At 40.4% G+C, this 132,334-nt stretch overlaps 3 protein-coding genes across 9 annotated transcripts; 2 read left to right on the forward strand and 1 right to left on the reverse strand.

Moving 5' to 3' along the window:
* Positions 1 to 15,346: 15,346 nt before the first annotated feature.
* Positions 15,347 to 76,051, reverse strand: FAM114A1 (family with sequence similarity 114 member A1). Of its 3 annotated transcripts, XM_027103162.1 has the most exons (15): positions 75,951 to 75,966; positions 75,237 to 75,388; positions 67,133 to 67,488; positions 56,844 to 56,931; positions 43,937 to 44,050; positions 43,711 to 43,817; positions 40,615 to 40,749; positions 35,697 to 35,849; positions 32,213 to 32,336; positions 28,588 to 28,679; positions 26,183 to 26,344; positions 25,199 to 25,338; positions 22,569 to 22,641; positions 18,110 to 18,163; positions 15,347 to 16,894 (listed from the first exon to the last, which is right to left on the reverse strand). In XM_027103162.1, the coding sequence occupies exons 3-15, from the start codon at positions 67,478 to 67,480 to the stop codon at positions 16,793 to 16,795; spliced, it is 1,692 nt and encodes a 563-aa protein (XP_026958963.1). In that variant the 5' UTR covers positions 67,481 to 67,488; positions 75,237 to 75,388; positions 75,951 to 75,966; the 3' UTR covers positions 15,347 to 16,792. The 3 variants fall into 3 exon arrangements, with proteins under 3 accessions (XP_026958963.1, XP_026958962.1, XP_026958961.1); XM_027103161.1 differs by lacking the exon at positions 75,237 to 75,388 and having other exon boundaries at positions 75,951 to 76,051; XM_027103160.1 differs by lacking the exon at positions 75,951 to 75,966 and having other exon boundaries at positions 43,711 to 43,814.
* Positions 76,052 to 76,166: 115 nt separating this feature from the next.
* On the forward strand, positions 76,167 to 119,597 carry TLR1 (toll like receptor 1). Of its 4 annotated transcripts, XM_027103165.1 has the most exons (3): positions 76,167 to 76,348; positions 108,483 to 108,581; positions 116,930 to 119,597. In XM_027103165.1, the coding sequence occupies exon 3, from the start codon at positions 116,997 to 116,999 to the stop codon at positions 119,385 to 119,387; it is 2,391 nt and encodes a 796-aa protein (XP_026958966.1). In that variant the 5' UTR covers positions 76,167 to 76,348; positions 108,483 to 108,581; positions 116,930 to 116,996; the 3' UTR covers positions 119,388 to 119,597. The 4 variants fall into 4 exon arrangements, with proteins under 4 accessions (XP_026958966.1, XP_026958968.1, XP_026958967.1 ...); XM_027103167.1 differs by lacking the exon at positions 108,483 to 108,581; XM_027103166.1 differs by lacking the exons at positions 76,167 to 76,348; positions 108,483 to 108,581 and adding an exon at positions 85,949 to 86,033.
* Positions 85,963 to 102,956, forward strand: TLR6 (toll like receptor 6). 2 transcript variants are annotated; one of them, XR_003432161.1, is made up of 3 exons: positions 98,101 to 98,284; positions 100,032 to 102,683; positions 102,769 to 102,956. XR_003432161.1 is itself a non-coding variant. In XM_027103163.1 (2 exons), exon 2 carries the CDS (start codon positions 100,101 to 100,103, stop codon positions 102,492 to 102,494), a length of 2,394 nt encoding a protein of 797 aa, XP_026958964.1. In that variant the 5' UTR covers positions 85,963 to 86,033; positions 100,032 to 100,100; the 3' UTR covers positions 102,495 to 102,956. The 2 variants fall into 2 exon arrangements, 1 of the variants encoding a protein (XP_026958964.1); XM_027103163.1 differs by lacking the exon at positions 98,101 to 98,284 and adding an exon at positions 85,963 to 86,033 and having other exon boundaries at positions 100,032 to 102,956.
* Positions 119,598 to 132,334: the final 12,737 nt, after the last annotated feature.

The raw sequence follows: 132,334 nt of genomic DNA on the forward strand, positions 1-132,334 counted from the left end.
CAATGATAACACAATACATGAAATTAAAAATTTTCTAGAAGGAATCAATAGCAGAATAACTGAGGCAGAAGAACGGATAAGTGACCCGGAAGATAAAATAGTGGAAGTAACTACTGCAGAGCAGAATAAAGAAAAAAGAATGTAAAGAATTGAGGACAGTCTCAGAGACCTCTGGGACAAGATTAAATGCACCAACATTCGAATTATAGGGGTCCCAGAAGAGGAAGAGAAAAAGAAAGGGACTGAGAAAATATTTTAAGAGATTATGGTTGAAAACTTCCCAAATATGGGAGAGGAAATAGGTAATCAAGTCCAGGAACACAAAGAGTCCCATACAGGATAAATCCAAGGAGAAACATGCCAAGACACATATTAATCAAACTATCAAAAATTAAATACAAAGAAAAAATATTAAAAGCAGCAAGGGAAAAACAACAAATAACATACAAGGGAATCCCCATAAGGTTAACAGCTGATCTTTCAGCAGAAACTCTGCAAGCCAGAAGGGAGTGGCAGGACATATTTAAAGTGACAAAAGGGAAAAACCTACAGCCAAGATTACCCAGCAAAGATCTCATTCAGATTCAATGGAGAAATTAAAACTTTACAGACAAGCAAAAGCTAAGATAATTCAGCACCACCAAACCAGCTTTACAACAAATGCTAAAGGAACTTCTCTAGGCAGGAAACACAAGAGAAGGAAAAGACCTACAATAACAAACCCAAAACAATTAAGAAAATGGGAATAGGAATATACATATCAAGAATTACCTTAAACGTAAATGGATTAAATGCTCCAGCCAAAAGACATAGACTCGCTGAATGGATACAAAAACAAGATCCGTATATATGCTGTCTACAAGAGACCCACTTCAGACTTAGGGACACATACAGACTGAAAGTGAGGGAATGGAAAAAGATATTCCATACAAATGGAAATCAAAGAAAGCTAGGGTAGTAATTCTCATATAGGACAAAAAAGACTTTAAAATAAAGAGTATTACAAGAGACAAAGAAGGACACTACATAATGATCAAGGGATCAATCCAAGAAGAAGATATAACAATTGTAAGTATTTATGAAACCAACATAGGAGCATCTCAATACACAAGGCAAATGCTAACAGCCATAAAAGGGGAAATCGACAGTAACACAATCATAGTAGGGGACTTTAACACCCCACTCTCACTGATGGACAGGTCATCCAAAATGAAAATAAACAAGGAAACACAAGTTTTAAATTAAACATTAAACAAGATGGACTTAATTGATATTTACAGGACATACCATCCAAAAACAACTGAACACAATTTCTTCTCAAGTGCTGATGGAACACTCTCCAGGACAGATCATATCTTGGGTCACAAATCAAGTGTTGGTAAATTTAAGAAAACTGAAATCATATCAAGTATCTTTTCCGACCACAATGCTATGGGACTAGATATCAATTACAGGAAAAAAATCTGTAAAAAATACAAACACATGGAGGCTAAACAAGACACTATTTAATAACCAAGAGATCACTGAGGAAATCAAAAAATACCTAGAAACAAGTGACAATGAAAACACGATGACCCAAAACCTATGGGATGCAGCAAAAGCAGTTCTAAGAAGGAAGTTTATAGCGATACAATCTTACCTCAATAAACAAGAAACATCTCAAATAAACAACCTAACATTACACCTAAAGCAATTAGAGAAAGAAGAACAAAAATAACCCCAAAATTAGCAGAAGGAAAGAAATTATAAAGATCAGATCAGAAATAAATGAAAAAGAAATGAAGGAAACAGTAGCAAAGACCAATAAAACTAAAAGCTGGTTCTTTGAGAAGATAAACCAAATTGATAAACCGTTAGGCAGACTCATCAAGAAAAAAAGGGAGAAGACTCAAATCAATAGAATTAGAAATGAAAAAGGAGAAGTAACAACTGACACTGCAGAAACACAAAGGAACATGAGAGATTACTACAAGCAACTATATGCCAATAAAATGGACAACATGGAAGAAATGGACAAATTCTTAGAAAAGCACAACCTTTTGAGACTGAACCAGGAAGAAATAGAAAATATAAACAGACCTATCACAAGCACTGAAATTGAGACTGTGATTAAAAATCTTCCAACAAACAAAAGCCCAGGACCAGATGGCTTCACAGGCAAATTCTATCAAACATTTAGAGAAGAGCTAACACCTATCCTTCTCAAACCTTCCAAAACATAGCAGAGGGACGAATACTCTGCAACTCATTCTACAAGACCACCATCACCCTGATACCAAAACCAGACAAAGACGTCACAAGGAAAGAAAACTACAGGCCAATATCACTGATGAAAATAGATGCAAAAATCCTCCACAAAATACTAGCAAACAGAATCCAACAGCACATTAAAAGGATCATACACCATGATCAAGTGGGGTTTATCCCAGGAATGCAAGGATTCTTCAGTATACGCAAATCAATCAATGTGATACACCATATTAACAAATTGAAGGAGAAAAATCGCATGATCATCTCAATAGATGCAGAAAAAGCTTTTGACAAAATTCAACACCCATATATAACAACCCTCCAGAAAGTAGGTATAGAGGGAACTTACCTCAACATAATAAAGGCCATGTATGACAAATCCACAACCAACATCATTCTCAACGGTGAAAACCTGAAACCATCTCCACTAAGATCAGGAACAAGACAAGGTTGCCCACTGTCACCGCTATTATTCAACATAGTTCTGGAAGTTTTAGCCACAGCAATCAGAAAACAAAAATAAAAGGAATCCAAATCGGAAAAGAAGAAATAAAGGTGTCACTGTTTGCAGATGACATGATACTATACATAGAGAATCCTAAAGACGCTATCAGAAAACTACTAGAGCTAATCAATGAGTTTGGTAAAGCAGCAGGATACCAAATTAATGCACAGAAATCTCTTTCATTCCTATGCACTAATTATGAAAAATATGAAAGAGAAATTAAGGAAACACTCCCATTTACCATTGCAACAAAAATAATAAAATACCTAGGAATAAACCAACCTAAGGAGATAAAAGACCTGTATGCAGAAAACTATAAGACACTGATGAAAGAAATTAAAAATGATACAAACAGATGGAGAGATATACCATGTTCTTGGAGTGGAAATCAACATTGTGACAATGACTCCACTACCCAAAGCAAACTACAGATTCAGTGCAATCCCTATCAAACTACCACTGGCATTTTTCACAGAACTAGAACAAAAAATTTCACAATTTGTATGGAAACACAAAAGACCCCGAATAGCCAAAGCAATCTTGAGAAAGAAAAACGGAGCTGGAGGAATCAGGCTCCTGGACTTCAGACAATACTACAAAGCTACAGTAATCAAGACATATGGTACTGGCATGAAAACAGAAACATAGATCAATGGAACAGGATAGAAAGCCCAGAGATAAACCCACGCACATATCATCACCTTATTTTTGATAAAGGAAGCCAGAATATACTATGGAGAAAAGACAGCCTCTTCAGTAAGTGGTGCTGGGAAAACTGGACAGCTACATGTAAAAGAATGAAATTCTTTTTCATGTAATGTAAATGTAAATGTAAATGTAAATGTAAAATGTAAATGTAAATGTAATGTAAAATACATTTACATTCCCTAACACCATACACAAAAATAAACTCAAAATGGATTTGAGACCTAAATATAAGGCCAGACACTATAAAACTCTTAGAGGAAAACATAGGCAGAACACTCTATGATATAAATCACAGCAAGATCCTTTTTGACCCACCTCCTAGAGAAATGGAAATAAAAACAAAAATAAACAAATGGGATCTCATCAAATTTAAAAGCTTTTGCACAGCAAAGGAAACCATAAACAAGACGAAAAGACAACCCTCAGAATGGGAGAAAATATTTGCAAATGAAGCAACTGACAAAGGATTAATCTCCACAATTTACAAGCAGCTCATGCAGCTCAATATCAAAAAAACAAAAAACCCAATCCAAAAATGGGCAGAAGACCTAAATAGACATTTCCCCAAGGAAGATATACAGATTGCCAAAAAACACACAAAAGAATGCTCAACATCACTAATCATTAGAGAAATGAAAATCAAAACTACAATGAGGTATCACACCAGTCAGAATGGACATCATCAAAAAATCTACAAACAATAAATGCTGGAGAGGGTGTGGAGGAAAGGGAACCCTCTTGAACTCTTGGTGGGAATGTAAGTTGATACAGCCACTATGGACAACGGTATGGAGGTTTCTTAAAAAACTAAAAGTAGAACTACCATAGACCCAGCAATCTGACTACTGGGCACATACCCAGAGAAAACCATAATTCAAAAAGAGTCATGTTCCACAGTGTTCATTGCAGCTTATTTACAATAGCTAGGACATGGAAGCAACCTAACTGTCTATCGACAGATGAGTGGATAAAGAAGATGTGGCACATAGATACAATGGAATATTACTCAGCCATAAAAAGAAACAAAATTGAGTTATTTGTAGTGAGGTGGATGGACCTAGAGTGTGTCCTACAGAGTGAAGTAAGTCAGAAAGAGAAAAACAAATACCGTATGCTAACACATATATATGGAATCTAAAAAAAAAAAAAAAAAGCTTATGAAGAACCTAGGGGCAGGACAGGAATAAAGATGCAGACGTAGAGAATGGACTTTAGGACACGGGGAGGGGGAAGGGTAAGCTGGGATGAAGTGAGAGTGGCATGGACTTATATCTACTACGAAATGTAAAATAGATAGCTACTGGGAAGCACCCACATAGCACAGGGAGATCAGCTCGGTGCCTTGTGACCACCTAGAGGGGTGGGATAGGGAGGGTGGGAGGGAGACGTAAGAGGGCGGAGATATGTGTATATGTATAGCTGATTCACTTTGTTATAAAGCAGAAACTAACAAAACATTGTAAGGCAATTATACTCCAATAAAGATGTTAAAAAAAAAACAGTGCTTAATGATTACATCATAGTGAGATTTCTTTTTCTTACATTATTCTTTATTCAGAGTGAAAAATTCAATAGAAAAAAAGGTACTTTAAAAATTGTCTATTTTATTCCAGCTATCTAAATAACAGACTAATACTAGACAAAATGTTTATTATTCAGTAGTAGTTGTTGCTTTTTTATCAGAATAATTAGATCAATGTGAGCAAAAATGATCTCTTTCAATGGCATGTTTTACTGACAGAAATGTCATCAGAGACAGAATTCACACAGGCTGTATTCCTAAGAAACTGCTGGTTTGCATGGGATGGGTAGGGGTGGAGGAGCAGTAGGGAGGAGAGAGGAAGAGGAGGTAGGAGGCTTCCTGCCTCCCTTGGGAACTGGTTGTATGAGCCCTGGGCGTGTAGGCCTTCCCTCCCTGGGGACCCAGGTTGGCCTACCTGTGCCCCCAACAAGCTAGTGTCTGAGCACCAGTAACGAATACTGGTATCTGATATAGAAATTACCCATTAAGTGTTTGTGGACTTAATGAATGGAGTGTTATGGGAGCCCAGACAAGGGGAACCTAAATCAACTAGGAAGAAGTGAAGGAAAACTTCCTGGAGGAGGGGACACAATCTGAGATTGAAAGGAGAAGTTGGCCAGGGTGTAAAGAACACATATGAAGGCACTTGGACAGTTGTGTACAGAAAAGTGGGGGCCTAAATTAAGATCTATGTGTCTAACACACACACACACACACACACACGTGTGAGCTCCTGTCATGCAGGAGACAGAAGCATGCTCTCTTTGAAATAGTAATAACCATGCTATTCTCTTTCAAGGACATTGTCGTAATTAATGTGGGAGAGGATGGGCTTTGTTAAACTTGATAATGTCAGGGTTCTGCAGGGGAAAGCTGACAATACTGTGATCTATTGTGATATTCTTCACACTCTATAATTTGAGCTTGTAACTGCTTAACCAATTAAAGATTAAGCAGGCAGGCCTTAAATGCTACTGCACAACTGAAAGAATGATTTATTACTCACAAGGTTATTGGAAGGGAGGGAAGCCAGACTGCATTCAGAGGAACACCACTGGAGGTGGCTGTTAATTGGGGCTCCAGATCTAGGCTTCCCTGTTCAACCTGAAGAGAAGCTGCACCTTCAGTCCGCCTTTTGGAGAGTTTCAATACACAATAATAAACTGAAAGGTTTGGGAATTCACTATAGTTTAAAAAAAAAAAGGTTTATTAATGGTTAACACTCTTCTCAGGAAAATTCTTTTTTTTCCTTCCCAATTATCCCTGACTACCAGTTTTTGAATCATTGCAGTAAGAGAAGATTGAGACACTGGAAGAAATTTCATCCCTCTTTTGGGGTTATATTATAGCCAGATTTTTAAAAATCCAGTCTAAGATAAATTCCATGAAAGCACAGTTTGTGCTAATGATGCTATGCTGACTTTAGGAATGCCTATTTGCTGTTTTTCAAGTGCCTACAACTCAAAGTAATCAACATACCAAAGCAGCATATTTGGGGATGGCATGTCCTGAACTCCTACAGTTATATACTGCAGTGGCATATGCTGCAACCCTTCAGTATCTATTACACCAGTTCACAGGAATGATGAGAAGAAAGGGAAACAAGACTGAGGCAATGGGATTGAGGAAGATATACAAAGTAACTGATAGCATTTGGAAACTGATTGGGTGTTGAGGGTGTAGAAAAGAAAGAGCCTAGGGTGACAGCTAGGTTTCTGGTAGAAGTAACACTGTGCATCCAACTAAGACAGAGAATGTAGGAGGAGGGGGAAAGGTGATGAATTCAATTCAGACATGTTCAGATTAAATTTACTAGGACACCCAAATATTGATGTACAGGTGTCTGGTAGGAAGCTGACTCTATGGCTAGAATCCAGGAGTGATATCAGGGCTCCAGGTAGAAATTTGGGTGTCATTAACATATAGGTGGGTGGTTGTAGAAACCATGGATATACCTAGTGGATTTTTTTGCACAAACAGATTTATATAATTTTGGATAAAAGAACTGCAAAGTCAGTTTCAGTTTGAATTTCAAATTGAACCCTATTTTAATTACTAGAGGGTAAAACAGTTGCAATAAATGTTATGCACTGACTGGATGAATATATGGATGAATGGATAATTGAATGAATGAAGGGTAGAGCTTCATGAAAATCAATAGATGTTTTCCTTTTTTACTTTAGCTCATGATTTGTTTCAGTTTTAGCTCTGGAAAGAAGAAAAATATGACTATCTCAAAGATGCAAGAAGGCCACAATGGATGGGTTGTTTAGATGCAATACATGGAAGACTGCATTCCTGCTCTTAAAAGCCAATGAGCCTTTCATTTTTATGCCAACTAAGTTCAGACCATCGATGTATATTATTCCCATTAGGTATTGATGCCCTAGCAGTGACTGATCGACTGCTGCCTTTGCAGCAAATCCAGATGGAGATGACCAGTCAAGTGACAGACTTGTTACTGTTCAGTAAGCAAACATGTTATTTTGCACATGACTTTCTTTGAGTAAATGTGAGTCTTCACTCTATATTCCTTGCCAGAGATCAACTGGCTTTAAAAGAAAGAGATGTGGGATACCAAGCATTGGATTGTGATACCCATATCTTATATAAATGGCCATACTATGGTCCCAGGGGGCTGAAGAATAGTCCAAGACTCCTTAATAATCAACCACACTGCCGTCAAGGCGATAGACAGGGCAGGTTGGAAACAAGTCTTCCATTACCACTGATGGATGACTTTTACCTTTCCATGGAAAGGTAGTTCTGACTCTTCATGAATCATCGAGGAAATACTTAAAATGCATGGTCCTGGCCCCGAATGGTCAAAATGTTTTCACACCTCACTACAGGCACCAAATGGTTTGGGCAATGCCAAGAAAATCCATTTTATTGTTCAGGAAGGTCATTAGGACTCAAATTCATTACCTGCTGAGACTTATCTTTGTTTCCCATTCATTACTGTCCTTTGAGTGAAATGGAGCTATAGGAACAGAGCACAGACCTCAGTTCACACATCCCTGACACATTATTCATGTCTACAATTTCGCCATAAATTTGGAGAGGGAGAGACGGAAATTGCAAATGCAGGGATTTAAATCCCCTTGTGCTACATTTGTCAAGATGAGCAGATTGTAAACTGCCTCTTGCAAACATGATATGCATTTGGGCATCAAACTAATAATTGTGAACCACAGACTCATTCATTTGTGTGGTGTTTCCCTCCAGAAGTTTCTGAAATTGCTTTTGTAGTCATTACATAGACGTAGAATTGTTCAGGTTTAGTAGGAAGATTAGAGAGACTATCCAGCTAAAGAAGTTGGCCTTTTCCAATGAGATAGAAATGACAAATTTTTCTGTTTACATCATCACAGTCTTTACAAACTATGCATTTGGAATACTTGGTTTTGGGCTTTTTTGAGGAAAGGAAGGAGAGATTTGTATAGTCCTCAAATTTGTCTTAGAACTTTATAGGAACATTGATGACAAAGAAATCCAAATCATTTAGATGCTCTCACTCACACATCTGGCCCTTCTGTTGAAAAATAACCTGTGTATTTTATACTTTAAGGCTCTGGCAGGGCCCTATCCTCTCGTCTCTCTCATCAGAAGCTATGTTCTTTTGCTTCTTGTTTTGATTTAAAAATTTTCATTATATAAGTCATCCATTAATATATTTTCATTATAAAAATATTTAAATATTACGAACAACACTGGAGTTTCCTTTGATTACTATGTCAAATTCTGATGTTCTCCCCACCCTATTGCAACCTTTTCCACCCCTGATCACAAGCATTGTTAATAGTTTTGTGTGTATCTTTGCAGATTTTCTTCTAGGAATGTGTGCGTGTGTGTGTGTGTGTAGTATATTTTTGTGTGTGCACATGTTATTTGAGAGAAAATATACTAGAAGTACCATACTGTAGCTTTCTTTTTTCACTCAGTGATACATTTTGGAGCTCCATTAGTACAGAGATCTCTTCCACCTTGCTATGGACTGAATGTCTGTATCCTCCCCAAATTCATGTGTTGAAGCCTAATCCCCAATGTGATGGTATTTGGAGGCAGGGCTTTGAGGAAGTAATTAGGTCATAAGTGTGGAGCCCTCATGAATGAGATTAGTGCACTTATAAGAAGAGACATAAGAGAGCTTGCTTCCTCTCTCTCTTCGCTCTCTGCTTTGTAAGAATGCAATGAGAAGACAGCCATCTGCAAACCAAGAAGTGGGCTCTTACCAGACACTGGATCTGCCAGCACCTAGATCTTAGACTTCCCAGCCTCCAGAACTGGAGAAATAAATGTTTATTGTTTAAGCCACCTAGTCTATGGTATATTTATTACAGCAGCTCAAACAGATCAGGACACATTCTTTCCATTCTTTTTAACTGTTGCATAATATTTCACAGTATTGGTATACCATAGTTACTTATTAAGGTGGTTCTAATTTCTCACTATAGTCTACCCTGGCCTGATGAAGAGTCCTGAAAAATCCCTTACAGAGTGAATTCTTCTAAGTAAAAAAATGTAAATTCCATTCACTTTAATGGAAAAAATGTTTATGTACTTCTTTTTTGCAGTACGCGGGCCTCTCACTGCCGTGGCCTCTTCCGCCGCGGAGCACAGGCTCCGGACGCGCAGGCCCAGTGGCCACGGCCCACGAGCCCAGCCGCTCCGTGGCACGCGGGATCCTCCTGGACCGGGGCGCGAACCCATGGCCCCCGCATCCGCAGGCGGACCCCCAACCACTGCGCCACCAGGGAAGCCCGTTTATGTACTTCTAAGCCCTCAAATCATGCCCATTTACGTTACAACACCAAATACCATTAAAATGGACACAAGGACTTCTATAGTTAACATTAACTCGATCAGATATTCTCCATCATTAATTACTCCATAATATGGCTGTTCCCATTCTCTTATTCAGTGTTTACAGATTGCACCCTTAAGACTTTGATGTATTTGTTCATTCAACAAATCATTACTGAGCCCCTACTATGAGCCAAACACTGGTATGCATGCAGGGAATATGTTAACAGACAAAAAAATCCCTGTCTTATGGAAATTACATCCCAGTGCAAGAGATAAATAATAGACAAGTAAGATGTAAAGGATGGTAGATAGTGATATATCCTAAGGAGAAAAAAACAAAGCAGGGAAAGGGAATATTGGGAGGGTTGCAATTTGACCCGGAGGTACCTCACCAAGAAGGTGTGCTTTTGAATAAAGACCTAAAAGAAGTGAGGGAGGGATGTGTGAAGCTGTCTGGAAGAAAATTATCCTATGTATCCCTGACTAAGATGCCCTCTAGGACCAAATAATTCTTTCTGACAGAAATGACCAGTCTTTTTGCTCTGCAGTGCATCATTGGTTTCTCATCCTTTATCACATTTCCTAGCATCGGATTTTTCCCCAAAGAGAGTAGACTAGAGCTTTCTTGCAGAAGCGTTAAGAGGCAATCACAGTTTTCAGTGAGAAATGGACCACTCAGCATGAGATTTATAACATGAGGGAGAATGGTATACACAGGCTACCCACTTTCTCTTGGGATCAGAAGCATGAGCAGGAAAAATGTGGTTAGCCTTCTGACAGGGAGATTTGTGGAGCAATTTGTCTCTGCCTGAGGCCACAGGGTAGAGAGAGGAGAGCCCAGGTATTAGCTGGAAGAAAAGAACTCAACCTAAGGGAAAATGAGCAACTTTTCCTTTTTATGACCAGGTATCTGCTTGTCTGTGGGCTCTGACTAGCATTTTATACACTGCCTGGATATAAGTCCTATCTCTTGCGAGTATCAGTTGGATAACCTCAGGCAGATTATTTAATCTCTCTGTGTTTCGCTTTTCATCTGTAAAATGAGTATGATAATAGTCGCTATCTCATAAGGTTGACATTGGGAATTAAATTGAGATCATGGAGATAGTGTCTGGGACATAGTAAGTACTTGTGAATAAGTTCATCATCACCATCACCATCACCATCATCTCTATCACCACCACCACCATAATTTCTTGGGCTTAACAGGGAACAGCAGCAAGTTCAGGGACAAGCAGGTATTATTGAGTGCATCCTTAAAACACTTATCTGTATCTCACAGCACCTGGTACTGAAGATTCAGCAGAGAGGCTGCCTAAAGTCAGTAATCTTCTAGGCAAGGGAAGCATAAAACAAGCCCAAGCTTCAGGCAAATAGTAGAGGGTTAAGGATTTTCAGGAAGGGTGGTGATATGAAAATGGGCTTCCTTGGCACCAGTGAAGGGGGAGGGGGAGGGGGAAGTAGAGCCATTTTAGGACAAAGGCACCTGTGAGACAGGCTGCTGTGCTGAATTTGACCAGGAAGCTGCTTGATGTAAATGTCTGTGAAGCGGTGAAGAGACCTGCGGTGAGAACCATCCAGGGGCTCCATAACCTCGCCTGGCTTCATTCTGTGTCTCTTTGGTCCCAGTGTGTCCTCAGTTGTGTGGAAACAACCCAAGCTGACGACCAAATCTTTCAGCTACAAATCCACCTCACGGCGTAAAGAGAACTAAACACGTAAGTGTTCAGATGTCTCTAAAATAACGTGTTACTTTTCTCTTTTGTTGGGAAGTTCTACATAATAGTTTATAATGTTAGCTGGTCAGGACGAACTGCTGACATGGATTTGAATCCTGGCTCTGTTTTACTAGTTGTGTAAGATTGGATGAGTTCCATAATTCCTTGGGTCTAAATGTTCTCATTTAGACACTGGAAATTGTAATCATATCTACCCAATAGGGTACTTATGGAGATTAAATGGGATAATGCATATAAAACACTCAGCACAGTGCCCAGCAAACAGTAAATACATATGATGATCATTATAGAAATCTTTTGGCTGGATTGTTTTCTGGTGAGGTAAATGGGGAAAGGAGAGTATAAATGTAGAGAAAGAGAAAGGATAGAAGAGGAGACATGAAAAAGAGAGGCAGGATGTGAAAAGCTGATCCTGGAAGAGAGGCACTTAACGACTGTCAAAAAAGTCCTGAGAGAGAAAAAGGATAAAGATGGCAGGGACTCGAGGCAGAGAATTAGCTTTGCTTTTTTGCCAAGGTTTCATCCATCTGGTCTTGGCTTCTATGCTTGCTTTTTCCTCCAAATGCAGCTCTAGAAACCTAGTGGTGAAACCCAGGGCAAGGAGACAGACCATTTCTGAATTACCCTAAACTTCTGTTCTCAGGGAAGGCATATATGAAATGTACATATTAGTCTTTTGCAGTACGTAATTCCTTTGAGACTAATAGAAGAGACAGGCCTGTCAAGTGAGTCAGCAGTGACCAAAGGCAGACATAAGCCTTTTGCTTTTTGGCTGACAGCTCATGCAGAGAAAAATATTCTCTGGTTCAGACAAAGGTAAATGTAGCTTCAATTCCAACACAAAATTCTTTTTTTTTTTGCGGTACGCGGGCCTCTCACTGCCGTGGCCTCTCCTGTTGCGGAGCACAGGCTCCGGACACACAGGCTCAGCGGCCATGGCTCACGGGCCCAGCCGCTCCGCGGCATGTGGGATCTTCCCGGACCGGGGCACGAACCCGTGTCCCCTGCATCGGCAGGCAGACTCTCAACCACTGCGCCACCAGGGAAGCCCCCAACACAAAATTCTTACCCTCCATAATCAGCTTCTATTCCCAGTCTACGATGACAGGAGACACTAGAAATATCAGAAACACCACTGATTTCTTACTATTGGGTTGTAATAAGTTAATCATTGCTAAAGGTAAAATGCCCAAACGATAGAATAACTCAGATTATTTTCAGGATCTAAGCGTGCACACACACACAAAGAATTTAGATTTGTTTAATAGCAGATATTGTACTGGAGCATCTATTTATAGGTAAATATACAGAAAATGAACACAAACCTGAATAAGTTATGAGATACCTAGAAAAATACAACAAATGGTTAACTTTCTTTAATGTGAAGAATGGCTGGTCTGAATCCACTCCTAGATTAGATTTTTGAATTCTAATCAACTACAAAATCAAGGCAGAATTGCAGTTCTGAACTGAATTTTCATTATGATCTCTTCTGATGTGCCTTTACAAACACAATAATTTAAGAAGCCAAGTTGAAGCCTGGATCTGAATATCAGAACGTAGGGCACACTTAAGAGGAAGACCAAAGGGTAATTTTTACATTACAAAATTTACCTTGACCTTGAAGAATAACTGCTTTTATAAAATTAAATACGGATTGAAGTCATGTGTTATGATCCACCCCATCTGTTCAGCATACATACATACATTTTTTTTTTTTTAGGAAAAAAGAGAAATATGCTTATTTCACATTTTTGCTGAATTACTTCATAAGATGTTATATCCTGGACCTCTGAGATGGCTGTGACTGGAATCTGCCTGCTTTTGTTTCTAGCTTAAGTGCAGCCTGGCTGGCCTGTGCAGAAGGTAATTTCCCAGACATGCAAGCCCCTAGGGGCAGCTGACTTCTACAAAGCACTGGAGACACTCTCATTTCTCGGTTGGGACTTCTACCATGTAATTCGCACTTTCCTTTGCCTTCCCAAGGCTGGTGCTTCTTCGCCTTTGAGTTCTGCAGCTGAGGTCCATGGTTCCTTTGTGGGTGCAGCTGAAGCAGCTCATTCCTGGCACTGCCCCAGTGAGCCACACTGCTCATTTAACCACAGGCTTGATGTACAGCCCAGTGTGAGACCCAGAGGAAAGAGAGGCTTCTGTCCTCGGTGGGATAGAATATTTACGCTTAGGCCTTTGCTTTAGGATTTGGGATTTTGCCCTTCAGAGCTGTATGTATCAATACCCCAAAGCAATTTTTCTTGGATGCATTTTGCTTTGAATTTGAAATATGCTTTTTATTTAATAAGGCACAGGCACAGGACTACATTCATTATTTAGACTAGAACATCTTTTGCACCTGATGTAAGGAAAAAATAAAAAACTGGCATGCATGTTCAGGGTAATTGCATAGAGTAAAATGAACCCAATTTATGTAAAGGATTATTGAAGGAATACAAAACCTACAAAGTAAGCCTGCTAAATCATTCATTCAGTAACGGATTGACATGTGCCCAGATCTGGATCCTGTGCTTTGCTAGCTTTTAAAGCAAAGCAAAGAAGCAGTTATTTAAAAGTGATGGTGGGGGCTTCCCTGGTGGCGCAGTGGTTAAGACTCCGCCTGCCAATGCAGGGGACACGGGTTCGAGCCCTGGCCCTGGAGGATCCCACATGCCGCAGAGCCACTAAGCCTGTGCACCACAACTACTGAGCCTGTGCTCTAGAGCTCATGGGCCACAGCTGCTGAGCCAGTGTGCCACAACTACTGAAGCCCGCACGCCTGGAGCCTGTGCTCCACAGCAAAAGAGGCCGTTGCAATGAGAAGCCCACGCACCGCAACGAAGAGTGGTCCCCGCTCACCGCAACCAGAGAAAGCCCGCGCACAGCAACGAAGACTCAACGCAGCCAAAAATAAAAAAATAAAAAAATAAAAGTGATGGTGAAAAACAGTATTGAAAGAGAGCAATCCTGGAGAGTGGATACATTTTAAGTGATGATTCTCTCTTAAATAATATAATTCACAGACCATGGAGCTAGGCCCCAGGAATCATCTCTCGGCCTACGTTTCCATTTGGCAACCCTTGACATTCTATCATTAAAAGATATATAAATGCAATGTAAATAATGTCAACCACTTTTAAACAAATAATTATCTCTCTTGTTCTTTCGCAGATTTCTATTTCATTTTATGATTAAAATTTTTGCTATGCACTAAATGGGTGCAGTTAGGCTTAAAGTCTAATTTTGGGAATCTAGCCCCTTTGAAACTATTGGTTTCTTTTACATTTCCAGTTATCGTCTATAAATCCATCTGATGCTAAAACATCTGATGTGAAGAAATTGTAAATCTAAACCCTTTCTTCTGCTCTATACACAAAACGTCTAAAATTTATGATGAGGCAAATGGAACACTTTCATGAGTTAACTGTTCTCTAGACTGAATAGCAGAAACATTTCAGGCAATCAAAAAGCAAGTAGGGGGACTTCCCTGGTGGCTCAGTGGTTAAGAATCTGCCTGGCAATGCAGGGGACACGGATTTGATCCCTGGTCTGGGAAGATCCCACATGCCGCAGAGCGACTAAGTCCGTGTGCCACAATGACCGAAGCCCGCATACTCTAGGGCCCGCGAGCCACAACTACCAAGCCCACGTGCCACAACTACTGAAGCCTGCGTGCCTAGAGCCCATGCTCCGCAACAAGAGAAGCCACTGCAATGAGAAGCCTGTGAACCACAATGAAGAGTAGCCCCCGCTCGCCACAACTAGAGGAAGCCCACGCACAGCAACAAAGACCCAAAGCAGCCAAAAAAAAAAAAAAGCAAGTAGGAAAACCCAGCTTTAATTGATTCCTCAGAGAATTTTTTTTCCAGATTATAAATTCTTATATTTTCCATTTTGTTGTTTCAGGAGATACACAAATGAAATGCAGGATATTGGAAAATAAAATGCTGAGAAGTAGGATGATACAAAAATATACCTACTTTGCCTGTATGGAACTCTATCAGGGGAATAAAACCAAAAGTGAACGAGGGATTTTTTCACCCTGGCAAAAGTGTAGGCTTCATCTGGCCTCAGAGAGCCACTGTGCAAGACACCTTGTGACAGTACCTGGAGGGATGTCAGTGGGGCTCCCAGATAGGAACATTGTACAGACCCCTACCCAGAGTGACTATATGGGGCTCGGGGGGAGAAATGCCCATTGACAAGGCCTCTCCTGGCCGCAGGGTCTTCTGTGCAGCTTCCTGGATTGTGACCAATTAGTCATCCACACATCAGCATTTTCTGTCTTTAGAAGCAATCATTATATTTGCCATTGGCGAGTGTGATCTGTGTATTCGTGGAACAGCTTGACTCAACTGTAGTAGATTTAGAAATGCAGTCCTGGGGGTCTACTCTGTTGTAATTCCCTTAATTTTCTATCTGAATACTTACAAGCTTTATGATTGTGCTATTATGTACTTATAGTCATAAGAATTCAATTTTAAACAAAATATTCTTTAGTATCCTTTTTCATATGTATTTTCATTCCATATGTAAAGCTTGGGATAAAAAAGTACAATCAGTTGAAGGGTAGAACATTTTAAAAAACACTAATTTACCTTGTTCTTCAAATTTTTTAAGGTTTAAAAAAGCTATTAGTATTTTAAAGCATTTTAAGAATTATTATAAATCCCCTCTCAGAATATCTGTCTCTACTGGGGTGAGATCATGTTCCTCTATTGTGAGCACACAGTAGGAACTCAATAAATGCTTGTTCTGAGAGTACATGACTATAAACAGATACTTACGTTTCTCTTTCACCATAATAGGTAATATCTATGAGTAGTGTTATCTCTGACAGTGGCATTAATATAACAAAACTAAGTTTAGGATAAGAATTGATTTTAAGTCATACTAGAAGAACGGGAAATTTAAAAGTGGAAATATAAAGTCTAGGGTCTGTCCATGAATTTCCAAATATAACATGCTTGACCAGGAAAATAGAAATGAATATTTTGAGTGAACTCCAGATAAAGGAAATTATCAATACAAAGCCATGTAAATTTAAATTAACATAAAGGAAACATAATTACTTGTAAAAACAACCGTATACATTAAGAGAAATGATACTGTCTTTGAACTTGCATTCTCAATCTGTCTGTGCAAAATTGCTTGTAGTGTCTCCAAACAGGCATCTGTGGTCAGATGCGTCGAAAGCATTCCATGAAATGGTATATGTCAGAGCAACAGAGCCTGCTGTTTCCTTTAACTAGATGGAGTCTGGCCAGGTCATGGCTGTGCTTTGGAACGACTCGTCTGGATGTGTGAAACCTGCAGGACAGGCAGCAGCAGCTGGAAGGCATCCTGTATGTATGTGGTGCTATTGCAGCCCTATGAAGGGAGAAAATTGTGGTTGGAGGGTTGTTGTCAGAGTTCCAGCTTGACAATTCCTCCCATTTGATAATGTTCCTTCTCCTCATACCCCACACTATTTTAGAATATTTTTCTTTTAATGTTGGTGCTTAAAAAAGATGTAAACACATTTCTTTGGATGTTTCTATTCTGTCTCTGACTGCCTGGGTTTCCTCTTAGCTGCGTCCTCCAGAACCTGCCTCTATGGTTCCTTGTCTCTTCTTGTCAACTCCATCCCCCTCTGTGGCTTTGTCTTAAACGATAACATTTGTTGTCACCACATTGTTATTCTTGTACCTTGGTAGTTTCCCTTAACGATAACACCCAATTCCTAAACGCATTGCTATAAATACATAGGTAGCCCTCCCTGACTTTTGTAATTTCCAAATTTTGCATTTGACAGGTACTTCAGACAGCAAGAAACTACTGTGTATGCATTGCCCATGTTCAAACTCAACTTGTCAACACCTTGTGGCTTCAGTGGGGTGCCCTGGGGCTACAGATGTGCCAGTTCCTTAGAGATGGTCCCTAATAGAAGGTTTTCCCCACTAATTACAGGTGGAACACAGTGCCTCTAAGTCAAGAATGAGGCCTCCTGGGCTTCTCTTCTTCGATCTTACATCGTTACTTCTGGCAAAGCCACAGCTGTACGGGGCAGCTGCATGTCCATGTTACAATGTCCTGGTGGGTAGGCAGGCCACGGAGTGAGCGGTCACAGAGGATCTTGCCTCTGGTCACTGAACGGGCAGATGATAAACATTCTACTTGTCATTTTTGCCAGTCTGGAGCTTAGACCTAGCTAAACTCAAGGTTATGTAAATGGAGGGAAGTGCCCATTTTTATGAAAATCACCACTGAGCAAGAATCCCTCATTGCAGCCAGTTATCACAGTGTTAAATCTGGTGTCAAACTTGGCAGCAGAAATGTGCTTCTGTCGGGGGAAACAGCAACAGAAATAACATGCGAGCTTAGCGTTTCTCTTTATAATCAGAATTCTTGAAAATGAGGTATTGCTGCTTCACCCGAGGGTTTACAGCTGGTTTAACTACACAAATGTACTCAGAAAAGACTGTAGACGATAAAATTTAGAATTGCAATAACACTTGCTGCCTGGGAGAAATACACACACACAAAAAATGTAGCTCTAACATTTGCTTTGATTCAGAAGCACTTTCTCTCCAGGAGGCCACTTACCTCTAACAGTACACTATTGATCATGGGGTTAAGGACCTCAGCCTTCTTGTTGCTCTGTGGAATCAAAAGGATGAAATTGACAGATTAGGTGCTCATACTCCAAGGCTTGTCCCAGAAAATGCAGATGCTGGCTTTGTTGAGGAATCTCTTAGAGAAGAAGGGGAGAAGTGGAATGCTTACTACAGACAAGGCTTCATATTTGGTGCTTCCCCTACACGATCATTTAATTTCGACAGAAATCTTAGGAGGTAGGTAGGTACCATGATAACCCCGATTTAAAGATGAGAAAATAGGGGACGTCCCTGGCGGTCCAGTGGTTAAGACTTCGTCTGCCAGTGCAGGGGGTGCGTGTTCAATCCCTAGTTGGGGAGTTGGGGAGCTAAGATCCCACATGCCTTGCTGCCAAGGAACCAAAACATAAAACAGAAGCAATATTGTAACAAATTCAATAAAGACTTTAAAAATGGTCCACATCAAAAAAAATCTTAATAAAAAAAATTAAAAAAAATAAAGATGAGAAAATAGGAATCAGGAAGGTTGAGTAACTTGCTTAAGGTCATGTAGCTAGAAATTTACACTCAGACCTTTTAAACTACTTAAAGCTCGTAGCAGGTCTGGGATTAGGGGGAGGTGAGTGAGGCTGAGTTGTACAGGGTCGGATTCAGTCTTTATTTAAAATTTTGATATTTTGTTCATCATGATTTTTTGGTGTTAATTTTGATTTTTAAAATACTGCATTAAAATATTTATCTAGGGGCTTCCCTGGTGGCGCAGTGGTTGAGAGTCCGCCTGCCGATGCAGGGCACATGGGTTCGTGCCCCGGTCCGGGAAGATCCCACATGCCGCGGAGCGGCTGGGCCCGTGAGCCATGGCCGCTGAGCCTGCGCGTCCGGAGCCTGTGCTCCGCAATGGGAGAGACCACGACAGTGAGAGGCCCGCGTACCGCAAAAAAAAAAAAAAAAAAAAAAAAATTTATCTAGATGACTGAGGTTGTTTCTTTGTCTCTTTTTGCGGGGGTGGGGGGAGTCCCCTTAAATTTGGTAGACATGTTATGTACTTTCACTTGCCTACCCTAGTTCCAGACCTGGTCTGTAGTCTTTTTTCTTTTAAATGCAAACACGGGTACTTGATTATAGGGTGTGTCTTCAAGGTTGGCAGTAAAGTTAAAACACTCTTAAATATAACTTGCAAACAGGTCAGCATATCCCAGTTTGCAAAACATGGAAAACGCAGAATACAGAACCTGATATTAAGTAGGTGTTCAAAAAGTGGGAGTCAGTGTTCATGTCGCCGTTATTATTATGTCCAGTCTTCTCTATCTAAAATGTTCAATCCACTCTTAGACAATAAATAATTACAGGGACTAGAAAGAAGAGGGCAGTCTTAATAGGCTGCTTTCCCTCACTGTACTTGAAAGACTTTATGACAAACAAAAGTATATAAATGAACTATTTCTTCCCAGAGCAGCCCACTTTCACTGACATTACTCTACCGAGGGTTAAGTAATGTCCTACTGGGGAAACCAGAATGGAGTCTTGGGAAAAACTCTTTAAAAACCCAGTCATTTTAGTAAGTAACCAGAAAATCCATTATGGTTTGCTTTCATGTTTATTTGATTATCAATAAACCTCTAAAATATAATCAAAATGAGGGCAATAAAATGGCATCGGTTTTCAGAATCAATGAGATGTGCAAGCAATTTAAATAGAGTCTGGAGAGCAATATATACTCATTAACTTCAAGTTATGAATAATGGCTCTTTTAGAGAATACAAACAATGACGATGTGAATGATTCATCACAGCACAAGATGAGAGGCACTGTTGTCGTGAGATGGTATTTCAGTAAACTCCATTTAGATTTGGCTTTTTCTTTCTCCAAACAATAATCTGTGTGTTCCTGATTGTGTTCATACAAACATTTGGACACAAGTGTGTGTGTGTGTATTTTTTTTCTTTTTTCTTCTTTTTGCGGTATGCGGGCCTCTCACTGTTGCGGCCTCTCCCGTTGCGGAGCACAGGTTCCGGACGCGCAGGCCCAGCGGCCATGGCTCACGGGCCCAGCCGCTCCGCGGCATGTGGGATCTTCCGGGACCGGGGCACGAACCCGTGTCCCCTGCATCGGCAGGTGGACTCTCAACCACTGTGCCACCAGGAAAGCCCTGTGTGTGTGTATTTTATGTGTGTGTATTTATTCAAGTACACATTTATCTGCTAGAGCTTTGCTACTCAAAATGCAGGATATGAATTAGGAGCACTGTTACCACTTGGGAGTTTGTTAGAAATGCAGAATCTCAGTCCTCATCCTAGACCCACTGAATCAAAATCTGCATTTAATAAGCTCTCTAGGTTATTTGCTTGCACATTAAGGTTTGAGAAGCACTGTGCTGGAATACAATACATTAAAGGGAATAGAAAGTGATACCATGAATATCACCAACTAACAAATTAATTAATGTTTAACATGAATCATATAAAACATATAACACACATAGACACAGACATATACATCCTCATCACTAGGCAACTGTAGAGAACCAAACAGTTAGCTATCTGTCTGCTGTGTCTGATGGGCAGCCAACTGGGAGTTGAGTCAACTGGGTGAATCGTTCACCCTTCTGAGACTCAGTTTCTCAGGTAGTAAACTGGAAAGAGCGAGAAGAGGGTACAGTAGAGCCTTGGGAAGCTGAGTCGCCAAAGTCATTCCATCCTGATTAAGAGCTCACACCTCTCTGTAAATCTAGCAGTTACACCAAAGTCCATGGGCATCAGTTAACTTAGATGATGCCAATCACATAAATGTATTTTATCAAGCCTATCCTATCAATGAGCTTCTTCCCTCCCCCTTCACTCTGCCTGTTTACAGTGAAGCTCTATTGCTGAAGCCTGAAATTAGACAAATATAAAAGCTGGTCTTTTACAAAATAGGAGAAGCAAACCATATTCTTTGACAGCAGAATGAATAGTTGGTATGTAACTCATCCTTTATCAACTAAGCCACTTACATAAGTCTGAGAGGCACACAACTTGGACAGCCCAGTCCACAATCATTTTTGCTTTTTTTGAGACCTGCTCTTTGCCTGGGGTGGGGGTGGGAAGAGGTGTACCCCAGCAGCAAAGTAGGTCTACATGATATGACCCTGTCCTCATCACTACTGGAGACACCAAGATGCATATCTGAGCCTTTCAAACCTTCTCACCCAGGATCCTGGAATTTGAATGAAGAGAACCAGGAACTGCTGTAGTTGAGTCACATTAATAACAACACTTTAGAGAGAAGGTACATGAGCTCTGGTGATGGGTCCCCCACGGCTGCTCATATACCTCCACTACCTTTAATAAGCTCCCCTTTCTGTCTAAATTATTTAGTGCTTGTTTCTGTTACTTTGTGCTAGGAAGAGATATGTTGAAGTCCTAACCTCCAGTATATCAGACTGTGACCTTATTTGGAGATAGGGTGTTGCAGATTCAATTAGATAAGATGAGGTTGTACTGGTCATACCTTAATCCAGTATGACCACTGTCCTTATAAGAAGAGGGAAATGTGGGCACAGACACACACAGAGGGAGGATGATGTGAAGATAGAGAAAGAAATTGGGGTTACACTGCTGCAAGCTAAAGAATGCCTGGGAAGCTGGAAGAGGCAGAGAAGGGTCCTTCCCTAGTGGCTTCAGAAGAAGCATGGCCCTGCCAATACCCTACTTTCAGACTTCTAGCCTCCAGAATGGTGAGACAATACATTTCTGTTGTTGAAGTCACCCAGTGTGTGGTACTTGTCAAGGCAGCCCTAGGAAACTAATTCATTTGTAACCCAAACACCCTAGCTAAAACAGGAAGTGAAACTTGCTGTTTCTCTTGTAAAGAATCATCTGCCTTTGCATCCAGGGCCTTAAAAGGAAAAGTAGAAAGGTTGAAAAGGAATAATTGCCACTGTCTTCTCCAATCCCATTAGGTGGAGTTACAAAACATGACTTGATTTCTAAAGAAAAGAACCAGAAGCCACAGCTCCAAATGAATGCCGAACCTTTCAAAATTGTTGCCTCGAGAACAGAAACACTTCTACAGATTGGTAAAATTTTTTTCTTTTGGTCAAAGTTGAGGTGTAACAATAAAGCAGAATTATTTTACTAGAGATTGTGGAATTATATATCGCAGATGTTAAATAACAGAAGGAACCTTAGTGAACAAATAAAGGAAATGAGGCCCAGAGAGGTTTGAAAATCCACCCAATACCTTGTATGTCTGATATGGTCGTATCAGGGCTAGAACTCAGTCAGATGAGAGCCTTAAGCTGCCTATAACTAAAGAAGATGCTCAGGTCTCATTTTAGCAAATGTCCCGGCAGAGCTTCTGCTTTGTGGAGCTATCAAAGAAGGTACTATGTCCTCCACTCCATATCACAGCCCCTTGTAGGCCTTCCCCTCAAAAAGGTGAAAAGAGAATCAGTATCATAATCTTACCCCAACAGTGGTTAAAGAATTTGTAAACTTCTTTGATAAGGAGGCCACTTCCTTGCACATTGCAGTAGTTAATCTGAAAGAAGAAAAAAAGAGATTTGGGTATTTTTAATAAAGAAAAATAATTGGATTGTTAATACAATTATTGATATTAATACAGTATTCCCTTTAAAAGAAGGGCACTCAAGTTTGAAGATGCTCTGTAGAAATATTTTCCTCAGTATTCTTCCATGATTCACAATCACAGTTTAATCTAATTCTCACCCTACCTCTTTATCGAAGCAAAAGCATATGCAGGAAAATACCAGGCTTGAGCTCCACAAGGGGTATAAAACTCTTGCCAAGGGACTTTTCTCCAGCATTGTTCATTTGAAAATAATAATGAACATTCACTGAGATACTATGTTAAATACTTTTATCTGCATAATCACATTTAATCTGCATAATGACCTGATTAGGGTCCATTATTATTCCCATTTTATAGATGAAGAAATTCAAACTCAGATGTCTCTTCATATCTTGATTATGGGTTTTTTTTTTTTTTTTCGGTACGCGGGCCTCTCACTGTTGTGGCCTCTCCCGTTGCGGAGCACAGGCTCCAGACGCGCAGGCTCAGCGGCCATGGCTCACAGGCCCAGCTGCTCCGCGGCATGTGGGATCTTCCCGGACTGGGGCATGAACCCGTGTCCCCTGCACCGGCAGGCAGACTCTCAACCACTGCGCCAACAGGGAAGCCCTTGATTATGTTTTTATGAGATGCCTCAAAATAAAGATCCTGTAGAATATGTTTTTTAAGACTTACATCAAATACATCAAAACTTTACCCCAATGTTTATTCCAGCCATCACACCTAGGACTTTACCCCAAGAAAATAATGCAAGATAGATACAAATATTTAACAAAGCAATGTTTGTCATAACATTATAGATGATGACAAAAGCTGAAAACAATCTACCTAACAATGGTGCATTTTGCCTGATTTTTTTAAACAATAAGTATGTAAGACTTTTATGAAGTGATTAAAATGCTATTAGCAAAACAATAACTCCAAGTTAAGAATCTTACATGTTAAAAGATCTAGTGATGTCAGTAGAGGCAAGTTTTGTTCTGATAAATAGGGGTTCTGTCTAAGCTATGTATTCAGGTTTGTTGAGCTATATCCATCTATCCCTCCTTCCACTCATCTATCCATCCAACTACTCATCCATCCACCCAACCATCCAAAACTTATCTGCAGGAAGGGTCAGGAGTAAGGCCAAGAGATAGCAAAGAGCAGTTCTGCCTATGTTCTTGGGCAGGTGGGTGGAAAGGCACTTACTGTACAGACATATATGAGGCCTTATTACATTTTGCTTGGAGTAGCTTGGTAAGGTTGGGACAATCAGGGGCTGAGAATCAGACAGGAGCTAAGGGTAAGGTTCTGCTTTCCATACTCAGAAACTTCTGACTTCAGCCCTCCTCTTTCCAATCAGCATGCTAATATAAAACAGTACTCAGATGTTTTCCTCAATACTTGAAACTTTTCCTATGTCGCCCTTTCCTCTTCCTTCTTTACGTCGAGACAAGTACATATTCTTTGCAGGCATTTTAAGGGCAGGATTGTGCAGTGCTTATAATATCTTGGATTTTCACATGTTTAGATAGGAAAATCTACACTAGATCACAAATCTGTACAAGTGAGGAAAAATGCCATCAGAGACACTAATAATGACTTTTTGGAAGGTCCTTCCACCAAAAATTTGCTCCCCAACCTACAATGCCAAATGTAGTAGTAAGTGAAGACTAGTTAGCTAGCAAGTGAGTGAATGTGTTGAGATGTATGTGTGTGTGTGTGTGTGTGTGTGTGTCTGTGTGTGTGTACCCATATATTTTTAGGAGGCTCTTATTTGGGTTCCTGTGTCTATATAATAATGAGAGGGCGTTTGGACCTGTGCTGATTTTCTATACCATAGCTTACAGTCATATGTGTAAAAGTTAATGGCTTATTCTTCAGCTCCATAATCAATTATTTTAATGAACGCTCCATACCAGCTATTTTCATGTGTATAACATTATATATATATACACGTTTTTATTTCACTAAACTAATAATAGTAGCTTACTGAAGAATAAACATATGATAGCAAATATGCACGCAAAAGCAATCCACAGTGAACTGGCTTACGTTAGTGACCATCATTGCCAGAATTCAGCACATGCAGAGCTTGTGTAAGTCCCTCGGAACAGTGGGGGTGTGTTTGCATATTTCTGTGAAACTAGTTGAGAAGGTCCATTAAGGTGTCTTTTATCTGTGTGGCATGTTGAAAATGTAATTATATTCAAAGGTCTGTACTTTCAAGATTCTGATCTATTAAAAGAAACACTTAGCTCTGAATGATGTAGGGTGTCTTCCCTTAAATCTCTTCATAAATAATTCCTGGAATGTCTAGCTGATTATTACTGTTCTCGCTAACTTGGCTCATTTCTTAAGAGAGTCCTTAATTCTTAAGATGACCACAGAACAATGGAATTAGTTGACATAAAATCTGAATCTTTAGTAGCTGAGGGTGTACGCGTGTGTGTGCGTGTGTGTGTGCATTTGAATGGCACGTATACATAAAATTGGAAAAATAAGAATTAAAGGTAACATTTACTTTATCAGAACTTTTGCTTGGTCGTGAGCTGGTTTTTCCTCTTCTTGTCCATGAAGAATTAATTCTGCTACTTTATGAAGCTGCTCAATACAGCGAGCTGTTACTTCTGCCAGGCTTTCGATGGACTGCATGTATGCTTCCTGAAAGCAAAAAGTACAAGTTAGAAAATTATTCATTGAGAAGATGCTTTCTAAAAAACTCCTGTGACATTAAAACAATTACATAATTCCTGGAAAAAATCCCCCAAAACAAATATGACCTGAAAAAATTTACCCAAAGATTAATGGGTGTACCTAAGACTTTTCTAAGTGGAAATACTACCATAAAACAGAAGTGTCACCAGGTCCCAGGGACATAACAAGCCTTCTTCACAGCTGGGTCCCCAGTTCTCAGAGCAGTGCTGGGCACACAACAGACATGAAAGCGTGTGGAAGGGTGGCTGAATTGAACAGACCTCAGTGGACATTTTTCTTTAGAGCGATCTAATTTGAAATTTTCTTTCTCTAAAATTAAAATTCAACGTCAAATGAAGTTATTACAAACTCATTTGTGAACATAGGCAGATTATAAATTATGCACATATAAATTTATTAAACTACAGAATAAAAACTGTGGCAATGAAATTCTTTTTTGGAAAAAGCTTCAATTACCTCATTAGTTATGGGGCATAAGGACATGTTATGGTTACAAATTTGATATGATGGAATTTTACCCTAAAGATAAATCAACTATGTTCTTAAATATCTTTTTTCCTTTAAATTATAACTGTAACGCTATGGAGGAAAGCTACAATATCTATGCTAAATCATGAAATGTCCTGGTATAGAGAAATTTTAGTGTTTATTACATTAATACTCATATTTCTATAGTGTGGAATAGGGTATAAATGAAAATGAAATGGCTTTGCCTCACTTAAAATTAGGCTGCTAATAAAATGAACATAATATTACTGCTCTTTAGGCGGATGATCTGTAATGCGTTTACCTCGACTGTCTTAGTTTTCCTTTCTTCCTTCTTGTCTTCTTCGGGGTTGTCAGGTTTCTCTTCCTTTTCTTCCTTCTCTGTTTTGTCCTCTGACTCTTCGGCCACGTCTACTGGCACCACAGTTTGATCCTCTTCCACCCAGTCATGAGCTTTTTTCATGGCCTGCAAAGGCCCCCAACCAAAGCAATACGTTTATTGTACAAATATGGAGACACAAAAGCCAATCCCACGACTTGGATCAAACCCTAAACCGCCAAGGGTGGTTCTTTGTACGTTTAAAGAGTGATGGGGCAATTCCTCAACTTCCTTAAAAACACCTTGTTGTTGCTTTCTGGTAAAAAACACAGTAAGAAAAAGGGACAGAGTAGAAAGAATGTATGGAGAGAAAACTGCAGGGCCTGAGGAATTTTTGGAAAGCATTCTAAAATGATACTCAGGGCTTCCCTGGTGGCGCAGTGGTTAAGAATCCGCCTGCCAATGCAGGGAACACGGGTTCGAGCCCTGGTCCGGGAAGATCCCACATGCCACAGAGCAACTAAGCCCGCGCGCCACAACTACTGAGCCTGAGCTCTAGAGCCCACGAGCCACGATACTGAGCCCGTGTGCCACAACTACTGAAGCCTGCGCGCCTAGAGCCTGTGTTCTGCAACAAGAGAAGCCACCGCAATGAGAAGCCCTCTCACCGCAACAAAGAGTAGCCCCCACTCACTGCAACTAGAGAAACCCTGTGCACAGCAACAGAAGACCCAATGCGGCCAAAAAATAAATAAATAAAATCTTAAAATAAAAATAAGATGATACTCAGATAGGAATAAAAATGACCGTCACTTTGGAAAAGCCATAATATATTTTTCACTTTTTGTGACCAACTGTAAAATTTCATATATATATATATGAAATTTAGCCAGGGTCATTGCTAAAGCAAATTTCCTCATCTGCTATGTCTCATGAAGCCCTTAATATTTCATGAACCTAATAATGTATCGCACCGGAAGATGAAGGATGGCTCTGCTCCTCTCCAGCCATGCCAGAACCTCGCAGGGCGGGGTCGGCGGGTGGGAACAAGAGAAGAACTGTGATGAATTTCACTTCACATGAGTGCTGTTTGAGCAACTTGTGGCCTTAAAAGTTTTTGAACAAGCAGACACCACCTTCCCTATCTGTTACTCCCTGAATTTTGAAAGGGCAGACTTACCAGCTTTTATATTATAGTTTAAGCTGTTTGCTTAAGTTGCATCTGAGCTTATGCAAAACTTACTTCTCATTTGAAAGCTTGCATGTCAAAGTTTAATGTGTCATGGTGTTGATGGCAAGTTAATGGGGAGAAGATTAGGGGAGACAAAACCTAACAAACCATGCTTGGTGTGTCCTCTTTTAGGGACAAAGGTTTACCTATGTAAATAAGCCAGTGAGACCTCGGAGGCACCACACACACTCTCTGAGCTGCGGCAGGTGCTGTGTGGAGATGAACGAGGCAATTTCCCTGCTGTGTTCAAGTCACTGACCTGCCAGAATCAGTGACCTCTATCAGAGATAAAGAAATTGCTCATCTCTCCACCTCACTGCCTCAGTCTGCCCTTTCCTCACCCACCTTGATGAGTGAGGACCTGTGTCAACCACCGATCGCTAAAGAGAAGAAAGAGAGCGGGTGGTGGTGGGATGAACTGGGAGACTGGGATTGACATGTATACACTGATGTGTATAAAATGGAGGACTAATAAGAACCTGCTGTATAAAAAAATAAATAAAATAAATTCAAAAAAAAAAGAGAAGAAAGAGAGAATGGGAAAAATGACAGTTTTAAGTAATTAATGATCAGTGACCTCATTAAGAAATGCCATCGCAAGACCTTGTAGGAACTTGCAAAACATCCAGTGTTACTCTCAGAGGAAGCCAGACAGTGAAAGCTCAGATGGTCTTAGACACGACGAAGCACCGGCTTTCCCGTGGGAGGGGTTGTGTGAGTGGCCTGGCTCTGGCAGATGTGCTTTCTCTGCCTAATGCTGGCATGTCACTTTCGAGGGGAGGGGAGATGGAATTTGAAAAAGCCCTTTGGTGATTCTGCACCTTCTTTCCTCCTCTAGGCTGAGGGTAACCACTGATCTGATCTAAGACCCTATTTTAAGGAGAAATGACTTGTTCAAGGTCATTACAAGGTAATTACCAGTGAAACTGCAACTAAAATGCAGGTCTCGCGACACAGCCTAGCAGGTTCTCCGCAGCCACATTTCATGATGTTGCCTCCTCGAATCTTAATTACTGACCTGGGACTCCCCTCCCGCTATGTGCCATTGGGACTTGGGGTTTTTCTATTTCAGGTGGATTTCTGGATTTTACAACCGAGACCTTTAAAAAAAAACAAAAAAAAACCAACGAGCAAAAACTGAGATTCATATGGTGCTGACCTTATTGAGTTTGTCAGGCGTGGCCGCAACATGCAATTCAAAGAGAAGCTCTGTAAGCATGCTAGCAAATTCTTCTCCCTCTTCTTCTATCCCTGGAAATAGAAAATGACAGAAGTAAGAAGCATGATTTATTTTTCATCCTTCAGAATGTGGCAGCTCCCCCAACCTTACAGCCCACAGTCAGAGTATAAGTGGGGGCAGCAGCAGCCCGCCCTCCAGCCGCTGGGCAAAGACGAGCTGTGCCCATGTATGAGCACAGAGGCGAGGCAGCAGGCTGCAGCTGGGCGAGGGGCTGGTGGAGCCTTGCTGCTCGCAGCTCTAGCTGGGGCACCCGGGCTGGCCCGAAGGGCACATGAGGGCAGGGAGGGACCTACTGGTCTTGTTCACAGCTGTAGGTGGTCAGTAGCTGTTTGCTAAATGACTCAATGAACAAATGAATGACCCTTCTCAGGCTTGAGAGCCCTGGGACAACGCTGTGTTTATGACTTACAGTACTGTTATGCTTAGCATTGCAACCCTTAATGATACTCAGGGTACCCTTTTAGGTCCACAGAGCCACAGTACTGAGTAAGCAGAATTTTGTAACCACTAGAGTTTTATATAAACTATATTGTTAAGTGTTACAAAGATATAAACATAGGGAGATTAAAAATATTTGAGAGTAATCAACACTAAATTAGGATACACGTACTCTCTGTAGCTCCAGCTTTTAAATGTGCATTCATTCTATAGGACAGAGAAATACACCAATAACTTGTAGCAAATGTTTTAGGAAAATCATCACAGAGAAAAATGGATGTAATAAAAAACAGATGTTAAAGAATGTTGCAACAAAGAATACCTATTACTACAATTCTTGGTCTGTATGTGTGGCCGAGAAGATCTTCACCAAGTCAATAAAAAGAGAAAATATCTTTTACAAATCTTTTCACAACAGTGGTAAACCAAATTAGAGACCCACGGCAGTGTGATAAAATTACACTCTGCTGGTAGGACAAACATGCAAATCATTAGCTAATGTTATTAAATGCAGAGGAGCCCAATATTAAATTTATCTAAAAATGACAGTTCATTACATTTTCTAAGACTACCAAATAAATTATTTAGGTGTTAGGGGGCTTTTAGGAATGCAAGCTTACAAGAAAAAATATGATGAGAATGCTGTGGTTTCTCCCAGAATTTTGCTCCTGGATTGTCTGCTCTCCCTCACTAATGAGGTTGCTCTCGACAGCTTTTAGTTAATCCCTCACCTTTCTGGAGTTGTAACACTCCATCATGTTGGATTGATTTAATGACAACCCTGCTATTCTTCTCTCCTATTCTTCTTTAGGTGTCTAAATGACATTTATTTATTAAATTAAGTTAATTAAAAGTAATTGTGTTTTGATAATCTGGAGCTGCCCTTTAGGAAAATGGACATATTATGGGAGGTAACAGGGTTCCATCGCTTAAAGAGAGATTAATCTACCATTTCTTTTTTTTTTTTTTTTTTGTGGTACGCGGGCCTCTCACTGTTGTGTCCTCTCCCGTTGCGGAGCACAGGCTCCGGACGCGCAGGCTCAGCGGCCATGGCTCACGGGCCCAGCCGCTCCGCGGCATGTGGGATCTTCCCGGACCGGGGCACGAACCCGTGTCCCCTGCATCGGCAGGCGGACTCTCAACCACTGTGCCACCAGGGAAGCCCAATCTACCATTTCTTAAGCATGCTGTTCAGGACTTCAATTTTTTTTTTTTTGGTCATATTAAAAAATCTCCATTTACTGAAGCTCTATATTAACACTGGAACATAACACATGTAGTAACATTTTCTATTTAACAGTATTGAATCAAGTTTTATCTCCAAGAAATTGCACTAGTTGGGGATGCCATACTGCATTCACTTACACTGGAAACAATATTTCTTTGATGTTAGGGAGAATTTGGGATCCTGTTTTTATCCGTTCTGAATGACACCCCCAGTAAGGCAAAGGTCTACCTCAGGCATCATAAACTGAAGAAAAATAGCCTGCATCTTTTTGGTGATTGTTACTCTGGAAAAGAGGCATCTACATTAGCTCATCTTGGGTTCAGAATACTAGCTGCATGACCTTTGACAGCTAGTATCTTAGTTTCTTCATTATTAAAGCAAAGACAAGATTGTCATCCTTTGTGACTTTGTAGAAACACACAAATGCTCAAAACCATTGTTCTCCATCCGTCTCTTTGATATTGACCTTTTCCTATGCTTCAGTGTAATTGATTCTTCTATTTTGATGCAGTGAGCATATCTCATTAAACTGAAGGCACACGAGGTCAGCATGCGGGGCTAAAGCGGGAGATAGTATTTAAAAGACAGTTTGCAAATGCTTAGAATAATTTTGCCCCGAGCATCTAGGCTGAAGCATTTGAGCTCTTGTGTTTGAGCTTTGATTAAAGATATGTAACACGTCTGGGCACAAAATGCTTCCAGAGAGTGATGTACATGCTATGCATGTACACTATCACAAGTACAATCGTAAATAAAAGTTGTAACTTATTGCATCTTTACTATTTTCCTGGAATTGTGTTAGCACTTTTAATAATAATAACAGCTAACACTTCGAGCAGCTCTGTGTGCCAGGCTCTGTAATATGTTTTTGCATATATTATCTAATTTGATCCTTACAATAGCCCTTAGGAATAGGTATCACTGTCTCCATTTTACAGGTAAGATACTGAATTTCAGAAAGGTTATATAACTTGTTCAAGGACAAATAGCAAGTAAGTAGTGAAAATGTTGCAAATAAGACCCTTCAGATGATCCCAGGAGAAGCCAGCCTTGTGTGTCCAAGGTTGCTTAAGTTTTCAGTGTAACCTACGTGAAACAACTGTCTAGTGCTTGGTGATGACATCAATCACTCTCCATGTACACAACAAATGCTTTACTATATTCTGCTCCTAAATGGACAACTTAATCATTAAGCACGTCCAACTTTGGGAACCTCTTTTCCTCTCTCAAGGAAGCCTTGCTTCTCACAAAATAGGTTCTAGTCTCCTTGGGGTCATGTCATCGTCTGGCTGGAAGAGCGTGTACCTGGCTCACTTTAGTGATTGACTAAATCAATCAAACCTGACAAATCACGCCTTGATGCACCCTGTGCCTTTGTATTTTTGGGGTGATGTGTAGGCCACTTACAAATACACCCTAACTCCTACCCACAGAAATTAAAAGGAAGAAGAAAAATATGAAAAGAAATCCATTGAAAGACCTGCCCACCATCAAGATCAACCACATTCAACAACTTCCACGTGCAGGTAAAAAATCAGACACTGGAGCATAAACTCTAGTCATCAGGGCCCTGTTGAGTGCACTGTGCTCTTTGTTCACTTGACCAGATGCATTTGCTGTGTGCCTGTGACATGACAGGGACACCAGAGAAATAAAGGTGCCTCACTCAGCAGTTCCCACCCAAAGGACAGGAGGACTATAGGTCAATGTGACCAGCTCCTGTAAAAAGAGCAGATGCACAGAGAATTTGGAAGTGAGCAGGAGAAGCACCTGAATTAAGTAATTCTCTCCTGTTCAAAGGGCTATGCTTATTAACAGCAGTTTCTAAGGACGGCACCAATCGTTTGTCTTGCTATTTAACTGGTTACTTTCCTTTACCTTGCACTTCTTGATTCTCTTCATTCTCTAATTCTTTGGCTGCAAAGATGTCTTTAATGGAAATTAGGTCATTTTTTAAGACTTCCAGCTTCTCTCCATCAAGTGATGCTAAAAATGACTGAACCTGAAAAAAAGAAATAGGTCAGCATAACTGTCATCTTTTCTTCTCATTAATGATGTTTACGTACAGCTGTGCCCAGTTCTCCCAGGTGATTCATGGTGTGGGAGGTAACACTGGGTTGAATGTTGGATTTAACTGCCTAGTAACTGTGCAACTTTGGGTAAGTTACATAAGCTCCTTGGGCTTCAGTTTTCCCATGTTTTTAAGTGAATATATTTGACAGATAACATTGTGTAAATTTAAGGTGTATAACATGTTAATTTGATACATGTGTATATTGTAATATGATTGCCACTGTAGCGATATTTAGCACCTCTATCACATTACATAATTATACTTTCTTTTTAGTGGTTGAGACAATTAAAATTGTAGTCTCTTAGCCAGTTTGATGATTATAGTACAATACTGTTGTCCGTATGCCTCATACTACACATTAGATCTCTATCGCTTATTTACTACTTTTGCAAGTTTGTACAGACAGCTGGAGATAAAGGGAAGAGAGCAGGCAGGAGGGTGATATGAAAATTTGAGGAGTCTGAGAATTCTAAGTGGAAACCTGGCCTTCCAGGCCATTATGAAAGTACATTTGTCAAGGAAGGATGACAGAATATGTTTTCTTTAACAGTTTGTTTCCAAAACTCTTTAACTTTGAAATAGTTGGTATGTGCAGGGTTGCCAGATAAAATATAGGATGTCTGACTGAATTTGAATTCCAGATAAACAATGAGCGTTTTCTTGGTATAAGTGTGTATCTCAAATATTGCACAGGACATATTTATACTAAGAAAGTATTCATTGTTTATCTAAAGTTAAAATTTTATTAGTCATCCAGTATTTTTATTTGCTAAATCTGACAACTGCAGTAGGGTCTCCATTTGTATTCTTGCCAGGAGCCTGTGACTATTAGGATGGGACTAGTAGAGCCATAAGATGGACAGAGCCCGGCTTCTGGATCCCTAAATGCTGGCAAGCTGCCTGCTGACCAGACACTCATATCTTGGGCTGTCACAGGAGTGAGGAGAACTCTTACTGTTTTTGACCCATATATTTTTAGGACTATTTATTATAACACCCAGTAACTATTATTACTAAGCCAAGAAAAAGTTCTGCATTTCTCACTATGAAAACTACGAAAATCTCCAGGCTGAGGAAAGAAAGCAGAGCTTGTGGGAGCAGTATGCCAACAGAGGGAAACGCCCCCCTCCAGGGACCAAACTGCCTTCCTGGCAACATCAGTCCTTTGGGGCTCTTTTCTAGAGGCCTGGGGCTGTTTTACAGCTAGACCTGCATTGGAACCAGCCAGAGTGGAATGTATCTCTACCACCGTGATAGATTCAAGGGGCCATGCTCCCCTGTAATGTTTTCAACAATAATAACATGTATATATAAGAATGCAGATAAAAATAAAATGTCATCAACATTATATACGCATCTACACGTGTATGTAAAAATGGCAGCTAACGTTTATTGACTGCTTATTAGGTATTAGGCATGCTGCAACTAGCTTCACATGGATCATCTCATTTAATTCTTTTAATAATTTTACGAAGTTGGTTATCATTCCCATTTCATCGGTAAGGAGATTGAGGTAAGACAGGTCCAAAACCATACAGCTACTGAGTGGCATTTGATCACATAATGTCTGACCCCAAACCCTGCTTTTGTAGGGAAAGGTTTGTTTTTTAGTGGAAAACTACATTTTCCAGATCACACTTTACCAGATTATTGGATTCTGATTCCATGGGAGTAATTTTATAACTCCGTAAAATGTAGATAGCTGATAGCAGTGCAAAACAATAACGAATTTTGCCCAGTGGAGGGACAACCTCTCCTTCTATGGAAAAACCAGGTTTGTGTCCATTTGTACGTTCATTTCAAAATTGCTTTATTTCATATGAATTTGTGCTTCTTTGGCTTTTCCTTCGAACCGGTTATAACATCTGTCTGGTTCTTTCATTTAATTAATGAGGTAAGTAAATTCTTTGATTTGTGTTCACTTGGTATCTGCATGAGTCATGATTTTGCTTTAAAAAAATGATCCGTTAACAGTTTAACCACAAGACTGTCAGTGATGGCTGATGGATAACGAAAAAGGAAATAAACACAGAGTAACTTGTAATTCTGTAATCTTGTGTGCGTGTGTGTCCATCCTGTTTGGTTCTTGGTTACCTGTTATATGGCAGAGGTCCTCTTTCCCTGACTAGGTGGGCTTCAAGAATGTCTCAACCCCCCAAAGTCCAAATGTAAGAAGACAAGGCCAACAGAGAGTCAAAAATCACTGTTGGCTTCTAAGGCTTACTTCCAAGTTCAGCCTCCTGTCTGAGGACCTGCCTCTCCCCCAAGTAAATGTCACTGGGATGGCCCATGGCCCCTCCCAGGAAGTCCAGAGGGTACTGCCCTGTGGCCTTCACTGCAAAAACACCCCAGACTACAGTAAGCCTGACTCACAAAAAGAGCAGTATATTCAATTAAATGAGTCAATAGTTTTAAAGTGCTTAGATTAGTGATTATATAAATGACATATAAGTGTTTGTTAAATAAAAACACACACATTTGGGGACGGACACACACACACACACACACACACCCTTTTAAAGAAAAAGAAATCACCAACAACCCTGCTGACTTCCACTATTCATGTTTGTTTTCTTGGGATCAGACAGTGTGAATGTGCAGGGCTGTTAGGTAATTTCCCAGAGCTCTGTTCAGGAGCATCACTAAATAGAGCTTTAACGCCCAGTAAGATAATCCTGCCCTTTGTGGCCCAGGCATTCTAACACATGGGTGAATAAATAACTATATCACCCATGAAACTAAATATATTAGAACCCTGCAGTCTGGGAGAAATACCAGCTGCTTTGTCTCCGCTGGGTAGGAATGAAGACATGGCCTGGCAGGGCACCTCTGATCTGGGTACTACATCATCAAATGGAGGCACAGGCCAGGTGCTGACAGCCAGGGTTTGCAAGGCCTTTTGGGCCGTGAGTTGGGGGTGGTGATGACTCCTATCATGCTGGCCCTCCTAGGGCTGGTGAGGGGGAACAGCTAGGCACAGGATAGAGAGAAAATAATATGGAGCCTGAGGGGGGTCATCAGGCTGGACAGTATCTGTGACCTCAGCACAGTAATGAGGCTCTAGAAAGGAGGCTTTCTTTCGTGTTTAAGAAGACGTATTCACTCCAGGTGCTTCTAATGTAGTAGACAGTCCTCAGACCCCAAATGTGGGAGATGAGTACTGGGACCCTGTTTGTGTGTGTGCGTGTGTGTGTGTGTGTTTTTAATAATTTTTTTTTAACATTAAAAAAAAAAAAAAAGAAGACGTATTCATGAGCATGCTACTTCAAATGACCAGGACAGACATACCTTGCTTTCGCTTTCATTGGACAGAATTTCCAGGGCTTCCAGGTGTGACAAACCCTGATACTCATCAAACAGCATCCCGTAGTGTGCGGTCCTCTCGGCCGTGAGCTGCTGTGCCAGCCTCTGCTTCTCCTTCTCCTTGGCTTCCCGCAACATCTGCACAAATACACAGTGTTTGTATGCTAGGTGTATGCTTAAAAGCCGCATTTCCTGCGGAAGATGTTGGGGGAGATGAGCACTGACTTGGTACTTGTGAAGAGTAGGTTTTAGTCACTGTGGAATTTCTAAAAAAATGACTTTTTGCATTGATCTTACTCACAAGTTTTTACATAATATTCCACTTTGAACTTTTCATGTTCATATGTACACAGCAAAACAAAGCAAAAATTCTACACCCAGGAAGAGGATTGAAAAGAAGCAAAACAAAAGCTGAACAGTGGTTTCTACTGAAGTGTTTTCCATGTGTGTGATTAATCTTATTTTTAAAATGTCCAGATTTTCTATAATGAGCAAATTTTATTTACACTGGGAAAGTTGAATCTATTGTGACAGGGTTAATTGCAACTTGCGCACCTAGGCAGACTTCAAAGCAAAAATAAGCTGGTCTGATTTTATTTGAGTTATTTAAAAATTTTGTGTGTGTGGTTATTAAACATCTTTGATGAAAATGATTAATAAAATATAAACTCATAGTGTATTCCTCACCAGATACTTAATATTAATAAGAATGTTAGCTTATCAGTTCTTTGATAAGATTGGTTTCTAGAAATACTGTGAACTGAGTTCCTCTCCAGGTTGATCATTTTTCTCCAGTTATTTTTCTGCTGATTAAATAATAAGACAGTAAAATAAACGCAAGTCCACCAGTTACTCTTAATTTCCTGCCTTTGTTTTCTTCGATTCTAAGCATCTTTTATTTGATTCCTCATCACGGTGACTGTGGCATTTAGTTTATAGGGTTCTTTAATATCTGTGAAGAGCACCATAAATGCACTGGCCACCACAAGGTCACAAGGGGAAGATAATGAAAGAATAGATTTTGGTTTTTATTATGTGTCAATAAACAATCAGCTTCATTCTCCTTTTTGGTTCTTGAGGTTGTTAACCCCAAACCCACCAGGCTGCAGACAGAATTCTCCCTCCTGCCTGTCTTTAAGACTAAATAAGTATAAGATCTGAAAGTTTTCAAAACAGCCCCATCAAATCATCCCTGGGAATTGTTAACATTTACAATAAAACCCAGCTACTCACACGGATCTCACTGGCTTGGTGGTGGTGAAATAAAGTAACAAAGTGACACTGAAATTGCTTTCTTTCCTACACCAACTTCCATCTCTAAATTCTGATTCAGGTTAGAGGGACAAAGGGATGCAATAAAAGGTAAAGGGAAATTGTCACTTTGGAACGATGTGGATTCACCCAAGAAATGGAGAGTGAAATTAAAGTGGCCTAAAGAAGAATTAACTGGCTTTCGGGGTGCTGCTGCTACATTCCTTCTGGAGAAGAAAAGGAGATTGGTTTAAATAGCAGTGAGTGATTCTGGCGTGGAAGACTTTGGGACAGAAGGGCAGCTTTGGAAACTTACACCAGTGGGATCTGAGAATCACCCTGTCCCCACGTTATTCAAAGAGTAAGATAGAATGCATGAGAAACTTAGGGAGGGCATGCATGAACATTTCTGATGTCTAGAGTTATTTAGTGTGGATTAGGAAAAACGTAACAGATGTCCCTCTCTCAGTTGATGGCAGCTTCATCCTTGTAGCTGCTCAGGCAAAAACCCTGGAATCATCCGTGCCTCTTCCTTTTATGTCATACTCCATACTCAGTCCACCAGGAACTCTGGATTGACCTTCAAACTACACCCAGAACCAGCCTTCATCACCACCTTCATGGCTTCACACTGCTCTGAGCCACCATTATCCTTTGTTTAGATACCTGCAAACGCCTCCTGAGGAGGCTGTGAGAGGGGAGCATAAATGACCAAGAGCCCCGAGGGTGCGCTTTGAAACCCACTCTTCATTTTCACTGAGGTCATGCCTCTTACCACCTCCCCCTGCCAATCACTGGTGCAGCAGGGATGTTAGGGCAGACCTTCTCCTGAGAGACGGAAACTCCTCTGTCAGGGGACTTTGGCTGAAGGACTCTCCCATGGCTTTGCCAAACCTTTCTTAGACTGCACAGCAGTCTAGGATGATTGCACCCAGTTTCCTTTCTTGTTCCCCTCCATTGGGATCAGACTTGCATTGTGGTCTTATGGCTCTCCCCCAACTCCCACAATTTTCTCTCACATTGTCATTTCTACCAATAAAATCCTTGCACGTTTAAACTTACCTTGGCATCTGCTTCCAGGAGGATGTAGGCTGATACACACTCTAACTGGTCTCCCTGACCTTCACCCTCCCCCCAACCTAGTCTGTTTTCAACACCATAACTAGAGTGATACTTTTAAAATCAGATCTTGTCACTCCAAAACGTTGCAATGGTCTCCCCTTTTCACTAATAGTGAAGTCAAAGGTTCTTACAAACGCCCTCCACAATCTTCCATCACCTGCTCCCCACGACCACACTGGCCTCATCTTCAGCAACTCTCATCCTGGCTCACTCCTCTCCCACCACACAGCATCCTTACTCTTCCTTGTTCATACCAGACACTCCTGCCTCAGGGCCTTTGCACAAGCTGCTCTTTCTGCTTGAAATGCGCCTCACCCAGATTCTGCATAGTCAAGCCCTTCATCTCCTTCAAGTATTTGCTCAAACGTCATTCATCTATCTTCATGAAGTTCTCCCTCACAATCTGACTTAATACTTAACCTGCCCCTCACTCCCATATTCCTGATTACCCTCTTTCTGCTCTACTTTTTCTACTTTTTTGACAGCACTCATCATCTTCTAAAATATGAGATACTGTTTATTGTTTGTTTGTCCCTCCGCACTAGAGCAAATCTCCATAATGCAGGGATATTTACTCATTTTGACCACTGATGTATCTCAAGTGCTTAGAACGGTGCCTAGCACATAGTGGACATTCAGAATGCATTGTGGAGTGAATGACCGAATGAAAAATTACTGTTCGGAAGAAAGTTGAAGTGGGCAGTGGCCCCCCACATATTTTTCTCCCCTTTCTATGAGGCTGGAAGTAAAGGATTTTAAGATGGTGGAGCCACAAGATGTGGGCTGCCCACGAACGCTAACGCTATAGGAATGAAAGATAAAACTTCTTAATTTTAAGCCCCATTGATACTTGGGTTATTATTATTATTTTTGGTTTTGTTTTGTATTTGTACAACATCTAGTGTTAATGTCCTGATTAATACAAAATCTATTTTCTTCTTTAAGGATCAGGAGGGTGATGGTCTAGCTGATCCTGCCAGGTCCCTACCTGGGCTGTAATATCACAGTGGTTATATGTGGGTTATTCTGGAAGAGCCAAGAAGAAATAACCTAAAAATCAAACTTTTCAGGAGCTGCCACTCACCTGTTGCCAGTGATAGCTCCTTTGTGGCTTCCCAGCACTGAGCCATGGGAAGATGTGTTTGTCCTGCCTGTGAAATTTGTAAGATCCTGCATCTGCTGCTCCTGATTTTGATAAGACATAGAGAGACCTGGTGTATCAGACTCTTAAGGGGGAAGGGGAAAAGGGGCATGATTGACACTATGGGGTCTGAGCTGGTCATGTGTCAACTGAAAGAGCAAGTTCAGTATTAGAGTTTTGTATTTGGAAAATAAGATAAACATTATTTTTAATTTTACTGACTACTGTAAGTAAGCAAAACATAGATTAAATTCTTCATACCATATTTCTCAAGGAGGAACACTTTAGAGCTGGAAGTATGAGGGGAGAAGTCTAACCTTGCACATAGTAAGAGAAATATAAATTAAAATTCCAATGAGATACCATTTCTACCTATCATCTTGATACATAAAAAAGACAATGACAACAACTAACATTCTTGGGTGCTAACTCTGAGTCAGGTTCTATTCTAACTCATTTCATCCTCACAACAAAGCTATCAGTAGGTATTGATGTTCCCAGTGTACAGATGAGTACTCTGAGGCACAGAAGGGTTAAGTCGTCTGCTCAAGGTCATGTAGCTAGAACGTGGTAGAGCTGGAATATAATCGTAATATAGACTGAATGTTTGTGTCTCCCCAAAATTCTTATGTTGACACATAATCCCCAGTGTGATGATATTTGGAGGTGGGGTCTTTGGGAGGTGATTAGGTCATGAGGGTGGAACCCTTACGAACAGGATTCATGTCCTTATAAAAGAGACCCAGAGAGCTCCTTTGCCTTCTTCTACCATGAGAAGAAACTGTGTGAAAACGTCTGTCTATGAATCAGAAAGCAGGCCCTTACCAGACACTGAATCTGCTGCTATTCTGATCTTGAACTTCCCAGACTCCAGAAGTTTGAGAAATAACTGTTTGTTGTTTATAAGCTCCCCAGTCTGCAGTATTCTGTTATAGCAGCCCGAATGGACTAAGACAAATGGCATCAATGGAATCATCCTTAAGAAATTATTAAGTATAATTTGTACTTAATAAAGCAAGGTACAAAGGAGCATGGTTAGTATGCTAACATTTGGTTGAAAAAGTTTGTATGTATATATGTGCACATGTATATATATGTATATGTTTAGCTACATCTATTTATATAGTCATATCTATATCCATATCTATATCTATATCTAAATCTGTCTGTACAATGTCTCTGATAGAATCTGTAAGAAGTCGTTAACAATGGTTGTCTCCCATGATGTGTGGCTGGGGAAAGGGGTGTATTAGAAACTCAATTTTCACTCCTGATATTTTGTGTCATTTGAATTTGACATGTGCTTTAAAACATCTATTAAAAAAGGTAAATAAAAATGTATTCACTTTATTGACTGAAAGAACAAATCACAAAAGTACATAATCCCACCTGAGATAAGGAGACGGTTCTCTCCATGAGTGTCTTGGTCCGCTTAAAACCTGGGTCACTTTCTGCAAGGACATTCATAGTTTTCTTACCAATGAATTCCAGAGCATCAAGACCACCTGTTAAGACGCTTTTACCCTGCCAATGAGATAATTGCACACGATTAGGTTTTCATGTTTTGCTGTTCCTAGGCAGTCAGCACCTCCTAGACTGCACTATCTTCAAATATGAAAAGCAATATAAAGTCACAGTTTTTTCTCATCAGGAGATTTATCATCCATTTAATCCTATTTTCTTTTCCGTGGAAGAGCGTATGTCATATAACTTTGTAGGACATGCAATGTTATTAAATAAGGATGCTTAAGAAAACCAAAGCACATTAGGGATTAATTTTATTGGCTGTGTGTATGAATAGTTATGTCCCTAAGACAAAAAATTAATAGGTGACCCAATTGCTGTTTTTGTTTGAAAAAATTTTAACCCAAGTAACAGAATCATTTGGAGCAGTCTATAAAAATGCCAAATACTCTTGCCAGTTTAGGGAATTCTTTAATATAGGGCCCTAGAGTGTAGGACCCTCAGGCTGTTTCAGTGGCTCGTGCATACTTTCAGAAAGTAGCAATAACCGCCTATAATTAGTATTTTCATGAAATAAGACAGGTTGATTCCATGTGCTTCTGGCTTTAGAAATTGTTCTATTATGTAGTTAACCACTGCAAATTCCTTTGCCAGTCACTGTTTCTCTTTCTAAAAAAAAGAGTAAAACAACCAAGATTTACTCATATAAACTGTACATACAAACAGAACTGCTTACATTTCTTTGCAACATCTTCTTTGCCTATACCCCAACTATACAACTACAATTACAATATGTATATATCTGTGTTTTTTCTCACCTTACATGAGTTTGCATAGGTTATATTTTATTATTACATTATTCTTTTTTTTTTTTTTTTTTTTTTTTTTGTTCGCCGGCCTCTCACTTTTTTTGCCTCTCCCGTTGCAGAGCACAGGCTCCGGACGTGCAGGCTCAGCGGCCATGGCTCACGGGCCCAGCCGCTCCGTGGCATGTGGGATCCTCCCAGACCAGGGCACGAACCCGTGTCCCCTGCATGGGCAGGCGGACTCTCAACCACTGCGCCACCAGAGAAGCCCTACATTATTCTTTATATGCATTATCCATTTTCATAATTATCACTTCAACAGCAATATTTGATTTCACTGATTAATATGCTTTATCAGTCATCTCCATCTTGAACATTTAGACTGTTTTCCGATTTGGGAGCCAATCAATAATCACACTACAAAACAGATTATTATTTTTTTTTTTGGCGGTACGCGGGCCTCTCACTGTTGTGGCCTCTCCTGTTGCGGAGCACAAGCTCCGGACGCGCAGGCTCAGCCGCCATGGCTCACGGGCCCAGCCGCTCCGCAGCATGTGGGATCTTCCGGGACCGGGGCACGAACCCGCGTCCCCCACATCGGCAGGCGGACTCTCAGCCACTGCGCCACCAGGGAAGCCCCAAAATAGATTTTTAAATGCACATATTTTGGGAGGACTAGGGGATATCAGCAATTCACACTTTTGCATAATTTGATTTACTTTCTCCTAACATCCTGTGAGGGATTACTTCAGTAGAGAATAAGATGGGAGAAGGAAGGATGAAGGGACTTTGAGTAAGGGCAGACTTGGTGGGGGGATGTCTGGAGCTTGGGAAAAGGGAGAACCGGAAGGTTGGAGAGCACACAGAAAGGAATGTGAGGATGCTGAGAACAAACTCAGAGGGCCCTGCCTCGTAGCTCAGGGAAACCATGGATTTACTTCCTTTTTTTTTTTTCTTTTCTTTTTTCTTAGTTCCCTGACCAGGGATCAAACTCTCTTCCCTTGCGTTGGGGGCGTGCAGTCTTAGCCACTAGACCACCAGGGAAGTCCCCATGAATTCACTTCTTACGCCAGAGGTAATGAAAGCGCTCTGTCCCATCCCCAGCCCTACAACCCTCCCCGTACACCTGCCGTGGGCATACTGGACTTATACGGCTATCCGACTCCTAAAACATACTTGCTGACCCCCCTTCTCCCTGCTTAGTCTAGAGGACCTCAAGTATCAAGGAAAGGAACAGCCATTTCCTATTTCTGGCATACCCTGACCTGAAGTCTGGCTAAGACACCCCCATACGTGTGTCCACAGCCCCCTCTTCTTCCCATACAGCATTGCATTTGACAACTGTTAAGTTGCCTCCACCTTCCAGGATGTTATGCCCTCTTTCAGCTTATGCCCAGCATCTAGCATAGCTCTTGGGATATAATGAAAGCTAATTACCTTTTTTTTTTTAATGAATGAATGAATAAATTGGATGTGCGCCATATTTCTTAAAAAACTAGTTATTTGGTTTCACATAGCAGAAAGTAAATCTTTTCCTTCTGATCCTGAAGACCAGCTAACTGCCTTATCTCAGTTGGGGTGCATCCCCCTTTTTTCATTATTCATTAGTGTTTTGTTGTCAATAACAAGCTTCTTAAGCTTCTTTAAAAGGAAGGGGCCTGGGAAGGAGGGATGTGTATTAGGGCTATTCAAGGAAAGAGGAGAGTGGGAATTGGGAGGTAGGGATGGAGGAAGAATGTTGGTCTTAGTTATCTGGAAACACTTTAGTAACCTGTTGGGGAATGTTCCTGATTCTTTACTGGTATATATATATATATATATATATATATATACCTGAATCACTTTATAATTTTTCAAATTGAAGGTTAAGAAACATAGAGCATCTCAGAAAAACAGCTCTAAGAAAGAGCCCTCTCTCCCCGCAAGCAGAGGCTGTCCTTGCAGCCATTGGAAAGGACACTGTTATATCAGGCTGAAAAATGTTCCTTCTAAGCAGCTCCCTTCTTTTAAACATAAAATATATCTCAGTTTGTTCTTATCATTTTGGTTCCAAGGTCACGCCTACTCCGTGGGAGAAAGCATAACAAAATCATAATCCAAAGTTATGAGCAAGACCATCTTTTCTCTGATGTATCTAGGTCACTAGTAAATAGAAATATCAAAAAAAGGCACCGGCAGACCTCAGGGAAAACAGAGGAAGCAGCCAACGACTCACTGTGTTCTGAACCGCATTGGTGATGGCTGACAGCATGCCCCGAGACCCCGATGAAGGAGAAGTGGGCGGGCTTTCTGCAGGCCTCTGATCTGCGGCTGCAACTGCTACTAAAGAGAAAAACACCCTTTTAGAGTTCGTTTTGCTGATATGAACTTGGAACTCTATTTGTGCACGTGGTGTAATGCAGCCCAAGTCCAGGAAATCCCCAAATAAATGCGCCACTCACTTTGAGGGATTTCATTTGCAGTATCAGGTTGGGCCCCTTCGGAAGAGGCAGAATTCACACTATGAATCCGGAGGGTGGCCCCTGCTTTTTCCTTGACCGCTGTCAACCCATGACCTGTCAGGAAATAAAATATGGCTCATAGATACAACAGAAGCCCATGGTCTGCAGGTTCCACAGCCCATCTCCCAGAGCTCTTCTTGTAAGCTGTAGGTGTATATCCCGACTGTGAGAGAACATGGTGATTAACAGCACAGACTTTGCGAGCTCTCAGATGTGGGTTCCAGTTCGAGCTCAGTTTCACCATCACCCAGATGGGTGACTTCTGAGAAGCTACCACCTCTCTGTGACTCAATTTCTCCACTGTGTTGTTGTGAGGAGCAAATAAGTGCGTGTACAGGGCTCCCAGATGCTTTATTAGTCCCTCTTACTTCTCACACTATCTAACTAGCAACCTGGGGTTTCCAACCCAAGGTATTATCTGTGAATGGTATCCCCGTCTTACCCTCTTTCCTCTTTTCTAAGCTTCTCAAGGCAGGTACGTGTCATTCATTTTTTGATTCCTTGTAGGCCTATCCTATTGTAGGCACTCAATTACTACTTGTTGAATAGAAATCAGCTGAGCCTTAACAAAGTGTCAGTCATTCCTTTAGTATGGTCTGTATGTGTGAGAGCAGGGTCTGGAGATGACATGTCATGATCCAAAGGCAAGCCAGTGGGAAAACCAGAAAGGGCACTCAACAGCTCTGATAGTTATCTTAAGCAGTAACAGTCCAAACACAAGATGTAAGAATAGTCGGCCAGGATGAGGGGCACTGATTTTACTCTATCTGAGCCGGGACAATCCCTATAATTCCCTGGAGCCCAGCACAGTGTGCATTCAATATCAATAACTGTTTAGTGAATACAGAGCTGACCTTCTCATCCACTACCCCCGCCCTGCCACTGACACATACACACAAACAAACTTTGGCTTGACAGAGAAATAGCTTTGTCTACATTTTATTTTGGAGCCATGTTTTTCTCCTTAGAAAACTAATAGTCTAGTGATGTCCTAAGTGGCTGTTTGAATTCTTGGAGAAGCAGCCTGGGCTGCCATCATCACAGCACTCACCTCCCCCTTAGTGCTCGGGGAGAAAATGAAAGATTCACTCAGGACCCTAGGCAACCTCAGGTTGTTAAAACCCAAGGCAGCAGCAATATTAATATCTGGGGGAAAAAAGCCCAAGTCACAGCAGGATTTGAGAGCCAAAGAGAACCATCTAGTTGTAGAGGGCACCATTCAAATGACTGACCGTCCATCTCCTGAATAAGAGAAAGACATGGATGAACCCCAAACCCAAAGAGTCATATTTCATCAATCGTAAGCTTGCTTATCAGAGGGGTCTTAACTTAATCACGGCACCAAAATTTGCCAAACTGATAGAGGACTAATTATATCCAGTGGGAATCACCTGTTATTATACACTATCTAGAAAACACTGAAACTTAGGAAACAATATTTACAATGTTTACAACATTAATTACATACAGAAACATATGACTATATTCATGTGTAGATCATTAGATACAGTCCAAATTCATTACTGAGTTACTTTTTTTTTGTTTTTTGTTTGTTTGTTTTGTTTTGTTTTTTTGCGGTACGCGGGCCTCTCAGTGTTGTGGCCTCTCCCGTTGCAGAGCACAGGCTCCGGACGTGCAGGCTCAGCAGCCATGGCTCACGGGCCTAGCCGCTCCGTGGCAGGTGGGATCTTCCTGGACCGGGGCACGAACCCGTGTCCCCTGCATCGGCAGGCAGACTCTCAACCACTGCACCACCAGGGAAGCCTTATTGAGTTACTTTTAAAAAAAGATGCACTATAACTGCTAAAAGTAAGACTTGATTCTCTCTAGCTTCCAATTAATTCAAAGCATTTCAACGGAAACTCACTGGAGTTTCAGTAACACATGTAAATTATGGGATATAATTATCTAACTTTATTATATACTGAGCTCATATTCCTCGACATCCTTTAAAAGCACAAATATTTTCAAAAAGGAAATAATGTACATCCAAATCTCCATCCATGATTCTCATTTAGATTTCTGAGAGCTAAAATCAAGGGATAAATGAGTTTCAGAAGGCTGGTGGGCATCTGCTATATCTTCTTTGTGTAAACTGTACAAGAGAGATGATTCCATATCCTTCCCTGAGACCATTCAGGGTTTAATGAACTTCACTGTCATTACCTCCTCTTTCACCTTCTCCATCCCTTCGCAGGTTAGAGCCATGTCTGAATCTTTTCCCGGGGAAGAACAGCTTCTCACCATCTCAGCTTCTCACAAACGACTGTGGATATGTATGCACTACCTGCCTCTAGAAAAATCGCTTTGTTTCTGGAAGGAAATACCATTTTACGTGTATAATAAGTAGAATGTGTCTTTTTAACAGACATGACAATAGGCTGCTACTCCACCTACACACACACACACACACACACACACACACACACACACACATACACACACAAACATATACACACTATTGAGGTATCATGGATGTACAAGGATTTGCACATATTTAAGATTCCTCCAATTATATTTTCTAATTAACAGTTCTTTTTTTCTGAGTTCTTTTGTTAGTGAAAGTACATCTTTAACTACATTCTACTAGAAATATAAACCTATGGTTTTTCATAGCTAAGGTTTAGACTCTATGCCACACCCTACTTTGAAGAATAACTTCTAAAATTTTACTTAGTGTGACATCTAGTGCCCAGACAAGGAAGTAATAATACGGAGCCACTGTTGCCTTTTGACTGAGAGCGATTCATTCTCAGAGATACTGGTTTTGTTCTACCAATAACAGAGAAAAACAACCAATATGAATAGTACTACAGGGTGTAGTTCATGGATTCATTTCTTCACATGTCATCATGAACCCTAAGTATCCCCAAGAAATGAACCCATCCAAATTCTATCGTTCTAAAGACGGAATATCCTCTACTCTTTGACTTACTGCAGTAAAAAGGTGAGTACTGCAAAGAAAGTAAGATAATACATGCCGTGATACTGTATCATTTAAAAACAAATGTTAAATGATTGGCTGGTGTTTAATTTATCATCCATACTCTAGTGGAAAACACCCTAAACTTAGGAGTCAGGAGTCTTGTGGAGGAATTTTGGTTCCATCAGTTATTAGCCATGTGGTCTTGGTGACCTTTCTGAGTCTCTGCTGCTGTGTCTTCTCTGAAAGGAGGTTTATAACATCTACCTCCCAGGGTTTTATAAGGTCACTGAGAAGAAATATGTGAAACCTTTGGTACTGGTCAACATTATTGAGCACTTACTATGTCCCAGGCACTGGACTAAATATTTTCAGTGTAGTAAATTATCTTATTTAATCTTTTCATTATGAAGTAAGAGATACTATTATGCCCATTTCACGATTGAGAAAACTGAGACCTGGTGATGTGAAATTACTTGCTGAAGGTCCCCAAACCAATAAGTGGCAGAAGCAGGGTTTGAACCCCATATTTCTGACTCTAAAACTCACTTGCTCAATCACTATGTTATGTTAAGAAAGTCTTACATGCCGTTTGTAGTTGATTAAATGTCATTTTAGTCCCATTTCTATAACTCCTTGGAGATCAGATACTTAATCAGGAGCTTCTTCATCTTTAAAATATTGGTTTATGTTAAAATTAGCTTGAGTTACCTTACCTTGACCAAACAGCCAGGTGAAGGTCACCCCTGCAGTGAAACCTTCCTCTAACCCTGGCCCTCCCAGCTGTGCCTTGGGTTGGTACAGCTTAATGTTTTTAGGATCATCCCTGTGCTGTGCAGGCACGGATCCCAAGACACTGTGTGGTGCTGTCTTCTACCTCCAGTTTAATTTTTTCTCAAAAATTTTTTACCAACCTCTCTTCTTGTTGAGAAGATCAAACCCCATTGAAGGGAGGTCTCCCCTCTCTCTGGAGGATGAAAATAATCTGTTATTGGTGGGAGGGTCTCTCTGACCAAGTGGTAACTTAGGGGAGCAAGAGTAGTTCTACACAGCACCCTGGATGACTGGGTAGCCTTATGGGTACTTTCTGCTGGTCCCTTATGATAAAGGACCCCCCAGGAGGGCAGCAGCTAACTTGTTCAGAGGGTTCTCCCCTTTTAGATTGCTTTAATCTTTAATATAACGTTTCCTTCTTTTTCATTTCATTTCTTTCTTTTTCTTTTTAAAAGGTGGATACATAGAAAAGAAACTTAAAAAAAATCTCATTTCTCTATATGGTTGATTTCTAAAAATAAACATTTATTAGGTTAATCTATATCAAGGTACTGTGAGAGTTCATTATAACATTTTTGCAATTCTTCTGTAGGTCTGAATATTTTTCAAAATAAAACTTTTAATTAAAGTGATAAAAAATGTAAAATTAAATAAATAAGTAAAAATAAACATTTATAATGTTAGCAAAATCAGAGTATAGAAACATAGACAACAGAAGGTGGGCCAGCCTCTTTCTCCCTAAACAGCGCCTATTGACCTAACAGTCAATACAGTCTATGAGCTTACAGGGGCCTATGGAATGATTTAAGACCTGAAAAGAAGTATTGGTTCTAAAAGACAAAAAAGAAAATTTGTAAATTAGAAATTAAATAATATTTACTTAAATGTGTTCAAAAATGTAATACTTGGTCAACTGGTCAACTATAGTTCAAGTAAATTCAACTCTTCCACAGTTATATACAAATTACATATTTAATGAGGGATGTGGGTGCATTTTATTATATTTGTTGTGATATGAGAGGGACTTCCAAAAGGAGAGGGCTCTTAAAAGACTTAAAGGGGCCCTGCCTTCCTTCCAGTCCCACCCCCTACACCCCATTTCCTTCTAAGGATAACAAGTCTGATTTGTTTCTTGTTGATTCCTTTCAGGGAAAAGTTCTGAAAAGCACATCCCTACATATAAGTGTCTTGGACCCGGCTTCACCATATACAGTGGAGGTCTCAGCATGTGTAGGTGGTGGTGGAGGCTGTGTGTGCTGCCTGGGAGCCCAGTGCTCCTTCACCCCTGCTGACAGCTAGCTCTCAGCTAAACGCCTCCCTTTGAAATGCCCTTCACCAAAGGGAATTGGCTCCTTCAAGACTGTACTGTAATGACTGGTCAGTGGGGAAGTTGGTGATACAAAAGCCTGGTCCTGTGCCTTATGCCCTGGGACAGCTCTGAAGAGTCATCCCAACCCCCAAGCTCCCTGTGGGATGGGCTGTGGCCTCTGACGCAACTGCATTGCAGCCCAGTTCTTGCAAGGCTTGCTCCTGAGGGTCCTTCCTAATAAAACTCCAGGACACTCATCCCTGCCTCAGTTTCTCCCCGGGCATCCGACCTAGGACACTGATCTACCTCATTCTTTTTAATGGTTGCATAGAATCAGAATTCCACTGAATGGTTCTGTCATGTTTAACATTCTCTGTGGATGGATACTTGGGTTGTTTCCAGTTTCTCATATATGCCTGGTGAACTCCCTCAGCTCTTTCAGGTCTCTGCTCAAATACCATTTCATTAAGATCTACCCCACACCACCTTTTTTAAAAGCTTAACCTGTACTCCTGACACTACCTTATATTTTTCATAGACTTAACACTTTATAACCCTCTCTATAATCTTCCTACTCATTATGTGTATTGTTTATTTTTTAATTTTTAAAAATTTTAATTTTTTTGGAGTATAGTTGATTTACAATGTTGTGTTAGTTTCAGGTGTACAGCAAAGTGATTCAGTTATAAATATGCATATAATCATTCTTTTTTAGATTCTCTTCTCATATAGGTTATCCCAGAATATTGAATAGAGTTCCCTGTGCTATACAGTAGGTCCTTGTTGGTTATCTATCTTATATATAGTAGCGTGTGTACGTTCATTCCAAGCTCCTGATTTATCCCTCCCCCCAACATTTCCCCTTTGGTAACCATAACTTTGTTTTTGATATCTGTAAGCCTGTTTCTGTTTTGCAAACAAGTTCATTTGTTTCAGCCTTTTTAAAAATTAGATTCCACATATGAGTGCTATCATAAGATATTTGTCTTTGTCTGACTTACTTCACTTAGTATGATAATCTCTAGGTCCATCCATGTTGCTGCAAATGACATTATTCCATTCTCTTTCATGGCTGAGTAATATTCCATTATATAAATATATACCACATCTTCTTTATCTATTCCTCTGTCAATAGACATTTAGGTTCCTTCCATGTCTTGGCTATTGTAAATAGTGCTGCAATGAACATTGGGGTGCATGTATCCTTTAGAATTATGGTTTTTTTCTGGGTATATAACCAGGAGTGGGATTGCTGGATGTGTATTGTTTATTGTCTGCATCCTTCCACAAGTCTGTAAACTCTACTACAAGGTCTTCATCTTGTTTACTCACTGCTTTACCTCAAGTGCCTAGAACAGGGCCTGGTAAGATATGTATTTGCTGAGTGAATTCCATATTGAACATATACATTAATGAACTTTTGCAAAGAATCAACAGTGGAACTGCTAGACAGAGGACACATGCATCTAAAATTTTATAGATAGTGTTAATTGTTCTTCTGAAGGTTGTGCCAATTTCTACTCTTCTTTGGGTGAATTTTTGAGAAATAGAACCATTTAAAAATATTGGCTGTAAAACCGATAGCTAGTGGGAAGCAGCCGCATAGCACAGGGAGATCAGCTCTGTGCTTTGTGACCACCTAGAGGGGTGGGATAGGGAGGGTGGGAGGGAGGGAGACACAAGAAGGAGGAGATATGGGGATATATGTATATGTATAGCTGATTCACTTTGTTAATACAGCAGAAACTAACACACCATTCTAAAGCAATTATACTCCAATAAAGATGTTAAAATAAATAAAAATAAAAATATTGGCTGCATTTCAGACTCTACTATCAATGAATTCAAGATATTATAGTTGTGAGAAGTAGTTATTTAGAAAAACACATAGATGGTGTTGCTGTGCTCAACTAAAGCCAACTTCAGGGCAGCAGAACCTGCAGCCAATCAACCTTCCTTTTGGAAAAGTCTTCTCTCTCCGTAATGATGGTTGATGCCCACTCTGTAATCAGATACTCACTTCTCTTTAGGTTCAAAATTGACAAGAAGAGTTTCTCAACTCATAGTGTTTGCCTTGCCATCACATAGGAATTCATTAACTTATTCATAGATTGTAAAGGATTGTGAACAAACTCCAAGCATTAATCCTATTATCTTTTGTATCAATGATCCTTGAGAATTTTCACATCATCAGCAATGCCACCTTCAAAAATAAACCCATGTGATATTGATACTGAAATACCTAGTTAAGAGTTCTTACTGTAGTATCATTCTGACAAGTTTGCTGTTCTCTGTGATAAAAAGACATTGTCATTATTTCTGACAGTGCTGGTAGAAGACTTTCATTAAAATGTGCTGAAGGAAAAAAATTGTGTAACTCAGGAGAGGATGGGGAAGGAGAACAATGGTAACTCTGAAAAGGTAAATATGCAGATCAGATCTCCCTCCCCCTCCTCAGGTACTCTTATACAAGGTGTTGAGACTCATAAAACTGTCAAAACTAGAATTTTAAATAAACATGTAGGTCATTTGTAGTATCTGGAAATAAGTTGATCTATTCTACTATAGAATTTTTACCTTGGTATATTTGTATATATCTCAGCATTGTTGACTTTCATTTTGATTACTGGTCCATCACTTAACTTAGCAATATATTCTATGATTAAGTCAGGTCTCTAAGGTGCTTGTGGGAAATCACATCTGGTTCTCACAACAGTACTTTGAAATTATCATCAAAATTGCTTTTTCTTTTTTTTTACATTTTCCTTTCCCACTCAGGTTTCTTCCTGGATCTTAAATAACAACCGTTTTCATTGTATCTTACGAACTTGTCCAAAGGCATGAATGGCAGCTGATCAAGTCTTCTTAGAATGTGATAATAGCATGGCTGTCAATGAAACTAATGCAGGAGATATGGCTTCTCCAAAAACAATTGTTGGCTGAGAAATGTTGGATTTTATATAAGCATTGGAAAGGTTGCTTTTTCTCATTTTCCCTTAACCTTGGGGGTCAAAGTAGTGAGGCAAAAGATAAAATATAAAAATACAGTGTAGCAAAAAGTCAATCAATTTTCTATATTTTTCTACTTAGCACAGTGGTTACAAATATCTTTCTCCTGCTATATACAGCCACAAACTATGGAATCATCATATTCTGGAAGTTGGAGGGAATCTTAGAATTTCTCAAGTTCTTCCACCCATACTTTCCCAAGTAAGGAGCTGAGTCTGGAGAGGTTCAGTGCATAGTGTAGCTAGGTAGTGACAATTCTTTGTGATCACAAGTTAGTAGCAGTTGGGACCGGGTCTCAGGTCTTATGACTTCTGATACAGTGTTCTTTCCGGGACAGAATCATCTTCTAAATCTTTCCATTCTCCAGTTACTCTCCTGCCAACTCTAAACAGTTCTAATGATTGTGACTGCAGTTTTTCAACAACTGTAAGAAGTATTGGTTTCTGTTTCTAGTGCTCAATTGACAGCTCTGAGTTTTGTTATAGATGCTGTCTTGCATAGAATTCCATCTGCAACTGGAATTACCCCGGGGGTAACATGAGGTTTCTGAGTGGGAATTAATTGCAATAGAATATATGGTTATTTTCTTTCTTTACTTTCCACAGGCAATTTATAAACCTTCAAGAGCTTGTCTGCTGCTGTGAGTGCTCTGTTTTCCAATAAGTTTTTTCACCCTGTGATAATAAACTGTTAATGCTGCAAAGCCCTGGATGGATATTATTTGCCTGTACATAATGGAAGGTCTGCCTTGCTTGCCTCTCTCAATCCAAAGATAGTAGCTCAAGATAGACCACAACCCAGGACGGTGCCCATAACTTTTTCAAGCTTCTGTAAACAGGTGGTTGAACCCTATTCTAACCGTCTATTTCAGGCTGTGAGCCTGGCTGTGACACTTCTCCATTTGTGGCACACTTGTGATCCCTGTTATGTTTTGGGAGTCAAATTCCCAATCACCACCACTGCCTGTTTCCAGCCTTGGAACCTAAGCCTCCCCTTTTGCTTCAAGTTTTAGTTCTCTATCAGGTCCACCAAAATACTTATCTCGTTTTCAAGTATATACTGCTATTAGTTTAGCTACTATTACTTTGTAAAGTTAAAGCCCATCCTGACCAAAAATCTCCAAAATGTACCTGGAGAACAACTTAGGGATGGCATTCAGCTATCTTGTTATTGCATTTATTGGGGTTGTGATGACCAGCGGTGATGAACATATTTAGTCTCTACATCTCTAAATATAGCTCCAATTTTTCCAAAGGGATTCTTAGAATGAGTATCAATATTTCAAACTTTCTTTGCTCTCCCTCATGTGCCCTTTGGTCATTGTGGGTGCAAATAAGAGAAAAATGCCAAGATTAAAATGCTTTTCAAACTTCCAACATATATCAGGGAGATAGTGTTTTGGGAAGGATCCCTGGTGTTCTCCTTACTTACTGCAAGTAATAATAAATCCTTCCTTCTCCTGAAAAAAAAATTCCAACATGTAGCCAGAGCCCTTAAAAAATACTAAGTTTCTGGCATTGGTGGTATAACTGATGAGGTTTTCAAACGGAAAAGGGAGGTCTGTTAGGGAGAATTGAAAGATCACCCTAAGATTCTCAACCCTGGCATATACAACATGCAATCCCACACTTTTTTTTTTTTTTTTTTTTTTTGCGGTACGCGGGCCTCTCACTGTTGTGGCCTCTCCTGTTGCGGAGCACAGGCTCCAGACGCGCAGGCTCAGCGACCATGGCTCACGAGCCCAGCCGCTCCGCGGCATATGGGATCCTCCCGGACCGGGGCACAAACCTGTGTCCCCTGCATCGGCAGGCGGACTCTCAACCACTGCGCCACCAGGGAAGCCCAATCCCCCCACTTCGAGTGTGGACAGGATTGTGAATATGATGGGATTCATTCCCATGATTAGGTTACATTATATAGTAAAGGTGAAGGGACTTTTCAGAAGTAATTAAGGTCATTAATCAGTTGAATTTGAGTTAATCAAAAGAGAGATCCTGGATGAGCCTGAACTAATCAGGTGGGCTTTAAAAGGGACTTGGGCCCTTCCTAAAGGGAGAGATTTGAAGCATGGGAGAAATTATTCTGCTGGCTTTGAAAAAGGATCGGAGGGCAGCCTCTAGGAGTTGAGCGACCCTGGCCAATAACCAGCAAGAAAACAGGGGTGTCAGCCCTACAACCGCAAGGAACTAATTTTGCCAACAAATTGAATAACCTTGAAACTGACCCTGAATGTCAGATGACAATGCAGCTAGCTGACACCTTGATTTCAGCCTGGCAAGTCACTAAGCAGAGAACCCAGCTATCTTGGACCTGAATTCCTGATCCATAGAAACTGTGAGATAATCACTGTATGTTGTTTTAAGCCTCCACATGTGTGGTAACTCCTTACATAGCAATAGAAGTGAATACAAGAGGGTCTACTTGAACTTCATTCTGATATTTGATGGGGCAATGTGTGACTGTCAGATCATCTCAGAGGAGCCCTGTCTCCACCAACCATAAGAGGGAAATGGCAGTAGTGATGGCACAATGATCCTGCTGGTCCACAGGCAGTTATCTCCCCAGGTTCTTCTGGATCAGTTACTGCACAGAGCCAGGTGAGAAGCACCACAAGTTTTAAGTGGTTGCAACATTAACAAGACGCAACATTTATTCGGGGTGCCTTAGGGAAACCTCAAGAGTAACCCCAAACCCAAGCACAGGCTAAAGATTAAGACACTGACTTGAGGTCAAATTAAAAGATGAGTGCCTACCAGTATGGGCTGGGACCTGCCATCGGAGTCACAGCCTGATTTTTAAGCAGTAAAGCCAGCATCATCTACTGGTTATACCTGAATCAGGTAACAAAATCTAGAGGTCTTGGAGCACAGTCCACCAGAAGAAGGCTGCACTAGGCTGTATATGTGCAAAGGTCAGATTACAACAGGACACTGAAAAAGATAATGCACAGTAAATTCAACAGGTAAGCCGCCAGTTGATGGATGGAAAACTTTATAAAGGTCCAGCAAAGCCCAAAGTCAAATGGTGAGGTGTAGTCGCTGACTGATAAGAAACAATAGCAAAGAGTCAGACCTACGAGGAGCAAAGCAGTCACAGGTGAGTGCACCTGTAAGTGTACCAAAAACACCTGCACATGACACCCACAGGGCAGCTGATAGCTGTCTTTACCGTGGAAGGAGCTTATATTTAAATTTTTAACGAGAAAGTAAATCCTTTGTCTATAATAGAACCTTCTGAAGCACCAAGTTCATTATAAGCCAGGGCAGTTCTGGACACCATTATAACTGGAAGCACCCAAAACACTGTACTGTTTTATGACATAAACCATGAGGAGAGCCGTATAATTTGGTGACCATATAATTTACTGTTCCATGACTTATCACAACTTCAGAAACTTTTAGACTGCACATTTTTAATTTTGGTTCAGAAAGCTGGCAATCCTGAGTGTTGCCAGAGGCAAGATGCATTTGAGAGCCACTAAATCTCAAACATTTTCCCTAGGAAGTAGGATGCCTTCAGGTTCCTGTCCTCACTCTTATGAAAAGACTCTGTCCTGTTCAAAAAACAAAACAGGCTCTTCTACTTTAATCTGATTAATTTTTCCATCTGCATATGTAATATTCATGGCATACCTGGCCTTTCAATTAGCAATAGAAAAAAATTTGCTTTCCAGGCTCTCATGCAGAGGGCAACGTTTATTTGACCACCATCTACTTCTTGCCAGAGCTCTCCTGATACTTGACAGACATGGAATTAGGAGAATGCAATCTATCCATTCTTCCAGGGAGTCTAAGTTCTATCAGATTAGGTATCTGGCCCTTCAACTGTTTGTGACCATGGTCCATTAGAGTGGGGTCAAAGACCTCAGCCCTGCTGGTTTTAGGAGTAACAGTGAATTGGACCAATTCATGGCCCATCACAAGATCCTCATGCCACAGAGATACCTTGAGAACACCTGAGTTAGATGATCTGCAAGCTGTGTTACCTGTGACTTCCCCTATCCTGCTCTTCACTCTCTACCCTCAAGATGAAATGCTACGGCTACATTATCATAGACACGTTTAGGTTGTACCTTCAGTTTTCATGAAGAGTGGATATAAGAAATGGTCACATGAAGAATATTCTGACAAACCTTCACTGATGAAGACATTGTCTATTATATTTTCTCTTTGTATATGAGCCAATATGGGACATTTCTTCAAAAGTTTAATACAAGGAAAATAAATTTATCTAAATAAACTAAGTCTTGTTTTATCACTCAGTGAGATAGATAATCTACTGGTAGCCAAGAATCTCAGAGTTAAGGTCAATGTTCAATTATATTATCCTTGATATATATCTCCTCCCTACCTGCATATTTCTTTTTGTATTTGTATTTTAATACCCTGTGATGAATGCCTTTTATTGAGATACCTCAAATCCTTTTAGGGAGTAGGCTATTTATATATTTTAAAATGTTCATGCGGGATGATAAACACAAAGCATTAAGGATATATTATAAAAGCCTAAATCTTATATTCTAAGATGCAATATAATATAATGGTTAAAAGCCAATTCAGCCACTCCTGACTTTGGATAATGTTTAACCTCTCTGTGATTCAGCTTCCTTACCTCTAAAATGGAGAAAATAAGAGTGCCTCCTCATAGGGTTATTTTGAAGAATAAATATATTAATATACAGGAAGCACTTAGAACAGCAAACACTAAAAACAATTTGCTCTTATTATGTCATGAGCTAATGTTAAACTCTATCAGTACATGGTATGATCAAAATGTCATATCCTATTTGGCTCCTGAACTTTATCCATTCAAACGCAATGTGTAATGCTTACCTACTGTGGCAGATGCTGATGAGAGCAGAGATTTGCCCCAGGAGCCCCAGCCTGCCCAGCCCCCTCCACGTGGAGAGGAATCCACGGCCTGCAAAAAACCAGATTACCCACAAGGTCAGCAATTTCATTCATCCCTGAATGGAAAAACACCCATTCGTTTGAAACAAAGAGAAGATTTTAAAAAAATCACCAACAACCATATCTCATTGGCTTATAGTTTATAAGGGCCATAAAATATACCAGTCTACACTGCAATGTGTACTTTGGAACCAAATTGGTTTGTAGTGGTGTCGGCTTCTGAGGGCTTAGCTTGAGGTGAGAAGGGAATTTGATGTCAACTAAGACCCAAATCTGCCATTATCTGGAAGACAGGGATAGGGCTGTGGAGGGGAGGGGGAGATTTAGTATTTTAGGGTACAGAGTGATTTGTTGAAACTCCAAAACAACCTTGACTCATGCAATTTTTACAGAACTAAAATAATGTGCTCTTCAAGGTAGGGTTAACTTTCAAAAATCTGGGGTGGTAGGAGGGAGCTTTGGCATGGATGGTAGTAGGCAAAGCGTCTAGAAAAGCATCAAGAAGCTTGGAGATGGCGAATAGCAACAGGAAGCCTTTTGAGGTAGACAACTTCAAGGTGTCCACTCCACTCACAATGACCCCTGTAACTATATCTCTCACTGTCCCTGGGCTCACTTGATTCAAATTCTTTTTCCTAGGTATTTTGATTGGGACTGAGAGATTCTGGTTCAGCTTGAATAGAAGATAAAAACTCAGACAATGTGGGGTGACCATATTCTACCCACCATGCAGACTAAGAATTAAGAGAAAGCATAGTGAGCAGAATCCTCTCTGAGATACGCTCAGAGAAACTGTTTGGATTCCAGAGAGCTTCTCAGCCTCTGCTTCCTGTCCCTCTTCAAGGCCCTACCGCATTCCTACTTTTGGGTTTTATGAGATTCCAGCACAGTGTTTCTCTCTCTTTTAATGTTTTGTTCACTGTTATGTCCACAGAGCATAGAATTCATGGCGTATAATGAGTGCTTAATAAATTTAGTTGTTAAATAAATGACTGAAATTCATCCATTTTCTTAGGTGTGCTTAGTTTCTGTTACTTGCAACCAATGCATCCTGACTCGGTGGAACCACAGCTTTCCCTTAATATCCAGGAATGCATTATAGAAAATGAGGCAAGAACACATTAGGAGATGAAGAATAACAGCTCTTTCACTCCAAGAAAAGAAAGGAAGAAGTTAAGAAGGAAATGAAAAATTCCTACAGAGTTTGTAGATTCTATAACTTTTGACTCAAGGCTGGTCCATCGTCATCCCCAACTTCCTTCTGCATACAGTCTTCCACTCTTATCTTCCACTCTTGCAGATAAGGGTGGCCATGTGAAACAGTTTTGACAAGTGAGATATAAATGGGAAAGGTTTTGCTTTCATGATAAAATACAGAGTTTTGTCTGTGCCGACTCTCCCCTCTCCTTTTTTCCTGCCCTGAATGTGGACCTGATGCTTGAAACTAAAGCAGCCATTTTTGCTGCCATGAGGGAAAGGCCAGGGAATCACAGAGTCACTGGTCCTGGTACTGCTAAGCTACTAAACAAATGTGAGTTGTTGCATATCTCCATTCTTTCTGTTAAGTGAGAAAAAATTAATTGCTATTTTGTAAGCTAATATATGTTGGGTTTTAGTTACTTGCACCCAAATGCATTCCTAAGCGATTCACCTCATAAATATCAAACATCATCCATGAGCATAGACTACTGGTCAAGAGTAAAGGTTATGGAATTAAATTGCTTGGGTTTGACTCCAGGCTCTGCCACTTGGACATGTTAGTTACTCAAGTCTTTTAGCTATCACTGACTCATTACAAAAATGCAACCATAAGTATAAGAACCAATAACCTCACAGGGTTATTGTGAAAGTTAAAAGAAATAATTCACTTAAAGCTGTAAGCATAGTGCCTAGCACATAATAAATACTCCAGAAATGTTAACTAGTAATAATAATAAGTAACTACATTTTTAACACTAAGAAGCAAAAAGTTTTGAAAGTTGGCTGACATTATTTTTCTGTTTGGAAACAATGAGAAGCTTGTTAACATGAATGGAAATACTCAAGATTCATGACAGTCTGCTTTCATTTTTGGTGTCTACATTGATTTACTTCACTTCAGCAATGAAGCCAGTGGCCATTTTATACCATCATGAAGACATATGTAAGTTGGTGATTAATATAGTTCTTTCATGGGACCAATCTCTACCTATGTGATTAGGGAGAGTTAATACACTTAGGGGTGACAGCTTCTGACTCACATTTATAATACGTAATATGCCGTGACAGCTGGTAATTGACTAGCAAATGGAAATTAATGTTAAATGAGTCTAGAACTTTTTGCAGTGTGACTACTTCAATTGCTTTATTAATAAAGCTCCTTTGACATTGAGCTGTGACTTCCTGATCAGCTAAAAAGAATATTTGTTATCAATGGCAAATACTCAAATAACTAAATGTGCACATTTAATATAAAACCACAAAAACTAAATGTTTGACATGAATTATAAATATATCTCATCTTGAGTATTGTCTCCACTTTAAATAGCTTTAATGTCACATGCTTATGAGACTACAAATTAGGCAGCATGGATCTACTCAGATCTCCCATTTTCATATATGGATATTTTAAAGCTTTTTTCTCACCCTCACCCATGTAACCCCCACCTCCTTTACCAGAGAACTTCACATCCTAATTTACAGAGAAAACAGAAGCCATCAGATAAGAACTCTCTCAACTTCCTGTCCCTTCCTCATAAACTCACAGAAGAGTGACCGCATATTGTAACAGCAAATCAGACTTGGTTTGATCAAGAGGGATCTCCAAAACTCAACTGGAGATCATTCAAACATCTATAACTGTTGTGTGGTCCTAAGAACACGAAAGAGTGCAAGATTCTATCAAGTTCGAAGTTCTTTAAATATAAAAGACATTTATTTATTTTTAGGCTATCAAGTTCAAAGGTATCATTAGATAGAAAAATATGCACAAATCTTAGAATTCCATCAAATTCAAAGGCCTTTAGCATTTAGATAGAAGATATATGTACCTCTCTTAAAGGATAAAGACCAACCTGGTTGTCCTATTTCCTTGGGTAGATCAAGAATCAGATACTGTGTATAACTTTGGTCTTGGGATGTGGACAGTAGGAGTTATGAGACCAAAGCCTTTTTAAGTTTTGTAATTTGTGACACAGCTGTTCTAAAAAGGGCCCAGTGTGACATTTGGGAGGATGTAAATTACTCTGGAGGCCTGCAGCTCTGTCGAAATATTTGCTTGAAAATGGCCTCAGTTATTCCCAGGTAATCTTCTTCCTTGGTGAGTATGCATCACTCAACTCTAGGAAGATTTAACATCAAATATGGAAAGGTTTAAAGCATGAAATATGCTATTAATCATTTTGTGCATATTTGGTCTTTTCTATACTACTGATGTTTAAGGAATCTGATTAGAGTGACAATTTTTTGAAAATCAATTTAAAATGAATAATTGAATTATTAGACTTCTGATTTTTAAGTTGAAATCTTCCTAAGTTTATGCATAGTTATGCCACCTAAGGGGTTGTTTAGTCTACTCTATAAATTTAAGATTTACAACAATTTTTAAGTACTCAGCAAGATTTTGTTCAAGTAGATAAATGAGGTACTTAAAAAGTATATTAAGTTTATAGATGTAGTTTAAAAATATTTGACAGTGTTTAAGTTGGCAAAAAGGACCAAGCATGAATCAAAAGCCCCTTGAAAGTGACTGTTCAATTATGTTAGGCTTCTAAATACAGTAAGATTTGTGAGATGAATGTAAATACTAGGGAAAATTGACATTGTGAATCTGTAACCTTAATATATTGAACACTAATTGTTTAAACCAAATTAAAAGTCTGAGTAGCTTTTTCTTATGGACAAAACACAGACTAGCCTACACCAAAAACCCATCTCAATACAAATCTAACTTTACTGCATCCCCAGTCACAATTACTTCCTCCCCTTCTATCATAACGGAAATGATATCTTCCTCTTAGTTGTAATTATCACCTCCATCTGAACTCCTCTGGGCCTGGGAAGGTTGGTTCTCCCTTTTTTCCTGGTTTTTCAACCTTTCTCTCTGGCTGCTTCCCACATTTAATGGTGTGCACGATTCCTCCATCTTAAAACCAGCAAATGAAAATCACGATGACAAAATGTTTCTTTCGAACTTCTCTGGCTTCTGCTCCATGTCCTTCTTTCTTCTTCAACTCTTAAAAAAGATGCCTGCCTTCTGTATCCACCCTCTCCACTCCTCTACCCACCATGGTGACTCTCCCATGGTCACTATTTCATGAAACCATTCTCACCAAGATCACAATGGCTTCCTCATTGTCAAAGCCATGGACTCATTTTAGTCATTTTATTTCTTGACCTCTCAGTAGCATCAGAAGCTTAAGCACTTTTCAATTCTTAAAAGACTATTCTCATGGCTTTCATGACCTATCTTTTGACTCTTGCTTTTTTTGTCCATCCCTTATTATGATGATTTCAGTTTACTTTGGAAAGTTTCCACATGCATATTGTGATATTATGGAAGCTCCTTAGATTAAGATACAACCCAACTGCATTCCAATAAAATACACACAGTCCAGGTGGTCAGCTGGCATCCTAATCAGGAAAGCCATACCCCAAAGGCAGCTATAATGAACACTTCTATTATTTGCATCTGTATTACGTATGATGCTTTGCTAATTAGCATACTGAAGTACAGAAATGGGCTTTAACTGGTAAACATGGTGGACTGTTGACTAGCATTTTAAATATCTGAAAGGGGTTCTCGATGGTGAAATTAAAGGTATTAAACACTTGTAGATGGTTAAATATATTTTAGAGCCTCTTCCTACCTTTACATGAATAGGGTGCAAGAAAGGGTTTTTCCCTGTACTAAATGATCTTCTATCCATCTCTGAACTCTGGAGAATTCTGGTTTCTGATGCCAGGTATAAGGGAAGAAACTCCTGCCCCTAGAATTCTAGACATTTGTGTTGAATGCACCTTTCACACAGGGTAGTGGTCAAAGCACCTAAAAGTCCAAAACAATGGCACATTCTCAAGCCTACATGAGTTCTCACAAGCTATCTTTAACTTTCTTGTTAATTAATGTTTAATTTTAAAACATCAGTGTAGTATAATGTGATTTGAGATTTGATTTCATTTATAGAATGAACTTTGCTGGCAATCACAACTTATCAAAGAGCGGTCCATGACCAAAGTGGCTTAGAGACAGGAGACTTCAGGGCCAGGTCCTTGGCCTCTGTGCTTTATTTATGTATAACACCTGGGCAATCTTACCCACTCCCATTACTTAAATAACATCCAGTTGCTGCTGGCCTCCAAATCTCTCTCTATCCCCTGGGCTCCAGACCACTATAACCAACTGCCCACAAAATATCTTCACTTGGATGTCTCATCTCATGTTCAATATGGAACTCACCATCTTCTCAATTGTACACGATTCCCGTATTAGTGGTTCCCAAACACGGGTCCACAGACTGACTGCAAGAGTATTATCTGGGGGAACTTATTAAAAATACAGAGTCTTGGCTTCTACTGTGATCTTTTGAATAAGACTCTCTCGGGCTTCCCTGGTGGCGCAGTGGTTGAGAGTCCGCCTGCCGATGCAGGGGACACGGGTTCGTGCCCCGGTCCGGGAGGATCCCACATGTCGCGGAGCGGCTGGGTCCATGGGCTGTGGCCGCTGAGCCTGTGTGGCCGGAGCCTGTGCTCCGCAACGGGAGAGGCCACAATGGTGAGAGGCCCGTGTGCCGCAAAAACAAAAAACAAAACAAAACAAAAATCTCTCAGCAGGCTTCCCTGGTGGCACAGTAGTTAAGAATCCGCCTGCCAATGCAGGGGACACGGGTTCCTGCCCTGGTCCGGGAAGATCCCACATGCCGTGGAGCAACTAAGCCCGTGCACCATAGCTACTAAGCCTGCACTCTAGAGCCCGTGCTCTGCAACAAGAGAAGCCACCGCAATGAGAAGCCCACACACCGCTATGAAGAGTAGCCCCCGCTCACCGCAACCAGAGAAAGCCCGCGCGCAGCAACGAAGACACAACGCTGCCAAAAATAAATAAAGTAAATAAATTTTTTTTTTTTTATTTTTTTTTTATTTTGTGGTTTGCGAGCCTCCCACTGTTGTGGCCTTTCCCGCTGCGGAGCACAGGCTCCGGATGCGCAGGCTCAGCGGCCATGGCTCACGGCCCCAGCCGCTCCGCGGCATGTGGGATCCTCCCAAACCGGGGCACGAACCCGTGTCCCCTGCATCGGCAGGCGGACTCTCAACCACTGCGCCACCAGGGAAGCCCCAGTAAATAAATTTTTAAAAAAGAATCTCTCAGGGTTTCTACCCTGAGAATCTGAATTTCTAACAAGCTTCCCAGGTAATTCTAATATACCACCAGATTTAGGACGCACTGCCCAATATAGCCATAAGGCAACAGCATCCACCTGGTTGCCCAAGTCAAAAATCAGGTGCCATGATGGAGAGAGGCTTAAAAGGAGAAAAACTCCAACAGAATTGGAGCAAACTCTACTCACTCATTTAAGAGGCAAAAATCTATCATCAGCATGTCTTGGCCTATGTTCTCTCATCTTTGTCTCTGTTGATAGCAATTTTATTGCTCTTAAACACCCTGCTTTTCCTTTTCCAGGGACAGAACTATTGAGTGGTAGTCTATGTTTTCCTTTGAGAGTACTTTTAGTTGTAACATTGCGTTCTTTACCTTCTTCATAATTGGTCTTATGCACTGGTGTAGGACAGTAGGCATGAAATTTTTTTTACTCTGGGAAATATTTCTTGGTGCTAAGAATTTAGAGAAATTTTATCTAGATTAGATCTTTTAGGGGCTGATAGACTAGTATATAATAAGGTCCCACAAGATCTCTGGGAATAAATGGCGCTCCAGGCTAGCACTCAAGACAAACATCTCTGAATGGAAGCTGAGGACTTCACTGACTCCTTAAGATTGATTTGAGTGCTCTAAGGCTACCTTGTGCCTGTCCTATCTAGTACTATAAGACATGCTATAGTTGCTTTTATGCAACACTGCCTTACCCATCTAGATGGTAGGCGTCCTGAAGATAGTTGTACTACTCAGATTCTGGGGCATAACTCATGTATCCTGAGGCTGGGTGAGGCCTTAAAGGATCTAGTACAACCTTCAAAGTTCAAGTGAGGCTGGGGACCATCTCTTATGGATGTGGTAGAGTGGAGTCCTGAAGGAAGCCTTAACTCAATGGCTTCTGAGTCTGTACATCAGAATGGATGAGAAAGGGGCCCTAAAGACAGAAATAGCTTCTCTGAGTGCATCAACTGCAAACGGTGTGATCCTTCAAGGTAGAGGTGCCAGCTGAGTAGCTGGCAGAACCGCTGGCCCCAGGCCCCCTCCTTGTCACACCGCCCTACCTGCCAACTTATGGCCCCCATGCTGGCTCAGGCAAAGGTGAAGCTAATAATGTGGATTTTAAGGGAACTCAGACCACTTACAGAAAAATATATACATTTAAACCCATTATCACAAAATCTAGTGTGTCCTAGATTATATAAGTTTACTTCTTCAAAGACTATTCTGCCAGGTTTTTTTTTAAGCAGGCATTTTCCCTTAGAAACGTTTTTTAAAGGTGATGAGATTCTTTTAGGCTCAGATACACCTGGAATCAGATAGGTTTTGGAGCTTGACTACACCTATAGGACTTGACATCCCTCAGGGAATCTGTGTCCAAGATCCAAACAGCCAACTTGTAAATGAACTTTTCATTGAAGATTTTTTGTAGAATTCATTATCTGCTGGATCAACAGAAAAGTGGTTGTTTTCATCACTGCAAAAGGACTTCTTATAAGTGTCCAACAAACAGCAAATAAAACAGCAAACGAACAATGCTTGAAGACGAAGCACAAAACCGAATTCTTCTATATTAACCTAAGATACAAGGATAGGCTGCCACGAGAGATAGCAGAACCCCCTTTTCTGGTAATTATTTAAAGGAGACTATATTTGTACCTATTTAGAAGGGTTTAAATGGAACCTGGGTGAAAGAGATATATCCCTTCCCTTCAAGGCCCTTCCAGCCACCCATATCAGCTTTCTGCCTTCTTAGAACCAATATACTCACAAGAATTCCTCCTACACCCCATTTCTATCTGAGCTCCTGATGCAATGCCACAAACACACATGCAGAGCCATGGCCCCAACTCTGTGGCCAATATTTGTATTTCCATCCAGGTACTTTTGTGATGCTTCATTATGAGGAAATGCTCACCTTTTCAAAGTCCTTGAAAGCTATCAGTGGTGCTGGGAGAGGAGGGGAGTATCTGTCTGCCAGCTGGCTCTCTCCCTGTAGCACTAAGGAGGTTTATAAAGTGCTTGCAAGAGCAGGATTCATTCGATTTGCTCAAAATTTAGGAAGATGGATGTGTAGGAGCATACTGAATTTTTTTGTGCTATCTTTATTGGCAATCTTGTTATAACTTTCAGAAGTCTGAAATTGGAATGTATAATCTAGCCTTCATGAGCTCACGTATTTTGAATCAGTGGAGCTTTTGTAGTTTCTTTAAGTCGTCTTCGGTCAGAATGGTGTGGCTAAGACATAGTGTCTTAATATGTATCAATAGTAGCACTTACAATAACAATTGGGAACCAATGGTCCCCCAATAGAAAGACAGCATGGAGGGAACCCAGGTTCCAGAGTCAGGCATATAGGTAAATATAAGAATAGGGTATATCCTATTGGTTCTGTTTCTCTGGAGAATTCAGGCTAATATACATCCTGGCATCATTATTTCTTAAAGCTCTCTCAGTGGTTGAAATGTTCAGCTAGGGTCGAGACCCTTTGGTCTAGGAGTTCCCTCAGGGGGGTCCATGGATGGCTTTAAAGGGTCTGTGATATCATGGAACTTGTAAACAAAATTTTACACATGTTTGCATATCTGATCCAAACTCCCATCTGGTCCTCAAATGCCTTCCATGACGTTCCTGCAGAATGATTGTTTGCTTTTGTTTAAACATCTCCAGTGATGGGAACCCCCCCCCCCCCCTTCCCTGAGGAATCTCATCTCATCTTAGAATAATTCTAAGAGTCGCTTTGAGGAAACTGTGGCTAAGAAGCTTGATTCTGAATAAAAGAATCACAAAACATTAGTTGGAAGGATACCTTGTGGTCTTCGTGTGCAAAGTCCTCATTTTACAGAGGAAAAACTGAAGCACAGAGAAATTAGGTGTCTTGCTCAAACTAACAAAGTTAACGATAGATGGAGGATGAAAACCCAGGCCCCCCGACCCCCTGCTTCGTTCCCGTCCCTCACTGCTTGCAGCAGAGTCACCTCAAGGCGGTGATCTGTGTGGTACACTCCAGGAGAGCAGGGCTGGGCCTGGCAGAGGGAAGACTCTCATTTACCCTATACCGTAGCATCCTTCTAGAAGGGAGGATTGGAGGACAGGGCCTCCCCACCCTTTCCAGTCCCCACATGGATGGAGGGGAAGGTGTCAGGAAAACCCAGCTTGATGGTCATACTGATGTGGAACCAGGTACCACCTGGGAGACACTGGTCTGTCTTATATCCCAGAGAGACAGGTGCAGGCACTGAAGGGAAGCATGAACGTGTTCTGCCTCTGGTCCCCTGGACGGCGGTATGTGATAATAAATGAGTGATCTGAATGTTTAAGATCTTCACAGTAGATTTGTAAATATGTATTAAAATTTGAGTGATGTTAAAGAAACACTGACTTGTTTAGGGTGGAATCAGGTTCATTAATAATTTGGACTCATTACGTTCAATATTACAATATCTTCCATATACTACTGAGTAGCTTAATCTTACTGGGTTGCTTAATATCTCTGAGCCTGGTTGCCTCATCTATAACTTGAGGTCAATAATATCCAGCTTAGAACCTCAAAGAACTGTTGTATAGAGTGAATTACATAACATATAGAGTAGCTAGCAGAGTGCCTGGCACACAGGATGTGCCCAATAATTGGTGATTGTTATTATTAATAATAAAACAATTATCAAAATGCAAATATTATAATGACCAATTACTCTCATATATGCCTTTTCTCACCACACAACACATCTTTGACGACAGAGGTAATGTCACAGTATATACTGAACTTCTAATCCCTACCCAAAGAGCCTGGCACAAATCTATGGCCATGGTAGTATCAGTAAGAACTTAGGTTGAACTGCGTCAAGTGAACCACTCCTACCGGATTACTCTGCTCTTTCAGGAGTATTTCGGATCCAAGTTCTGCCTCGAGGTTGACGGAGTCAATGCATTCAACAAGGGTATCCTCAGTCACTTCTCCATTGCGGGGGTGCTCCATGGGACCGGGGTCTTTGGGCTGCTCAGTGAGTCCAGTGTCAGCAGTCTCTGCACCCTGAACAGCCGCATTTTCATGTACATCTCCTCTGGGGTCAGCTGGCGTTAGCTCATTTGAAATCGTAGCTGAATCACAGTGCGCTTCTGCATCTTTGGGTAAGGTATCACTGTTGGGCATGTTGGTGATTTCTGCTTTGTCTCCAGTGGCTAAGGTATCGTCGCCATCATCAGACATTTTAATATCTGTCAACATGATTACAAACAAACATCTTATGCTTTAATCCGAATTGTTAAACGTTAATTCAAAGCCCTGAATAATTAAGTTAAATCTGGTGGGGGTAACCTTTCTTCTACGAAGAAGAAAGTTTATGTAACCTTGGGGTAGGCTGAATAATGGCCCCCCAAAATATACATGTCATAATCCTTGGAAGCTGTGAATGTTACCTTATATGGCCAAAAGGACTTTGAAGATACGATTAAATTAAGAAGCTTGGATTATCTGGGTGAGCCCTAAATGAAATCACAAGTGTCCTTATCAGAGAGAGGCAGAGGGAGATTTGACTACAAAGAGGAAAAGGTGATGTGATGATAGAAGCAGAGATTGGAGTGATGCATTCTGAAGATGAAGGAAGGGGCCACAAGCCAAGGTACACTGGTGGCCACTAGAAGCTGAAAAAGTCAAGGAAACCATTCTCCCCTCAGAGACTCCAGAACTATAAGAGAATACATGTGTATTATTATAAACCACTATGTTGGTTGTACTTTGTTACAACAGCAATAAAAAACTAATACAAGCCAACCGTGCTCTCTTTAAACTTTCATGGATCTCTTACTTGGCATGAAGAAATAAATATGCATATGGGAACTAAGACTATTATCTGTATCTGTGAAAGTACTTATTTAATATGACTTTATTAATTATATTTTTAGCCATAATGAGAATAAGCATGGAAAATACCTGAGAGCTTATAAAAAATATTTGACATTTGGCTTTGCAATGTGGTCTGAAATTCAAATTGAGAGAGACATACATACACATAAGTGTGCCTTGTTGGGTACCAGCCCATGAAGGCCTGGGCTATATTTGGACAATAGTTTAGATGGAAAAACACAAGGATGAAACAGAAAAAAAAGAAGCCAATATTAAGCCAAATAAGGAATGTAGCCATTACAAAATAATCTACGAAGGAGAAAACTCTTTATGAAGCTTGCAAGTTATTGCTATCATATCGAACAGTGCAGTTCAACAGAACTTTCAGTGATGATGAAAATGTTCTGTATCTGCACTGGCCAATATGGTAGCTAACAGTCACCTGTGGCTATTGAGCACTTAAAATGTGGCTAGGGCAACTGAGGAACTAAGTTTTAATTTTAATTTTAGGGAATTCCCTGGTGGTCCAGTGGTTAGGACTTGGCACTTTCAGGGCTGTGGGCCTGGGTTCTATCCCTGGTTGGGGAACTAAGATCCCACAAGCTATGCGGTGCTGCCAAAAAAAAAATTAACTTTAATAATGTTAACTTAAATTTACACAGGTATGTGTGGCTAGTGGCTATCTTACTGAATAACACATATCTAGAAGGCTTATTCAAGATGATAATTTTCTTAGTCTAAAATAAAGACACAGTGTTCTCACTATACAGGAAGCCAAGTCTCAGGAAAATCAGTGGGTATTTTTGTTGACCTCAGTGTTTACCAGTTGGTCAAATCTCTGGTCACTGTTAAAACCACAGTATATGGGAAGCCATTTAACATACTGGCCACATGATGGCACAGACTTAGAACTCACGTGCCTATGCCAACCCTCTTGTCCCCTCAAATAGCCATTCCCTAAAGTTGTCTAGCTATTTTCTTTTCTCTTGCTACCTTCTCTCCCTTGGTGAATCACATTCCTTTCTCACAGTTTTACACACTTCTATGTTGTGACTCTCAAATATCTACCTCCATTCTATAGAGACAGAAAGTAAATTAGTGGCTTCTAGGGGCTGAAGGGAGGGGAAATGAGTAATGGCTGCTAATGGGTATAGATTTCTTTTGTGGGTGATGAAAATGTCCTAAAACTAGATAGTGGTAATGGCTGTACAATTCTGTGAACATGTTAAAAACCACTGAACTGCACATTTAAAAAGAGTGAAGTTTTAGTATGTAAACTTTGTTATGTATGAATTATATCTCAATACACTGCCATAGAAAAAATTCTACCATTGGATAAGCAGTTCTAATCGTCAGCTGAACATCTCTTTCTATCCCAAAGGAAACCTGTTGTCTTGCCATTAATTCTAGATCTTCACTTTGACCTTTGTGTTTCTTTTAATGGCACCTAGATTTCTCCAATAACCCAGGCTTAAAATCTCAGAGCTGTCATTGACCAAACCTTCACTTTCTCAAGAATATATAATATCAATAGCTATCATTTGCTGAGTGCCTATTAAATCCAAGCTCTTTAAATGTGCTATCTCCTGTGAGTTAGCTACGACGAGCTTCATTTTACAGATGAGGCAACTGATGCTCAGAGGTCACACTTTAAGAAACAGTGGCAGATTTGAGATCTGAACCCACGTCTGACTTTGAGATTGAGCCACGTCGGAGCCCTATCTGCAATGCCACTTGCCTCTTCTCTTACATTCAACCAGTGCTCAAATCCTAGAGGCTCTTTATTCAGAATCCATATCCTTTCTTTGACTTCTATTTTCCCTGCCATCACCTTCAGTCAGGTCCTCAATTTGGTTCATGTTGATGATTTCAATATTGGGGTTACCTCTCCATTGTTCTCCCTTTCACTTCCCCATCCTTCCCCACCCTTTACCTCACTGCTTTAATTACATCATCTCCTGCTCAGACATCCTCAGGGGCTTCCCACTTCCTATTGAGATGAAGCTACATCCTTCAGCTGCCATCCAAGGACCTCTGTGCTCTGATCCCACTAGGTTTACCTCCCACGATGCCCTTCCAAATCCTTAAGTGAGACAACATAAGTATGTGAAAAATGCCTGACATTCACAAAAGAACCTCAGATGGCTGTTGGTTCAGTATGTTGTTTTAACATATTTAAGGCCCATTTAAAATAACCGCCTCCTCTATTTTTGTTCTTCCCAACTGGATATAACTTTTCTTCCTCTGAACTTCCCAGAGTGCTTTGCATCTGTCTCACTTTGGAGGGTTACAATCGCCTTTGATCAGTCGTTTGAGTGTTTTCCTACTATACTGTAAATTCTATGAAGACAAGGATCTTCCTTGTTTTGTCTTCATATTTTATATAGCACTTAACATGGTTTCTTGAACATAGTGGGAAGCTCAAGAAATATGTGTGTTGAGTTGTATTAATATTTTTGTGGAGATTAAAGTGTAATTTGGAATGAAAGCAAGCAGAAAATGTCTTTATCCCATTCACTACTCAGGAGTTATCTTACAGCAAGTGGTTCCAAATGACCCATATTGTCTTTCCTTTGTTCCTTCACCTCCCAGATAACTGAGTTAGAATGTCTCTTTTTAAACAAAAATACTTGAATTCTCTGATAACACACCTGTAAACAAGTCTACAGATGGGAAAGGCAAATAATGCATATTTCCTTTTAGGTGGGATATTAAATTTCAGATATTCAAGGTTGGATATGGTCTGTCAATGAGTATGGTCAATGCCTAGATGAAATAGTAAAGAGTGAAAAAGGCCACTGTACAGAAAAGGAGTAGTTACTGTGGTTCATGGGAGGGGGATGAGATTGAGGGAGGGTACTTGAAAAGCTATCATCACATGGAAACTTATAAAATCTTTATGAAAACCTTGAGTCAGGACTGGCCTAGGAGAGGGGCTGCCAAACTACAGCCTGCTGGCTAAATTTGCCTTCCCTCTGTTTTGGTAAATAAAATTTTATTGGAACACAGACATGCTCATTTGTTTATGTACTGTCTATGGCTTCTCTAGTGCACCAGCGGAGTTGAATAGCTGCAACAGAGACCATATGGCCCACAAAATTGCAAAGCCTAAAATATTTATTAGCTGGCTGTTTATAGAAAATGTTTGCTAACCCATGGTCTAGGACATTGCTTGACGGCCATGGCCTAGAGTTCTCTGTCCTAATTTGCCCTAACCCCGCCTGGGTCCTAGGGGCACAATCATAAGGAGAATGGGTCCATACTGGACATCACTTATATTCCCATTTTTCTGTTCGTCAACAGCTGGTCATAGGCACTGTCTGATATCTTAATTTCTTTGTAAGATAATTTGAAAATCCTTATTAATCTGGATTATTAAGAAGTTCCAAGCTATTTCACTTCTCTATAAGCAGGAACATGAGAATAAACCTGGTTATGATAAACATTCATGGGTGAATGAAAAGCATTATAAACACTTTGTTGTATCTGCTTCACCCTCAATTGTTGTGATACTGTTCCCAGTGCTAAACTATTTCAGCACATACCATGTGACATCTATGTGAGTTAGCTGGATTTTATGCCCTGAGGGTGGCTGGTTAACATTTGAAGCGCCCTATTCAGGAATATACTCTCCAGGGTCTTTACTTACTTAGCATTTCAGATTCTGTAATGAAGTGTTCACCTTTTGAGAGGGTTCAATTATCCCTCTCTCTGATCGCTATTTATCAGGGGGTACTACTTATCCTAAGGGGTATTAAAAGCATTTTTCACTGATAAAATGGAAATAGTGCTTAAAGTGGACTGGCAAGAAATTATGCACAAGTGCTTTCAGCTCTTCCATTTCCAGGGCAGAAGATTATATTCAGTCCAGCAGCTATTGAACTTTGCAGTAGAGTTTTTCTAGTTCTTCTGCTAATTGCAGAACATCAAAGCCTGATTAGAAGGTTAGCTGAGTCCTGCCACCAGAGCAGTCCTAAAAGCAAAGAGAGCTAGGACTTCATCAACCTACAAGAACAAGCTACATAACTGAGCCTGGTCGCTAATATACATGTGAGTGTGAGGCAGAACTCCATCTGAGAGGTGGATTCATAGTACAATCAGTCTTGGTAGGGATGTTGCACAGAGGAGCCCTACAGCCCTCATCCATCTCTGATGGCCAAACTGCCCTAAGTCAGCTCACCTCAACTGTGGAAAAATTATCGAACAAAACCTCTCTTCCCTGCAGCTGCTCTGTATTCAAGCAACAACATGAAGCCATTCCTTCAGAAACATGCCCAAAGTTCATCTATCAGGTGCTGAACCAATACTGTTAGGAAATATTTATAGACAACTTATACATTTCAGAAAGACTATATTTTTACATCTGTTCAAATAATGAAAATGGTCACCATAATATTCAGCCCTACTTTAACTTCTAATTGTACATGAACTTCTGCCTGTTACAGGTCCACATTTTCCCTAAACCAAAACCAAAAAAGAATCCCCTCCCAAACCTTTTTTGTCCTGGTAGATCTTTGTCTACTCTGGATGTTATTATGACAGGAGATATGTAATCTTTTTTAAGGCGGTGCCCTTTTGTCTGAAGCCATTAGAAATTGTGTTCTAAAGACACAGCTGTTTCTATGCAGTGACTGTTGGTGTCCAGAAGGACCACAGCTGTGATACATGCTCTTTCCTGGGACAGCCCCCACCTCTGCCTGGATGCCCCAGAAGCAGTCAGACTTAAAATCTCCCGATTTATGGTTTGGAATGTTGATCGCTGCAGCCATGTCCTGTGGCTTTGATGCTAGGGAGCCTCAACCCACAGAAACAAGGAGGCTTCTTCAGTAGATTCCAAGGAGAGGAAGAGTGGCATATAAAGAAGCCTTTATGGGCTGGGAATAAGTTAGTTTTTCATGAGTAAATTCATTCATCACCTAGAATGCTCCCAGAACTATGCTAGGTATTGGAGCAGCAACATCATAGTTCCAAAAATAAGTTTAAAACGGAAGACATGGTTACTATCCTTCAGAAAACAAATAATCTGTTTTCATTTTATTCCTGGTCAGTGAAGGCCCAGGAAACTATTGCATCTAACATGAAATGGTTAAGTGATGATGCAAAACTGCACATCAAAGCAGGGAAAGATGTGCCTGAACAAGACTGATCTCATACATGGGAGAACCTTGATAGCGGCTTTGATAGTTATTCAGGCATGATGGGATAAGAGTATGTGCAAATGCCCAAGAATGAATCTAGATATTCAGAACAGATGCTGTGTGGCTGGACCAAGAGCGATATGGAGGAATAGCGAGGGATGGGAGGGATGGATGCTGAGGCGCAAAGAGCCATGCTCTGGTCCCACCATCCCTCTGTGGGCGTACAGCTCATTCTTGTTGTTGTTCCTCACTCCCTCCTACGTAGAGTAAGGCTGGACAAAATGATCTGGATACTTTGTTCCCCAACACCAGACTGCAGGACTGGAACCAGTCCATGATGACAGAGGAAAATGAGGACAAGATAGCGAGTTTTTCATCAATCTAAATTTATTAAATGTAAAGCACTGCCTTCATCTTGCAAGTTTAGCCTTCGTGCTTTTCCTGGTATTAAAATGTCTTTCATTTTACGAAATAGTGGTGTAGTGCATGGATTTTTTTTTAATGATCTCACTTGGCAAAATAAGAATTTGGTAATACCATACCCTGTGTGAAATCACTGCTCCCAATTTCAAAAAGTGCCAGTAAGTGAAAGACCAGGAACAAAAACTGTGGATGACAGGCTCTTAACCAGGTTGCAAGAGTTTCTACGGTGCTTGACAAGTACACGTGCCCAGAGCCCAGTCTCTTTTTCCTCCCGTCCGGCCTCCACGTGTCTGCCAGGTAATTTTATGAAACACGGAGAGGACCTACCTGCTCCCCTGTTTAAAAACCATTAGGTTTAAACACCTTTGTATGGCATCCGTGGCCCCGCACAATCCAGCTCCAATCTCTCTATCCGCTTCTGTAACTCTCAACACACCCGACACTCTTCCCTCACCAGATGCTCCATCACTGCCGGCACAGCTCATAAACATCCCCACCTCTGCTTATGCTGGTTTCTCTGCCCAGGATGCCCTGTCTCCAACTGCCTGGCAAGTTCCTATTTGTTTCTCAATGTGTAATGTCACTGTTTACTTTGAAATTTTCCTGAATTTGTCCCACTCCTTCCAAAGAATGAATTACTCTCTCTTCCATGTTTTTCATGATACCTTGCATGGACTTCTATGGAATTTATAAGGAATATTTATTTCTCTGTCATTCTCTCCTCCAGAACTGTGACCAACAAGCACATAGTTTGGCTTTGGACCCTCTAATATTTACTGAACTGAAATATATTGTTTGATATTGATTAAAAAGAAACAACGTTCCATATAAGCCTGGTCTTATTATTATTTTTTTCAAACTGAATCCTGCTTTAATTGAAGCTTGTGGAGTATAAAGTCCTACAGAAACATTACAGAGAATCTTCTGGAAAGCAGGAGTGACGACAACCCCTGTGGAGAGGCAGATGAGAGTAATTCATAGCTCACCAAGGCCTCCCTGTATCGAGATCCCAGAGTACCCAGAAGATCTCTTCACCATCTCAGTCCTGTAAGCCTGGTCTTATAAATAAATGGCTGCTTATATGGTCTGAATCCCTGAGATTCAGCAAGGTCCCTTCCTACCCTCAAATTCCTTCTGCACTGGCTCCGTGGAGCCTCAAATTCCACCCTGAAAGTTTCCTTCTTTTGCTTAAAGCTTATGATGTAAAGAGTTTATCAGTCTTTCCTGAGCTCAGGTTTTGATGGAGAAAGGAAGGAGAGGACAGGGAATGGATATGGGTGAGGTAGGAAAGGAGCACTAGGTGGAAAAGAAGGCAGAGAGAGGCCTCTGAGGAGTAAGCCTGCCTCATTCTCAGTTTCCTCAGGTTGGCTGAGGTCTTCTGGAATTCAAGAGACATTGACTTTAAAAAGCTACCTGCCTGACTCTCTCCGTGTTTAGGATGGGAATTGATAGGATCGGTAGGACAGAGATCACTCTTAAGATGATACAGAGAGGTCTCCTACTCTAGGAAAGGGCAGTGAAGTTTAGGCGCCTGATCTGAGATGGCTGGAAATACTCACCAGACTCCAGGGAAGAAGATGAGCCAACTGGGTGGGCAGATGGGGGGGCTGGGGAGCTGGCGTAGGGAGTAGGACTCAACCTGGGAGCTGTGAATGGAGGTGCTGCTGGCTTAGGGTGTTGGCTGGGGTGGAAGAGCCAGCACGGCCGGCGTCTGCAGGGGGAGAGATGATGAGCTTGGGTGGGAGGTCAAGGCCTGAGCTCAGTTTTCCGAGGCCAAGGGCAGCGAACCCCGGGATGGGACTTGCTTCCTCTGTGTCCCCCGCTGCGGAGACCCCGCAGCCTACCTCTCAGTCGAACCTAGGACCTTGGGGAAACTTTTTCCGACTTGCATGGTGCTGGACCGGATACTTCGGGAGCACAAGACAGGCTCCGCAGAGGTTCTCGCCGGCCGAGGGGGCAGAGCCAGAGTGCGGGCGTGTGGGTGTGTGCATGAGCGTGGACCCGGAGCGACACACACTCACACACACACACTCACACGCCCGCACCCACGCAGGGCCCTCGGCCGCAACGCTCGCGCCGCCCGGGACCCTCACCCAAGGCCGGTCCTCCGAGTCCTGCGCCCCGTGCCAAGCCCCTGCCGACTCCGGGAACAGGACAAGCAGCGACGGCAGGGTCTCCCCACCACCCCGCGGCGGCTGTCCCCGCATCCACCCCCCTCCCCATCTGCCCGCCCGGGGAAGGGGATGACGGCGAGAGTTACCCAGGGCTCTTACCGCTCAGGCGGCCGAGTGCGCGCGGGAGCGCCCGCCGGGTCCCGCCCCGCCACGTCGGCAGGGCTGGCGGGGACGCGGCCTGAAGGCGGGCCAGGAGGGCTGACGAGCCGAGCTGCCCCGCCCCGCGGCCCCGACAGGGCCCCGCCCCCCGTGACCCCGCCCCAGCCCAGAACGCGGCGGAAACCCCAGGCACCTATTTCCTCAGGCTGCGGGGGTCGCGGGCGCGCTTCCGACCAAGCTTGGGGAGCTTGGCTTTTCTGGCTTTGCGCCTCCGGGTGAACTGGAGGGGCGCCCACCCCCACCCAGGGCGGGACTCGGGGTTCTCCGGATCCCTTTCCTTCCTTTAAAAGCGCCCAGGAAACACCGCAGTTTCACCGAGAAGGGGCCGCTCAAGTTCAGTAAGAGTTTGCGATCCCCTGGTGGTGCTTTAAACAGCTTTGTCTTACTCTGTTTGTGGGAGTGTAATTTGATTTAAAACCAATCAACCGAATAAAAATACTTTCTAGAAGGCCAGTTTAGAAATGCGGATCAAAATTCAAATGTATTAGCTTTGGCCCAGGAATTCCACATCTGCGAATTGTACTAAGTAAACAAATGTACAAATATGTATGTCCAAGGATGTTTATTGTGGTTGTTTATGCCGGGGAAAATATCGCGGAAATAATCTGTCCCCCAGTAAAAAGATTGGTGAAGTAAACTATGGTAACTTCAAACAATCGGACATGCTGTAGTCATTAACTATAACTGTACGTCCAATTTGTTGATATGGAAGGAAGGCGAGCCATAGCCGAATATTAAGTTGAGAGCAAGGGAAGCTTACAAAAGTGTGTATATAGTATAAACCTATTCTTGTGAATATGTATGTGTATTGTAATTTTTTGTATAAAGTTTAGGGAAAATTTAATTTTAAAAACAGTGATTCTTTCTGAGTTCTGCCATTGTGAGTGTTAGCAAATTGTATTCCAGGTGTGACAGGTGTGTTTTGGTGTACCACAGACACAAACACCATTGCCTGTGACTTCTGTGCCTGCCTAGGGCATAGCAAATACCTTTGCCACACCTGCCCCTCCTTGCCCTGCTGAAAGGCAACAGCCCTATCAGGCATTCCTCTCTTTGTGTTTTTTTTTTCTTTTTTTGCGGTACGCGAGCCTCTCACTGTTGTGGCCTCTCCCATTGCGGAGCATAGGCTCCATCCAGATGGGCAGGCTCAGCGGCCATGGCTCACGGGCCCAGCCGCTCTGCGGCATGTGGGATCTTCCCGGACCGGGGCATGAACCCGTGTCCCCTGCATCGGCAGGCGGACTCTCAACCACTGTGCCACCAGGGAAACCCCCTCCCCTTGTTTTTAAATTTAATTTAAATTTTATATTGGAGTACAGTTGATTAACAATGTTGTGTTAGTTTCAGTTGTACATATACATGTATCTATTCTTTTTCAAATTCTTTTCCCATTTAGGTTATTACAGAATATTGAGCAGAGTTCCCTGTGCTATGCAGTAGGTCCTTGCTGGTTATCTATTTTAAATATAGCAGTGTGTACATGTCAATCCCAAACTCCTAATGTATCTCCCACCACTCTTCCCCCCTGGTAACCATAAGTTCGTTCTCTAAGTCTGTGAGTCTGTTTCTGTTTTGTAAATAACTTCACTTGTATCATTTTTTTTAAGATTCCATATATAAGCAATATCATATCTGTCTTTCTCTTACTTCACTTAGTATGATAATCTCCAGGTCCATCCATGTTGCTGCAAATGGCATTATTTCATTCTTTTTAATGGCTGAGTAATATTCCATTGTATATATGTACCACATCTTCTTTATCCATTCATCTGTTGATGGACATTTGGGTTGTTTCCATGTCTTGGCTCTTGTAAATAATGTTGCTATGAACATTGGGGTGCATGTATTTTTTTTGAATTAGAGTTTTCTATGAATATATGCAAAAGAATGGGATTGCTGGATCATATGGTAACTCTATTTTTAGTTTTTTAAGGAACCTCCATACTGTTTTCCATAGTGGCTGCACCAATTTACATTCCCACTAACAGTGTAGAAGGGTTCCCTTTTATCCACACCCTCTCCAGCATTTATTATCTTTAGATTTTTAACACCATTCTGACTGGTGTGAGGTGATATCTCATTGTAGTTTTGATTTGCATTTCTCTAATAATTAGTGATGTTGAGCATCTTTTCATGTGCCTCTTGGTCATCTGTATGTCTTCTTTGGAGAAATGTCTATTTAGGTCTTCTGCTAAGTTTTTGACTGGGTTGTTTGTTTTTTTGATATTGAGGCACATGAACTGTTTGTAAATTTTGGAGACTAGTCCCTTGTTGGTTGTATCATTTGCACATATTTTCTCCCATTCTGTGGGTTGTCTTTTCATTTTGTTTATGGTTTCCTTTGCTGTGCAAAAGCTTTTGAGTTTAACTAGTTCCCATTTGTTTATTTTTGTTTTTATTTCCATTACTCTAGGAGATGGCTTGAAAAAGATATTGCTGCGATTTATGTCAAAGTGTTCTGCCTATGTTTTCCTCTAAGAGTTTTATAGTATCTGGCCTTACATTTAGGTTTTTAATCCATTTTGAGCTTATTTTTGTGTATGGTGTTAAAGAATGTTCTAATTTCTTTTTTTATTTTACATGTAGCTGTTCAATTTTCCCAGCACCATTTATTGAAAAGACTGTCTTTCCTCCATTGTATAGTCTTACCTCCTTTGTTGTAGATTAATTGGCCATAGGTGAGTGGGTTTATCACTGGGCTTTCTATCCTGTTCCATTGATGTATATTTCTGTTTTTGTGCCAGTACCATACTGTTTTGATGACTATAGCTTTGTAGTATAGTCTGAAGTCAGGGAGCCTAATTCCTCCAGCTCCATTTATCTTTCTCAAAATTGCTGTGGCTATTCAGGGCCTTCTGTGTCTCCATACAAATTTTAAAAATTTTTTGTTCTAGATCTGTGAAAAATGCCATTGGTAATTTTATAGGGATAATATTGAATCTGTAGATTGCCTTGGATAGTATAGTCATTTTGACAATATTGATTCTTCCAATCAATGGTATATACAACATGGTATATCTTTCTATCTGTTTGTGTCATCTTCGATTTCTTTCATCAGTTTTATAGTTTTAGGAGTACAGGTCTTTTGTCTCCTTAGGTAGGTTTATCCAGTTTTCTTTCTCCTTTGACCCAAACTGTATCTTTACAATAAGAGACTATCAATCAAGCAACAGGTTTTGTTGCCAACTGCTAATTATGCCGTTTTACTCAAATGTTGCTGCTTCAAGCCCACCTGGTTTATTTCAAAACTTTAATTTTTGGCAATGTAAGCAATTTTTATTTAAAAAACTCAGGAGTAGTTAAAATATATAGAAAACTAGAGAATAATATTGAGACAGGCTGGGAACTGGGACCTGGGACCTGGGACCCTTTCCTGCACTGCTTGCACCTGGACACATGTCTCCTCAAGCAACAGAATACAAAGAAACTATGAGGGACTAAAGATAGCTGCATGCATGTGCAGTTGGGGCAAAATATGAACAATAAGATACAAAAAAGCCAAAACCCAACTGCCACTTTTGAAGTGCCAGGAGCAAAAGCAGGGTCCTGAGCATGATCCCTGCGTGCAGCACCACCAAGGGGGTAGGCAAATGACCTAAGCCACCCTCCAGCCCAACCCACCAATCTGCCCTCACCCTCACCCCATTTAAGGGACCAGCTCACCCACCTTGGGGCTCGAGCAAGGGCACCTGTTACTTGTTTTCAATCCCTCGTGCTGCAGCACGAGTCCCCATAAAGCCTTGCCTGAATTCCTCGTCTGGCCTCTTAGCAATTTCTATTGATTAAAGAGTCCAAGAACCCAGGTTGGGAAAAATATGACAAATACTTATGTGTGTGAAGAAAAGTAGAGAATGGTATGAAAATATGTAGATTTAACAAATCTTATTTTTTGCCACATTTATTTTAGAACCTTCTTTTAAAAAGAAAAAAGTTACAGATATGTTTGAACCCTGTTCCTCCTGGTCTCCACCTTCTCCAGAGGTAACGGTAACGAGTGTCCTGAGGTTGTTGTGCATCCTTCCCACCCATAGTTCTATTACATTTGGCTGCACATATCCTCATTCATCAACACTATATAAAATTGTTTTTCAGTGTTTTAAAATGTTATAAATAACATCCTGTACACTTATTTACTCAACATTATATTTTTGAGAATCATTCATATTCATACATGTAGCTCCAGTACATGCATTTTTAAGTCTTCATGGGATTCCATTGTATGAATGTGCCACATATATCCATTCCCCACACGATGGACATTTAGTGTGTTTCATGTTTCACTATTACATGTTGTTACATGTGCTGAATGCCAATATAGTGCTACCTACTATATTGCATATAGAGCTGCTATGGTCAACTTTGTATATGTTTTCTTGTATCCCAGGCTAGAAATGGAATAGCCAGTTGACCATCACTAGATATTATGAAATCGTTCTACACTGTGGTCCCAACCATTCATTAAACAAAAATTTTTTTTATTTTTTTAATTTTCTCTTTGCTGTACGCGGGCCTCTCACTGTTGTGGCCCCTTCCGTTGCGGAGCACAGGCTCCGGACGCGCAGGCTCAGTGGCCATGGCTCACGGGCCCAGCCGCTCTGCGGCATGTGGGATCTTCTCGGACCGGGGCACGAACCCGTGTGCCCTGCATCGGCAGGTGGACTCTCAACCACTGCACCACCAGGGAAGCCCCTAAACAAAATTTTTTTGAGAGTGCGCTACGTACCTAAAACTGATCTAGGTACTAGGGATGATATAAGGAGCAGAGCAAAGTCCTGCCCTCCAAGAATTTATATTCTGTCGCAAGGCAGATAGACCCTAACTAGATAATGTGCAAGGTGGTGGAATAAAGCAGAATATAGTCTATAGGGTCTAGGGAATGATGGGTGGGAGCAGCTGTGGTCAGGGAAGGCCCTGCAGATAAAGCGGCACTTCAGTGTAGACTTTAAGGAAGTGAGGGAGTGAACAACGGTGATATGTGGGGACAGTTTCAGGCAGGGGGAACGGCAGGAGCAGTGTGGGAGCATGCTTGGTGTGCTCACAGCATGGTAAGATGGCCAGTGTGGCTGGAGCAGAGGGAGGATGGGGCAGAGTGGAAGGAAATGAGGCCACAGAGGCACTGAAGACTGAGAGATGGGGCAGACCAGGCAGTGCCTTGCAAACCATGGTAGGGATTTGGCTTATGCTTTGAGTGGCAAGGGAATCCTTACAGCTTTTGAGTAGGAGTGTGCCATGATTTTAATTGGGTTGGGATGGGGTTGGGGGGGATGGAGGGAAAGGTAGAGCCAGATAGACCAATTAGGGGTCCACTGCAGTTACCCACGTGAGGGAATTGATGGTTTGGCCACGTGGGAGTGGTAGAGGGCATGAGAGCGGTTTTGCTTGTGGATATATTTTAAAGAAAAACTCAACAAAATTTGCTCATGGATTGGGTGTGGAGTTTGAGCGAAAAGAAAGAAGTCTCAAATTACTCCAAGGAATTTAGCCTGCAAGAATAGAAGTATCATTTACTGAGATGAGGAAGGATGCAAAAGGGACAGGTTTGGGGTTTGAGGTAGATTGTGGATGGACCTAGAGATTATCATACTAAGTGAAGTAAGTTAGAAAGAGAAGGACAGATACCATATGATATCACTTATATGTGGCATCTAAAATATGATACAGATGAACTTGTTTATGAAACAGAAACAGACTCACAGACACAGAAAACAAACTTATGTTACCAAAGGGGAAAGGGGGTGGGGGAGGGATAAATTAGGAGTTATATAAAATAGGTAAACAACAAGTCCTACTGTATAGCACGGGGAACTGTATTCATTATCCTGTAATAAACCATAATGGAAAAGAATATGAAAATATATATATATATATATATATATAGAGAGAGAGAGAGAGAGAGGATTTGAGAAGATGGGAGGAGAATAATTGCAGTTAGTGAGTAAATCAACTTTTTCAAGGATTTTTAGTGTAAAGAGGAGCAGAGAGGAAGAGGTTGTGGGTTCAGAGGAGGGTTTTGTTTTTTACTATGAGAGAAATTGTAGCATTATATGCTAATTGGAATCATACATCAGAGCAAAAAAAAATGATGATGCAATGTAGAGAGGATAATTGTAAAGGGATTTCCTTGAGTAGATAAGCAGGAGTGAGGTTCAGTGCTTAATGGGGAGGAATTGGCTCGACACAGAGAGTTTATTCAGGAGAACAGAGGAAAGCACAGATAGAACAGGGACAAGTAGGCACTAGTAGAATTTTGGAGGGAAGATGTGGAAATGCTCTTCTGGCTGCATTTATTTTCTTCCTGAAAAATGAAGTATCAGCAGCTGAAAGTGAGGAAGGAAAGGAGGTGTTGGAAGCATAAGAGGAGGATGTGTAGGACAGTGAGAGTGAATGGGCTAAGGAAGGGGAGCAAAAAGGATAGTAGAATGGCTTCTCCCTCTTGAGGTTGGGATCCAGTCATGAATTTCAAGTCATGAATTTCAGCATGGGTGTGTATTTTCTCCAACTATGTTCAGCTGGTCAGGCTCAATATAGTCCAGTGGCGAGTTGGATTTAACCTGGGTTGAGGAGAGAGGAGTAAGGTAGCTGAGGGTGAATTCAGAGAGATGGTTAAAAGGGTGGACCATGATCTTTCAGTCCAGTGCAGTGGGACTGGGGAATTGATGGCATCTGAGAGAAAGAGTTAGAGGCGCTAGTTGAAAAGCGGGATGCTGGCAAGAGAGGTTATGGAGAGAGCACAGCCATTGGTAATAATAATATGTAGGGTACAATAAGGGAATGCATGGCTGAGGTAGGTTTCAGGACAAGCTCATTAGAAGAGAGAATATCGAAGAACTAAGAAGCCAGGGGAATGAAAGAATCTCTACATAGCTACTGAAATCACTAGAATTATGACAGTGGTGGTGTTAGACTCAGACAGTGAATGGTGCAGAAATACTCAGTGAATGAGGGAGTGATGGGCCTGTGGATGACTGCAACCAGGAGGGGTAGGTTTCAAGGGTTGGAGGGAAGAACAGTGATCTGGAAGTAGCAGTGAGAGTCAGGGAAACCTACATCACCTCCAGGCCCTGAGGTGTGAGGAAAAGAGGGACCACTGGAGACCACTAGGGACCACTAGAGGGCGCGGTGTTCAGGATGGCGTTTAGGTCTCAGGGCGCCCTGATCCTCACTGGGTTGGAGTGGAATCACCTGAAGAGCTTTCAAAATAATACTGATATCTGGCCCCATCCTGGACTATTTAAGTCAGAATCTCTGGACATGTGTAAGAGGTCCTGTTTCCTCACATTGTGACCAACACTTGGTATCATTAGATGTTTTAATTTTTGTCCATCCCAGGGGTGTACAATGGTGTCTCCTGGTTGTCTTAATGTTATCCTGTTATCCATTTGATTATATCCTTTGCTAATTCCTACCCCCACCCCCATTGGGTTTGTTAGCCATTTTATTAATGATTTGTAGGAATTCTTTATATATTTCAGATATTAATCCTTTTGTGGTTATGTGTGTTACAAGTATCTTCTGGAATGTGTTTTGTTTTTTCTTTTTAATTCAGCAGAAGATTTTGGTTTTAATATTAATATTTAATATCTAGGTTATCAATTTCATTTCTAGTGGTTTGTATATTTTATGATGCTGATCATTTTTATATAACTTGTTTCAAACCTGTTGGTAGGCAATTGATTTTTTAATTGATTTTCCAGGGAAAGAGAAGTTTTTTTAAAGAACAAAAATCATTAAAGTAATGTCTTGCTTCTGTTTGTATAGGGACAGTATATTTGCTGGCTTTAGACTATTTTACTTATCCCACTATAATGCTATTTTATTTTTTAAAAATAAAAGTAATGCATGTACATAGTAAAAAAAAAAAAAATCAAACAGGACAAAAGAGCATAAAATGATGAGTAAAAATATCTCCCTCCCTTGGTTCTTTGGCTCAAAGGTAACAGTTTCTTAAGTATCCCCTCAGAAAAAAAGATTTTTATGCAGATGTCAGCATAAGTATGTAGACCCTTGTGTTAGATGCCTGTGGCTGCCATAACAAATTCCCACAAATCAGGTGGCTTAGAACAAGAGAAATTTATTCTCTTACACTTTTGGAGGCTGGAAGTCCAAAATCAAGGTGCTGGCAGGGCTGCTAGCTACTGGTGATTCCGGGCATTCCTTGGCTTGTGGCTGCAGAATTCCAACCTCTGCCTCTGTTTTCACCTGGCCTGTTCCTTTCTCTGTATGTGTGTGTCTCTCCTCTGTGTGTGCCTTACTCCTCGCAAGAAGATAACCTGTGCAGATGTCTGAGGGACTGGATTTTATGCAAAGTCTGAAACACTCTCCATACTCTTCTGCCCTTTGCTTTTCTTCATTTCATAGTCTTTCCACCTCAGCATAAAAAATGTGAGGCTTGCATAGAATTCTAAAACTCCTTACTATAATGACTTGTCTTCTATGGAAATCACTATTCCAGACACTTTTTATTTATTATCTTCCCAAAAAAGTCACAAGCACTCCCATTTTGTGGATGAATAAATGGAGTCTTTGAGGTTAAGCCACGTGCCCAAGGCCATACAGCTAGGACATGGCATTTGGAGGACTTCTGCCCAGCACTGTCTGTTTGTTTGTTCCACTGCCATGCCATCTTGCATATTACCTGATTTTTGTGGGTTTTCTCATCTCCTTAAAGACATTTCTCAGAATTCTAACAGCCTCAACAAGAATAGCCTCTTTGTTTCCGAAAACCAGCATTATTGTGCAATACCCTAATGAGCGTTTGTGACCAAATGCTCATAAACATTTTGTCACTGTGTGATGTGACCAAATCTGCAGCCATGTATGTGTGCTTATTTCTTAAAGACTTTGGCTCAGTGTTGTTTGAAATTCCCTCAAACCCATAGCTGGTTCCTTTCTCTTCTGCCTGTTTCACAAAGCTGGTTTCCCAGCGTCACAGGCACCCACTCCACTCTAGCCGTCTCCTCTGCTCATTCAGCAGAGATCCAGCCACTGCTTGTTGACCCTCCCCAGGCCTGTGAAGGCTTCCTGTTATGTTTGATGAGTAAGAATGTATAGTAAGAAGTTGGCCTTTCCTTCCCCGTGAAAGCAGAAGTGATTCTAACCCTGATGTCCAACTTTGTCGTGGGTCAGACTGTACAGTCTTAACTTGTTTTTTTAACGATGAAATAATGCCAAACAGTGGGATTAATTATAGAATGATTATTTAACTCATATGTTCAGTTCTTTACAGAACCTCAGTTAAGGGAAAGTCTTGGGAACAGGGTATCCTGGCTGCCTGAAGTATCTGGTTAATCAGACATCCTCTTTTTGTATCATCAAGCTTTGTTGATATTGTTCTAAAATTATTCTAAATGGCCTTTAGAAAATTGATTTTTAATTAGTCTTGCAGGATCTCAGTGGCATTTATTATTTTAGAATTAAAAATGAAAACATCTAACAATACCAAATGTTGGTCAGAACATGGAGAAACAGGATGTAATTTCCCCTGGATGTGGTAACTACTAAACTTTCCTTAAAAGTTGATTTTTTAAAAACCAATTCTTGAACCTAAGTTCATTTTATTTTAAAGTATCCCATCCAGCTAAAATAATGCTTCAAAACTGATTGATCATGGTAGTTACAATTATATTGAAAATATTAAAAATGGTGATAAAACAGGCAAAGTTCAATAACTTTCCATTGTGGTGACAATTTAACATTCAGACTGCAAACTTTTACAGATAAATATCACCTTAGAAAAACATTTTTCTTCATACTGAAATTGTCATAAGCTGCGTGATCATATGAATTAAGAAATTTGATTACTGTTTTAATCTGTAGCCCAGAAAACCCTACTGACCACATGCTTTGCTCAGGACCTTTGAAGGGGAAATTCATGTGCAGGGGTAATTCCAGTAATGTCCGACAGGTGGCGCAAACCGTCTTTATGGTATTGCTTTACTTGAACTAAGGACTTGCGTTTTGTCAAGCACTTATTTTTCCGTGCATTTAGAAGTTATTTTCCCTACTTCTGAGAAAGAAATCTTGGTAAGTAAGAAGCCTTTGTGGCTTTTTCAAATTATGGAATAATTACTTCAAATAAGCAAGAAAATGCTAACGATTGTATAGGAAATAGGTAAAGTTTCTTTTAAGTTTTTGCAAAATGATTTTAAGGTTGTTTTTTTTTAATGTTGCAAGCGTTCTTTTTATTAGACAAGAAAGATAAAGATATGGCTATCTTGAAAGATATAAAAATAGCTAGCACTTGTCATAGTTAAGGAAAAAACTAACTGATGTTATTTCTTTCTTCTATTTTTGTCTACTACATTTTTTCTTTTCACCTTTCCCTATTTCCTTGTTTTCAGTAAGGTTTACAGTAGTTTCTGCCGCTGATATGGCGCCTATCACATGTTATGTATTTTTACCACAGACGTGAGTGTTTGATCCTTCCTATCACATGGTTCTATAATTGTTTATTTGTGTCTGTCACTAATTTATAAGCTTTTGAAAGCAGGGATTATGCCTTTGCTATTCGTATTTATATCCCCAGCACTGGACGTCTGGGGCGGTTCTGGCACATAGTACACTCTGAATAAACATTTATTAAATGGAGGAAGTGGCGGGGAGTAGTCTTTCCTTTTTCGTAGTTTTTATTTTCATAGATCCTATCCATCATTTTCTTTCTTTCTTTTTTTCTTTTTTCTTTTTTTTTTTTTTTTTTGCGGTACGCGGGCCTCTCACTGTTGTGGCCTCTCCCGTTGCGGAGCACAGGCTCCGGATGCACAGGCTCAGCCGCTCCGCGGCATATGGGATCTTCCCAGACCGGGGCACAAACCCGTGTCACCTGCATCGGCAGGCGGACTCTCAACCACTGCGCCACCAGGGAAGCCCCCTTTTTTTTCATTTTCTTTCTTGATATAGAGCTTCTTCCCTCTGTCTCCCCCACCCACACCTTTCATTTGATGCATTAAAGAAAAAAAACAAAACAAAAAACCTTTTACCTTTTATCTCTTACACTTCCTTTAAAAAAAAAAAGTTGTGACCTCTGTAATCTTCCGCTCTCTCGTCTCCCTTTTCCCCCCCTCCATATTTTTTTTTTCTTAAATAGAGAAGCTCCTGGCTTAAATGTAAACACTAGGAAACGCTTGAGTACATAAATGATCGGGGAGGAATATTTGTGTTTTGGAGGCAGGGTGATATACAGGAAGCTTATCAACTTTCCTACGTAGTGGCTAAGTTTCAGTCACCTGAACACAGACACCATCCAGAGACCTCTGAGTGGGTTCTCACTCACCGATGTCAATTGTCTGTCACGTGGAAGAAGCTCTCCCTCTCTCTCTCTCCACACAAATGCAAGTGTATTATATTTCTTTAAATATAGATAATTTTATATTAGCTATATTTCCAGACAAGCCTTTCAACTTATAAAACATGTTCAAAATTAGAAATTTTGGAAATATAAATTCATCTATGAGTTAGAGATCTAGAGATAACCAGTTAGCATTTTGTATATTTCTTTCCATTCTTTTTTTCCCCTGGACTTTTTGTACATGTCAGGTTTTAATCATATTTAACAAAACTAGAGTCCTACTGCACACACGATTTTGTATTCTTTTGTCCACTTAACATTATGTCATAGAAATTTTTTTTCCGAAGTGCAGTATTTGAGGCTGCATGCTATTCCGTGGTATGGGTGTACCATAACTGATTAAACAATCTTCTCTACTAGTCATTAAGATTTTTTTCAATTTTTCATCTTCATGAGCAACCTCATAGTAATATTTTTATGTGTATTCCTTTAGAAGAAAATTCTGAGAAGTGGAATTGCTAAAATAAGGGTAAGCATATTTTTAAGGAATTTATACATGGGACCAAATTGCCTTTCACAAATGTACTAATTTTTCATTCCTGCCAGCAGTAAGTGAGAGTTCTTATTTTAGTCCCACCTGCCAACACTGGGTACTATATTTTTGAATTTTCCCAATTTGGTAGGTGAAAATAATCATGCCTTTAAAAAAATATTTAAGAAAAAAATTCCCATTTGATTCACTTTATCTTTTTATACTTAAATATCTTAAATTATAGGCGTGCTAATAATTCACCTCTAAATGCTTCATTCTGTATTTCTAAAAAAAGTACATTTTCCTAACATAGCCAAATAACATTATCAAAAATTAACATTTATTTCTTAATAGAATCTAATACCTGGTCCCTCTTAAAATCCTTTCTCCCCTTGATACTCAAGTAACGTTTACAGCAGGTCTGTCTAAGTTGAGATTCAGTCCAATATCACAAGTTTCATTTAGATGTTATACACTATTTTTATTTAATATGATTTTTGTGTGACTGGATGTTATTCATATTATTGACTATTGATTTTGGGGGGATAAATTTTCTGAGCAAATCACGTAATCTACTTAATTTTAAATGTCCAAAATTTGAAAAATATAGGTAACAACTAAAAGGAAAATAACCCCTCCGCTTAAAATTTTACCAGATAGAGATCATCACTGTTAATATCTTGGTATGTATCTTATTAATTTTTCCATATGCATGTGTACATATTAACTGCTGCACATTTTATAAATAAGCTACTTTTTGTCACATATATATAGTGAGCAATTTTCCATGGAATTAGATTTTCATTATTTTTAAAGGCCACACAGTAATATTTAATTATATGGAGATACCATAATTTATTTGAACAATCTGCTATTTTTGGACAGATTTCTTTTTAAAAAAATATTTTTGTACTGGCCCCTTTATTGTACTCTTTTACTGGTTCTAACAGTTTTTTAATTACTTCTCTTGGATTTTCCACATTGACAATCACATAATCTAAAAATAATGATAATTTTATTTCCTCCATTCCAATATTTCTGTCTCTCATTTTCACCCCTTACTTACAATGACTAGAACTTCTAGAACAGTGTTAAATAATAGTGGGCATCCTTGATATTGACTTTCATGGAAATGCTTTGGGGGTGGGATATTTGTTTAAGTCAGATACTTGATATATTCTTTATCAAGTTTTTTTTTTTTTTTTTTTTTTTGTGGTACGCGGGCCTCTCACTGTTGTGGCCTCTCCCGTTGCGGAGCACAGGCTCCGGACGCGCAGGCTCAGCGGCCATGGCTCACGGGCCCAGCCGCTCCGCAGCATGTGGGATCTTCCCGGACCAGGGCACGAACCCGCGTCCCCTGCATCGGCAGGCGGACTCTCAACCACTGTGCCACCAGGGAAGCCCTATCATGTTTTAAAAGTATCTTTTAAATGTATACTTTAATTAACATGTTTTTAGTCAAAGATGAATGCTGAATTTTATCAAGTGAATTTTTAATATCTATGGAGATGCTCTTCTGTTTTTCTTTCCTTTTATCCACTGCTGTATTATTGTCATAGATTTGCTAATAATAAGTCATGCTTACAGTCCCAGAAACATCCAAATTACTCACTATGTATTATCCCTTCAGCATAGAGCAAGATTGATTAGGGTTTCTTCAATCTGATCTTCTCCCTACTACCAAATAATTGGAATTTATCTCTTTTATTTATATTTTAATAATATACATATACATACTCTTAATTTTATAATACACATACTTAAGCTTATATTTTTCTAACAGAATCTTGAGTTAATTGGTATCTATAGCTTCTTCTCAGTCAGGCAAGGATCTTTACATGCTTTCAGTCCACTCTCTCCCTCTCCCTCCACTATCCACTAACTCCCTTGTTATCATTGGCAATTTAAATTCCAGATTGTTATTAAAATTTTTGTCATCAATCCTTATTGGGACTTAGCAATAAATTTTCTACTTTTTTTGCAAAGTATTCCTTCTTGATTCCCAATTTTTTTTTTTTTGAGTCAGTTTCTCTTTCAGAGGATAGAGTCTATCCTTTAGTAATTCATATAGTGGATCTGTCTTCCACATCTTTTAGCATTTCTTTCATATATTTAATCTCTTTGGCCTCTTGGACTGTATTTTGGGAAAATTCCTCTTCTTGGTCTTCTATCTCACTCATGCTCACATCAGCAGTGCCACTTTGCAGTTCAACTCATCCAACGAGTTTTCCATTTCAGTTATTAAGTTTTTAATTTTCATGATTCCTACTCCATTCTTTTTTAGAGTCTTACCTCTCTGAGGATCTCTATCTATTAAAATGCCTATTCTCTTTTATCTCTGTCTCCTTGGGTGTTAATGTCTGTTGTATCTTGAGTCTGGTTCCTTTCTATCACAGGGTTTGCTTTGTAAAAGTGTCATGCTTCTTGTTTGTGCAACCCAAATTGTGTTTGAGGCTCCATGTAAAACTGCTTGTTGATCTGTTTTCACAGCCTGCTTGTTGGGCGGTTAGACCAAACTAGTCTGTATTAATTCTATATTGCTGCTGTAACAAATTACCACAACTTAGAGGCTTGAAAAACACACTTTATCATCTTACAGTTCCGTAGGCTAGTAGTCCAACATAGGTCTTATTGGGTTTAAAGTGTTGGCAAGGCTGCATTGCTTCTGGAGGCTCTACAGGAGAATCCACTTACTTGCCTTTCTGAGCTTCTAGAGGCTGCTTGCATACCTTGGCTCATGGCCCTCTTCCTCAAGAAAGGTCACGTCCTTCTCATATCACATCACTCTGACCTCTTCTGCCTCCCTTTTCCACTTTTAAGGATACTTTGATTACATTGGGCCCACCTGAGTAAATTTTAAGGTCAGCTGATTAACAATCTTAATACTACCTGCAACTTTTAATCCCTTTCTCCATGTAACAGCATATTTACAAGTTCTGAGATTAGGAAGTGGACATCTCTGGGAGGCTACTATTCTGTCTATCGTAGTCCAATCTGCTTGTGGATTTCAGAGACTTCTCTTAGTTTCACCTCCCCTAAAGACTTCCCTTTCTGCTTTTAAGTGTGTGTGTGTGTGTGTGTGTGTGTGTGTGTGTGTGTGTGTATTTCATTATTATTTTGGGGATTTAGAGCAAGAGGCGGTGGCTAGCGCATGTGCATATCACCCTGTTGACTCTCATCATTTTTAATGTTTATAATTGAAAATGTGATTTTCTTGATCCAGAACATATTTAGAACATTTTAAAAAGTGATCTTAAAAGTTTATTTTGTAGTCAGAAATACGACTTTATGAATTTCTGCTTTGGGGTATTTGTTTTAAAATTTATTTGACCTAAGAAACAATTTTAGCAAATGTTCCATGAACCCTGGCCCTTAGATATAAAATATTCTCTTTTTGTAGGGTCAAAGTTTATAAGTCTCTATTAAATCCTTTATTAATTATTTTATTCAAACCCTCCATATATGTTTATTTTTTTGCTACTTGATCTAACTAAGACCCAGAGAAATATATTACTTTCATTATCAATGTCTCCTTATGTTTTCAGCATTGTTACTTTGTAAATTTTGATGCAATGTTATTCATTGCATAGGTGTCCTTATCTGTTGTATTTTCATTGTGAGCTATTTGTTTTAACCAGTATTAAACAGTAGCTTCTCTTATTCTCATTGCCCAATTCTCTGATACTTTGACCTAATGGAGTATTATACATACAAACTGCAATTTCTGATGAATACACTTGCTAAAGTTCTTATTTCTGCCCCATTTACAAGTATTGTTGTATGTCTTACACCATTCAGAATGAAATATACCCCCTCAAATCCCTCCTTACCTCTTGCCCAGTTCTTTTTATTTTCCAGCGTTATTGAGATATAATTGGCATACAACACTGTGTAAGTCTAAGGTCTACAATGTGACAATTTGATACATGTATATTGCAAAATGATTACCACAATAAGGTTTGTTATCCACATCCATCACACACACCTTTTTGTGTGTGTGTGGTAATAATATGTATGATCTACTCTCTTAGCAATTTTCAAGTATATTATACAGTCTTGTTAACTGTAGTCCTCAGGCTGCATATTGGATCCCTAGACCCCATTCATCTTACATCTGGAAGCTTGTAGCCTTTGACTAACATCTCCCCATTTCCTCTGTTTCCTGGCCACTAACTTTCTATTCTCTGTTCTATGAGTTTGGCTTTTTTAGATCCCACATATAAGTGAGATTATACAGTATTTGTCTTTCTCTGACTGACTTACTTTCACTTAGCATAATGCCCTCAAGGTCCATTCATGTTGTCACAAATGGCAGTATTTCCTTCTTTTTATGGCTGCATAATATTCCACTGTGTGTCTGCACCACATTTTCTTTACCCATTCACCTGCTGATAGACACTTAGGTTGTTTCCATGTCTTGGCTATTGGGAATAATGCTGGAATGAACATGGGGGTGCACTATCTTTGAGATAGTTATTTCATTTCCTTCAGATAAATACCAATAAGTGGGATTACTAGATCACATGGTAGTTCTATTTTTGATTTTTTGAGGGACCTCCATACTGTTTTCCATAGTGGCTGCACCAATTTACATTCCCACCAACAGTGCACAAGGGTTCCCTTTTCTCCACATCCTTGCCAACATTTGTTATCTCTTGTCTTTTTGAGAATAACCATTCTAATAGGTGTGAGGTGATATCTCATTGTGATTTTGATTTGCATTTCCCTGATGATTCGTGATGTTGAGCATTTCTTCGTGTACCTGTTGGCCATCTGTATATCTTCTTTGGAAAAAATGTCTATTTAGGTCTTCTGCCCATTTTAAAATAAAATTATTTAAGTTTTTGTTTTGTTTTCACTATTGAGTTGTATGAGTTCCTTACATATTTTGGATATTAACCCCTTACCAGATAAAATGGTTTATATTTTCTCCTATTCTGTTGGTGATTTTTCATTTTGTTGATTGTTTCTGTTGCTGTGCATGAGGATTTTTAGTTTGATGTAGCCCCATTTGTTTATTTTTGCATTTGTTGCCAAATCCAAAAAAAATCATTTCCAAGACCAAAGTCAGGGAGCTTTTCTCCTACTTGTTTTTCTAGGAGTTTTATGGTTTCAGATCTTACAGTTAAGTCTTTAATCCATTTGGAGTAAATTTTTGTGAGTGGGGTAAGACACGGGTTCAATTGCATTCTTTTGCATATGCTTATCCACTTTTCCAAACACCATTTATTGGAGAGATAACCCTTTCCGCATTGAGTCTTCTTGACTCTCTTGCCAAATATTAGTTGACCATTTATGTGTGAGCTTAGTTCTCAGCTCTTGATTTTGCTCCATTGGTCTGTGTGTCTGTTTTTATGCTAAATTTATACTGTTTTGATTACTATAGCTTTGTAATATGTTTTGAAACCAGGAAGTGTGATGCCTCAAGCCTGTCTCAGGCTTGTTTGGCTATTCAGGGTCTTTTGTGGCTCCATATGAATATTAGGATTTTTTTTTTCATTTCTGTGGAAAATGCCTTTGGAATTTGTTAGGGATTGCACTGAATCTATAGATGGCTTTGGGTGGTGTGGACATTTTAACAATATTAAGTCTTCTAATCCATGAACATGGCATATCTTTCCATTTATTTGTGTCTTCTTCAATTTCTTTCATCAATTCCTTATAGTTTTCAGTGTACAGGTCTTTCACCTCCTTGGTTAAATTTATTATTTTTCTTGCATTTGTAAATGGGATTGTTTTATTTCTTTTTCATATAGTTTGTTGTTAGCATATAGAAACACAACTAATTTTGTATGTTGGTTTTGTATCCTGCAACTTACTGAATTTGTTTATTCTAACAGCTTTTTGGTGGAATCTTTAGGATTCTCTACATATAAAATCATATCATTTGCAAACAGAGATAATTTTACTTCTTATTTTCCAATTTGGACACCTTTATTTCTTTTTCTTGCCTAATTGCTCTGGCTAGGACTTTCAGTACTGTGTTGGATAGGAGTGGTGATAGTGCTTCTTGCTCAGTTCTTACCTGATAATGTCCATCACTGACTAGGTGTAGAAATCTTGGAGAGCTGGGGGGGGGGGGTGGTCTGTAGAAGGAAAACTCAGTATTCTGACCTACTAACATCAGTAGCATTGGGGTAAAAGAAATGCTACTTAATTGCCTGGTTGTTACTTATCCTTGGTGTTTGAATCAGAGACAAACAGGTAGAGGGACAAAATTCTTTCCTACCTTTCAGAAGGGAGTCTGTTTTCCTGAAACAAAGCTTGAGTATGCCAGGTTTTCCTTAATACAGCTCCAGATATTTCTTCATGAGTGTAAATGCTTTTGGATCCGGCCATTAATTTTCCATCCTTCTTTGGTTTTTGTGACAAGGTGGGTTTTTGAGTGTTTCTGTGTTTTCTGGGTGTTTTGATGGGCAGATGGGAAATGCTTTATTGGAGGAGCTGGGAGGGACTTTTAACTACTATATGCCATTTTGTAATGAAATTTCCCCAACCCAGAAGAGTTTTTACTCTTCCAAAGTATGACTAGTTAAAACTATTCATCTCTTAACTATTTTGCTATTTCCGTGTGCCCTCAAGTGATGAACAGTGGATCCTTTTGTTAATAAAACTGAACAACAACAAGTAGTCAAAATCTGTTCTCAATTATTCCTGCTACACAGGACCCTGTTGCCTGCTCTTGTCCTCTGGGGCCTCCTAGATGCTTTTTTGTGGAGATCAGATCCTAAATGGGGTTGAGCAAGCCTCGAAGTTCTAGCCCTTTGTCTTGGTAGCAGATATTGAGTCCATGGGTGCATACACCTGCCTCCTCCCCTCAGCCAGGTAATCTTTTCTCATTCACTCAGCATCATTGTCCTGAGAGGCAATGTCTTGTAATCCATTGTAGTACAGTGAGACTTTCTGGGCTCTGGGAAGACTTTTGTCTAACATACAGCAGCTTTATCCTGAAGTGCCTTCCAATTTCTTCAGTGCACTTTTTAATATTTCTCCATCTTCTCCTGTTTTATCAGTGTGTCAACTGTAGGAACTTGATGATTTCAGATTATCAAGTGCCGAATCCTGCCTCTCTGAATTTGTTGCTTCTGGTCTAATGTGAAAGGGAAAAACGTATTTCCATGTTTATGAGAATTGTGTCCAAAAATGAGATCCTGCAACTAAAAAAAAAATCCTGTGACTGGAAAGAGCAGAGTATATGTGTTATCTCAACGGACCCTCGCCAGTCTGTGAAGCACTTCTAACCTCTGCCTATAGGTGGTTCCAGGCAGATGTGGTGTGGACACTCCAATGTAGGTGCAGGAGGCTGCCCTGTGACCATCACAGCCGCCACTGCTGCTCTCAGAATGCTGCTGAGGGAATTAGGTGGCTGTGGATCCTGGTGTGTCCTGGCCAGCTTTTGTTCCCTGCTGGGGCTCATAGATGTTTTTCTGTGCAGATCAGAGCTGAAGTGGCATAGACTCACGAATGTGTGTCTGAATTTCTGGGACTGGCTTCTTGCTTGACCTTTTGCACAATTTTAGTTCCACCCCTTTGTCTCAGTCACAAGCATGATGTCTGTGGGCTGGTGAATCTGCTTCCACCTCACAATGGTCATCAATGCCCGGCTTGGCCTGTATTAATCATATCTTCTCAAATGGCTCCGTGAACGGTAGTATCCTCTCTGCCAGCCCAGCTACAGCTGGTTTTGTTGAGGTCCAATTCATGGAGGTAAAGAGTATAAGTAGTTCTTCCTTGTAACACAAACTTGGCCTCATTCCTATCCTCATCTACCCTCACAAGAGGATTTATCCCCTGTCTTATGCCATAGAGATTTAGCCATCAAGCTACAGGGAGATGGGCCTTCCAACCAGGCCTCAGGGACTTGTCAACCACCTTCCTCCCCATCCTTTTCATCTCATGTTGTTTTGGCCAAATTGAGTTGAGGATCTGAAGGTCTAGCCTACTGCTGGCATGACTCTGCAGTGCCCACCAGGAGGCCCTCTCAGGCTCATCTGAACATTCAGACGCACAAGTGCTAATAGGCCACACTTGGTCCCAGTTTACTCAGGAAGATACAGGAGAGGAAATAGAGCTCAGGTTTCCTACTTGGTATTTATAGTTCATACGCAGTCCTTTCAGCCTGGATGCTATTTACCGTTCAATGGTCATTTTTAAAAAAATAAATTTATTTATTTGTTTTTATTTTTGGCTGTGTTGGGTCTTTGTTGCTGTGCACGGGCTTTCTCTAGTTGTGGTGAGCTGGGCTACTCTTTGTTGTGGTGCGTGGGCTTCTTATTGCGTTGGCTTCTCTCATTGTGGAGCACAGGCTCTAGGCGCGTGGGCTTCAGTAGTTGTGGCGCGCGGGCTTAGATGCTCCACGGCATGTGGGCTATTCCCAGACAAGGGATCGAACCCATGTTCCCTGCATTTGCAGGCGAATTCTTAACCACTGCACCACCAGGGAAGCCCCTCAATGGTCACTTTTATCATAAGTGATTCTTCCTGATAACACAGCTGACATTCTCCCTGTATCAGGTTTCCAGAAAAGAGTTAGATCAGATTAGTCCATGGAGAAGGAGAGAAATGAGTTTGTTAACCCTTCACCCATGAGGGGTCACTGGTTGCAGCAGATGGCTGAGCGTAGTACCAAATTGAATACTGGTGTAGACTCGTGAGAATGTCTTGTAGTTTTTGTTTGTTTGTTTGTTTTTGTGATACGCGGGCCTCTCACTGTTGTGGCCTCTCCCGTTGAGGAGCACAGACTCCAGATGCGCAGGCTCAGCGGCCATGGCTCACGGGCCCAGCCACTCCGAGGCATGTGGGATCTTCCTGGACCGGGGCACGAACCCGTGTCCCCTGCATCGGCAGGTGGACCCTCAACCACTGCGCCACCAGGGAAGCCCTGTCTTGTAGTTTTTGGCAATAGCTCCTTGCATACCATTTTGTACAATTTTAGATGATCAAACTGACTGACGGGTAAAACATTTTGAGGGGATAAGAGGACTGCCCTTTGAAAGAGCAATAAAGTATTCTGAGTCCAATGAAAAGAGACCATAGTCATGTAGTTAACTTTTAAGACAGTTGATTTAAAGTTTTTGTCTAGCAAATCAATGTCTGTGCTTCCTTGGGTACCATTTCTATTGACTTTTCTTCTCCTTTTTTAAAGTAGACTTTATTTATTTATTTATTTATAATTTGTTTTGTTTTGGTTTGGTTTTTTTGCGGTACGCGGGCCTCTCACCACTGTGGCCTCTCCCGTCGCGGAGCACAGGCTCCAGACGCACAGGCCCAGCGGCCATGGCTCATGGGCCCAGCCGCTCCGTGGCATTTGGGATCCTCCCAGACCAGGGCACGAACCCACGTCCCCTGCATCAGCAGGCGGACTCTCAACCACTGCGCCACCAGGGAAGCCCTAATAGACTTTATTTTTTAGAGCAGTTTTCGGTTTACAGAAAATTTGAGTAAATGGGCTGGAGAGTTCCCATATACTCCCTTTCCACTGCACACAATTTTCCTTATTATAACATTTTGCATTAGTGTGGTATATGTGTTATAATTGATGAACCAATAATGATATATTATTAACTAAAGTCTATACTTTACAGTAGGATTCAGTCTTTGTGTTGCATAGTTCTGTAGGTTTGACAAATGCATATGGTCATATATCCACCATTACAAAATCACATGGAATAGTTTCATTACCCTAAAAGTCCTCTATACTCTGCCTATTCATCCCCCACTCCCCCAGCCTCTGTCAACCACTGATCTTTAATGTCTCTTTAGTTTTGCCTTTTCCAGAATGTCAGAGAGTTGGAATCATACAGTTGGTAGCCTTTTCTGATTGGCTTCCTCACTTAGCAATCGTATTTTGGTTCCTCCATGGCTTGACAGCTCACTCCTTTTTATTGCTGAATAATAATCCATTGGATGGATGTACCACAGCTTGTTTATCTTTTTACCTATTGAAAGACATCTTGTTGCTTTCAGTTTGGGGCAGTTATGAATAAAGCTTCTATCAACATCCACGTGCAGGTTTTTTTTTTTTTTTTTTTTTTGCGGTACGTGGGCCTCTCACTGTTGTGGCCTCTCCCATTGCGGAGCACAGGCTCTGGACGCGCAGGCTCAGTGGCCATGGCTCACGGACCTAGCTGCTCCATGGCATGTGGGATCTTCCCAGACTGGGGCACGAACCCGTGTCCCCTGCATCGGCAGGCGGATTCTCAACCACTGCGCCACCAGGGAAACCCTCATGTGCAGGGTTTTGTGTGGATATAGATTTTCAGTTCATTTGGGTAAATATCTAGGAGTGTGATTGCTGGCTCATATGGTAAGACTATGTTTAGCTTTGTAAGAAACTGTCAGACTGTCTTCCAAAGTATCTGAACCATTTTGAATTTCAATAATGAATGAAAGTTCCAGTTGCTCCATATCCTCACGAACATTTGATGTTGTTTCAGGATTGTTTGGCCAATCTAACAGGTATGTAGTAGTTCCTCATTGTTTTAACTTGCAATTCCCTAATGACATATGGTATTGAGTATCTTTTCATGTCCTTATTTGCCATTTGTATATCTTCTTTGGTGAAATGTCTGTTCAGATCTTTTGCCCATTTTTAAATTGTGTTGTTTATTTTCCTGTTGAGCTTGAGTTCTTCATTTATTTTGGATACAAGTTCTTTAACAGATATGTGCTTTGCAAATGTTTTCTCCCAGTCTGTGGCTTGTCTTTTCATTTTCTTAATTGCAAAGCAGAAAATTTTAATTTTAATGAAGTCCAACTTAACATTTTTTTCTTTCATGGATTGTACTTTTGATGTTGTGTCTAAAAGTCATTGCCAAATTCAAGGTTACCTAGATTTTCTCCTATACTAACCTCTAGAAGTTTTATAGTTTTGTATTTTACATTTAGGTCTATGGTCCGTTTTGAGCTAGACCTTTTTTTTTTTTTTTTTTGCATGTGGAATGTCTAGTTCTTCCAGCACTATTTGTTAAAAAGACTATCCTGTCTTCACTGAATTGTCTTTGCTCCCTTGTAAAAGATCAGTTGACTGTATTTGGATGGGTTTATTTTTGAGCTCGCTATGCTGGACAGTTGATCTATCTGTCCATTCTTTCACCAATACCACACTGTCTTGATTGCTATAGCTTTATGTAAGACTTGAAGTTGGGTAGTGTCAGTTCTCTAACTTTGTTCTTTTAATTTTTTTTTTCCTATGAATGAACAATACTTTTTTATTTCTCTGCATGCCTCATAGTTCTTTTACTTCAGTCAGACATTTTGAATATTATAACGTGGTAACTCTGGAAATATTAGGATGTGGTAACTCAGATTCTCCACTTTCCCAGGGTTTGTTATTGCTGCTTGCTGTGGGATGTGGTTGTTTATCTGTTTGGTGATGTTTCTAAACTATTTTTGTAAAGACTGTATTCCTTCTTGTGTGTGGCCATTGAATTCTCTGTTCCATTGGCTTAGTGGTCAGCTAGTGATTTGACAGAGATGTTCTTAAACATCTGGAGAAAAAAAACCAAACCAAAACAAAACAAAACAAAAAACACCTGATCTTTGCAGATTGGCTGTGTTGAAGCACTTCCTCAGTGCTTATCCAGGCTGTTTACAACTCTGCCTTAGCTTTTACTTTCTGCTTGCACAGAGCCTAAAAGCCAATCAGAGGTGAATGTTTAGGATTTTCTCAGGTCTTCTCTGAGCATGCATCCAGCCCTGGGCATGTGTATGGCCTCTAGATTACCTGGGATACATGGAGATTTCTAGAGTCTTTTTTCTCCCATGTATCTCCTTTCCCAGCTTCCTCCTTCTCTGGCTTTCTGGTGTGTCTGCTGCCTGGCCCATATCTTATCCCTTGCTCCAGGTGGCTGTGGCTAGTGTTTGTGCCTTTAAAGGTTTTCGAAACACTGTCCAGGAGGCTGCTGCAGCCCTGGGAAAGTTCTGAGTTGGATGGGGTGAAACAAAGGCGCACTCCTGAGTGGACCCCTCAGAAAGCCACCAGACAGGTTATAACACACAACTACAATTCTTTGCTAACAAGGTCTGTATTGCCTTTCCTGGCACAAGCAACTTGTATAACTGGAAAAAATAACACATTAAATTATGGGGACAGAAATGATTCTGATAATGAATGAAGAACTCATTGAGATTTTGTGTTTAGTAAGCTGAGGTTTGAGAGCAATCATCCAATCTTTATACATCTTAATGTATATTATATTTCTAGAATTTGGATTCATAGCAAGATGTTCTGAAGAACAGCAACAACCCTCTAGGGGATAGCCACTTCAACATCATGACCAAAGGCAAAGAATCTGCTGTCAGAAACCTTCATTTTGTTTACATCCTGACCTTAGTATTTGGAACCATAATCCATTTCTCTGATGAAAGTGAATTTGTGGTGGACATGTCAAAAACAGGCCTTATTCGTGTTCGCAAAGACCTGCCACCAAAAACCAAAGTCTTAGATATGTCTCAAAACTACATATCTGAGATTCACCTCTCTGACATCGGCTTTCTCTCAGGGCTGAAAGTTTTGAGACTTTCCCATAATAGAATCCAGTACCTTGATATTAGTATTTTCAAGTTCAACCAGGATTTGGAATATTTGGATTTATCTCACAATTGGTTGCAGAAGATATCCTGTCATCCGATCACTACAAGTCTCAAGCATTTAGACCTCTCATTCAATGACTTTGATGCCCTGCCCATCTGTAAGGAATTTGGCAACTTGACTCAACTGAATTTCTTAGGATTAAGTGCTACAAAGTTACAGCAATTAGATCTACTACCAATTGCTCACTTGCACCTAAGTCGCATCCTTCTGGATTTGGAAGGTTATTTTGTGAAAGAAAATGAGAAAGAAAGTCTTCAAATTCTGAATACAAAGGAACTTCACCTTGTTTTTCACCCAAATAGCTTCTTCTCTGTCCAAGTGAACATATCAGTGAATAGTTTAGGGTGGTTACAACTGACTAATATTAAATTGAATGATGACAGCTGTCAAGTTTTAATTAAATTTTTGTCAGAACTCACTAGAGGGCCAACCTTACTGAATTTTACCCTAAACCATATGGAAACAACTTGGAAATGTTTGGTTGGAGTTTTTCAATTCCTTTGGCCCAAACCTGTAGAATATCTCAATATTTACAATTTAACAATAGTTGAAAGCATCAATAAAGAAGTTTTTACTTATCATGAAACAACATTGAAAGCACTGAATATAGAACATATTATAAACAGAGTTTTTATTTTTTCACAGACAGCATTATACACAGTGTTTTCTGAGATGACTGTTACGATGTTAACCATATCAGACACACCTTTTGTACACATGCTTTGTCCTCAGAAACCAAGCACATTTACATTTTTGAACTTCACCCAGAATATTTTCACAGATAGTGTTTTTCAAAATTGCCACACTTTAGTTAGATTGGAGACACTTATTCTACAAAAGAATGAATTAAAAGACCTTTTCAAAGTAGGTCTCATGACTAAGGATATGCTCTCTTTGGAAATACTGGATGTTAGCTGGAATTCTTTGGAATATGATAGACATGATGGAAATTGCACTTGGGTTGGGAGTATAGTGGTGTTAAATTTATCTTCAAATATACTTACTGACTCTGTTTTCAGATGTTTACCTCCCAGGGTCAAGGTTCTTGATCTCCACAATAACAGAATAAGGAGCATCCCTAAAGATGTCACCAGTCTAGAAACTTTGCAAGAACTCAATGTTGCTTCCAATTCTTTAGCCCACCTTCCTGGATGTGGTACCTTTAGCAGCCTTTCCATACTGATCATTGACTATAATTCAGTCTCCAACCCATCAGCTGATTTCTTCCAGAGCTGCCAGAAGATTAGGTCCCTAAAAGCAGGGAACAATCCATTCCAATGTACATGTGAGTTAAGAGACTTCATCCAAAGTGTAGGCCAAGTATCAGGTGAAGTGGTAGAGGGTTGGCCTGATTCTTATAAGTGCGATTATCCAGAAAGCTATAAGGGAACCCCACTAAAGGACTTCCATGTATCTCCATTATCCTGCAACACAGCTCTGCTGATTGTCACCATTGGGGTCCCTGGGCTGGTATTGGCTGTTACCGTGACTGCCCTCTGCATCTACTTGGATCTGCCCTGGTATCTCAGGATGGTGTATCAGTGGACCCAGACCCGGCGCAGGGCTAGGAATGTACCCTTAGAAGAACTCCAAAGAACTGTCCAGTTCCATGCTTTTATTTCATACAGTGAACATGATTCTGCCTGGGTGAAGAATGAGTTAATACCAAACCTAGAAAAAGAAGATATAAGAATTTGTCTCCATGAGAGAAACTTTGTTCCTGGCAAGAGCATCGTGGAAAATATCATAAACTGCATTGAGAAAAGTTACAAGTGCATCTTTGTTTTGTCTCCCAACTTTGTCCAGAGTGAGTGGTGCCATTATGAACTCTACTTTGCCCACCACAATCTCTTCCGTGAAGGATCTAATAACTTAATCCTGATCTTGCTGGATCCCATTCCACAGGACAGCATTCCTGGCAAGTATCACAAGCTGAGGGCTCTCATGGCCCAGAGAACTTATTTGGAATGGCCCAAGGAGAAGAGCAAACATGGACTTTTTTGGGCTAATATTAGAGCTGCTTTTAATATTAAATTAATACTAGTCACTGAAAATGATGATGTGAAAGCTTAAAAAGATCAGACGTCCAACTTAAGAAACCATCATTAACTTGAATTCTGATGGACACTGTGCTTTCAAGTTATTGTGTTTGCTGCCTCCATTATCTCCATGCATTCAGGAAACACTTAATGAAAACTGTGTTTCAGTTGAACTGGGAACCAGACTGGGGGCTGTGGTGGTGCTCAAACGTGCTGATGACAGGTAGCTCAGTCTCTTCTGGTTGAACCATTCCGTTTCAAATTGAAACAAGCTCTTTTGAGTAAATGCTCTCTTCTCCTTTCCCCAGAGGATTTTGTGTGAGCAGGAGTTTATGAGACTTCATGGAAGGAAAGAGTCAACCTCAGAACTGTATGCAGTGGAGTGTCCTGTGAATCCTCATCGGCCTCTGGTCGGCTCTGTTATCCTGCTCTACTTTGGGGCTGGGGGAGAAATTAGACCAGATATGGAAAATAAAGATACTTTTTTTTTTCTTCACATCTGAGTAACAGTTTATAAAATGTTTGACTTTGCTACACAAATATGCAATTAATCATTAGCGACTCATGGCATTGGTAGTCTATGTATATAAAGGGAAATAGAGTCTTAGTCATAGGCTGTTGAGGTCAAAGACATGATTTACTGGCTTGCCAAGGAAACTCAGAGCCAGATTTATTTGTAACCGATTGAATAGGAGTTATCTGGTTGTGTTAGAATTTTGGCGAATGCCTCAAAGCTGACAAAAGGCCATAAATATCACCACATTTTAAACAGATATTAGACACAGCCAGGCTGGAATTATAAAAAAATAGCAGAAAGAGGTCAGTAACTATCAGTAACTATCAACTCATATTACCCATTTTCAGAAGACTGGCTTCAAAAGGGTGATTAGAGAGTCATTAAGTAGAGGTTCTAGACTTATGGGGAAATTGCTTTGGATTTCTTCCAAAGGCAAACGAGATGGGCTGTAAGCTTAGGAGAACAGTAACCTTACATCCTACTCCCAGCCTGAAAGCTTGCAGAGTAACAGGAATGCACAGGTCCAGTGAGGCAGACAGGGTATGGAGTGACAGCTCTTGGAAGAGCTGGATGAGTGTCACCTATTGGCAAACAATGCTTTGCAAATATAGGTGCTTGATAAATATTTGTTGAATGAATGCATGAGTGCTTCTCACCTGGAGAATTCAGGAGGTAAGAGGGTGGCTTGGGCAGCCCGAAATAGCAGGATGAGGAAAGAAAGGAAGCAGTGATTGCAACCTACCCTTCCATTATTTGGCATGGCAGAAGTGTTGTGGATTTCCTGTGGGCCATAATGACCATGGGAAGGGTATCTGGGCTTGAGGTGTCATGATATGACCTTAGCTAATAGGGCAGCCTGTTGGGCAAAGGGACAATACTGCTAAGAGGCAAGGGGTTAGGGAGAAGAGGCGTATGACTTGGGGAGTCAGGGGGGTGCTGCAAGAGGTCAGCCAGAGAATGTGCCACTTGCATCAAAGAGCTGTGCAATGTGGGATTCCCCCAAGGCCTCTGAATGAATGCATCCTGTGAAAGAGCCAACATTTGGACTCCGCCATAATCAGAGGCAGAGGCGTGATGGCCTGCCTGCCTTATCCAGTTGTTAATTGCAGGGAGACTTGCTCCTTTTTCTCTAATACTCTCTTCACTTGCAGGGGCCTGGGAACATCCAGAATATAGAGAAGGCAGAGAAGATGGAGGAAGAGTGATGATATTGACCACACTCCTTCCCCGCTTCACTGCAAGAAAGGCCCGAGCCAGGGCCAAGCAGAATTTTAAATTAGGTGTGAGACTGATGTTAAACTGGACTGGCCTGGACATTTCAATGCCTGAAATAGAGGTGCAATTACTAAAATGAGACTTGTCACTAAAATCTGTGGGATTCAGGATTCAGGATAGATCCTGAATAGATCCTTATAGAGGGAGAGATTCAACAAAACTTGCTTGTAAAGCTATGGTTAGAGAGAAAAATAAAGCCCTTTCCTTCTGGACTTAGCTCATTCAATAAACTAGTTTCATAATTAATAGTTATAAAGAAACTAGCCTTAATGAAATTGTAGTAGAGTCATCTTCTGTCTGCATTAGCCCTTCCTTCTCTTCAGGAGAGCACTTACTTTCTTCCACAGGCCCTTTCCCAAATGGTAAATTTTCTCTAGCCCCTGTTGGACTTGTTCCCTAAACTAAAAAATCCCCAAGCCAACAAACAAAACCAAAACAGCAAACAACAACTGGGACTTCCCTGGTGGCGCAGTGGTTAAGAATCCGCCTGCAAATGCAGGGAACACAGGTTTGATTGCTGGTCTGGGAAAATCTCACATTCTGTGGAGCAACTAAGCCCGTGCACCATAACTACTGAGCTTGCGCTCTAGAGCCCGCGAGCCACAACTACTGAGCCTGCATGCCACAGCTACTGAAGCCTGCACATCTAGAGCCCGTGCTCTGCAACAGGAGAAGCCACCGCAGTGAGAAGCCTGCTCAGCACAAGGAAGAGTAGACCCCGCTCGCCGCAACTAGAGAAAGCCCGTGCGCAGCAACAAAGACCCAACACAGCCAAAAATAAAAAAATAAATCATAAAAAAAGCAAACAACATACTATGTCACACCTTCTAAATGATCAGATATTTTTAAATGGTTCCAATATGTTTCCCACAAAATACTGTTGACAGTATTTAGAAAATATAGAATATATTTTATATGAAAATATAGAATTTTGGCATTTTCAAATAGAATTAAACAAAACCTGTATTTTTGCCACGTATGAAACCATACACATTTCAGACATATGAAAGCTCTATCATAAGAGATCAGTTTGTTTTTTAGATAAAGATGTTCTATCTCCAGGAATCCTCTGTTTCCTCTTTTGAATTCTTCCAGTTGCAAGTAGCAGATACCAACTTGGGAAAGGGCATGTTTATTTCAAGGATACAGAAGTGTCTCATGGACCCACGCAGCTTTTGTGATATTCTTCCCTCCCTTTTTTTCTACTGCCACCCCCAGCTGAGTCTGCAGGCCATCAGGGACAGAGTGTGCATGTTCCACTCTGTAACCTGGAGCAGAGCATCCGCTGTCCCGACTAAGCCACCAATATCTCTCACCTGTATGACTGCAGTAAACTCACTGGCCTCCCTGCTTTTACTCTTGCCTCATACATTCTCCAAACAGCAATCAGAGTAATTATTTTTAAAGTATAAATTATTTTAAGCCACTCCCCTGCTTAAAACGTTCTAATGACCTCCCCTTGCAGTAAGAACAAAAGTCAAGCTCCTTGTCATGACCTGCTGTCATAGTGGTGAGTGAGGACGGGGATTGAGGAGTGGGGAGCAGGGTTACCTGCCTCATGACCATTATCGAGAAGAGTGGTGTAGGGATCTGCTAAGGCTGCCCTGACAATATACCACAGGCTGGGTAGCTTAAACCACAGAAATGTATTTCTCACAGTTCTGAAGTCCAAAAAAGGAAGAGATTGGCAGAGAAGATGGGATGGAGGGGTGTGAAAGCATGGCTAAGAGACAGTGACTGGATGACTGGGATATAAATGGAGGAGAGAGTGAGTCTTAATGAGAACACGGAACACAGCACTGGGAAAGGAGGAAGTCACTTTCTGTCTAGATTTCTGGAGATTGGTTTGATCGGAAGAGAATTAGAATAAATTACAGGCAGATAAAGAGACTTAAAGGGATTTCTAAAGCCACAGGGACTTTCTGTTTTTTGTTTGTTTGGCCGCATGGCATGTGGGATCTTAGTTCCCAGACCAGGGATCGAACCCACGCCTCCTGCATTGGAAGCACGGAGTAAGGAATCTCAACAGAGTCAAGTCTAAATATGAAGTAATTTTTGTGAGCAGATTTCAGACATCTTCAGCCCTTTTGAGGTATTAACAGTGCACTCTAGCTTAACATTTTCAATCTCCAATTCCATCTAAAGGTCTTCTCCTTTCCCCATATCATAGGGTGTAGCCTTACATCATAAACACTGGTATCTCAATGCTGCTGACTCTCTCACTGCTGCCTCTTTATGTATATGTACCTGGGAAATGTGAGGATGGGGTGATGGTGGGGATTGCACTGTCTGGTTCAACTGCTTTAGGAAGTGCTTGGCCCGAATTGTTGGGAGCTCTCCTTAGAATATGGGGTAAGTAACACTTCCTAGTCCTTGGTTTTGGACCCAAGTCATAGGAAAAGTTCCAGTCAACACCCTATACCATAATCAGTAGAACCAACAGAAGGGAAACCAAAATTGTCAGTAGGCTATTGAATTATATGGCAGATGAACAACCTAAAAATCTATTCTAAATTTGGATTAAATCATTTATAAAAGACATATAAAAAAATCAAAAAGGCATATTCATAGCAATAGGCAGAGAAAAATGGTATGGATTTATGTCAGTTGGTTCAGAGAGTTCACTTCATGGAATGTATCCTAAGGAAATAATTGCTCATACACATCCTAAGAAAATGGATGAACATGATGCTTATTGCAGAGTTGTTTATGATAATAATGTGAAGTTTGGAGACAACTTAAAAAGATTGCTTGAATACATTGTTAATTAAAATATTTTAAAAATACATTGTAAATAAAATGGAATATTATTCAGCCAATAATGACGAAGCTGTAGGTGGATATTTACTGATATAAACAGACATTTATGATGCATTATGGATTAAGAAAAGCAGATTAGGGCTTCCCTGGTGGTGCAGTGGTTGAGAATCTGCCTGCCAATGCAGGGGACACGGGTTCGAGCCCTGGTCTGGGAGGATCCCACATGCCGCCGAGCAGCTAGGCCCGTGAGCCACAACTACTGAGCCTGCGTGTCTGGAACTTGTGCTCCACAACAAGAGAGGCCGCGACAGTGAGAGGTCCGCACACCGTGGTAAAGAGTGGCCCCTGCTCGCCGCAACTAGAGAAAGCCCTCGCGCAGAAACGAAGACCCAACACAGCCAAAAATAACAAATTAATTAATTAATTTTAAAAAAGAAAAGCAGATTACAAAACAGAATACTTGGTCCAGTGCCATCTGAGGGGGCGGGTGTGTGAATAGCAATTTGGCAACAGGTATCAAGAGCCTAAAGCATGTTTATATATATATTAAAAAGTCTGGGGCTTCCCTGGTGGCGCAGTGGTTGAGAGTCCGCCTGCTGATGCAGGGGACGCGGGTTCGTGCCCCGGTCCGGGAAGATCCCACGTGCCGCGGAGCGGCTGGGCCCGTGAGTCTGCGCGTCCGGAGCCTGTGCTCCGCAACGGGAGAGTCCACAGCAGTGAGAAGCCCACGTACCGCAAAAAAAAAAAAAAAAAAAAAAGTCTACATGGTTGCTCCAAAAATGATATTGGTGTATCTCTATATGGTAAGTTATTATTGATTTGAAATTTTGTTTTTATTTATTCATATTTCCTGTTTTCTTCAGTAAACATTTATTACTTGGATAATAAAAAAATCAACTTAATTGAAAAATTATGTTTGAGGAGATCATATACACATATATCTATCTGACCTTGTTATGAAGAATAACTCTCTAAACCTAAAAGCAACATATAGCAGTAGTCTGCTGGAGCTGGTTTGTACACACTTGTGAGAACCAGTGGTTAAATATTAAGAAATTTTGCAGGCAGGTCAGTTGGTAACTAGAAATCAGCTATACTGGAAATACTTACACCATACATATTGGCAAGTGCTAAAAAATCAGGCTTTTTATTTTTGTTTTGTAACCTGGTTCACCAGCACACAACTAACTGATAGTAGTAGCAAAGAGAAAGTCAACTTACCTGTTTATATAAAACGTTATGTACTTATTGGTTCAAAAGATCATGGGATAAAAAGATAAACAATGAGGGAAGATGTTTGCAGAAAGTGTGATGGAGGGTTAGTGTCAGTAACATAAAAGAGAATGTATAATTAAATAGTAAAATCATAACCCTGATATAGGCAATGACGTGAACAAGTAATTCACAGAAGTGATAGAAATTATCAATAAACATGAAAACCCATCCAAGACATTTATTTACTCCTTCCAGGAATTTATCCTAAGCCAACAGTAAAAAACTTGGACCAAGATTGTGTACAACGTTGCTGGTTAACATTTCATGAAGCTAAAAGAGGAACCCTCCCCTCAGGTCGGTAGCTGGAGACAGGTTGGCCTTAGCCTAAGATTTACTCAGGTGGCAACTTAAAAAAAAATTGCTGGAAAATTTTAAGTAGTTAAGGGAGAATTAGTTAAATGCTAAATGTCCTAGTGATGTCATCTTTCATTCCCAGCCAGCTTCATGGGGCACAGTTTGAACTGCACTGGTCCACTTACACACAGATACTTTTTCAATAAATATGTACTACTGTACTACACTATTTGCGGTTGGTTGAATCCAAGGATGTGGAGCCACAGCTACAAAGGGCCAACTGTAAAGTTATAATCATATTAGGCACCCTTAACACCTGCTTTATTCAAGGGTCAACTGTACTAACTCCACTGGGAGAGGCATCTCCCAAACTAGGACACTGTGGTCAGAGCATTTGTTTTCTTCCTTGTTGATTAAGAAACAATACTTCTGCCTCTTCCGGAAAAAAAAACACTCACAAACTAGAAACGGATGGGAACTTCCACAACCTGATAAAAAGCATAGATGGAAAACTCACAGATAACATCATACTTAATGGTTCTCAAAGCTCTTCCCTAACATTTGGAGCCAGACGAGGATGTCTGCTCACACCACTTCCGTTCCACATTGTACTGGGAGTGCTAGCCAGGGCAGTTAGGCAAGAACATGTTATAAAAGGTATCCATCTTGGAAAGGAAGAAGATGACATTTTGCAGATGACATGATGTTAATTGCAGAAAATACTTAGGAATCCACTAAAAAGCCATTAGAACTAATACACAAGTTCAGCAAATTTGCAAAGAAGATATATAAATGGCTAATCTACACATGAAAAGATGCTCAACATCATTAGGTATCAAGGAAATGCAAATTAAAACCATAATGAGATACTGCTTCATTCCCAGTAAGAAGGCTATAATAAAAGTCAGATGATAACAAGTGTTAGCAAGGATATGGAGAAATTGGAGCATTTATACACTGTTGGTGGAAAGGCAAAATGGTGCAGCTAGCCTGGAACTCCTCAAAAGGCTAAACACAGTTACCATATGATGCAGCAAGTCCAAGCCTAAGTATCTACCCAAGAGAGAGTATGTCTACCAAAAACTTGTACATGAATGTTTATATATTCATAAGAGCCATAAGTGTAAACAACCCAAATATCCATCAGCTGACGAATGGGTAAATAAAATGTGGTATATCCATACAATGGAAAGTTATTTAGCAACAAAGAAATGAAATCCTGACACACGGTTCAACATGGATGGATCTTGAAAACACTAGTCTAAGTGAAAGAAAAAAAACCATACAAAGAACCACTTATAATATGATTCCATTTATATGAAATATCCAGAATAGGCAAATCTATAGAGATTAGTACAACCTGTAGTGATTGTCTAGGTCTGAGGCAAATGGGGCATTGGAGGGTGACAGCTAAGGGGTGTGGTTCTTTTCAGGGTGATGAAAATGTTCTAAATTGCTTGCGGTAATGGTCGCACAGTTCTGTGAATTGATCTGAAGTCACTGAATTGTACACTTTAAATGGGTGACATTTTTTATGGTATATGAATTACATCTCAATAAAACTTTTGTTTTAAAAAAACAAACAACACGTACAGGTCCATCTAATTGGCAGAATATTTACATTGCCCTGGATCCAAACAGAAACACCTGGGTATGGAATCAAGAGTGGGCAGAAACTGCTATTGAGAGAAGTAAAGAGGTGCCTAGGCTCTAAGATATGGAACCTCTGTTTTGAGTTAGCTCTTTGAGCTGCTATCGACTGGACTTAGGCTTGGACTTATTTGCATGGCTGTGATAACTCCATCTAGGCTCAGGCCATCCAATATGGTAGAGCCACTAGCCACGTGTGCCCATGGAACACCTGAAATGTGGGGAGCCCAGATGAGATGGGCTGTGAATGTAGAACACACACTGGATTTTGAAGACTTAGAATGAGGAATATTATATATGATATCTTATTAATAATGTTTTATATTGATGGCATGTTAAAATGATATTTTGGATATACTGGGTTAAGTAAAATATTTTAAAAAGTTAAAAGAAAGCATGTTCTTTGAGAATTAAAGTTTTTCCTTAGGAGAGGTGGATATATCAATGCCTGGGTGTATATAATTACAAGTATGTTTGGCCCCTGGTTACCTATTACAGGGGTCCCCAACTCCCGGGCTGTGGACCGCTAACGGTCCGCAGCCTCTTAGGGACCGGGCCGCATAGCAGGAGGTGAGTGGCGGGCAAGTTAGTGAAGCTTCACCTGCCGCTCCCCGCTGCTCCCCATCGCTGGCATTACTGCCTGAACCATCCCCCACCCACCCACTTCTGTGGAAAAATTGTCTTCCACGAAACCAGTCCCTGGTGCCAAAAAGGTTGGGGACTGCTGACCTCTTGGATAATAGGGAGAAAAAAGAAGAGGCGGGTGGGCAACTCAGAGTGGGGATGAGCTTGAAGGGAAACACAGGACTTTTTGAGTGCTAAAGTGCTTTCTTTCTGCCCTGCTGACTTCCCTGTCCTGGGCATTAGTTTCTAGATTTGGTTCACAAAATCAAATGCCTTTTGGGAGCCAGGAACTGAATTGTTAATCAAAGAGCCCCCTTATCTCCATTTATGGACCTGGGGGAAGTAATGGTAAGTGAGAGTGGAAGGGGGGAGGACGTTCATTCTTTCAGTCACAAAAATAGATTTATAGACATGCCTCCTGCTTAAACAAATTGTGAGGGGCTAGGAGGAAACAGAGAGAGACAGAATAGTACAAGTCAAAAAGAATCTCAGGGTTCTTAGGGAAGTTGACTTTGCTTGCTGTGGGAGAAAAGCTGATTCCAGCAAGAATTGCATCCAGCTTGTATAGGACATCATGCAGCACCAGGCTGAGCACAAGTTCAGAGGAAGACAGCTAGCTAGCATTTCTTAGCTTTATTTGCCCATTTGTTGTTTTGTTACTGTTGTTTTAAAAGACCAGAGTGGAGTTATGAGGTTGGATTCCTTGAGCATGCCGACAACAGCAACGAACCCACAGGAAATGTCTTAGACCTTATCGGAGAAAAGAGATTGTTAGCTAGCGTGTTTTTCACATGGAGATTTCAAAAATCACTTTTTGAAGAAAGTTTGAAATATCCATGGAAAAAACTTTGAGCACCAGATTTTCTCTGAAATCCAGTTTGTCGGAAAAGACATGATTAGCATCCATTTGGAAAAGCCCATGAGTGATCTTCTCTATGAATGAGTTTTAGCAAAACTTTGATCTTGACCCCTCCCTCTTCCCACTTTCAGCCACCTTTAATAGTGGCCTGATCAAAAGCCAATTAGATGGACTTCCCTGGTGGCACAGTGGTTAAGAATCCGCCTGCCAATGCAGGGGACATCGGTTCGAGCCCAGGTCCGGGAAGACTCCACATGCCACAGAGCAACTAAGCCCGTGCACCACAACTACTGAGCCTGCGCTCTAGAGCCCACAAGCCACAACTCCTGAGCCTGCATGCCACAACTACTGAAGCCTGTGCACCTAGAGCCCATGCTCCACAACAAGAGAAGCCACCGCAATGAGAAGCCCACACACCGCAAGGAAGAGTAGCCTCCGCTCGCCGCAACTAGAAAAAGCCCGTGTGCAGCAACGAAATCCCAATGCAGCCATAAATAAATAAATAAATGTATGTATGGGAAAAAAAGCTTAAAAAAAAAAACCTAGTTACAACAGAAGTATTATACTTAACATTGATGACTCTTACATGTCTATATTAATCAAACCAACAAGCTTAAGCCACCTTCAATACCAGATATCAGTTTAGTAGTGAATATTATCCAGATAACATGAACCTGAAATTCATTCTGGCCAGATTATTTTCTATTTCTGAGTATTTATATAAGCACTTAATTTTTTTTAAGCCTATTAAGTAGAGCTCTTTTACAAATTCATTTTTTGCAATATCATACACCTACAACACACGTAGATACATATGAACACACAAACAAACACAGAGGCCTTATAGTACCCATTTCAAAATTTCAGCCCTCAGTCAGGTATAACATAAAAGCCATCAGTTACAAGGGGCTGGATTCAAACTGGGTTTCTAGCAGATGAACAAACCCATTTTACTAGTGTTTACAGAAAAGGCACTTAAGATTTCTATTTATCCTTGACAAGTCAAGTTCTAAATTACTTTACCCTCTTTTTTAAAATTTCCATTTAAAAAGATGTCAGAAATTAGGGTTCCTGAAAAGACCAGATAGGACATTTGCATCTCAAAGGTGCAGGCAAGTTCCTCCTAGGATGATTTTGTTTCCCCTTTGTTTAATACTTTCAAGCCTCTTAAGATAAATAGGGAAGGCTTTGGGAGTGGCAAAAGGATTGGTGAGTTTTGGATTATTTTTGGAACCACACCTCTGGTCCTGTAAAGACTACATTTATAAAACAAGGAAGTTTTGTTTTCCTTTTCAAAGAATTGGGTGGTTACCTCAATGATATTGAAGGACTGACATACCCATTCACCTATGTTGGAAAGTTTTACTTTTCCTCATTCAGCTTAGGGGAGAAGGCCTCTTCCAAAATTCCTATCAGGGTCTGAATATCAGCTATGGTCAGTTTAGTCAGACCAGTGGCCTCCTATTTTGTTAATCTACTTCCAAACATTTTTGAAGATCTTCCTTGGGTTTAAGAAATTTGTACCTTATATTTAGACACTGTATAACCCTTTTTACTTAATCACTGGCTGGATATCTTTGGCCAAGCCCGGAACCTCGATATTGCACATTCCAGGGCCTACTAAGGCTTCTATTTTAGCTTCAGATTTTATCTGTTCCTTTTTGCTTTTTGTTAGAACCGTTTGGTGATGAGGGTGGTTCCCTTGCCCCTCGAGAAAGAGTGGCCCCTAACTTAGTTAACAAATCTCTTCCCGTTAAAGGGATGGGACAGTCAGGCATAAACAGATAGGAATGTAAAAAGAGCTGGCCATTCATCTCAGGTGTAATATGATGGTTTCATAAATTGAGTGCTTCAGATAATGACTATAAATGAAAGGGCAAAATGGAGGTTGAGCAAATAGAAGATATTTGAGTCAACTAATTAAGCTAGATAGAAAACTGAAGCCATGCTTTCATTAAGTGCTTGAAGACAGGCAGTTTTGATACTGACCAGGGTTCTTGGACTTCCCCAATAAATAGAAATTGACTAGAGGCCAGACAGGAAACTCAGGCAAGGCTTTATTGGGGCCCCTGCCACAGCAGAGGGGAGCAAGAACAAGTAACAGTTTCCCTTGCTTGCTGGCCTGAGGTGGAGGGGGGTGGCAAGCTGGTTCCTTATTTGGGGTGAGGTTAGGGGTGTATCCAGGGGGGTCGCTGGAGGCGTTGCTTGGTGGTTTGCCCGCCCCTTTGTGGTGCTGTGTGCAGTGGGCATGCGCAGTACCCTGCTTTTGCTCCCGACACCCTGTTTTTGCTCCAGGTTCTTTAGAAGCGGCAGCTGGGCTGTTTTGGTCTTTTTGTGTCTTTTGTCCAGAATTTGCCCCAACTGCACATGCACGCAGTTATTTTTAGTCCCTTATAGTTGTTTTGGGTTTTTTTTGTTGCTTGAGGAGTCATTTGTCCAGATACAAGCACTGCAGCACTGCCACAAAGGGTCCCAGGTCCCAGCTTGTCTCAGTTTTATAAATTTAAATTTGCTGTGATGGTTGCCGTTGTTAAGCAAACAAAGACCGCTTTCATCTTGCTTGTGATGGGTTCACTGTGTGCTAAGCACTCACGTCTGTGTGTGGGATCCTGTCTCTGCCCTTTGTCTCTCCAGTCACACGCTGTGCACCATACCTGATGGTGCTGACCACTACTTCCTTGAACTCTGGAGTTTGGCCAGAAAGTTAAAAGATCCCCAGATTTGGATTCAGGTTTAGGAATAAGTAGGGAAACCCACTCGAGCCATAAGCCCAAACCACTTTTACTTCAATATAGCTTATACAGGATGGTTCTGTTCTGAGATATTAGGCACTGGCCCAGGCAGTAATTGAGTATTATTTTTATTCTCATTGAAATATTTCTCCTTGTATGAGTAGCTCTTTCAGGAAGCTAGAGAGGAAGACTTGGGTCATGTCTGGGTCTTTCAGCCAAATACAAACAATGACATAAAAATACCACCCTTACTTTTTTTTTTTAAATTAATTTAATTTTATTTATTTTTCGCTGCGTTGGGTCTTCGTTGCTGCGCATGGGCTTTCTCTAGTTGCGGCAAGCGGGGGCTACTCTTTGTTGCAGTGCGTGGGCTTCTCATTGCGGTGGCTTCTCTTGATGTGGAGCACGGGCTCTAGGTGCGTGGGCTTCAGTAGTTGTGGCACGAGGGCTCAGTAGTTGTGGTGCACGGGCTTAGTTGCTTCTTGGCATGTGGGATCTTCCTGGACAAGGGCTCGTACCTGTGTCCCCTGCATTGGCAGGAGAATTCTTTTATTTATGGAACTTTTGAATTTTATTTTATTTTTTATACAGCAGGTTCTTATTAGTTATCTATTTTATACATATTAGTGTATATATGTCAATCCCAATCTCCCAATTCATCCCACCACTACCACCCCTCCCCCCGCCACTTTTGGTTGCAATGGTGAATGGGATTGTTTCCTTAATTTCTCTTTTTGATCTTTCGTTGTTAGTATATAGGAATGCAAGATATTTCTGTGCATTAATTTTGTGTCCTGCGACTTCTACCAAATTCATTGATTAGCTCTAGTAGTTTTCTGGTGGCATCTTTAGGATTCTCTATGTATAGTATCATGTCATCTGCAAACAGTGACAGTTTTACTTCTTCTTTTCCAGTTTGTATTCCTTTTATTTATTTTTCTTCTCTGATTGCCATGGCTAGGACTTCCAAAACTATGTTGAATAAGAGTGGCGAGAGTGGACATCCTTGTCTTTTGAATAAGACCAAAGTTAGGCACCAAACTGTGTGTAGGTAACAAAAGGTAATGCAAAAAGAATCCTAATTCAACCACACAGGGATGGAACTCTCAAAAAAGCCATGGGGAGGTACGTATCAAACATAGAAAGTACACCAGCTGTGAATCCTAGCGTGAGCTCTAAAGGATCTTGGGGAGGTTGGGGTCAGAGGACTCGCCTTGAATGTGTAAGCCCATCTGTATTAGTTTCCTGTGGCTGTTGTAACCAGTTACCATAAACTTGGTGGCTTAAAACAACGGAAGCTTGTTCTCTCATAGATGTGGAGGCCAGAAGTCTAAATTCAAGGCGTCAGCAGGGCTGCACTCTCTCCAGAGCCTCTCCGGCTTCTGACGGCTCTCTGGCTATTGGCATTCCTTGCCTTGTGGGTGTATCATTCCACTCTCTGCCTTCATATGGCCATCTTCATATCTTCATATGGCCTTCTTCTCCATGTCTTTGTTGTCTCTGTCAAATATTCCTCTGCCTTTCTCTTGTTTATAATTTTTTATGCTTAAAAAATTCTAATTATTTTTTTTAACTGAAATGTAGTTGATGTACTGCCTAATGATTTGACATTTGAATACATTATGGAATGATCACCACAATATGTCTAGTAACCATCTGTCCCCATACAGAGTTATTGCAATATTATTGACCATATTCCTTATGCTGTATATTACATCCCCGTAACTTATTTATTCTATAACTGGTGGTTTGTACCTCTTAATCCCCTTCACCTATTGTTCCCACCCTCCATCCCCCTCCCCACTGGCACATATTTATTCTCTGTATCTGTGAATCTGTTTTCATTTTGTTCGTTTTGTTTTTTAGATTCCACATATAAGTGAGATCATGTGGTTTTTGTCTTTCTCTGTCTGACTTATTCCACTTAGCATAATACCTTCTAGATCTATCCATGTTGTTGCAAATGGCAAGGTTTCATTTCTTTTTTTTTTAGCGGCTGGGTAATATTCCATTGTATACGTATACCACATCTTTGTCTTTTGTCTATTGATGAACGCTTAGGTTGCTTCCGTATCTTGGCTATTGTAAATAACGCTCCCTCTTTCTCTTATGAGGATAATTGTCACTGGATTTAGAGACCACCTAGATAATCCAGGATGATCTTCTCAAGATTCTTAACTTAATTATCTCTACAAATACCCTTTTTCTAAATTAGATAATATTCAGTTAGGAGATTAGGACATGGTTAGGAGGCAGACATATCTTTTTTGGGGGGAGGGTCACCATTCAACCCATTACATATCCATATTAAAAGTTATTTGATTAGCGATAATATAATTGTTTATAAATATGTACATTTTCCTGGTTTCAGGTTGTGTGACTCCAAATAATGTAGCCTTCATTTAATGAGTCTCTAGTAAAAAATGTTTAATGTCAGCCATGCCTAATTTAATAGTCAGTTAATGTTGATTTTTTCCCCCTAGGATCTGTATCTGTATCAAGATGCTCTGAAGAATAGCGACTACTCTTAAGATTGTCTACTGTTACAAAATGACTGAAACGAATTCTAGCATCTTCCATTTTGCCATCGTCTTCATATTAATACTTGAGATCAGAACCCAGTTATCTGATGAAAGTGAATTTTTAGTTGACAGATCAAAAACAGGTCTTACCCATGTTCCCAAAGACCTGTCCCTGAACACAACAATCTTAGATATATCACAAAACTACATTTCTGAACTTTGGACTTCTGACATCATATCACTATCAAAGCTGAAGATTTTGATAATTTCTCATAATAGAATCCAGTATCTTGACATGAGTGTTTTCAGATTTAACCAGGAACTGGAATACTTGGATTTGTCCCACAACAAGCTGGAGAAGATTTCTTGCCACCCTACTCTGAACCTCAAGCACTTAGACCTCTCATTTAATGCATTTGATGCTCTGCCCATATGCCAAGAGCTTGGCAACATGTCTCAACTAGAATTTCTGGGGTTGAGTGCCACACAGTTACAAAAATCCAGCATGCTGCCGATTGCTTATTTGCACATCAGTAAGGTTTTACTGGTCTTAGGAGACACATATGGGGAAAAAGAAGACCCTGAGAGCCTTCGAGACCTTAACACCCAGAGTCTGCACATTGTTTTCCCCACAAGAAATGAATTCCATTTTATTTTGGATGTGTCAGTCAGCACCGCCGTAAGTCTGGAACTGTCTAATATCAAATGTGTGCTAGATGATAATGGGTGTTCTTCTTTCCAAAACGTTCTGTCAAAACTTCAAAAGAATTCAAGGTTATCAAATCTTACTTTAAACAACATTGAAACAACTTGGAATTCCTTCTTTATGATCCTCCAGTTGGTTTGGCATACAAACATCAACTATTTCTCAATTTCAAATGTGAAACTACAAGGTCGCGTTGACTTCAGAGATTTTGATTATTCTGGTACTTCACTGAAGGCCTTGTCTATACACCAAGTTGTCAATGAAGTGTTCAGTCTTCCACAAGATTATATCTATAAAACCCTTTCAAATATGAACATCCAGCATCTCACAGTGTCTGCTGCACACATGGTCCACATGGTCTGCCCATCCCAAATTAGCCCACTTCTGTATTTGAATTTTTCCAACAATCTCTTAACAGACATGGTTTTTAAAAACTGTGCAAACTTAGCTAATTTGAAGACACTCAGTTTACAAATGAATCAGTTAAAAGAACTTGCAAATATAGTTCATATGACCAAGGAGATGAAGTCTCTACAACAATTGGATGTTAGCCAGAATTCCCTAAAGTATGATGAAAGTGAAGGAAATTGCCCTTGGACCAGAAGTTTATTAAGTTTAAATATGTCGTCAAATATACTTACTGACTCTGTTTTCAGATGTTTACCTCCCAGGGTCAAGATTCTTGATCTCCACAATAACAGAATAAGGAGCATCCCTAAAGATGTCACCAGTCTAGAAACTTTGCAAGAACTCAATGTTGCTTCCAATTCTTTAGCCCACCTTCCTGGATGTGGTACCTTTAGCAGCCTTTCCATACTGATCATTGACTATAATTCAGTCTCCAACCCATCAGCTGATTTCTTCCAGAGCTGCCAGAAGATTAGGTCCCTAAAAGCAGGGAACAATCCATTCCAATGTACATGTGAGTTAAGAGACTTCATCCAAAGTGTAGGCCAAGTATCAAGTGAAGTGGTAGAGGGTTGGCCTGATTCTTATAAGTGCGATTATCCAGAAAGCTATAAGGGAACCCCACTAAAGGACTTCCATGTATCTCCATTATCCTGCAACACAGCTCTGCTGATTGTCACCATTGGGGTCCCTGGGCTGGTATTGGCTGTTACCGTGACTGCCCTCTGCATCTACTTGGATCTGCCCTGGTATCTCAGGATGGTGTGTCAGTGGACCCAGACCCGGCGCAGGGCTAGGAATGTACCCTTAGAAGAACTCCAAAGAACTGTCCAGTTCCATGCTTTTATTTCATATAGTGGGCATGATTCTGCCTGGGTGAAGAATGAGTTAATACCAAACCTAGAAAAAGAAGATATAAGAATTTGTCTCCATGAGAGAAACTTTGTTCCTGGCAAGAGCATCGTGGAAAATATCATAAACTGCATTGAGAAAAGTTACAAGTGCATCTTTGTTTTGTCTCCCAACTTTGTCCAGAGTGAGTGGTGCCATTATGAACTCTACTTTGCCCACCACAATCTCTTCCGTGAAGGATCTAATAACTTAATCCTGATCTTGCTGGATCCCATTCCACAGTATTCTGTTCCTAGCAGCTATCACAAGCTCAAAGCTCTCATGGCCCAGAGAACTTATTTGGAATGGCCCAAGGAGAAGAGCAAACATAGACTTTTTTGGGCTAATCTAAGAGCATCCATAAATATTAAACTGATGGACAAAGCAAAAGAAATAAATCACACACAAATATAAAAATATTCCTCTGCTGCTTTCGGAAAAAATGTTGCTGCTTTTGGAAGCTCCAGCAATGACTTTATTTTGCATCAATATGGATATAAACATGATTCTGAATTTAGGATGTAGATAAAAATGGGTATGTCCTTTCAGGCCCCAGGTTCCCATGTATATGTGGTAATAAATTTGATGAAATGTTATAATTTCTATTTAAACAGTTAATTTCTACCACATGAGTGATTCACCTAATTCTTTTTTTTTTTGTATTTTTGAATTTAATTTAACTTATTTTTTTATACAGCAGGTTCTTATTAGTTACCTATTTTTTTAATATCTTTATTGGAATATAACTGCTTTACAATGGTATGTTAGTTTCTGCTTTATAACAAAGAGAATCAGCTATATATATACATATATCCCCATATCCCCTCCCTCTTGCGTCTCCCTCCCACCCTCCCTATCTCACCCCTCTAGGTGGTCACAAAGCACCAAGCTGATCTCCCTGTGCTATGCAGCTGCTTCCCACTAGCTATCTATTTTACATTTGGTAGTATATGTAAGTCCATGCCACTCTCTCACTTCATCCCAGCTTACCCTTCCCCCTCCCCGTGTCCTCAAGTCCATTCTCTACATCTGCGTCTTTATTCCTGTCCTACCCCTAGGTTCTTCAGAACCTTTTTTTTTTCTTTTTTACATTCTGTATATGTGTGTTAGCATACGGTATTTGTTTTTCTCTTTCTGACTTACTTCACTCTGTATGACAGTCTCTAGGTCCATCTACCTCACTACAAATAACTCATTTTCATTTCGTTTTATGGCTGAGTAATATTCCATTGTATATATGTGCCACATCTTCTTTATTCATTCATCTGTCGATGGACACTTAAGTTGCTTCCATTTCCTGGCTATTGTAAATAGAGCTGCAATGAACATTGTGGTACATGACTCCTTTTGACTTATGGTTTTCTCAGGGTATATGCCCACTAGTGGGAATGTTGGGTCATATAGTAATTCTATTTTCAGTTTTTTAAGGAACCTCCATACTGTTCTCCATAGTGGCTGTATCAATGTACATTCCCACCAAGAGTGTAAGAGGGTTCCCTTTTCTCCACACGCTCTCCAGCATTTGTTGTTTGTAGATTTTCTGATGATGCCCATTCTAACTGGTGTGAGGTGATCCCTCATGGTAGTTTTGATTTGCATTTCTCTAATGATTAGTGATGTTGAGCAGGTTTTCATGTGCTTCTTGGCCATCTGTATGTCTTCCTTGGAGAAATGTCTATTTAGGTCTTCTGCCCATTTTTGGATTGGGTTGTTTGTTTTTTTAATAGTGAGCTGCTTAAGCTGATATATTTTGGAGATTAACCCTTTGTCCTTTGATTCGTTTGCAAATATTTTCTCCCATTCTGAGGATTGTCTTTTCGTCCTGTTTGTAGTTTCCTTTGCTTTGCAAAAGCTTTTAAGTTTCATTAGGTCTTATTTCCATTACTCTAGGAGGTGAATCAAGAAAGGTTTTGCTGTGATTTATGTCATAGAGTGTTCTTCCTATGTTTTTCTCTAAGAGTTTTATAGTGCCCAGTCTTACATTTAGGTCTCTAATCCATTTTGAGTTTATTTTTGTGTATGGCATTAGGGAGTGTTCTAATGTCATTCTTTTACATGTAGCTGTCCAGTTTTCCCAGCACCACTTATTGAAGAGACTGTCTTTTCTCCATTGTATATCCTTGCCTCCTTTGTCATAGATTAGTTGACCATAGGTGTGTGGGTTTATCTCTGGGCTTTCTATCCTGTTCCACTGATCTATATTTCTGTTTTTGTGCCAGTACCATATTGTCTTGATTACTGTAGCTTTGTAGTATAGTCTGAAGTCAGGGAGTCTGATTCCTCCAGGTCCGTTTTTTTCCCTCAAGACTGCTTTGGCTATTCGAGGTCTTTTTTGTCTCCATACAAATTTTAAGATTTTTTTGTTCTAGTTCTGTAAAAAATGCCATTGGTAATTTGATAGGGATTGCACTGCATCTGTAGATTGCTTTGGGTAGTATAGTTATTTTCACAATGTTGATTCTTCCAATCAAGAACATGGTATATCTCTCCATCTGTTTGTATCGTCTTTAATTTCTTTCATCAGTGTCTAATAGTTTTCTGAGTACAGGTGTTTTACCTCCCTAGGTAGGTTTATTCCTAGGTATTTTATTCTTTTTGTTGCAATGGTAAATGGGAGTCTTTCCTTAAATTTCTGTTTCAGATTTTTCATCATTAGTTTATAGGAATATAAGAGATTTCTGTGCATTACTTTTGTATCCTGCAACTTTACCAAATTCATTGATTAGCTTTAGTAGTTTTCTGGTGGCATCTTTAGGATTCTCTATGTATAGTATCATGTCATCTGCAAACAGTGACAGTTTTACTTCTTCTTTTCCAATTTATATTACTTTATTTCTTTTTCTTCTCTGATTGCCATGGCTAGGACTTCCAAATCTATGTTGAATAATAGTGGTGAGGGTGGACATCCTTGTCTTGTTCTTCTGATCTTGGAGGAAATGCTTTCAGTTTTTCACCATTGACAATGATGTTTGCTGTGGGTTTGTCGTATATGGTCTTTATTATGTTGAGGTAAGTCCCCTCTCTGCCCACTTTCTGGAGAGTTTTTATCATAAATCGGTGTTGAACTTTGTCAGAAGCTTTTTCTTCATCTATTGAGATGATCATATGGTTTTTATTCTTCAATTTGTTAATATGGTTTTCACATTGATTGATTTGTGTATATTGAAGAATCCTTGCATCCCTGTGATAAATCCCACGTGAACATGGTGTATGATCCTTTTAATGTGTTGTTGGATTCTGTTTGCTAGTATTTTGTTGTGGATTTTTGCATCTGTATTCATCAGGATTCACCTATTTCTTTGGTAGGACTGAATTCATTGAATTTATCATGTAATCAAGAGAAGCATCTATTCAAACAACTTCAGTTGATAAATGTCCCTTTGTGCCAGGGTCAATGTTAGAAAACTCCATGCATTTTATACTTGTAGCTGGGTTTCTAAAGCAGATTTCTAAAGCTATTGGTGTCCTCCTCATTTCCAGTCAGCATTTGCCTCTGCATGTTGAAGGCTGTTTATTGCTAATACTGGACACTCTTTGCCTGAAGGATTTTCTTCTTGGCCATGAGAAGCCACTTAGTCCACACAAAGGGCAATTCAGAAGTGCTGGAAGTTGTCCTTGGAAGCAGCCATCAACCAATGCCAGAAAGGAATTGACAGATAAATACCACAACTTTCTCACCCATTTTGGGGGAGACAAACCTGAGATATACTTTACATTCTCCCTGAATCCCCCAGTAGGATGGAATTCTGATTCTCTATGGTAGAAATGGCTTTATTGGCTTCTTTTCTATTTTTATTTCATATCCTCATTCCTCCAAGGGTGTTTCCTGGGAACACCTCTGAAATAAACTACTTGCAGTAGAATACTTGTCTCAGGGTTGCAAACCAAGAGTGTGTTGCACTTCAGGCCAAATGGAAAATGAGTCTGGTTTTCTGTGGCTGGATATCTTGCTAAGATTCTAGTTGTCTGAACTAGCATGCAGGAGAGCCTTTGCTCTTTTGATCAGAGGGAGGAATATAGTTGATGTGTACTGCTTCTATACACAGCATCCCTGTCTTTGGGGAAACTATTAAAATAGGGCATGAGCAGATTGGAGCAGTGCAAGGAATGGGCTTTATCAGACTTTATTCCCCCGCTTTATGATATCAGCTATTTTCCATACTCATCAGTCAGTCTCTAGAGACTCTTACTCTGGCAGCCAGTGCTAGGCAGGTGTAGCCCGGCAGCACCTTGTCATAGCTGCACCATCTACTTCTCACTTTATGCCCCATGATGTCACTAATACCACTCCACAGTATGTTTGTAGAGGCCTGTTCAGCTATTCTGGTCTATGCACAAACCTGGAAGTACAAGAGATACCCTGGGAAGAGATCCTTGACTTCTAAAGGGATGGGAGTCATTAGATAAATATTCCTTTTTCTTTTATTCTTGGGTAAAAAAAATAAGGCATAGTCTAGACCATTCCTCAGAATCCCCCATGGGATTACAGCTGGTTACAGGAGTAACCAGCTCAATAACTCACTCTTGGCTTGGCTTTCCATTTTTCCTTGTTTCATTCTTCTCAGTCTCCTCACACTTGAGCCCTGAGATTACATCTTCAGAACAAATGACCCACACACAATGCTCTTGTCTGAGTCTTCACTTTTGGGAGGAGAAACCCACGTAACACTTAACCTGTGCTAGTTGTTTCTTGCCCTAAAAAACTTACAGTCAATCAGAGGACATTACATGTATGCAGACAACTAAAATAAAAATAATGAAACAAAAACATAAATGGAAGTTCAGAGACCATTTAGATTGAGTGAAAAAAATCTTAGGAGTGACGGTTTTTCTACTGGGCCTTGAAAGAAGACTGTTGGATTTTTCAATGTGTAATTATGAAGAATGAAAAGGCCATTCTAAGTAGAAAGATGTGGAGAAGACAGGAATACCCAGGCCTATTCTGGGACTGGTGTCTTAATTTGACTGGACCATGAAGTTTATGAAAAACAACAGTGAGATATAAGCATGGCAAGTTAGATTAAGATCATATTGTCAAGGGTCTCGAAAGTCAAGCTATGGAGTTAAAATTTAGGGCTACAGGAAAGTCATCATTTATATTTCATTTATAATAGAAAGCAACTTAAAACCATGAAATATATGCTAAAATGTATGAAACCTCTAGTTCTGTAATGGAAGTTGCAACAGTTGTTAGAACTGGATTTTCCTGTTTTCTCTAGGATGAATGCCCTTCCTGTATTGAACTTCAAGATTTCATAACCAAGTTTCAATTGTTCAGTACTAGTTGTATATCAGTTTGCTAGGGCTCCAAATCTGGGTATCCTAAACAATAGAATTTTATTGTATCACAGTTCTGGAGGCTAGAAGTCCAATATCAAGTTGTTGGCAGGGTTGGTTCCTTTTGAGGGATGGAGGGATCTACTCCAGGCCCCTTCCCCTTGGCTTACAGATGACTGTCTCTCTCTGTGTTTCTTTGCATGGGTTTCCCTCTATGCCTGTTTGTGTCCAAATTTCCCTTTTGTATAAGGACACCAATCATATTGGCTTAGGGCCATCCTAACAACCCCATCTTAACTAATATAATATACATGATTCTGTTTCCAAATAAGGTCACATTCTGAGGTACAGGGGTTTAGGACTTCAACAAATGAATTTTGGGGAACACAATTCAACTCATTACATACTGCAAGTCTAAAAAAAACCCTTAAAGGGAGTTATAAAGTCAGTTAAAGTTTATTTAACAAACTCAAGATTTTGAGAAGTTAGATCAATCCTATATGTAAATATCTGATCTTATAAGTGATCTTAAGGAGGCCCCTTGGAGCTTGAAATTGTATTTGTGGAATCTCCTGCTCAAGAATTCAAAGTTGGGGGATGAAGAATCAGTTCAAAATGTGAATAAATATATAGTAAGGAAAGTAAGAAAGATGTCACAGGTAAAGGCGAATAAACATTGCAGGGACTTCCCTGGTGGCACAGTGGTTAAGAATCTGCCTGACAGTTCAGGGGACATGGGTTTGATCCCTGGTCCAGGAAGATCCCACATGCCATGGAGCAACTCAGCCCGTGCACCACAACTACTGAGCCTGTGCTCTAGAGCCTGCAAGCCACAACTACTGAGCCCACGTGCCACAACTACTGAAGCCCGTGCGCCTAGAGCCTGTGCTCCATAAGAAGAGAAGCCACTGCAATGAGAAGCCCGTGCACCACAACAAAGAGTAACCCCCGCTCACCACAACTAGAGAAAGCCTGTGCGCGGCAATGAAGACCCAACACAGCCCAAAATAAATAAATAAATTAATTAATTAATTAAAAAAGAAAAAACCATTGCAGATTGGGTACATAAGCAAGCTCTGATTCGCAGTGTCTGGGTTTTAATGCTAACCATTACTTATATATGAATGACATTGGATAATTTACTTTAACTTTCTAAACCTAAATTCATTATTTGTAAAATGTACCTTTAGAGTAGCAAGCCAAGACCGTTAGATTTCCAGGTATGAATTAAAGACTGTTTACAATATGTCCCCCAAAGGGCAAAGTTCACATGGCCAACTTTCCAAGTGGTTCTTTTGAAGCCCCTTTTCCTAGGATTGAGGTAAGAGGGAGTTCATAATACACCAAAAACCCTCTCCAAAATCCTCTTCTAATCCTTAATTTCTCTCAGAGTTTCCAATCTTTTTTATTGGCTAGAAGTCAGCAAAGGGTTGCAGTTATCTAGTCTCACACTTCACTGCAGGGTGCTCGACAACATTGAAATTAAAATAGTTCCATTTTTATCAGCTTGTTATATTAACAAGACTGCAAGGGAATGGGCATTTAATTTGGAATATATATGTATACATATACATGTGTGTGTGTGTGTGTGTGTGTATATATATATATGTATGTGTGTGTGTATATATATATATATATATATATATATATATATATTCATGATCTTTGACCTGTAATTCCACTTCTAGAAATCCATCCTAAGGAAATAAGTTGAAATGTGGACAGATATTTCTTTACAAATAGGCTAATTGCAGAGTCATTGTTAACTGAAAAATTTGAAGCACTTCAAATTTCCAACAATGGAAGGATGTGCTGGGCTCATTTAGTGATGTATTTTACAATTATTAAAAGTAGTATATACAGTTAAGATGGTAAATTTTGTGTTATGTGTTTTTTACCACAAACTAAAAAAAGGTATAGGAAGTCTTTCTTTATTAACATAAGAGAATGCTTATATTACAATATAAATGAAAAACATAGGATGCAAAATTATATGCACAGAATGGTTTCAATATGTTAAAAATATGCAGAGAAAAAAGTCTAGATGAAAATATACAAAAACATTATCACCACTTGCCTGTGCTTGATGCTTGCTTTTGCTTTTACATTTTTCTGTACTTAAAATTTTTACAACCAACAAAGAAAGGAAATGGGGTTTAGGAGAACAAAACTAGGTCTCCATTAGAGGTGAAAGCAGCAGAGAATAAATGTTATGAAGCTGGGTTCTGCAGATAAGCATTCTGGAATTAAATCCTGGCTCAATTTCTCTATAACTCTGTGTCCTTGGATGAATTCCTTAACCTCTTCCAGCCTCCTTTTCCTCATCTGTAAAATGACATAATAACCATACCTCTCTTATAGGATTGTTAAGAAACCAGATGTATAATGTGTGGAAAGTCAGGGTCTGGCTACTCACTCTAGGGCTGGAGGTGCATAGTGGGTAGGAGGAACACTCCTGAGACAGGCTACCCCAGCCTGGATTCTGCCTCTTCCACCTCCTTCTAGTGACCCTGAGTGGTTATGTAATTCCTCTCTGCTTTGTTACCCTGGATGTAAAATAGGAATAGTAATACCTGTCTCATAATGTTGTTAGGAGCATTAGATGAGTTAATATATGTAATGTCAAAGAACAGTGGCTGGCACAAAGCAAAAGTTCAATAAATGCTATCTCTTATAATGATATCATTATTATTGCAATTATTGTTATCTTCATTATCTTATGCCACCAAATGTGGAACTGGAGCTGAGCTGCTGATCGTGTTCAGTCTAGATTGTCCTGGGCTTTCTAAGATTAAAGAAAATCATAAAAGGGACAGAATTTGACTACAAAAAACCCCCCCTGGAAACAGCTCTATGTTAACAAACAAGCAAATGAATAAGCAAACAAATAAAAACCACTAAAAATGACAAATGGGGAAATAATAAATTGGGAAGTAAACCGGTAGCTCATATCACAGATAAAATTCTCTTTTCCTTTGTTATAGAAATAACTAATAAGATAAAACAGAAAAGCACTTAGATCCCAACTGATATATTGACAATGAGCTGGACAGCTCCAAACAGGATCCAGTTAGAGAAGAAACACATGAAAAACTTCAACCTCATTAGTGCAACACGATTGTTGCCAAAGTTTCTAGTTGTGGGATTACCACTTCCTTTTATTTTCAATTAAACAATTTGAGTCCCCAACCTCTGTGGTGACAGGAAATCTGTCCCTCCTGAGGGTTTCAGAGGTGTGCTGAACTTCCTGGCTACCTCGCATGCTCTCTTTCTGGACAGTTTTCTTCCTGTGTCTCCACGACACTTTGGACCAGCTCATCCCTGCCTTCCTTGGCTGTTCCTGAGCTCTCTGATGGACTTCATCCTCATACTAGGACACAGTCACTTCTTGTATTCCCCAGGTTAACACCTACACACAAGTGGATGACTACCCTTAATAAAAATCCATTATCAAAGTTAATCAACAAGGTCCCCAGCACCGTGCCTTTGAGAGTCAGGGGACAAGAGTGCTGCATGTTGATGATGTGGTCACATCAGGCCCATGAGGATGTTCACCTCTCTTTCAGGACAACTTGAAGATACAGGGACTTCTTAGAACTTAAATATGATAGTCCCCTCCCCCAAATAAATTGAAACATTGGAAAATACACTAAGGGAATTTCTAAGGAATTAGAACAAAAAGATAAATTGCGAATGCAAGAGAAAAAATAAGAAATAAGAGCTAAATCCGGGGGCTTCCTGGTGGCGCAGTGGTTAAGAATCCACCTGCCAATGCAGGGGACACGGGTTCGAGCCCTGGTCCAGGAAGATCCCACATGCCTCAGAGCAACTAATCCTGTACGCCACAACTACTGAGCCTGTGCTCTAGAGCCTGCGAGCCACAACTACTGAGCCCGCATGCCACAACTACTGAGCTTGCATGCCTAGAGCCTGTGCTCCACAACAAGAGAAGCCACCACAATGAGAAGCCCATGCACCACAACGAAGAGTAGCTCCTGCTCACCACAACTAAAGAAAGCCCGCACGCAGCATCGAAGACCCAACGCAGCCAAAAATAAAATAAAACAAATTTTTAAAAAAAAAGAGCTAAATCAGGAGGTCAACATCCATCTAATGGGTGTTCCAGAAAGAGAAAATGGAGGGGAAGACATTATCCAAGAAATAAAATTGAGAAATTCCATGGGAGGACCTGCATCTCCAAACCGAGCCCAGCAAAATGAAAGGAATAAGCCACTTTCCCTTGAAATTTTTGAACACCAAGGACAAGATTCTAAAAACTTCCATAGAAAGAAAGAATGAGAGGGCAGGTAGGATTGGGGGTGAGGGAGGGAGAGATGGAGAGGAGGGGAGGGAGGGAGTGGGGGAAGAGAGAGAAAGAGAGAAAGGGAGGAAGCATGTACAAAGAAACAGAAATCAAAATGGCATTGCACTTCTCAATACAATACTATAAGCTAGAAAATAGAAAAATCTCCAAAATTACATGAGAAAATTATTTGCAACTTAGAAATTTAGATCCAGCCAAACAATCAACCAAACATGAGGCGGGACATTTACGTTCTTTCTCCAAATTAACCGTCAAAGCACTCTTTCTTAGGAGACTATGGGAAGATGTGTTCCACTACAATAGGTGAAAATCAAGAAAGAAGATGCCACGCATTCCAGGAGACAGAAAATCTAATAAATCTAACAGAGGAGAGAGGGGCAAGGACGTTGCAGAATGGCAGCAACTACAAGTCAGACTTAAGTGTAATCGTGGAATTGTAATCATAGTATACAATGTAGTTTTCAGCTGTGCCCCAATATTTACATACCATAAGAATGTAAACACTGAACATGATTTAACCAAAAGTAAGAGATAACTTTTTGTTTTTGTTTTTTTTTTTTTAGTGGTACGCGGGCCTCTCACTGTTGTGGCCTCTTCCGTTGCGGAGCACAGGCTCCGGACGCGCAGGCTCAGTGGCCATGGCTCACGGGCCCATCTGCTCCGCGGCATGTGGGATCTTCCAGGTCGGGCTTCCCTGGTGGCGCAGTGGTTGAGGGTCCGCCTGCCGTTACAGGGGACACGGGTTCGTGCCCCGGTCCGGGAGGATCCCACATGCCGCGGAGCGGCTGGGCCCGTGAGCCATGGCCGCTGAGCCTGTGCATCCGGAGCCTGTGCTCCGCAATGGGAGAGGCCACAGCAGTGAGAGGCCCGCGTACCGCAAAAATAAAAAAAAAAATAAAAAAAGAGTTAATCATTGAGTTAGAGACATGATTTCCTTTCTTTTCTTTTTTTTGCTAGATATAGATGATACCAGAGGCAGTGGTGTGCTGGTAAATGTTTAACAACAGATTCTCCAAAAATAATTCCAGAAAATTAACAAAACAAAGTCCTGATTTATAATTTTTGCCAATTTCATGGTGTAAATACTCTCAGTGTGGTCATTTTCAAGGTACCAATATGATGTCACTAAAGGTGGGGTTGGAAGGAGATGTACCAGCAATATACCACTGTGTATATTTCCACCATACAGATACTACAGATGTAAATAACTTCAAGAGCATAATAATAGTAAATATATAGTAAAATAATTAGGAAGTGATGGGTTTTGAGTACTTATTACTTTTGTTTTTAATATAGTTTACTTAATTGCAAGTATATACAATTTAATTTTTTTTAATTTATTATATTTTTAATTTATTTTTGGCTGCGTTGGGTCTTCGTTGCTGCGCACGGGCTTTCTCTAGTTGCGGCGAGCAGGGGCTACTCTTTGTTGTGGTGCACAGGCTTCTCATTGTGGTGGTTTCTCTTGTTGCAGAGCACGGGCTCTAGGCAAGTGGGCGTCAGTAGTTGTGGCATGCGGGCTCAGTAGTTGTGGCGCACAGGCTTAGTTGCTCTGCAGCATGTGGGATCTTCCCGGACCAGGGCTCGAACCTGTGTCTGCTGCATTGGCAGGAGGATTCTTAACTACCAGGGAAGTCCACCAAATTCTTGAAAATTAAAAATTGGCTCTCATGAGCTGGAGTAAGCTGGCTCTAGCAGACCAGTGGATGTTTTGGAACATATCTTAGTAAGCATGATTCAGTGTGTAATTTTTTCATATTCAGCCAAAACAGTGGCATGTGGTTTGGATGCAAACAAGGAAATCCAGGGAGAGTCCTACGCTGACGTGTCTTATAGGACGTTTATTATTGGGTTGGCCAAAAAGTTAGTTCGGGTTTAACATGGAAAACACGAACGAACTTTTTGGCCAACCAATACATCATTGAATTTCTCTATAACTTTGTCTAAGATAAACACCAGGCAACTCACTAATAAAGCTATAATAATAATTAGCACCTGAATGAGAAATCTAGACTTTCCTCTTTCCTTCTCTACTGTGCTCCTTTGCCACTCCCTTCTTTAACCTATATATTTTATTTTCTCCCTTCTTTTGGTCTCTCTTCTTTCCTGTCCCTTGCCTTCCATCCTCATTTCCTCCATTTTCTTGTCCTCCATTCTTTCTCCCAGCTCTTTGATTTTTCCTTTTTAAATCTGCTGTCCTTCTGGCTTTTCCAAACCTTCCATTTTTCTCTCTTTTCCTCTTTAATATTTCTTTAGTCTTTGCTTATCCTCTCTCTTCTCTCCCCATTCCAATATATCTATCTATATACCTATATAGATTTTTTTCCCTTTCTTGCCCCTAAAGGCTTTGGGATAATTTCTGAGGACACAGGTCCTGATAGATGTTCCTAGAACAGGATCATTTGCAGAGTGAACAGGGTCAGATGAGAAAGGGAGAAGGAGCTGGAATCAGGGACATGAGGAAGTGAGCAACAGCAATATTTGGCATTACCAAGAAATATTTTGTGGTGAATTAGGGTTCCAGTTTGTTGGTTAATTGTAGGATGGTCATTTATTAACTTAAGACTCTAGCCCTATCTGTTCAACATGGTAGCCACTAGCCATGTGTGACTGCTGAGTTCTTAAAGTGTGGCAAATCTGAATTGAAATGTGCTGTAAGTGTAAAATACACATCATATTTCTAAGACATTCTATGAGAAAAGAATGTACACTATTTTGTTAGTAGTTTTTTTTTTCTGTTACATGCGAACATTTTGATATAATGGAATAAATAAAATATATAATCAAAATTAATTTCACCAATTTCTTTTTGTCATTTTAAACATGTTTACTAGATAATTTAAAGTTACTTGTGTGACTTGCATTCTTTCTATATTCTATTGGACAATGCTGCTATAGTCCTTGGTAATAAAGTACCAAATCTCTGCAAAATTATTAGGTTTCCACTGCTTATTTGTTTGAATTAAAATTTTCTCCCCTCCTTATACTCACTGAGTGTAGTAAATGAATGATAAATGATTTGAATTTCCTAACCATGTGAGAATTTTATTCACTTATATTTGTTTTTTAGAAATTCAGAAAAAAACTTTTGTCGCTATTTTCTCTTACTGATACTTATAACTAAACTAGAGGAGCTCTACCCAAATAACATATGTTTCATACTAGACTATGTGCTAGACTGCAAGAGCTTTATCTTTAAAATAAACCTCCATCCACTTGAGGTAACCCAAAGCTCTCTGTTGGTTGCAAATTTTATATGAAGGCAGAAATACGGCAGGTAGAAGTCTAAACTCAGGGGAAGGCATAAGGGAAGAAATGTATGTGAGTGACTGAATGACTATGTGGGGGGGGGGGGGGGGGGCGGCGAGGTGGAGGGATATCAGGGCACATATCTCTGAAGCCCAGAGTAAGAGGAGAGGGGGAAAAAAAGGAAGGAAAACGGAGAAAGTTTTTTTTTTTTTTTTTTGCGGTACGCAGACCTCTCACTGTTGTGGCCTCTCCCGTTGTGGAGCACAGGCTCCTGATGCTCAGGCTCAGCGGCCATGGCTCACGGGCCCAGCCGCTCTGCGGCATGTGGCATCTTCCCGGACCAGGGCACGAACCCGTGTCCCCTGCATCGGAGAAAGACTTTTGAAGGGAATTAAAAAAATTCCTAGCGCTTCCCTGGTGGTGCAGTGGTTGAGAGTCCACCTGCCGATGCAGGGGACACGGGGTCGTGCCCCGGTCCGGGAGGATCCCACATGCCGCGGAGCGGCTGGGC

Source organism: Aethalodelphis obliquidens, unplaced genomic scaffold (assembly GCF_003676395.1).
Source record: "Aethalodelphis obliquidens isolate GAN/ISIS:26980383/991018 unplaced genomic scaffold, ASM367639v1 scaffold6, whole genome shotgun sequence".
NCBI classification, from domain to species: domain Eukaryota; kingdom Metazoa; phylum Chordata; class Mammalia; order Artiodactyla; family Delphinidae; genus Aethalodelphis; species Aethalodelphis obliquidens.

What these genes read in the sequence shown, in the direction of transcription:
- TLR6 (XM_027103163.1), top strand. Translation starts at nt 100,101, where the DNA reads ATGACCAAAGGCAAAGAATCTGCTGTCAGAAACCTTCATTTTGTTTAC.
- FAM114A1 (XM_027103161.1), bottom strand. Translation starts at nt 67,480, where the DNA reads ATGTCTGATGATGGCGACGATACCTTAGCCACTGGAGACAAAGCAGAA. An exon ending in GGAAAACTAAGACAGTCGAG is followed by an intron (nt 25,339 to 26,182) that starts GTAAACGCATTA and finishes TTTTGCTTTCAG; the next exon opens with GAAGCATACATGCAGTCCAT. An exon ending in ATTCTTTAACCACTGTTGGG is followed by an intron (nt 18,164 to 22,568) that starts GTAAGATTATGA and finishes TTGATTCCACAG; the next exon opens with AGCAACAAGAAGGCTGAGGT.
- TLR1 (XM_027103165.1), top strand. Translation starts at nt 116,997, where the DNA reads ATGACTGAAACGAATTCTAGCATCTTCCATTTTGCCATCGTCTTCATA.